General features: G+C 45.2%; 1 protein-coding gene across 3 annotated transcripts; it reads right to left on the reverse strand.

Moving 5' to 3' along the window:
* Positions 1 to 6,574: 6,574 nt before the first annotated feature.
* LOC311232301 (NACHT, LRR and PYD domains-containing protein 3-like) lies at positions 6,575 to 65,614 on the reverse strand. Of its 3 annotated transcripts, XM_084319052.1 has the most exons (20): positions 65,533 to 65,591; positions 65,389 to 65,438; positions 61,876 to 61,950; positions 60,776 to 61,050; positions 59,924 to 60,040; positions 52,582 to 52,710; positions 39,984 to 40,018; positions 38,060 to 39,851; positions 37,550 to 37,711; positions 37,220 to 37,417; positions 36,716 to 36,886; positions 33,955 to 34,128; positions 33,793 to 33,842; positions 27,940 to 28,478; positions 27,550 to 27,605; positions 16,452 to 16,666; positions 15,120 to 15,367; positions 13,178 to 13,291; positions 12,322 to 12,460; positions 6,575 to 8,269 (listed from the first exon to the last, which is right to left on the reverse strand). In XM_084319052.1, exons 4-20 carry the CDS (start codon positions 61,045 to 61,047, stop codon positions 7,956 to 7,958), a joined length of 4,725 nt encoding a protein of 1,574 aa, XP_084175178.1. In that variant the 5' UTR covers positions 61,048 to 61,050; positions 61,876 to 61,950; positions 65,389 to 65,438; positions 65,533 to 65,591; the 3' UTR covers positions 6,575 to 7,955. The 3 variants fall into 3 exon arrangements, with proteins under 3 accessions (XP_084175178.1, XP_084175179.1, XP_084175180.1); XM_084319053.1 differs by lacking the exons at positions 59,924 to 60,040; positions 60,776 to 61,050; positions 61,876 to 61,950 and having other exon boundaries at positions 65,533 to 65,614; XM_084319054.1 differs by lacking the exons at positions 60,776 to 61,050; positions 61,876 to 61,950; positions 65,389 to 65,438; positions 65,533 to 65,591 and adding an exon at positions 58,947 to 59,062 and having other exon boundaries at positions 59,924 to 60,001.
* Positions 65,615 to 144,179: the final 78,565 nt, after the last annotated feature.

A 144,179-nucleotide genomic window follows, 5' to 3' on the forward strand; every position in this document is an offset into this window, starting at 1 on the left:
GATAGTTTGTTATCAGCGAGCCAGGTGCAGATTCTGCCGAGTTCCGAGCTGAGGTTTTTTTTCAACCTGTAACTTCGCTTCGGGCTGAGTCGTCCGTGAACAGGAACAGGAACAACAACAAGGTTCTTGGCTGTCGGGGACGCGGTCACAGTTGCATTCTCGACTGTGATGGAAAGGAGGAGATATATTTATTAACCCGGTATACAGTGTATATTAAGTGGGTAAAACCATGATGTGAAATGGAGTCAGTATGGTCATCGTGGTAACGTTCCGTTAGTCCCATCACTACACAAGAGTTAGTGGATAAACAGCAGTGGGGTAACGGGGCCCCCTGTTGGTCAAAAGATGGCAGAATGTTGATCCTTGCGGTGTTTCAGTACAAGAGGTTAGGGCTGGGCGATATAACGATAACGATAAATATCGCGATATATTGTAATAATCGATATCGAATATCGAAATTTAAAAAAAAATCGAAAAATCTTTTTTTTTTCTTTTTTTTTTTTACGTGCAACAGGGCAGTGGACAGACTTGTCTTTCTTGCCTGCAACTTAAAGTAATGGCTTTTCTTGTCCAAATGACAATACTGACCAAATTGAGATTTATTTTTCTCTTGTCCATTTATTTTGTTTGCTTTCTAATTTAAAATACATTTTGAAACCGTCTGTACACAGTAGGCTATGTGTGCTAGCAGAACTAGACTCCAGTCACGAGTCACGGTGCACATGTGCGGTGGTTTGTCCACCAAAAAAGCGCCAAAAGATCGAAAATAAACTAACAGAGCCAGAACTGTTCAACTCCTCTGGTGCCACAGCCAGCAGAGAAGCCGGTTTACTTTAGCTTTTAAACCAGCTGCAGCCTGAGAACTGGAGTGTGAGGGGATGTAACACTAAAGATGGCGGCAACGACAAAGAATTGCTGCAAAATAAACATACATCTGTTGTTAAACCCCCCCCCCCCCCCTTTTTTTTTTTTTTTAATACTTATAACAATTCGATAATTATCGATATTGAGAAATAAAATAAAATTATCATATCGTTATCGCGATATGATTTTTTTCCATATCGCCCAGCCCTACAAGAGGTCATATTAAAACACACAACTGGAATCCCAAGGGTTTTCTGTTTAGGATCCATCACCTGTTTGATACCGGTATGCGTTTGTAACAGTCAGGAGTCAGTCAGAATCCACGCGGAAGAGGAGACGTCTAGAATAAGTAGTTCAGCCGTAAAAACTAGGAAGTCGTTTTGAAACTTCTGGTTGTTGTTGTATTTGAAGATGGGGGGGGGGGAGAATGTGTGTTGTCCCGGAGATTTTTAATAGTATTTCAGCCCCTCACTCACCTCTCCTATGTAAACCTAGATGTGTATTTAGTTTGAAACTCGACTGTTGGTAGGATTATAGCAGCACCGCTCAACTTGGCCATGTACATTTGTTTGAAATACTAAAGAAAAACATAGCAGTGCTGGCCACAACATGAGGAGGCAAGAGGACCTTATTGTACAGTCGGCAGTGATGGAGAAGTCACCTGAAATTAATGTGAGACACTTCATCCGGAACCCTGTCTTGTTGAAAAAGGAGGAATACAACCGGGTTAAATGTGTCAATACTGATCGTAGAGTAAATGATGTTTGTGAGCATGTGCTGTTCTGGATTGTGGAGAAAGATCAAGACGACGACCGAGTTTGAAGAACACGCTGCTTGTATGGTGTATATAGATGGACAGACAAACTGCTTGTATGGTGTATTTATAGATGGACAGACAAACTGCTTGTATGGTATATTTATAGATTAACAGACAAACTGCTTGTATGGTGTATTTATAGCTGAACAGACAAACCGCTTGTATGGTATGGTTTATTTCTTAATTCCCGAGGGGAAACATGGTTTGCCACCAGAGCAAATACAAATACACAAACATGAAAGAAACAATTACATACAGTACATGATACACAACAGTACAAGATACACAGCAGAAGAGGAGAGCCTCTTATAGAATTTTGGGTTTGCAATTGGCTTATTTAGTTTCTGGTTTATATTTGTTTTTAACATTTTACATTATAAAGTCCTTACTATGGAGGTCAAAGTTGACTAGCATTCCCAAGCTCACCTCAATGATGTCACTTCCTGCCCACATGGTATATAGCTCCCACCTTTACAAGCTACCATTGCTAGCCTATTAACACTGAAGATGGAACACCTGTTCCGAAACATGTCTGTTCTATAGGCTGCCATTAAAAACCATTTTTAAATCTGAGAGTGCTGGTCCGGCCTCCTGCTTTCTTCCGTATTTCTAGATGAACAAACAAACTGCTTGTATGGTGTATTTCTAGATGAACAAACAAACTGCTTGTATGGTGTATTTCTAGATGAACAGACAAACCGCTTGTATGGTGTATTTCTAGATGAACAGACAAACCGCTTGTATGGTGTATTTATAGATGAACAGACAAACTGCTTGTTATGACAAACTGCGTGTATGGTGTATTTATAGATGAACAGACAAACCAACTGGGAAAAGGTGTTGCATTTATGGATTATTTTAATCACATATTTATTCATGCTTTTACAAGCCAAGCCAAAAGGATCAGCCCAGTATTGTCTTTATGACACAACTCTTCCAGGACATTCTCAAAGAGTGGGAACCCTGACAGTCTTATATGATACAATATACATGGTTCATTGTTCATATTTATCACATTTGTTATAGATGCTTTTTGCTTGTGAAATAGCCTAATGAACATGTGAAGTCCATCCTCCCTATTGATCAAGTTAAAGTTGCTCAAAGGGGATTTTCTTTTGGTTTATTGTTTGTCGTCACAAAGCTCACCATTGTGTTAAAGGAACAGGCCAACATAATGGGAAATGGGCTGACTGTTTTCTGCAGAGTAACTCTAACCCTGACTGGTGGCTGGTCAGTCCAAGGTCAGAGGTTAAAGAGGCCCTTTCATCCTCCTGACTGGTGGCTGGTCAGAGGTTAAAGAGGCCCTTTCATCCTCCTGACTGTGCCTGGTCAGTCCCAGGTCGGACACCTGTGCATCTCTCTTGTTACGTGACTCTACACATCCTTGAGAACCTTGTCTGAACTGGATCGTATGGGAAAACGCACAGGTGTCTCATATTGGATGGTCAGCAAGCAAAGACGCCCCTTGGTCAGACGAGTATATCAGACCGCGGAGTAGAAGGACGGGGAAGCTTCTTTTCCACTCTGCTGCCCTGCATTGCTGTCAGAAAAGCCTGTTGTGATCCATGGACCGCACCCGATGATTAATGTACTAATTATTATGTCTGATTGTTCAATAAATGCAAGACATATTGTTTGAACTCTTTTCCAGTGTCTAACATTCCATATCATTCTGTTTTGATCCGAGGAGTAACGAAAACTACCCACAGTTCCCTTTTGGTTTGTGTCCCCTAAAAAGAGGGATGTTCAGTAGAAAGCTCTCTGAAAACATTCTGACTGTGTCTGAGGTTAATTCTTTACAGATATGTATATTTGTGTACAAATGCATTCATGATCACAATCTACCAAATGGTTTTAATAGTTTTTTTTTCTTTTAATTCAGATGTTCATTCATATGTCACACGTCAGTCCAGGGACCTGCTTATACCTCATTGTGGTACTTCACTTAGGCAGTTCTCAGTGAGGTATAGAGGGTCCAATCTTTGGAATGCAGCTGATCCTATGCTGAGGAAATCTCCATCTCTGCTTATTTTTAAAGCAAACTACAAAAAAATTCTCATCCAAAAGTAGTAGATGATAGATAATAGGTCATACATGTAGGTATGCATTTGGTTATGTGGGTGGGTAGGTTTGTAGGCAGGTGGGTGGGTTGTTATATATTATGCATGTATGTATATGCATGTATGTACTGTGTGTATGTATGTTTGTATTAACACAACTCTTTTTAATGTATTCTGGTATTTTATAATATGCATATTTTTGTATGTTTGATTTTATAAAACAGGGGAAGTTCTTGATAAGCCTCTAGGCTTCTAACTTCTCCTTCACAATCGTTATAACTTATTATGTATTGTTTTTACTTCTGTTTAACTGTGTTAATAAACAAACAAACAAACAAACAAACAAAGCTATCTGGCTACAAGCTAGCCTAGCTCAGCACAAATGAATGGACCAGCTAGCCTAGCTTAAAGCTCAGGGGGAGAGGTGTTGTTGGCCAACAGCTAGGCTAGCTTGTCCGTATCTGCTTCCACTCATTTTGGCTAAGCTAGGCTAGCTTCAATGTTCTATTCACAAACCCACCTATACAATGTCCCCAAATATATATGATAATGATTGTACCTTAATAATATTTACCAATAACTTTTTTTTTTGATCCACTTTTTCTCCCATTTTCTATATTTTCTCCCATCCCAATTTCGTATCATCCAATTCAACCCTCCCCTGTCACGGACGCTGTTTCTTGCCTCCCACAAGCCGGCTGCAATGTGGACTAAGTCATACATAGCACAAGTCCCCTCCGGTACTTGAGGTAACGGCAGTCGCATCTTTTCACCTGCGCAGCTCGATCTCTCAGTGGCGAGGAGTAACGCGTGGGAGGCTCACGCTGCCCCCGACACTTCCTGATTCTACTGCGCAGGCGCACCAACCGACCTGTAGGAGTCGCTGTCCACAACGCCCGATCCCCACCCATCAGTTTCCCACCCCCTAATACGGCCAATGTGTATTAGTACGGACGACCAGCTAAACTGAAAGCAAATGTGGAGCGCTGGGCTCGAACAGGCGAGCCCATGCAGCGTCTCCTGATTTCGTGGCGAGCGCCTTGCCCACTACGCCACGTAGCCGCCCATATTTACCAATAACTTTTAACTTAGGTCAATGTCCCCAATTAAATAATATATATATATGACATACCGGTAAGCACAAAGTCAACTGAATATTCTCAAGCCTGAAAATATTCCCACAGAACACTGCAAGAATGTGTTCTTTAGGGTTTTGTATCAATAGCCAACGCATAGTTGATAACAAAATGGTGAGCTATATGGAATGTTAAAGGGGCACTTCACCAGAAAACACTGATTTATTTCACACATAATCTCACATTATGTACAGTCATTTACCTAGTATGGTTTTGTCAATAGTTCAATGTACAATTGTGTTTGTTTGTACAGTGTCTCCTCCCCCCCCCCCCTCAATGTACAGTGTTACTTGTTTATACAGTGTGCCCCCCGCCCCCCCCCCCCCCCCCCCCCAACCACCTCCAATGTAAATTACCCAGTATGGTTGTCAATATCCCAATGTACCCAACCCCCCCCACCCAACCTCCAATGTACAGTTTCTACGTCAAATGTATATACTCCCTTTTCTTGACTCCTTCTGTATCACAAACAGTACTGTATTTGCAAATCTGGTATGTCATAAATGTATAGATGTAGCAGTACTGACTATCTGTATGTCATGTATGTCATATATGTCTATATGAATTGAAAATGGGGGACCCTGATGGAAACAAGACAAACGTCTTTCTCAGGTCTGCATCCCCTTAACAATTGTATGTATTGAGCCGTACTGTATTGTACCCATTCTGCAATCTGTTAAATAAAGTTTTCATTCATTCATTCATTCACACATCCAAAAACTCCAAACCGTTTGCACACATTAATTTAGTTTGACAGTTATTGAGAGAAGATTGGTTTGAATATGGCCACCAGTGATGCCATCGGGGACATTTAATCCTTAATTAATTACAGCTCAGTGAAATGATAAGGCAGCAGTTCCCTGTAAAGACAAGGTGGTGCTACTTCTTTCATCTACATTTCACGGAGCTGTAATTAAGACAAGGATTCAATGTCCCCCGATGACATCACCTGTGGCCCTTTTCAAACCAGGACACCCACATTCCAAAAGGTCTAGTCAGAGGTAGACACCAACACGGCACGCCACCCGACAGCCTCAGAAACACAGTCCACATGAATGCAAAAATACACTTTTTATTAAGACATCCATGCTGTTGAAACATTTACATTTAGTCATTTAGCTGAACGCTTTTATCCAAAGCAACTCACAATTTGTGTACAACAATTCAGCAGAAGGGTACAACTCTGGCAGCTAAGGGTAAGAAAGATTGTTCGTCAAACAGTGTCGAACTTGAGTGCTACAGTCTTTTTTCTTTTCTTTTTTAAAATATATTTTTATTTGCATTTCTCAATTTTACAAACAGTTTACATTGAATAGATTTTTTCCCCTCCTTTCTCCCTCCCCCCTCCCGTGAGAAGAGTGTTTGGAGCATAAACATTTGGCCTCTGTATCAGAGGAGAACAGCAAGAAAAATAACAATGACAGTATTAATATTTACAACAGTGTATATAAATAAACCCTCTCCCTCCCCCCCCACAACCCTCCCCGTTACTGTCGTTGTCAGAACAAGGTACCTGAGTCATATTACGGAGTATATCAACACATATTCTATGCAATCGTATCTGTGTACATCAGTCAGAAGTGTAAAGAATAATTATATAAAAAAAAGAACGTGGACGAGGTCCTATTATTTCCCTCTTTCCCTCTCCTCCCCCCCTCTCTCCCCTTCTCTCTCCTCCATACCTTTCCCCCCTCCCTCTCTCTCTCTTCCTCCCTCTCCTGTGTTTGGAGTATGAGCATCTAGGATCTAAAACATTTATAAAAAAAAGGTAAAAACAAGCAGGACAAGGTCAAATGTAACAGATTTCAGCACTTCCTATTACTGCCATTGTCAGAGCAGGGTACCTGAGTTGTATCACAGATTATATCAACACATGTCATGTGCAGTCACATCGGTGTAGATCAATCAAAGGTTACAGTATAAAGAATAATGTAAAAAACATTAAAAGTAAAATAAAAAAACAGTCACAGATAAAATGGTGTTCGAGGGAGTCACTCACACTCAGGCACAGTAGGCTATAGGCCATGGTTGGTGTTGTTACGACCCTGGCTCATGGGTCGTAACAATACAACAACCTATGTGCAAACCAACACAAAAACCCCGTGCTCTAACTCAAAGTGCTACTATCTCAAGGAACTATTAAGGTAAATGTAAACTAAGGTACTAATGGAAACCCAACGGACAAGGACTGGAAGAACCTGACAGCTCTTCCTCTCAGCACAGACACTGCATGTGTGTTACTAGGTCTGCCTTTAAAGCTCCCAGTAGGTAACCAATCAGCACTAATTGGCTAATTGGCAGCCCTCACCTGCATGCACAGTGACACAGAAGTGATCAGCTCCTGGTACATAACAGGTGTATATAGTTATCAGGTCTGTCAGATGCAGGTTTTATTTCCAGCTATTCAGGGCTTAGTTGGTGGGTAATGTTGTAAGGCTTTTCAAAGTGATAAACGGCTGCCAGTATTGGGTAAACCTTTTTGTAGATCCTCTAAGGGTAAACTTAATCTTTTCCAACTTCAAGAAGAACATAGTATCCGTAAGCCACATAGCTATTTTTTTTGGGGGGGGGGGGGGATGCTCCGCGCCAAATATGGCAGCAGAGCTACTGTGGCTGGCACCAAGTCAAGTCAGTTTTATTTATATAGCACATTTACAAATGACTAACAGCCAAACCAAAGTGCTTTACAACATGATAAAAAAAACACATACAATGCAATAAAATACACTAAAATTACAAAAAAAAGGATGTTGCTGTCTCGCCCTCCCAACCCCCCCCTAGCTGCAACTGTTGCTTAAATGGGCTATACATTTGATTGATAGTGCAGGAGACTTCCATCCTAACAAAATCCTACGTCTTGCTAGCAGTGTGATAAACGCTATTGTGATGCGAGTTAAGAATGTTTAATTGGCCAGTATTTGGTGGGACTCCAAAAATAGCTGTTTGGGGTGAGGGTTCAAGATCGAATGAGAGCTCTCTCTCTCTCTCTCTCTCTCTCTCTCTCTCTCTCTCTCTCTCTCTCTCTCTCTCTCTCTCTCTCTCTCTCTCTCTCTCTCTCTCTCTCTCTCTCTCTCTCTCTCATCTTAGCCCAAGCTGTCTGAAAAGGTAAGGGTTTTGGCTGTGAATAATGGTGACAAACCTTAAACTGGCTTCTCTTCCCATTAGTCGCACCATGTCAATGGTGTACCGTGCTTTGGACTCCCTGCTTCCCGTGGCCCTGGCTGCCTCCATTTCACCATTATTTATGACCCTCTGTGTCAGAAGTTCATCCAACAACGTGTCTAAAAGTTGGTTAGACGCTCTGTTGATAAATTGTGTTCGAACTGAGAGCAGCCTTTCCTCCGCTTGTGACGGCACCTGGGCTCCACTTGGACCGGGACCTACAACATCATCTGGAAGATAAGACTTTTATTAAGTAACCAGTTAGACAAAGACTTTTATTAAGTAACCAGTTAGACAAAGACGCTTATTAAGTAACCAGTTAGACAAAGACTTTTATTAAGTAACCAGTTAGACAAAGACTTTTATTAAGTAACCAGTTAGACAAAGACGTTTAACCCTGTAAAGCCCTCAGTTGCAAGGTGAAATCACCTTTAGATAGTTAAAAAAAAGTCTGTACATTTCTTTTTCTTTTTTTTAACACATTTACATAGTCAATGGGTCCTGAATGTTCAGGAATGTTGGTGCATGTATCCTTTTAGTATGACAATTTGTGTAAAGAGATGTAAATGTTAGATTGGGGCACCTTGGGTCTGGGTGAATGGGGCATGCATTCTTTTGTGGTGTAAATAGGTGTGAATGTGGAATGTGTAAATAGAATGTGGATGCTAGTACTATAGTATAGTTATTCCTACTGCAATATAATAAGCATGTGTATTATATCTATCTATCTATCTATCTATCTATCTATCTATCTATCTATCTATCTATCTATCTATCTATCTATCTATCTATCTATCTATCTATCTATCTATCCATCCATCCATCCATCCATCCATCCATCCATCCATCCATCCATCCATCCATCCATCCATCCATCATCTATCCATCCATCCATCCATCCATCCATCCATCCATCCATCCATCCATCCATCCATCCATCCATCCATCCATCATCTATCCATCCATCCATCCATCCATCCATCCATCCATCCATCCATCCATCCATCCATCCATCCATCCATCCATCCATCCATCCATCCATCCATCCATCCATCCATCCATCCATCCATCCATCCATCCATCCATCCATCCATCCATCCATCTATCTATCTATCTATCTATCTATCTATCTATCTATCTATCTATCTATCTATCTATCTATCTATCTATCTATCTATCTATCTATCTATCTATCTATTTATTTCTACTTTTTCCATTTCAGAATGCCACCAGCAATACACTATGAACTCACAGCATCATCACTAAGATGTTTATAATACACTATGAACTCACAGCATCATCACTAAGATGTTTATAATACACTATGAACACACATCATCATCACTAAGATGTTTATAATACACTATGAACACACAGCATCATCACTAAGATGTTTATAATACACTATAGTATGAACACACAGCATCATCACTAAGATGTGTATAATACACTATGAACACACAGCATCAACACTAAGATGTTTATAATACACTATAGTATGAACTCACAGCATCATCACTAAGATGTTTATAATACACTATGAACACACATCATCATCACTAAGATGTTTATAATACACTATAGTATGAACACACAGCATCATCACTAAGATGTGTATAATACACTATGAACACACAGCATCACAACTAAGATGTTTATAATACACTATGAACTCACAGCATCATCACTAAGATGTTTATAATACACTATGAACACACATCACTAATATGTTTATAATACACTATGAACACACAGCATCATCACTAAGGGCGTTTTCACACCTAGCTCGTTTGGAGCCGTTGTTTCGAAACCTGGAGCGTTTACCCCCTATTTCGGTTCAGTTGGGCATATGTGAACACAGCAATCGCATTCTGTTGCGGAACAAAACAAGCGGGCCGAGACCACCTAGAGAGGGTGGTCTCGGCGCACTTCCAACCGAACCCGACATGACTCGTAAGCTGTGAGAATGCAATCGACTTAACAAACCGACACAACTCACTTGCCGTAGCATAGAATGTGGATGAGAGCCGTGATGTAAGTGGTTGCAGAAAAAGCCCATTTTAAAGCACCTATTCCCCATGCACAATTTGCACATGCGCAGATTGCCCACGGAGTCTGGACGACGCGAGATGACGCACAAATGAATGTGGACTGTTCCATCGGGGAGCTTCGGTGGTAATGTGAGTGGCTACAGACGGCTGCACTTAAATATAAACATTAGTCTACCTGGAGACTCAATGAGGTAATTGTAAATGTCGCCATAAGACGCGTCTGGCCATTTAGTGGGATAATTTTTTCATTATCCTGTTCGGCTGAATTGAAAGGACACTGGCCACCGAAGCTCCCCCCTCTGATGGAACAGTCCACATTCATTTGTGCGTCATCTCGCGTCGTCCAGACTCCGTGGGCAATCTGCGCATGTGCATAGGGAATACAGTAGGTGCTTTAAAATGGGCTTTTTCGCTGCCGATTTAGTTCTGATCGATTAGGAATGGCTCGCGCCGTGTTCAGGAGATTGAGGCGCATAAAAGACTATTCGATCATGTCTCTAGCACCCCCACAGCCGTATCAGCAACCACTTACATCACGGCTCTCATCCACATTCATCCATTTGCTCCGTGTGAACACAAACGAACTAAGGGACAAGTGCAACATTGTATCATTATAGTCCCTGTGTCTCCCTGAATAGGAACAAAGCAAACGAACTACAGGTGTGAAAACACCCTAAGATGTTTATAATACACTATGAACTCACAGCATCACTAAGATGTTTATAATACACTATGAACACACAGCATCACTAAGATGTTTATAATACACTATGAACACACAGCATCACTAATATGTTTATAATACACTATACACTCACGTCATCATCAACACTAAGATGTTTATAATACACTATGAACTCACAGCATCATCACTAAGATGTTTATAATACACTATGAACACACAGCATAAAAAATAATGAGGCTAGTAGGCTAGAAAAATTCAGTTTTGTAAATACAATCTTATCCTGTTTTTCTTTTATTATTAATACTTTAATTATTTTTTTAATAAATGTCTATTCATAAAAATATATGACTGATGTGTGATTATTATTCATGTTATATACTGTTATGTTTCACTACCACAATACAGAAGGTTAACCCTTTAACTACCACACTACACACACCACAAATGGCTAACCCTTTCACTACCACACTACAGAAGGTTAACCCTTTCACTACCACACTACAAAGGGTTAACACATTCACTACAAAAGGTTAACCCTTTCAGTACCACACTACAGAACGGTAACCCTTTCACTACCACAAAGGTTAACCCATTCACTACCACACTACAGAAGGTTAACCCTTTCACTACCACACTACAAAGGGTTAACCCATTCACTACAAAAGGTTAACCCCTTCACGACCACACTACAGAAGGTTAACCCTTTCACGACCACGCTACATGTTAACCACCTGTGCTGTGGTAGTGAAAGGGTTAAATGTACACATATTCAGGAAAACATAAGATGCTTGTCTTTCCTGGCTCCTCAACCGTAATAGTTTTGTAGACAACAATACACAACGATCTATACAATAATACAGGGGGGGGAAAGCAATGGATAAAATATATATATATATCAATTTTTTTTAAAGATATTCTACAGGTGTGTAAGTCACTGAAGGTGCTTTTGTGTGTGTGTGCTCATGTGATAATTTAGAGTCTATCCGCCTGTAGTCTGTTTGCCCGGTGGAAGTAGCTGTTCAGTTTTCAGTTTTGGATGTGGACCTGAGACTGCGGTAGCTCTACATTCAAACAGCCATCACTGATACAGAGCGTCTGGTCAGTAACATCGGTCTCCCAGTCCCTCAGCTCTGCAGTAAACAGAACATACATTTCCTGGTATCTCGTTCTCACTTTATCCAATCAGGAAAGAGAGCTCCACAATGCAAAGATGGGTGAGACAAAAATAAGAAATAAAAACTAGTTTTAAGTGCTTGAAACAAGTAAAATAATCTGCCAGTGCAGTAAGAAAATTTGGCTTGGCAATATTTATTGAATGTAAAAAATATCTAGGGTTTTCCCTCCTGATTGTATAAAGTGAGAACAGGATTTCAGAAAATTTATTTTGTGTTTACTGCAGAGCGGAGGGACTGAGAGGCCCATGTTACTGACCAGACATTCTGTATCAGTGATGGCTGTTGGAATGTAGAGCTGCTTAATTTAACAAAAGATTAATTAACTGATAATTCTGATAACTGTGATCATTCCATTCAAGGAGTGAATTTACCTGTCAGGTGAACAACTCGGCTCCAAACAGCACCATATGGACGCTTTATCATCAATCCAACCCTCCTTGCGTTTGGATCCATGAATACTTCAAATGTCGGAACGTAATTTGGTCCATAGTTCGGATGAAACGGCTCACTCTGAGAACAGATGACAAAGTAATTGTAATAGATCAAAAGCAATAAAACATTTATATAATTCATATTCCTTTAATTGTGCACTAATGATTTTCGATTGTTTAGAATAAGGACCGCATTTGATTGAGTCTACAGAGTCTGCACGCTGTCCGGCTGGCAATGAGGACCACGTGGACTGAACCTTTAAATTACAAGTTTATTCCATGCAATGTGTCTGAGTCTACGCGGTGCTTGTTGCAAATTATCTGCCAGTGCAGTAAGAAAATTTGGCTTGGCAAGATTTCTTGAATGTAAAAATATCTAGGGTTCTCCCTCCTGATTGGATAAAGTGAGAACGGGATTCCAGAAAATGTATTTTGTGTTTACTGCAGAGCGGAGGGACTGGGAGACCCATGTTACTGACCAGACACTCTATATCAGTGATGGATGTCAGAATGTAGAGTTATTATTTTAACATGTAGACTTATTTTAACAAAAAGACATTTCTTGGTCACTACCATCATCAAAATGACAAAAGCAATGCTAAAAATCGTACTTTTCTGTAAGGGTTGTCCAACCGGAATACAGTACAGTATGCTGATACTAGTGTGTGTGTGTGTGTGTGTGTGTGTGTGTGTGTGTGTGTGTGTGTGTGTGTGTGTGTGTGTGTGTGTGTGTGTGTGTGTGTGTGTGTGTGTGTGTGTGTGTGTGTGTGTGTGTGTGTGTGGTAGGTATGCTGACCTCAGGTTGCAGCTCATACAATTGCTGACACTGCAGACTGTAGTCTTGGCCTCTGATCAGGACACAATTGGATGAGGTCGTGATTTGTCTGCTCCCCTCGTGCTGTGCTTTTACCTTCAACCGGAAAAATTGGATCGGATAGTTTAGTATTACAAATATATTTAATCAATTCGATTCAGTTAGCACACAGAAATAGAAGGTTTCATTCATTCAGATACATTATTCTATATCTATGAGTTGGCAAGACAAGTGTCCGCTTGGACTTCACAGAAACAAGAGTAACAAGTGTAAGTGGTATTTTGTCGTTTGTTAAAATAACTGGTCTACATGTTAAAATAATAGCTCTACATTCTGACAGCCATCACTGATATAGTGTTTGGTCAGTGTTATAGAAAATATTATTATTATGTTTCATCCTATTACATAATTTGTACAGCTGGGCCTATTAGTTAATAGCTATGTTTAAATACATATTCTCTGTACAGTCTTGACTAGTTAATATAGTTAACTGGTATACAGTTTCTCAGACACTAGGGTGACAGTCTTAACAGTGTTCTTAAAACAACAGCCAAGGCCCAGGACAGCTCGACTTAGATATACGACACGTCCAAGAAAAATCACATCTTGTTCTTTTCTTGTTAGTCAGTCTTGTGTCAGACACGACAAAACCCCTAAACCCATCTTTTGTTTTTACATTTTTCATTCCCAGCTGGTGTATTTAATTGTAAGTCTGACCAGAGCTCTCTCACTTTCTGGTCAGACGCTCATGTTTCACTTGTCTCCGATTGTAAACTGAGGATACTTTTCTGTGGCCACAGAAATAAAACTGTTCTTTTGACAATTTGACTCATCTGAATTTCTAGTTTTACTGTTTGGCTCCTTTAAAATATTCCACAACATCAGTAACATGGGTCTCCCAGTCCCTCCGCTCTGCAGTAAACACAAAATACATTTCCTAGTATCCTAGTATCCAGTATATCCAATCGACTCTACTAGTTACACTGCTGGCCAGTATGACTTAGTTACTACCATAGTGTCTTTATACCTGTATTACTGTACATATGAATACTACAATTTTGTACATACATCTGATTAGCACCATCACTCAGTAGTACTAATTTATATATTTTATACCCAGTTTAAATCACCTGTACATTGTATATTACTGTTGCACTTTACTGTTACATTTGCACTCTGGCGCACTTTACTGTTACATTTCCACTCTGGCTGGATGACAAACATCTTTTTGTTGTACTGTATGATGACAATACTTTTTAATCTAAACCTCATAGTTAAGCCACAGGAATAAATTGTTACCATCCCAGAGTATTCTGCTGCTCCTAAAGCATTTTGTATTATCATTATAATAAAACTGTGATAAATACCGTTACCATCCAAAATGCTAACTATACCGTGATATACATTTTAGGCCATACCTCCCACCACTACAGTACATGAACACATATTATTCATTTAGCCTTGGTCTACAACTTAGAAACTAGACAACTGCATGAAGGTTACAGTACTAACAGTTGGAATGGGGGGGGGGGGGGTACAGGTATGGGTAGGGTAATAGTAGAAATACATAAATATAGGCAATATAATTAGATCTGAATATAATTTTTTTGGGGGGGAATATAAGAACATGACAAAAAGAAAACAGTGTAAACAATATAATTAACTCCGAATATAAGAATATGACAAAAAGAAACCTCACTCCCTCCCCGTTCCTTCCGCACTCCCTCCCCCCGTTCCCACCTCACTCCCACCCGTTCCCACCTCCCACTCTCCTTTCCCTCCCCACTCCCTCCCTGTTCCCACCCCGGTTATATTATACGTTACAATAAATATAGGCAATACAGAATTAGAATCTGAATGTATACTAAGAGTAAAAGTAAACAGTATACACAAGGTGCCCTAACTGGATCGGACCCTAACTTACGTCTTGGTGTGGCACGTTGCTCGGCAGCAGAAACACGTCCAGTACTTGGTGATCAGACCGCGGTGGTCGGGCGAGGAGCAGAACCTGGCACCTCATTGATCTCATCCGATCGTGGAGCCATGTCAAACCAAAGAGGGAGAGGTGTGGTGCGTTCACCACCACGTGAGTCTGGGTAATCCTCAGCGGCTCCAAGATGGTCAACCCATCATCGGTGATGTGGACGACAGACAGTTCTTCGCAGGACAGTGCTGTGGAGGACAACAGAAATGTTGCTTCATACCTCTGTGATCACGTATGCTGTACGTATGTTGTACGTTGTTTCATACCTCTGTTTCTATATTGTTTTTGTATTATGCATTACTAGGAATGTCTGACTCTCTTAACCACCAAAACCTGCACAGACTACAACGTATGATGTATATCATGCCAGTTAGGGTACCTTGTGTATACTGTTTATTTTTACTCATAGTATATATTCTGATTCAAATAATGTATTGCCCTATTATTTGTTGTAACGTACAATATAACCGATAGGGAAAACAGACCCTATAACAGAGTGTATAGTTTGACAGCAGGCCTATGTGCTGGGTGTAATGTTTGACAGCAGGCCTATGTGCTGGGTGTAATGTTTGACAGCAGGGCTATGTGCTGGGTGTATTGTTTGACAGCAGGGCTGTGCTGAGTGTACCTGTGCATTCCTTGCATTAGTAAAAATGTATTAATTCAATCATTGATTTAATAAATGTCAGTTCTACTCTTCAAATAATCACCAAATATCAATGAAAGCTGAGACCCCGAATATCCATTTGAGATGCATCCTAACACTGTGTCAAACTGTTGTTGTTATTAATATATAATAAACATTGTGTTTTGAATCTAATCAAATATTGTGAGTGTACTGTATGAAGACTTGGGACATTATATAATTTTTAGGGATGGCCGATATTATCGGCCGACCGATGTTATCGGCCGATATCGGCAGTAAAATGTAATATCGGAAAATATCGGTATCGGTAAAAAAAAAAGAAAACAATAACAATATTGCATCCAGTGAAATTATTAGTTACCTGAAATTATTCCGTTTTTTTGGGGGGGAAACCCTGCATATATTGGTATCGGTTGATATCGGTTGATATCGGTATCGGAAATTAAGAGTTGGACAATATCGGAATATCGGTATCGGTAAAAAAGCCAATATCGAGCATCCCTAATAATTTTCCTATGTATAATGTCATGTCAACAATGTCGGCCAAAGTGCTACCGTTTCATAAGGTTATTAGATTAATAATGTGCAAATAATTAGCAATATGTCATCAACAAACACTGACTTACTAGCTAAATCTGCACAGTGTGCGAGCTGTAGCTGGGAGACAGAGCCCTGAGGACACTGGACGCTGAACAGAGGACCTGCAGGAGTCCTGCCAGCTGACTGGAGGAGGCTTTCGTCCCATTGGACGGTCCTGTACTGCACCTCCCCCTCCCCCTCCAATCCAAACACCAGCCCTGTCGAACCACACTCGAACACACCTGCACTGGGAAACCTGAACCTGGGGCACACAATAGTAACTGCTGTATTAGAAAGATTACATGATTTATACCAACATTTTATATAACCTGAATCTGGGGCAAAGATTCAAACAACAACTATAACGTTGGCTCTATATTAGTGTAGCAGTCTGGAAAATATGGTATATTATTCAGAACTGCTGACTGTGTTTATATCCCTTTTTGTACACAAAGACATTCTAACTAGTGTCATTGATTCACACGAACAATGACACAAACGCCCCGTCCAACGAGCATGTGAATACGGATCATAAATGACAGTATGGATTCATATTTTACAGTGCGTCTCCTCTTGTGACTGGCAGGCGGGACCAGCAGGGGGCAGTAGCAGGCAGAGAGTGGCGGAGAGAGCTGAGAGATGATAAAGGGAGAAGTGCAGCGGAAGTCGCTCTCTTCTCGGCAGTGAACTTGACCACGAGAAGTCACGTCTAACGGGGGAGCTCTAGACAGCCCCGTTGCTGACGTTTATGCCGGAGTGCCCCGTGGAACAGAGACGGGTGATAGGAAGTACTGGCTAGTGGAGACGATATCCTAGCAGTACCAGTGTTATGATATTATGAACATTAAGTGCAGAGTCGGGCACTAAGACTCGTGTTATACCTAGTTACAGTGAGCGGTATAGGTAGCGTGCGGCTAAGGATCACAGTAGCATTGCTCGTGTTATACCTAGTTACAGTGACGGTATAGTCTGCGTGCCAGAGACGTACGGGACATCCAAGCAGTCTGCCCGGGCGTCAACAGCTGTCTGCACCGGAGAGCAGCAGCACACCGGCTCCAGGCTGCCTGCAGGACACGGGGAGTTCTTTACCACCAGCAGAGTTCGCCCAGCACCAGCTCAGCCAGCACTGCCTCTCTGCTATAGCTCCGCCTGCTAGCCCCTGCGGCGCGAGTGTTCGACGCCATCTTGCCTCCCGGACAACAGTGGAGTGACGAGGCGGCCATTTCGGATGAGTACAAACGAGCATTGATGCTCCCGACTCCATATACAGTATACAGTGTGGTGCTGCCCGCGGGCGAAGTTAACGTTGTTAACCACAGTTCAATAGGGGTACCCCAGACTATATATACCGGTATTAGCATAGGACTTTTGCAAGGTATTTTGTGGGCTCACTCTTTTATTTTATTCCTTTTCTTTGAGCGTGATAAGGCGTGTATTTCCTAAATAATTCCCGTTCTGTGAATCCCTTTATTCTCTTCCCTATGCTTCCCCCTTCCTTCCCCATATTCTCAACCGGGGACAGTAAGAGTGTAATTCCTTAAAGAAGGTGAATACTGTGGTCCGCCCAGACGTGGGCAGCGTTTAGTCTGGGTACCTGAGAGCACTTGGTGCCTGCGTGTGATACTGTAATTGACTTATGCTAATAATTCAGGCCAGTAATTATTGTATGGATACCCATGGTGCAGTAATCACCAGCCGTAGCTTTGTTGTAACCAGGCTGAGTTACAATACAGTCATCCAGAGCGGGAGCACTGTGTGTGTCTTTCATTATTTCTAACCCTAACCCTAACCCTTTGCTACGGGTAATATATGTAATCGTAACCCCTTGCTATTCTACCCTTTCCATTGTAAGGGTTCTGGTCGTCTCACCAAGGGAGGGTACTGCTTGCGGGGGGAACCCAGTTATTTCTCTACCATCCGGTCAGTAGGTGTGGGAGGGAAAAGGGGGCAACTGTGGAGGGTGAGGGTGTGTTGGGGAGTACTGCGGACTACTCCAGAGAGAGGGAGGAAGACCAGAGTACCGGACCAGGTTTGTAAACCCTGGGCCTCATTCACCCCCACTGCCAGCCTCCAGTTGACGCTCCGGACCCCAAAGACGGAGGTGCAGCTGGCCAGGGTGCTGCTGTGTCTCGCTACCTATTGACCGCGCCCCACAGTTCCCACGAAGCAGGGATAATCCACCCTGCTACATTTGGCGTCACGAACAGGATCAACATCCTACTCCACTCCCTTGTAAGTGACGACCCAGAGACCTGAGATGTCGGACAAGGACACCCCGAAGCCCGATGCCAAAGCCGGGCCGTCCCGGGTGACGCAAGGAGGTGACTCGCCGCCCCCGCTCAAAGAGGAAGAGGGGGGAGCCGAGACGGTGCAGACCTTGACCGCCGCAGTGGAGTTCCTAAAGGGTCAACTCCAAGACCAGGCGGAAGCCCTAGACCACCAACACGAACAACTGGAGCAGGCCAGGCACCGAGAGTCGCGTGCCTTGGCCCAAGCCATGATCCAACAGCTTCCTCCAGCGCCCCTCCCAGTGGTGTACGTCCAACGAGAGCGGAAGTGCAGCGAATTTGGAGGGGGGAAAGAGAGAGGAGAGCCGCTGGTGGACGACTGGATCCGAGACATGAAGGTGCATTTTCGGAGCAGCAGAGTGCCCGGTGACGAACAGGCGGAGTTCGTACAGCAGCATCTAAAGGGCGCGGCTAAACGGACAGTGCGCTTCGTGCTAGAAGGGACCGCCCCGGAGCCGGACGCCGTGTTCCGGGTGCTGCAGGAGACGTACGGAGACAAGACCTCGGTCAGTGAACGCCTGAGAGAGTTCCTCGACCGCCGACAAGGAGATGGCGAGACCGTGAGGGAGTTTGCGTATGATCTACAGGAACAGATGCGTCGCATACAGGGCCGGGAACCCCAACGAGTCGCGGATCCTGCCGCCCGGCTGCAGGAGCAGTTTGTGGTAGGCCTGAAGGATGGGATGCTGCGACGGGAGATGAAGAAGTCCATAAAAGAGAACGGAGAGCAGACGTTTCTCGGATTGATGATGGCGGCGATAGACTGGTCGGAGGAGGAGATGGTCCTGCCCCCCAATAGGGGTGGCGCCCAGGCCCTGGTCCACGCCGCAGCCGCAGAAGGACGAGAGGTCCCGATGAGCGGAGACGCAATACAGGGAGCTTTTAAGCGGCTCTTCGCAGGGCAAGAGCGGCTGGACGCACGTCAGGAGCAACTCTTCCAGGCCGTCCAACAGACGCGGGACGCGACCCAGAGAGGCGGCCCCGGACGGCGACGCAGAGACGACGCGCCCGCCGCTAAGCGGGAACTGCCCCGCCGGGACGAAGAGGGCAGGTTGATTTGCTATGCCTGCAATCAGCCGGGCCACATCAGCAGGGAGTGCCCCCGCCACGCCAGCGAGCCCCACCCAGCCCCTGCCCCCACCCCCGAAGTTCCGGGCTCGTCAGGGGACCGACCCGGATCCCGAAGGGCAGTCAACGGCGTCGTAACCGGAGTCGCCGACTCGGCCGCAGGGGGCACTAAGACGCAAGACATGGGGGAATGTCTCACCTTAGACGTCCAGATTGACGGGGTCGAGACCTGCTGCCTCTTCGACACCGGCGCCGAAGTCACCACCATGACCGAAAGCCACTTCCGCAGACACTTCCCGCGGTCGCGGTTGACCCCCTCCAACTGGATCACTCTCTTCGCCGCCAACGGGTTGGAGATCCCAGTGGTGGGGTGTCTCTACGCCGAAGTGAAGTGCCTGGATATGACATTTCCGGGGAAATGCATATTCATACTAAAAGACGATCCAGGCCGAGTGGCCACAGGAGACGCTATCCCGGGACTTCTGGGCATGAACGTGCTCGGCGGGGTAGATGGCCTGTTCAAGGGGATCAAGGGGATGCGGCCGGCGAGCCGAAGACGTGTCGACGCGGGGAGCGTCGCCATCCGCCGTGTGGTCGCCGCCATGGCCCAGGAAGCCCGAGAGTGTATCGCCCCGGGAAGGATGGGGTACGTCAAAGTGGCCGGCAGGGAACCAGTGGTCATTCCCCCGCACAGCGAAGTGGTCGTCCCAGGCCGTTGTGAGACGACAGCGGGGATGCGGCGTCCCGTGATGATAGAGCACACGCCGAGGGCCAACCTGCCTCCCGGACTATTGGTGGCGAACGTGGTGGCATACGCCCGACAGGGGAGAGTGCCTGTGCGGGTGTTGAACCCGACCAACGTCGAGATGGTGCTCCGACCCCGGGCCAGGTTGGCAGAGATCCACTGCCCCCGTCAGGTACGGCCTAAGGAGAGAGTGACCGTGGAGGAAGTGGAAGGAGGCGTCCGAGTGACGGCGATTCAGACTCGGGACCGCCCGCCAGAGGCGGAGCCGGACGGGAAGACCCGCGGGCTCGCCGTGGACGTACAGGCGAACCTGCAGGATCTCACACCGGCCCAAGTGAGCCGGCTGAATCAAGTATTGGAGAAACACAAGGCGGTGTTCTCCGTGGACGACGGGGACTATGGCTACACAACCACGGTCACACACTACGTTCCCACTGGTGACGCACACCCGGTCAAGCAACGGCACCGCCGAATACCGCCCCACGTGTTCCAAGAAGTAAAGAGACACGTGCAAGATCTGGTGGACCTGGGTGTCCTGGTAGAGAGCTGCAGTCCGTGGGCGTCCCCAGCCGTGATCGTCATAAAGAAAGACGGCTCCGTGCGGTTCTGCTGCGATTACCGCCGCCTAAATAACGTGACACACCGGGATGCCTACCCCCTACCTCGTATCGAGGAGTCCCTAGACGCCTTGGGGCAGGCCAAGATCTTCTCCTCGCTCGATCTCACCGCCGGCTACTTCCAGGTGGCGGTGAAAGAGGAAGACCAAGAGAAGACGGCTGTCACGACGCCCTTCGGCCTCTACCAGTGGACTCGTATGCCCTTCGGACTGTGTAACGCACCCGCGACGTTCCAGCGGTTGATGACCGCCGTGCTGGGGGACCTGGCCTTCGACGTCCTACTCGTCTACCTAGACGACGTCTTGGTGTTCGCCAGCGACTTCGAGAGCCACTGTCAGAAGCTGGACCTGGTGTTTGGACGGCTTCGGGAGCATGGACTCAAACTCAAGCCCCGGAAGTGCTTCCTTCTGAAGACCGAAGTCAAGTTCCTGGGACACGTCGTCTCCGCGGCCGGCATACAGGTCGACACCGACAAAGTGAAGGCGTTGGAGGACTGGCCGGCGCCACGCTCAGCGAAGGAAGTGAGGCAGGTGATCGGGTTCCTGTCCTATTATCGGCGGTTCGTGCCCCACTTCGCCCAGGTGGCCCAGCCACTGCACGCCCTGATGGGGAAAGAAAAAAAGGGGTTCGCCAAGGGCCGGCCCGAGGCCTTCAAGTGGACGCCGCAGTGTCAGACGGCCTTCGACCATCTGCGGCAGTGCCTCTTGACACCCCCGGTGCTGGCCTACCCCGACCTCCAGCTCCCCTTCATAGTGACCACCGACGGGAGTTACTTGGGACTGGGAGCGGTACTCAGTCAGGAACAGGAGGGCGTGGAGCGAGTCATCGCCTTTGCGAGCCGAGGCCTGCGTGGGTCCGAAAGGAATGACCAAAATTATAGTGCGTTCAAGCTGGAACTCCTCGCCCTGAAGTGGGCGGTCACCGAGAAGTTCAGAGACCTCCTGATGTACGCCCAGTTCACCGTGATCACCGACCACAACCCGTTGAGACACCTCGGCACGGCCAACCTGGGAGCAGTGGAGCAGCGGTGGAACGCTCAGCTCGCGGAGTATGACTTCGTGGTGCACTACAAACCTGGTCGACTCAACCAGAACGCAGACGCTCTGTCTCGCATGCCGATGCGATCAGAACCCGAAGTGGAAGACACTGAGAAAGACTTCCTAATGATAGCCGCGGCTGGCACCCACACCCGTCAGGGTCTCCAGGAACGGGCCGTTCCATTGTCCGTCCCCGCCCCAGTCGCCCGCGAGGGCTACGTCATGGTCCCAGCGGAGGAAGTGCGGGCCCTGCTGTGCCCTGGGAGACCGACAGAGACGCGGGAGGTCTCGAGTGTCGGCGCACGACGGATAGCGGCACAGAAGGGGAACAGCGGATATGACTGGGCGGAAATGCGACAGCTCCAGGCGGACGATCCCGAGTTGGGTCCGGTGTGGCGGGCGGTGGCACAGGGGGTCCCCCCCACTAAAGTACAGCTGAAGGAAGGAGACCCGAAACTCCGCAAGTTATACGGGCAGTGGGAACGATTCCGTCTGCATCAGCAAGTGCTGTTTCGGCGCGTAAGCGATCCCCGGGATGGAGAGGAGGTTCTCCAGCTGGTGGTGCCCACAGCCCTGCGAAGGAGGATCTACGAGACCCAGCACGAAGACGCGGGACACTACGGGGGACAGGGGACGGTGGTCCTGATGAGGCGAAGTTACTACTGGATCGGAATGGCAGAAGAGGTGAAGCAATGGGTGAAGCGATGCAAGCGATGTGCATTAGCCCGCGACGTGTTCCCTAAAGCCCAGGCCCAGATGACCTGCACTAACGTGACGGCACCCATGGAGGTCCTGGCCATGGACTTCACCGTGTTGGAGAGGTCGGTGGGTGGCTACGAGAACGTACTGGTGCTGACCGATATGTTTACCAGATTCACTATTGCCGTACCGACCAAAGACCAGACTGCGAAGACCACCGCCGCTGCCATCATCAAGTACTGGTTCGTGTACTACGGTTGCCCTGCCCGACTCCATGCCGATCAAGGGCGAAATTTCGAGTCGAGCGTCATCAAGGAGCTCTGCCGACTGTATGGGATTTCAAAGAGCCGCACCACGCCCTACCATCCCCAGGGGAATGGGCAGTGCGAGAGATTCAATCGGACAATGCACGACATGCTGCGTAGTCTGCCCGCAGAGAAGAAGCGGGACTGGAAGGAGCACCTACCCGAGTTGGTACTTACATACAATTGCCACGAACACTCCTCCACTGGATACTCTCCCTTCTACCTGCTCTTCGGGAGGGACGCTAGGATGCCCCGAGATGTCCTAGGGGGCAGAGACGTCATTGAGGAGGGGGCGGCAGACCTAGATGAGTGGGTGCAGAGTCACCACGAGCGACTAAAGGCCGCCGCGGAGGCCGCTGAGGCCACGGCGAAGCAGGCATCCCATCGACGCAAGAGAATTTACGACAGGAAGAGCGGAGGTGCACTCCTGCGGGCCGGAGACCGGGTCCTGATACGCGACCACCGAATCCGGGGCCGTAATAAGATACAAGACAAGTGGGAGCCTACGTCATATGTGGTGGTTAAGCAGAGCCACGAAGGGACGCCCGTGTTCACGGTCAGGCCCGAAGCAGGGGGTCCAGAAAGGACAGTGCATCGAGACCAGCTCAAGACCTGTCCCTTCCCGGCTTCTGACCCGGAAGTGCGGGGGAGGGCCCCTCGACAGATCCCGGTGGCACCGCGGAGCTCGTCCGAATCAGACATCGGAGGTGCTTTCGGGCACCGGCGGGAACCGCATCCTAGGGCGTGTAACCACCCCGGTCCCCTGCGGGACGCCCCTGAGGAGGCCGTGAGCGCCGAGTCAGAGGTGGAGTCGACCCCTTCAGGAGAGGAGGGGGAAGGCGGCGGAGACGGAGTCGAAGAGGAGGCCGCGGGCGGTCCATCGATGGCCCCGGAGGGTGAGGCCGTGGTCCAGGACCCGCCGACAGACACTGCGGAATCCGACACGGAATCGGAGGCGGGGGAGGTGGAACCCCCCAGAGTGGAGGCCGCTCGGCCCCAGAGGAGCACCAGAGGTCGGCTACCCGCTCGGTATCGCCAGGACTACGTGCTCAAGAGCGTGTTCGCGGAACAGTGTGTCCAACTCCTGAGGGAGTGTGTAAAACTGTTGGCATAATGTGTAATTGTCAACCGATGTGTGAAACTGTTGGTCTCAGGACCGTTTTCATGCATGCGTTTGTTTTTGTTGTTTTGTTGTTAACTTGCAGAGGACTTAGCAAGTTCAAAGTGGGGGGAAATGTAGCAGTCTGGAAAATATGGTATATTATTCAGAACTGCTGACTGTGTTTATATCCCTTTTTGTACACAAAGACATTCTAACTAGTGTCATTGATTCACACGAACAATGACACAAACGCCCCGTCCAACGAGCATGTGAATACGGATCATAAATGACAGTATGGATTCATATTTTACAGTGCGTCTCCTCTTGTGACTGGCAGGCGGGACCAGCAGGGGGCAGTAGCAGGCAGAGAGTGGCGGAGAGAGCTGAGAGATGATAAAGGGAGAAGTGCAGCGGAAGTCGCTCTCTTCTCGGCAGTGAACTTGACCACGAGAAGTCACGTCTAACGGGGGAGCTCTAGACAGCCCCGTTGCTGACGTTTATGCCGGAGTGCCCCGTGGAACAGAGACGGGTGATAGGAAGTACTGGCTAGTGGAGACGATATCCTAGCAGTACCAGTGTTATGATATTATGAACATTAAGTGCAGAGTCGGGCACTAAGACTCGTGTTATACCTAGTTACAGTGAGCGGTATAGGTAGCGTGCGGCTAAGGATCACAGTAGCATTGCTCGTGTTATACCTAGTTACAGTGACGGTATAGTCTGCGTGCCAGAGACGTACGGGACATCCAAGCAGTCTGCCCGGGCGTCAACAGCTGTCTGCACCGGAGAGCAGCAGCACACCGGCTCCAGGCTGCCTGCAGGACACGGGGAGTTCTTTACCACCAGCAGAGTTCGCCCAGCACCAGCTCAGCCAGCACTGCCTCTCTGCTATAGCTCCGCCTGCTAGCCCCTGCGGCGCGAGTGTTCGACGCCATCTTGCCTCCCGGACAACAGTGGAGTGACGAGGCGGCCATTTCGGATGAGTACAAACGAGCATTGATGCTCCCGACTCCATATACAGTATACAGTGTGGTGCTGCCCGCGGGCGAAGTTAACGTTGTTAACCACAGTTCAATAGGGGTACCCCAGACTATATATACCGGTATTAGCATAGGACTTTTGCAAGGTATTTTGTGGGCTCACTCTTTTATTTTATTCCTTTTCTTTGAGCGTGATAAGGCGTGTATTTCCTAAATAATTCCCGTTCTGTGAATCCCTTTATTCTCTTCCCTATGCTTCCCCCTTCCTTCCCCATATTCTCAACCGGGGACAGTAAGAGTGTAATTCCTTAAAGAAGGTGAATACTGTGGTCCGCCCAGACGTGGGCAGCGTTTAGTCTGGGTACCTGAGAGCACTTGGTGCCTGCGTGTGATACTGTAATTGACTTATGCTAATAATTCAGGCCAGTAATTATTGTATGGATACCCATGGTGCAGTAATCACCAGCCGTAGCTTTGTTGTAACCAGGCTGAGTTACAATACAGTCATCCAGAGCGGGAGCACTGTGTGTGTCTTTCATTATTTCTAACCCTAACCCTAACCCTTTGCTACGGGTAATATATGTAATCGTAACCCCTTGCTATTCTACCCTTTCCATTGTAAGGGTTCTGGTCGTCTCACCAAGGGAGGGTACTGCTTGCGGGGGGAACCCAGTTATTTCTCTACCATCCGGTCAGTAGGTGTGGGAGGGAAAAGGGGGCAACTGTGGAGGGTGAGGGTGTGTTGGGGAGTACTGCGGACTACTCCAGAGAGAGGGAGGAAGACCAGAGTACCGGACCAGGTTTGTAAACCCTGGGCCTCATTCACCCCCACTGCCAGCCTCCAGTTGACGCTCCGGACCCCAAAGACGGAGGTGCAGCTGGCCAGGGTGCTGCTGTGTCTCGCTACCTATTGACCGCGCCCCACAGTTCCCACGAAGCAGGGATAATCCACCCTGCTACATTAGTATGTGTTTTATATAACCTAACCATAGGAACACCTGTATCAGAAAGATTCTAACAAAATAATCAGATTTATACTAATGTCTGTTTTCCCTACAGTGGTGCAGAAACTGACGTTTAATAATGAGACAGCAAATAGCAATATATTCACTTCCTCTAGTCAAATAATTCTGTCCCAATATAGGCACACATGCAATAGAGAGGGGGGTAGGAGTGGGGGTTGGGGAGGTTGGGTAGAAGGGGTGGGTGGGGGACACTGTACAACTGTACAAGCAACACTGTACATTGGAATATTGACAAGACCATACTTGGTCATTTTTACTGTACATTGGAGGGGGTTGTGTTAGGACATTTACAGGGGCCAGTTTCGAATTGCAGTCTCCCGTAGGTGTTTTTTGAGGGTGTTTTTGAAAGTGGGTAGTGATTCACATTCCTTTACAGCTTTGGGTAGTGCGTTCCACATTGATGTGGCATAATTGCGAAACGTGTTTTTTTCCGCAAGATATTTTTCGACCTGTTCGTAAAGCCATGAAACATTAGGGCTCCATCTGAATAGCTAGTTCTTGGAACAGCAGAGAGGTACACTCTCACAACATTCATGTTTAGTGACTAAAACTCTACTTATTTAATCCTGATAAATCAAATACCGGAATTTTCGGACTATAAGCTGCGCCTTTTCCCCCCATTTTTTGACCCTAACGGTGCGGCTAATCTATGGATTTTTACAGCTAACGGCCACTAGGGGACCTCCTAAATCTAACACTTGAATACGTTATGCAAATATGCAACTTGTTTGTTGAAATGTTAATAAATGGGAGCTTCCTCAGCCATCTCTTTCCCGACAATCCCCTCTGTGCACGAACCCTTACATATGGTAATTAAACATTAAAACACCTGCGGCTTATAGTCTAGTGCGGCTTATATATGTACACATCATTCAATTTAGCTGCTGCGGCTTATATTCAGGTGCGCCTTATAGTCCGAAAATTACGGTACTTACTAGGCTTCAGACTAAGTGAGATATTAGGCTTACTGGGCTTCAGGCCAAGATAATTTTAGTCTTACTAGGCTTCAGCCTAAGGGAGATATCAGTCTTACTAGGCTTCAGGCCAAGTGAGATATTAGTCTTACTAGGCATCAGCTAAGGGAGATTAGTCTTACTAGGCTTCAGACCAAGGGAGATATTAGGCTTAGTGTGTATACTCCACTTTCTATAACATATACAGTAAGTCATTCAACCAAGTAATTCAAAGTAAATTGTTATTTAGAATTTTTACAGATTCAAATGTTGACATCTTGAAGGGCAGGGGAAACAGAAAGGAGCCTGTATTAAAATGTGGTTACTTGTATTCGGTGCTTGGAGAGACAGTTAACATGTCAGGTGTGAAGCTCGTCCAGGACTGGAATACAAAAAGGAACAGAATGTGTTGTTTTCTAAAAGATAAACATCAATAGTGTGCTAAAGTTTGACCAAAGTAGAATTCCCATACGTCACAGTCAAATCTATTTTGATAACATGGGGTTTATTATCTTTATGACATTGTAACAGCAACCTCTTATCTATTGGTTTCATTCGGTTGTCTCCGGGTAAAAGTTCCAGGTTTTCTTAAAAAAAAAATAATAATAATAAATAAATAGCATTTCTTCATGGTAATTAATCCACGCTATCAAACTTAATTTGACAATGATTACAGTGTATATGCAGGTCAGGAAGCTACCACAAGAAATACTCACGTCATTAATCGGGTATATTCTGCACAAGGTCAACTCGCTACCGTGACCAATGTGAAACCACGGGTAGAGGGGTTCAGTGAACGTGGCGTTGAACGTGTGAAGGCGAGTCATTGTGTCAGCGGAGACATTGTAGAATGACAGGACGCCAGCGGGCCAGTCCAGATACACTCCGAGTCTGTAGGAGCAGGCGAGGGTCGGGACAAACACGGCGTCTCGATTGAAAGTCAAGTTAAAACCAACCCCGTCAGGATACATGTAAATGCCACAGCACCAGAGCTTGTCGCTTGTGGCCCTCAGTGCTTCTTTCCTTCCCATGCTCCCGTACACCACTCCTATGCGATTAAATCCCCTGGGCTCTACCTCCCAGTAGCGGCGTCCAGTCAGACTCTCTCTACACAGCACTTCACGGCGGTTGTCAAACCTCTCTGGGTGATCGGAATATGGCTGCGGCTCGTTTGCACGCCTCACTCTTCTGTTCCCCTCGGACAGTAAGAGTTTGTTATTTGCCGTGTTGGGATCCATTGTGAGTTGACAGTCATCTAAAAAAATCAAATAAAAAGTGATGACTAATCAAAGTTGTAATTGCAGCAGGGGTTGGGTAGGAGGGGTGGGTGGGGGACACTGTACAACTGAACAAGCAAAACTGTACATTGGAATATTGACAAGACCATATTTGGTCATTTACTGTACATTGGGGGGGGGGGGGTTGTGTTAGGACATTTACAGGGGCCAGTTTCGAATTGCAGTCTCCCGTAGGTGTTTTTTTAGAGTGTTTTTGAAAGTGGGTAGTGATTCACATTCCTTTACAGCTTTGGGTAGGGCGTTCCACATTGATGTGGCATAATTACGAAACGTGTTTAGTCCCTTGTTTGAGCCGAATCTGGGTTTAACATGATTTGTGGAGCTCCCTCTGGTGTTGTGAATTAGGTATGGCACTCGCCATACCTCGCCATTATCTCACTTTTACTAGATGACTTTTACTATAGGTGACTAACTCAAATATGCTGCCAGGGAAAAAAAGGAAAATGGACATACGAAAGTTTTTGAGTCAAAGGGCAGCAGAGACAAGTGACACAGGGACACAAGTAAGGTCTTACAATGGCTTAGTGATTATAACAGTGCAGTTCAGCATTCAGTAACCCATACTTTTTGTGAACGTGTTTTTGATACTACATTCTGTTGAATACGCAGTGGTGATTTCATAAGTGGTTGCACTGTGTTTTAATGACGTCACATGCATGCACGCGCATGCGCATAAATGTTCCCTCGCATGCGCACAGCTCCGACCAGCATTATGATTAGAATGATTATTATGCATAAATAGTAGGAAACATGTTTGTATAGGAAATTACTAGTTTTAGTTTAGTTTTTGTAAATATTGCCTTGAAATAGAGAAGCTGAAAAAGGTAGCAGGATGTAGCCTTCAATATATAAAGAAAGTATATTGTCAACAGATATGGTTGAAAAACAAACAATGTTTTAAATGTAATTGTAGATACATTGTAGTTACAATTTCTTTAATTGAATTAACTTAAACTAGAAAAGTAAATACAAACTAAATTAACAATGTAACTTACAGTTTACAGAAGGACAGTTTCCTTCTGAAGTACAACTTAAGAAATGTCTCACCCTCCAGTCGGGACCATTTGTCACATAGTGTTCCACAGCTCAAGCAAACCCCCACCAATTGGTACAGGGCTTGTATTTTGGTTTTGCTCTTCTCGTTCTTTGTTATGCTATTGTTATGCAAAGACAAGTAGCCAGGTGAGTACCGGTACTTGGTGCACGGCACGACGAGTCGAGTGAAAGTTGTCAACGCATTTTTGTGTGCATGTGCGTGCGCGTGCTTCTGTTCAGAAAGGAGGTGGAACGGCGTAGTACCGCGTGGCATGAGCACTGCACCCCTGTGAATACGGGAGGCTGCAATTCGAAACTGGCCACCGTAAAGGTCCAAACCCCCCCCCCCCCCCCAAAATAGTCCTGTGTCATACCTAAATGTCATAAGTGAACAACTCACCAAAAGTGACTATTGCACAACTGATTTGACAAAAAAAACACCCCCTTCACCCCCCCCCCCCTCCCTCCTTGCCATACCTTGGCTTTTACTGAAATGACGCCACATTTATGCCGTATGACCAGGCATTGTATGTTCATAGCCCTGATTCAATGTTTTGGACATTTTGTACCCGCAAACGCACTAAAGCTCCCCGCGCTCAAAGGGATTATGTAAAAACAAGGACAATGAAACACTTTTCAAAAGGCCACTTTATCGAATAACTGAGTGAGATCAATTGGATGGACATACTGAGTAGTAAAGATGTAGATGAGGCATGGAATCTCTTTAAAGAGACATTTCTATCAGTGCTGGATTTACTGACTCCAATTAAACACATTGGGGTAAAGCAGAACACTGCCAAAAGACATTACTCAGGAGATATTGGAGTCCATCAGGAGTAGAGACAGAGCCTGTATCAGGTTCAAAAGAACAAATCAGCAACAAGACTATTACGATTATGTCAGACTAAGATAATAATTGGGAGCATTTCTGCAAGTGCAAATAATTGTTCTGGTGCGACCTCCCCCCCCCCCTCCCCGAATGTCCCTTTCTCTGTACATTCGCTAGTTTGTACACTCAGTATGTGTCTTGTGAGTTGACAGTGACCATTCTAACCAATCAAACGTAAGCTTGACGTTCTTAACTTTAATGCTGATTTTAGATTGGTTAAGATTATCCTTCAATCACTCCCTTTCGTGGTCTGTCCGCCATGTGTCGGGTAACAAAATAGTCATGTAAAATAATTAAAACTGCGGTGTGTTTTGGTCTTACGACAGGCCTAATTTGTGGCTTGTTTACCGACGTCACATCCGCTACTCTTCTGTCCTGACTGCCCGCGGCGCCTGCTTTCACTTAGCTGCTATAACGATTAGCTAACGTTAGCTTAATAACGTTAAATGGGTTACAAATATGTGGAACTATGGAAGGAGTAAGCCGACCGCTAAAAAGAAAACCCACCGCGGCAGCGAGAGTGAGACCACCTAACAAAAAGTTTCGAGAGGAGTGGTAGTTTGGAGATAGCGGTGTTTCAAGAGACTGGCTACAGTATGATGCTGGGCTGTAGTGATGAGTTGTTCCGTGTGCAGCAAGTATGTCAAAAGGAAAAACAGAAACAACACGTTTGTCCTCGGTAGTAAATCAATGAAGCTGGAATCCATTCGTGACCATGAACTGAGCCATTGTCACATTGGCTGCATGTCTGTGTCCCGGATTCAATCGGAGCCTCTCCTCAAGACCCTCTGTGGCTAGGCTAACAGCCATGTCAGAGCAGAGTGGAAACTGAGCTACACTTTCTAACAACCTGCCTTGTACCAAGATATCAGAGACACGAAGTTCCCATGAATTGCAAACGCCCAAAGAGAGTTTGAAAACATGACAAATAACGGAAAACTCCCATACCTACTGGGTGGAGTACAGCAATGTGCAACTGTACAGAAAAGGACATCCAATGGAATACAACCACCATAAAGGCCGCCAATCATGCAAGTATTCCTGCACTACCTGTACTGTACTGATCTCTGTACATATAACTGACAAACAAGCACATACCTTTAAATACACTTGAAAGACTGCTGCTCTTTCTAAATGTTATATTAAGTTATCGGTACACATAGACATGTGTCATATGTACAGTATATGCGTCTTATCTTTTCAGTTAGTCTTTACATTTTATATATGTGAAACAAAAATGCGGGTTTTCTTGGGCCGGTAAGAAATATGCTTGGCGGGTAGATTTTTCCCATCTACCCGCCACTGGCCGGCGAGTCAAAAAGTTAATTTCGGGCCCTGATTACATATATATTGTTGGTGCTCCTTACATTTTGGTGGGTGCTCCTAAATTTTTGCTGGTGCTCCAAACTTTTTGAAGTTAGGAGCACCAGTGCTACCAACTAAAAAAGTTTATTTCGAGCCCTGTATGATACTTGTAATTTTCCTAATACAATCTAATATATATATTTTTTAAATAAATTAAAAAACATTAACCACACTATTACCTTAAATTAACCATAACATTTACACAAATTTTCTATCTTAACCATATGGTTCAAATGAATCTTCATCATAGTATTGCTGTGTTTGTATCAGCGTGGGTGTCTAGTGGTGAGAGAACACGCCCATGATCATAATCATTGTTTGTTCGACTCCTGGTCGAGTTGTTTATTATAGACTTTCGCAGATACTTATTTTATTACTTATGGCTATAACATAATGTACATTATGTACCTTTTATTTACGTTTTCTGATGAGAACTTGTTGCTATTTTCTAGGTGAGCAATCAGTCATCTCAAACAAGCCTATTATCAAGCACTAGCGCAGCAACATGCCACCAAAATGACCATGTGTGTAGCTGCTCTTTAACTCATTCAGAGCCAGCGTGTACCGCCTCTCTGCTGTCAATGGGCCAGCTTTTCGTGACTGTTTTCGCGATATTTCATGATCTTTGCAGAGCTGTGTGTGTGTTCTGTATTATAGCTATGGAGACAATGGTGTGGCTCATTTGACAGACACTACTTGAGACAAAACACACTATATCCTATATAATTGTATATGAATTCCTCTTCTTTCTTTGTTTACATACATTGCTTACAGCTTGTGTTATATTACGTTTTATTGTATTATCTTTTTTTTGTGGCCATCTTGGTCTATATGTCATTTGTCAAGTAATTTGTCAAGTATACTATTATATACTTATTGTTTATGAGTCTTGTAAGCGCATATGGGCTGGGCATACACCTATGTAAGACACGAAAAAAAGTCTTACCCCAAAAATCAGATTGTTAGAAAAAGCCTTGTTTATGACAGGTAAAGTAAGCCACTGTGATCATTACATAAACATGTTTCACGTTCGGTAAAATAGACATAGGGGGTCCTTACCTTAAGATTAAGATTTGTTTATTAAGGACAATGCAAATTAATGAACATCATTTACATGTGTATAACATCACAGCATGATAAGGACGTAAATATGCCGGGAATAGCACAGGGCTAATTTCCACCCGTAGTCCTAACATAAAACAAACACAAAACGGACCATACAACGTTCATTCATAAAAACTGACATCACTGACATGACCACACTAACATGACATTCAGTCAGTACAACATCACTAACATCCCTAATGAGTGCATATTTGGCTGTCTAACAGCCATTTCCTGAGTTGGCCCTTAAAGGTGGACAGGGTGGGACATTCCCTTAAGGGGACCGGAAGGCTGTTCCATGTTCCACTTCCCTTTATCGATAGACAATTTTTGCTGAAGGCGGTCTTTCTAAAATGGACCTCACAATCCCCTCTGGCAGAAGGTAATCCAAAAAGAATAATTCCAATGATCCCATCGGCGATCGCAATTACTTGTTTATATGTAATTAGTAATTACACGTGTTTACGGGACACTATAGGTTTTGAGGCGAGCAGATCTGCTAGCGATTGCTTTGGAAGAGCTCCTCCCCCCCAGAGCGAGTCTCGATAGTCCGGTGCATTCATTGACTCTCCTGCTGCCTTTCTATCAGAGTTAAAAAAGTAGACGATACTGCCACCAGCTGATATTCGATCGGCATTGCAATTCCAACGTATACAAACGAGCCAGGGATGGCTAGAATGATCCGGATGATCATTTAGAACGGGGATCAGAGGGGAAAGATCAAAGGATATTTTCTCAGGTTTGGCGCTCAACCGCTGGCGAGATAACCCGACTTTTTTCGTGATTGGCGCAGAATGAGTTAATACGGTCCACCATTTTTCTGTCAAAACAATAAAAAATGCTGATGAGTAAAATTATCAAACTTGTCAAATCCTTACATTTCTTCAGCAGCTGTGGGTTGATCCAGTGCTCCTCATCATGGTCCAAACTGTGGAGAGAGAGAACAGATGTTGAACCAGGGACCTTCAGCTTGGCTTAGATTAATAATATTGCTCAAAGTAATAATTCCCCATGGATAACAGTATGTGCACTGCACTAACTTGAGTTTCTCCAGTCTACAATTCGGGTCCTTCAGTCTATCGGAGAGCAGCTTTGTTCCCAAGTCTCCTGGGTGATTGAAGCTCAGGTCCAGCTCTCTCAGGTGGGAGGGGTTGGAGCCCAGAGCTGAGGCCAGAGAAGCACAGCCGTCCTCTGTGACTTTACAGCCTGACAGCCTGCAGAATGATTTAAAAGAGAGGCACAGCCTTCCTCTGTGACTCTACAGCCTGCAGAATGATTTAAAAGAGAAGCACAGCCTTCCTCTGTGAGGAAGCCTAATTCTCATCTATCAATCGTATGACTCTTGCATTGATAGCAAACATGTCATATTAGCTTACCGGGAAATATGCTAAATGTCTCCAAATTCCAAAAGCAAACTTTATATACCGCCTCACCCCCCTCTCTAGTCACCCCCCTTCTCTAGAGTCACCCCCCCATCTCCAGAGTCACCCCCCGTCTCTAGAGTCACCCCCCCTTCTCTAGTTCAAGTTCAAGTTCAAGTTTCTTTAATAGTTGTCATACAGAAGTACAGAATACTTTTATACAAAATGCTTCTTTCTGTTACGCTCCAGAGACTGTGCTAGACAAAAGATAAGTATAAAATAAAATAAAATAGTATAGCATGTAAAAATAGAAGTAAAAATAGAAGTCACGTACGTAGACACAGTGTTCAGTATATACATATGTACAATGTTCGATGCAGAATAGAGTAACTGAGTTACCGTACAATATACAATATACTATGCAATATACTAATATACAATACTATATAGTATATTATATATTGTAGTTTTTTGTTTTGTTTTTGTTTGTTTGTTTTGTTTATTTTGTTATTGTTTTGTTTGTTCATATTCTGTTTGTATCTGTGTTCAGACACCCTCCAAAAGCTTTAAATAGCTTCTTGGGAGACCTGGCACATGCACACAATTTGCGACATGTTATCACATGAGGATACTCGCATGTAAAATGTATCGTGTGTGTGTGTGAATAAAAATTCATTAATTAATTAATTCATTCATTAATTCATTCATTCATTCATTCATTCATTCATTCATTCATTCATTCATAGTGCAAAGCAGAAATGGGATGAGGTACAATTTAGGTACAATTTACAGTAAGGTGTACTGAGGTATGGGTTGTAGTGCAAATCCTTTACCAATAAATATAAAGTGTGTCTAGGTGTTCTAAAGTGTGGAGAGTGGGTGCTGCAGTGTGTTGTTTGTTTAAAGTGAGTGTGTGCGTATGGATGTGTGTGTTGTGAGTGCATTTGATGGTTGTTGCATAGTGTTATTGTTCGTTGAGCAACCTGATGGCCTGGGGATAGAAGCTTCTTCTGAGTCTTTCTGTGCTTGCCATGAGACTCCGGTATCGCTTGCCTGACCGCAGCAGTTCAAAGAGGCAGTTGTTTGGGTGGCTGGAGTCCTTAATAATTCTCTTAGCCTTACCCCTGCACCGCTTGTTGTAAATGTCTTGGAGAGTTGACTCTAGTCACCGCCCCCCTCTCTAGTCACCCCCCTCTCTAGTCTCCCCCGTCTCTAGAGTCACCCCCTTCTTTAGTCACCCCCTTCTTCTCTAGAGGCACCCCCCTCTCTAGTCACCCCCCCCACTTCTCTAGTCACCCACGTCTCTAGAGTCACCCCCCCCCCCCCGTCTTCCCCCATCATCACCATGACAACCAGCCAATATAAGACAACACCACTTCTTCTGGTGTAATTTGCAGGAATAAAACTGTCTTATATTTAAGGGGGAAGTTATGATTTAAGGGGGAAACTTAACTTAACTTAAAATATCCAGCTGTCTGCACCGTTCTTAAAAGCATGTGCATGTCAGTTTGTGGGGTAGCTTTTTGCGAAACAGAGCAATAAGGTAGTTCTGGGATCGAATCCAGCTGTCAGCGGTAGCTCCAGCTTGGTCAGTCGTCCCTACTAACGCAATTGGCAGTGTTCAGTGTTCGCAGGTGGGAAGCCGGTGGGGGAGTCCTGGTCATTGCAAACAGCGATTCCTACTGGTCGGTCAGGGCGCCTGTTCAGCAGGGAGCGGATCTGGACAATAACACCCTTTGTGGCAAAACATATTTAGGCTTCTGAATGTGCTCTGTATAAACAATAACCCATGACAGTCAGTACATTTTTGTTGACATTGGCGTTTATCAGTTTTGGTGCTAAATTAATATTATTCTTCATTTATTTTTCACGCCCCACCTGCAGTACCTCCCCGCCACACTAGGGGGTCGCGCCCCACACTTTGGGAACCACTGGTCTACACCCTCTCCAGACCGACAGTGGGGCAATGCACGCAACGACCAGGAAGGGAATTGGCATAACGAGAAAAATTGAAACTGTAACGTTGCACAGTTCAAAAATAGATACAAAAAAGCACTGATAGACACAATACAGAACTGAGGAACTATAGGTAGTTGCTCTCAAGGAATGTTTTGATTTCTTCAAAACAAAAAATGGTGGTCTTGTTTTTTAACCTTATTATTTTTATTTTCTCTCTCTTAGTAAAGAGAGTTGTATTTTAAATGTTATGATATTGTAAGAAAGGGGCAGAACTAGATAAGCTGTGCTTCCTTCCGACTCTTCTCCAACTCATCCTAGTTTTTTTTTCTACGGATGAAGACGGACTCATTTGTTTACGTTTCGTCTTTACTGCGATTTGTATGCAAGATAAATAAAGATCAATCAATCAATTAATTATACAATGCGATAAATAAAATAAATAAGTAAAGATTGTACCATGAACGTGATCGTATGTTAATACCTCAGTTTCTCCAGTCTACAGTCTGGACTCCCCAGTCCAGCAGAGAGATGCTTCACTCCTGAATCCTGCAAGTCGTTGTTACTCAGATCCAACTCTCTCAGGCGGGAGTTCGAACAGAGAACTGAGGTGAACGCCTTGCAGCATTCACTTGTTAGGTAGGAACCGCTCATCCTAAAAGTAACAGAAATTACATTAACTGCAGAGTAATATTTCGATGGCCGAAGAGCAAAACCTCCTATCTGAATAATTCTCATTTTTGTGAAAGTGTTGTTTTCGTGTTGTTTTCTTGCAAAATTAAATGTTTTAAGGATACCAAATACAATACTGTTTTTGGACTATATTACTATATTATGTGTTAACAATACCGACCAGGTATTAGTGCCTCGCAAAGTGCAGATAGGAGGTTTTTCCACACTTCTTTCTTCTCCGGCCATTGGTTTGGAGAAGACTGAAGAGGACCCCCTTCCCCCCCCAAAACAGAAACCCACCACTAAATACACTTACCTGAATGTCTCCAGTTTACAGGTTGGATCCATCAGCGCAGTAGAAAGAGCAATCGAAGGGCTCTCATCATCATCATTATAATCATCATGGGGCAGGAAACTGCATCTCAAGTCCAGCTCTCTCAGGAGAGAGTGTGTTGATTGGATGACACATGCCAGCAACTCGCATTCATTGTGGCCTAGATGAAACCCAGACAATCTGTGGAAACAGGATGACGTATCATTCACCAAGAACTGGGCGCAGTGTGAATGAAATTAATCCTGATGGCGATTACGACGTGTAGTCATGAGAGTGTCAAGAGAAACGGTTTGTTTAAGATCTACGTCTGACCTGAGCGTCTTCAGTTTACAGCCGGGAGCTGTAAGAACAGCGAGGACAGACCCAGGAGGTTCGCTGTTGTTTACACCCACCAGATGCATGTCTCTCAGGGAGGAGTCTGCTGCCTGAACAATGGAGTTCAGAATGTCCATGTCTTCGTTGAATGTGTGTAGTCTGTAGTAGCAGAAGAAGAAATACATTAAAGCCCCAATCTGTGATTTTCACCATATAATGTTGGGTATATTCTCCTTCATTCTTGTAGAGTTCGATGTGTATTCTCGATTCCTATTTCTTGTTTTTTTGTGTGCTGGGGGTGTGTTTACGTTTGGATCACCGATTGGACCTTTAAAAAGGTACACTCAATTACGGCCCAATTACATAATTTATGGTTGACTATTTTACTGACAGTAAACATTGTGGTGGAAGTTCACAGGCTATTACAAATCTCTTATTGAGATGTTATGAATGTTTTTTCTTTTATGTATGCATTTCAAATAAGTGTTACTTCCCGTTGATACTTACGTGGCCTTCCTGCAGTTCTTCACGGCTGGCAGAAGCCCCTGATGCTTCTCCTCTTCATTCCACTCACATATTTCAACTAGGTTGATCTCAGCCAACACCTCCTCTGACATCAGCAACATGGAGGACAGCACTGCACAGTCAATGGGTGATAGATCTGCGCCAGACTTCAGGTATGTTTGGATTTCATTCTGAACTCTTTGTGCCTTCATCTCATACATGCAGAGGAACAGGTTCATCTGCCTCTCGGGCGAGATGTCCCCTACGTGTGGCTCTCTGATGTATCTTCTCATCTCCTCAGCCGTCTCGGAGCCATTCTCGGTCTGTGGCAGAAAGCCTTGTAGGAGGGTCTGATTGGACTCCAGAGAGATCCCGAGAAAGAAGCAGAGCAACATGTCCAGCTGTCCGTTCTTCCTCCTCAAGGCTTCATCCACAACCCTCTTCATCAGTTCATGGCAGGTCAGATCTGCAGACACATTCCCCAGGACAGACTTCAGAGCACCGATGTTCTTGGTCACACAGCAGTGGAACACGTGAAGAGCAGCAACAAACTCTTGAAAGCTCAGGTGCACAAAGCTGAATACCTTCCTCCCATAGAGGCCGCACTCCTGCTTCAGGATCTCTGAGCACAGTCCACAAAACACTGACGCGTTGTCAACATCAAGTCCACATCGTCTCAGGTCCTCTTCGTAGAACATGATGTTCCCTTTCTCCAGCTGTTCGAATGCCAACTGGGCCAGTTTGAGGAATATGGCAAAGGGCCTGTATTCCAAAATCTCCTTTAGATCCATCTCCTCTGTCTTGTACTCCTCGTATCTCATTACTGACCGTTGTGTTTGAATCAGCAGATACTGACTGTACAACTCAGTGATCGTTGTGATGGTTTCTTTCTTCTGGTCACCCTGCCCTTTCTGGAACACCTCAGCAATGATCCAACAGAAGATCGGTATGTGGCTCATGAAGGAGAAGCTCATCATTGCTTTGATGCGAGAGAGGATTTCTTTAGCCCGATCTTCATCATTGAATCTGTTCCTGAAGTACTCTTCCGTCTGTTGGCGAGTGAAGCCATGGATTTCTGTCATCTGGTCGATGTATTTGGGAGGAATCCGATTGGCTGCTGCAGGTCGGGAGGTTATCCAGAGCAGAGCATTGGGAAACGTGTTCCCCTTGATGAGGTTCGTCAGCAGCACGTCCACGCTCGATGTTTCAGCTAGATCGTCAACAAACTTGTCCCCAACAAAATCCAATGGAAATCTACATTCATCCAAACCATCGAGGATGAAGAGCACTTGCTTGTCAACAAGTCTCCGTGGGTCTTCTAGCTCTCTCAGCTCAGGGGCGAAGTGACAGAGAAGTTCAAACAGAGAGCACATGGTCTCGTTCAGCATGTTCAGCTCCCGAAAAGGAAACACAAAGATGAAATCAATATGCTGGTTGGATTTCCCCTCTGCCCACTGAAGGGAGAGCCACTGGATGACGACCGTCTTCCCGATTCCGGCGATGCCCTTCGTCATTACCCTTTTGACCAACCGACCTTTGAAAAGTTGTTGGTTGAAGATGTCAATGCAGTCGAGTCTTGTCCTGTTGTGTGACGACCTCTTCCCTCTTTTTCTGAACTTGTGCCGAGTCTCGTGTAGATTGAAATCCCCTTCATCGATGTTTGGTATAATGTCGAGTTGCATGTAGACCTTTTCCAAGTAGGACGGACCGGTTGCTGTGTCCTCATAGATACACGTGAACTTGTTCTTCAGACGGACTTTAGTTTTCTCTTGAGCTCTCTCCATGTCGTCAGGCGCTGGAGGAAAAGATGCAACACAGTTTTCAGCACACAGTTTCTAACCAAGTCATTTAGTTTACTTGTACTTTTAAAATCACTTAATTCTCATCGTTTTCATCTGTTCCCCTCAGCCCCTTCTGCTGTTCTCACCTCTCTTCTCTGTAGTGGAGCCACTCAGATTCAGCCTGTCAGAATGGAAAGGACCACAAAACATAGTGATGAGTACAGAAGTACACACTAGAGCAGGGGTCGGCAACCCTAGGCATGTGGCAGCATTTTCATTGGCACAAAAAAATAATATATATATATTTTTTTACAAACTTCGCTTTTCATATTTTGCACTGGACTGTTGTCGCATTTATCTTGTTGAAATCCTCCCACAGGTTATTTTTTGTAAGTCGACTTTTTTGCACACCCCTATGACAGCTAGCATGTCAAATTACCTATTGAACAGCCATTGGCTGTTGCACGGCTTTTTTAATTTTATTTAGTTTGATTAAAGGTAGACTACGGCCTCCTGCTCGCATTTCCCATGGTAATCAATTCTGTATAGTTGTAGATGTCATGATGGCAACCACGCTAGCTGAGAAAGTTCAGCTGTCTACCGATTACGGAACGTTGCAATCGCTTTGCTGACGGTCTTCGGGGCGACGTACCTCTGTGAGCAGATCTTCTCGCACATGAAGTACATGCTCAGCCCCTCCCGGAGTCGATTGACAACGGACCACTCCGAAGCATGTGTGCAACTTAAAGTGACCAACTACAGCCCCCAGATAACGGAGCTCAGCAAAGCAAAACAGGGCCAGTGATCACACTGACTGGTAGGCAGCCGTTTATTTTCCTATACATGGGCAGGGCCGCCTGGGAGAAATGCGAGGCCCTGTGCAAGATTTAAACGCGAGGCCCCCCCCCCCTAATGGTAAAAAAAAATTAAATAAAAAGAGAGAGAGAGCTTATGGCACACAGTGTTATTTCTTATGCTGCTATGCTGCTTTTCAAAAGACATCCACTCGCTCCTGTGGATAGCGCTGAATAGACCCTATATCTGGGCTGGCTGTAGCCCCTTCCCTCGTGGATCCGGTCTTCTTCACATCTCTCTACCGACTACCAGACCGACGCCAACCAGCTCGGCTCCCCCTAGTGACAAAAGTATTTGAATGAAACCAATAGTATATCTGCAGAGCAGCAGAGCCCGGAAGCCTGTATCAGTTCCGCAACCGTTCCTATTTCCGGGGTAGGCCTGATTGGCCCCGACAGGCACGTGACCCGCCGCGGCCACGCCCCGCGGCAGCCCCAGGACGTGGCAACGAGGCTGCTGTGGTTCACCGCCGCTTTCCGCCTTCAACGCCGCCCGCAGCAGCAAATTTGCGCGAGCGCAGGATTATTTCAGTGTGTATCATGCAATCATTTATCATTTAACATTTGAAAGGCATACATTGTTGTATGAAATAAAATAGTATAGAGACATATGTACAGCGTTCGATGCAGAATAGAAGTAACTGAGTTACCATACAATATACAATACGCTATAGTGCAAAGCAGAAATGGGATGAGGTACAATTTACAGTAAGGTCTATGCGTTGCAGTGCAAATGCTTCTTACTGTTGCGCTCCAGAGACCGTTACTGTACCATACAATATACAATATACAATACGCTATAGTGCAATGCACGTTAAAAAAAAAATAAATAAAAAAATTAAGGGAATCGAACTTGTCACAAACGGACCATAGGATCCACAGCCAAGCAGCGTTACCAATTGAGCTAGTTGTCGATGGTAAAAAAGGGGGGATTACTGCTACATAATGCTGCCGCGACGGAGCTCCGCCGCGACAATATTATTAAACAGCGGCTCTGTCATTGAAGTGGGAAAAGTGAGCCGTATTGTATATTAGTACATTGCATAGTATATTGTATGGTAACTCTGCGGCGTTGAAGGGGGAAAGCGGCGGTGAACCACAGCAGCCTCGTTGCCGTGTCCTGGGGCTGCCGCGGGGCGTGGCCGCGGCGGGTCACGTGCCTGTCGGGGCCAATCAGGCCTACCCCGGGAATAGGAACGGTTGCGGAACTGATACAGGCAGCCCGGAACACTATTCTACAAACGTGTCTATCTGCAGAGCAGCAGAGCCGCAGAGCCCGGAACACTATTCTACAAACGTGTCTAATGTGAAATATATAAGCATGTAAGCAAAACTAGATTTTAGGACTGTGATGAAAAAGGGCCTCGCGGGAAGGGGGGCCTCGCAAAAAAAAAAATTATACATATTTTATTTTGCGAGGCCCCCCTTCCCACGAGGCCCTGTGCGACCGCACTGCTCGCACACCCCCTGAGGCGGCCCTGTACATGGGCAAATGAATGGGCAAATGAGAGTGAAATGGTTGCACTCTTGTAGTCATTTTGTCTCCATCGCTCCCCCCCCCCCCAACTCAGATTTAGGGTGGATGCAACCATAATAAGAATGATGTAATAATATAAAAAATATCAATAAAAATACCTGATTATGAGAGAAAATGTGTCTTTAAAATGCTGTTACGATGCATGTAGCCTATATGGATGGAATATTGTTGATATGGCACACTAGTTAACAAGAACATTTCAAACTGGCACTTCATGTCAAAAAGATTGCCAACCCCTGCACTAGAGCAGGGGTTCCCAAACTTTTCAGGCCGGGACCCAGAAAATAAGGCATCAGAGAGCCGCGGCCCAATGCACATCATCAGGCTTTTTTTTCTTTTCTTTTTTGCCAGGCGGTTTTTTAAGCCAAATATCACTTCAATCCTATTAAGTTAGTTCAAGTTAGTTATTCATTTATATGTGCTATTTATGAGAGGGCTAACTTGTTGCAAAATAATAATGATAATAATAATAGCCTCATTAAAATACTATTGTTGCTTCGGTTGTTTTCAGCATTTTATGTGCATAATCTGTTATTTAGTTTGAAATGTTCGTTGAAATAAGTAGATTTTTGGTTTTTGTTTATTTATTAAGTTAATATAAAACCATTTAGTCACATTTTAGAATACAATAGAATAGAATTTTAGAATACAACTAGAAACACTGTCCTGGCCTGCTTCTAAGTTCAGTGGCCTGAAAAAAAAAAAAAAAAAAAAAAAAAAAAATTAACTTTTTTTTGGAAATCATCTCGCGGCCCTCCCGTGGCTGCTCGCGGCCCACCTTTGGGTCGCGACCCGACTTTGGGAACCACTGCACTAGAGGATGACATTTTTTCGGGATTCCCACGGGATGGGAGTCAAATTCACTTTTAATCATGTGATTGGGCAGGACCGGGAGTAAAAGTCAACGGGAGCAGACAGGAGTGGGAACCATGATGCAGTTATATTTTATTTCAAATCAAATCGATATTTGAACATTTCTCCCCAGCATCGAGTTAAACATTGCATTGATCACCCTTGTAGTTTTCATTCAGTCACCCAACACTGCATCACAAGCTAAACGAACTACACCGGAAGTCTAGTACTGCATCCGGCATGCAACACGCATGTGTGTGACCTCCAGCCTGTTAGGTTGAGCAGAGCAAAAGAAAGGGAGGCGCGTATTGCAAACACTTCCATGGCTGGCCAAGAGGTCCGAATGGTCACGTAAAGGTAAAAACAAGGACCCGTCTGTCAAACTTAAAGAGATTTCCGGGAAATCGGCACTTTGTGAAAAGTTTGCGAGAGTCGAGTGTGATGGTGTCGACACAGAATATGCTGCTTGTGATACGTGCACGGCAGTGGAGGCTGCTGACCAAATTTGTAGGTGAAGCACAAATTATTATATTATATTATATATTATATTTTTAAAACATCCCCCACTGTGTCAGTGGTCAGTGGACACAGATGAAAACATATTAACATTAGGTGACAGCGCACCTGACCAGATGAAATCATATTAGGTGACAGCACACCTGACCAGATCAAAACATATTAGGTGACAGCGCACCTGATCAGATCAAAACATTTTAGGTGACAGCGCACCTGACCAGATCAAAACATATTAGGAGACAGAGCACCTGATCAGATCAAAACATTTTAGGTGACAGCGCACCTGACCAGATCAAAACATATTAGGTGAAGGTGACAAGGAAGCCACAGACTCATACCCCCCCGACACTCAACTAACCGCCTCGGACAGTCCTTCATACCAGTGGCCATCAGGCTCCACAACAGTGGGCAGCAACTGCTGCCAGACATCGACCTAGAACTAATAGGAACCCAAGTAGGACAATAACACTACCTTATGCATACTGCACCTTATGTGACACTGTGAAAATATATTTCAGTTAGTTAGATAGTAAATTATATTGACCTATTTGTTTACACTGCTTGTGTTGTTTTCACTACCTGTACCCCCCCCCCCCTTCCCCCATGCTGCTATGATGCCTGAATTTCAATAAAGGAATATCTTATCTTATCTTAAAAGGAAAGATGAAATTCCCTACCTGGGTTCCATCCTATAGAGGCAAATCATTCCTGTGACAAAATGGGATCCAATGTAATAAAACTAAGTCAACCAACGAACTAGATTCCTGTACCGGATCTCCTCTCTGGTAAACAAGAATACCTTGAAGACTCTAACAGGAGCACTCATTCAAGGGTACTACGACTATGCTTGCACCTCATGGTACCAAAGCACCTCAAAGGCACTAAAAACAAGATTACAAACATCACAAAACAAACTGGTCAGACTACTACTTGACCTGAACCCCAGAACCCACCTCACCCCTGCCCACTTTGACAACCTAGGATGGCTTAGAGTAGACGACAGAGTACAGCAACTTCAATGGGCCTGGTCTACAAGATACACTATACGACCGGGGTGCCCATGTACATGTCAAAATACTTCCCAAAGGTCAGTGAATACCACAACCACTACACCAGAGGAAGCTCAACAAATCATGTTAAACCCAGATTCGGATCAAACAAGGGACTAAACACGTTTCACAATTATGCCACAACAATGTGGAACGCCCTACCCAAAGCTGTAAAGGAATGTGAATCCCTGCCCACATTCAAAACCGCTCTTAAAGAGCACCTACGGGAGGCTGCAATTCGAAACTGGCCACCGTAAATGCCCAAAACCCCCACCACCTCCTAATAGACAGTCTCCTCCCCACCGCATGTATATATTCCCTCCCCGCCGTATGTATATTTCTCTCCCACCCACCCACCCCCTCCTAATGTACAGTCCCCTCCCCATCATATGTATATACTCTGTCAGGATCTAGGGGTAACAGTACTGTATATTTGAATACCGTTTATGTCACAAATGTATCAGTACTAAATACCTATATGTCCCTATGCCATAAATGTCATGTATGTTGTGTATGTCATAAATGTCTATATGAATTGAAAATGGGGGACCCTGATGGAAACAAGACAAACGTCTTTCTCAGGTCTGCATCCCCTTAACAATTGTATGTATTGAGCCGTACTGTATTGTACCCATTCTGCAATCTGTTAAATAAAGTTTTCATTTATTCATTCATTCATTCATTCATTCATTCATTCATTCATTCATTCATTCATTCATTCATTCATTCATTCATTCATTCATTCATGCATTCATTCATTCATTCATTCATTCATTCATTCATTCATTCATTCATTCATTCAGTCCACTTCTTCATGTTGCTCAGTTGCTGGTTTATACTTCGGTCCTAATGTTGGCGCAAAGTTTAATTTAGCTTGACTTGACTTGTTATAGCTGTACAGCTTACTAACTACTAAACTGTGAGGTTTCTGTCCTTGCTCTCTCACTCGTTCTGTTCCTTTAACCACCCTCGCTCTGTTTTCATTTGTTTTTCTGTTAATTATTTCAATTCCCTCATTCACACGCTTCTCCCCAGTGACGTCATCAGAGACGTCGCTGATTGGTTCTCTCAGGACCGCACGCTTTTCAATCACATTCCCCAGCTGTCACTGCTTTTCAATCAATCGATCCCTTATTATTTATACCCCGTTTCTCCACTCTAAGTTTGTTGGATCGTCTTGATTTTTCTCTGGTTGCATTTCCCCGTGTTGCTGCTGCTGCTGCTTTGCTCCTTGTGCTATCTCCAGGAATTTCCAAGAAGCCTTCCCTTGGACACCTGTTCCCGTGGCGCGCCCTCGCTCCGCTGTTTGTTCCAGCACCATTACGCATTACGTCTGGGTGAGTTTTTATTGACTGTCTTGATCTATTCCGTTTTTCGTGTGTAACTATTACACTGAAGACTACCACCTTTTGTCAGACAGTCACTCACCCAGCTTTTCTATTTTTGCTTGTTCCCTTTGGGGATAATATTTTTGGGACCTTCCATCTCCCTCTGTGTGTTGCTCACACCGAAGATATTATTTCACTATTGGATTGTTTTGGACTTCACTAACTGTGTGTATATTACACGAAGATATTCACTGGGACTGTGTTTGGATTTTTGCTAACGGTGTGTACATTACACGAAGATATTCACTGGGACTGTGTTTGGAGTTTTGCTCACTGTGTGTATTACACGAAGAGATTCACTTGGGCTGTTTTGGAATTGTGCTCACTGTGTTTAAATTACACGAAGAATTGCTCACCCTGTTCTCCTGCTCGTTCAAACTGCACTGTGTTGACTCGTTCCCTCTCTCCCTCTCTCGGTCTCGCAACACATCTGAGATTCTGCCGAGAGAATTCTGCAGAGCGGTTCAGACGTCAACACCTGCTATCCCCAAGACTACCATCACGGGAGAAGCTGCAGAGCAGCAGAACTTTGCCCCTTGTCCTTGTCTTGTTGACTTGCCTTTCCCGTACTCTTTATATTTAGTATCAAATAAACAAGCCCTCGTATTTGGCAACTCTGAATTCCTACTCTCTTGTGTCGTGCGTTTGGGGTCGGTATCAAACCATAACATTACGATCCAACCAATATGACGACCCCAGCCGACACAGAGAGGGTCAGAACCGCACTTGCAATTCAAGTCGAGTTGACCAGGGATCACGGTCTCCAATTAGAGCGGGCTGCGGCTGCGGTGCAGAACCTCAGGGATCAGGTCCTGCCTATGCAGGGTTCAATGGCCGCTATGGCGGGACAACAGTCCGAGATTCTCGCTCAGCTTCACTCGCTGGGCGACACCGTTAATACCTTTAATCTCTCACACCCTTCAGGAACATTCCCCGCAGCCCCAGCAGATCTCGCATCTCGGGAACCCCGTCTCTCCGTCCCACGGCTGTTCGACGGTAATCCCGAGGAGTGTGCCACATTCATCATGCAATGTGAGTTGGTTTTCCGTCATCAACCAAGCCGTTTTTCTGCTCATGGGTCCCAAGTGGCTTATATAACAAACCTACTTTCAGGCCATGCTGCCCAGTGGGTCACTTCCTCCTGGGCAATGGAAGCAGATTTTTTGTTTTCCTACCCAGACTTCGTGGCGGAGCTCCGCAGGGTGTTCCACCATCCAGCCCGAGGTCTGGACCCTGGAGCCCGGTTGGGGACCTTCCGACAGGGGAGCGGCAGGGTGACGGACTATGTCATGGAGTTTCGACTGGCGGCGGTGGAGAGTGGATGGAACGAACCTGCTCTTCGCCTAACCTTCTTGAGGGGGCTCAGTGACGCAGTCCGGGACCAGCTCGCTACCCGGGAGTTGCCCGACTCCCTCGAGGAGCTGTTTAGCCTTGTCATCCGTATTGACGGACGCCTCCTGGAGAGAAGGCGCGAGAGGACCCGACTGTTACCTCCTGAAGCACCCCGGACTCCTGGACGCCCCATCCCCAACACTACTGGTGGTAACAGGCTTCCCCGTCCGGTTCGTGAGGAGGAACCCATGCAGCTGGGACGCTCTCATCTGAGCCAGGCGGAGCGTGAGGCAAGGCTCAGGTCCGGTCTCTGCCTCTACTGCGGAGGTGCGGGACACCGTATCGCCGACTGCCCTACCCGGCCAAAAGATCAGGCTCACCGAGACCCCGGGAGATCCTGGTGAGCCGTTTTTCCCATTCCCAGCGCCGCGCACCACCTGACCATCTGATGAGCGTCACCCTGGCCTGGGGGGACCAACGTGCCACGGTGGAGGCCCTCATCGACTCTGGGGCAGACGAGAACTTCCTCGACTTCGAGTTTGCCACCTGAGCCAACATACCTCTTGAGGACCTTGTGAGGCCCTTGGAGATCTTTTCGTTGGACCAACACCGCCTGGCCGATATCTCTCAACGCACCGGCCCAGTCGTGCTGACCATCGCTGGGAACCACGTCGAGAGAATCCAGTTCCTCATTACCCAATCCCCCCTTGTCCCGGTGGTCCTGGGTAGGCCCTGGCTCGCGCTGCACGAGCCCCACATCGCCTGGTCCTCCGGTACCATCAGGGGCTGGAGCTCCTCCTGTCACGCCCGCTGTCTGCAGGCGGCGTCCTGTCCCCTGCCCCGGAGGCCGGCTGGTGAGTTGCCCCCGGACCCCTCGTCCATTCCTCCCGATTACCACGACCTCATGGAGGTATTCAGTAAGACCAGGGCTCAGGCCCTTCCACCTCACCGCCCCTATGACTGCGCCATCGACCTCCGCCAAGGGGCTCCCCTTCCCGGCAGCCGCCTCTACAGTCTGACTGTCCCGGAGAAGAAGGCGATGGATCTCTACATCTCTGAGTCATTGGAAGCAGGACTCATTCGGCCTTCCTCCTCCCCGGTGGCGGCCGGGTTCTTCTTTGTTGGTAAGAAGGATGGGGACCTGCGACCCTGCATCGACTATCGTCAGCTCAACGAGATCACCATCAAGAACAAATACCCCCTACCTCTCATGAGCTCCACCTTCGAGCCACTGACCCAGGCCTCGTTCTTCACCAAGCTGGACCTCCGAAGTGCCTACCATCTTGTCCGTATCCGTGAGGGCGATGAATGGAAGACCGCCTTCAAGACCCCCAGGGGCCACTACGAGTACCTTGTAATGCCGTTCGGCCTCACCAACGCCCCGGCCGTATTCCAGGCACTCATGAACGACGTCCTCCGTGACATGCTGGAGGTGTTCGTGGTGGTGTACCTGGACGACATTCTCATCTTTTCCAGGACCCTCGAGGAACACATCCTGCATGTCCGCCGTGTGCTGGAGCGCCTCCTCCACAATCGGCTCTTCGTCAAGGCGGAGAAGTGCCGTTTTCACTCCAACTCCGTCGACTACCTGGGCTTCATCGTTGAGAAGGGCTTGACCCGGGCGGATCCTCGCAAGATCCAGGCTGTGGAGGATTGGCCAGAACCCACCACTCGGAAGGAGTTACAGAGTTTCCTCGGGTTCGCCAACTTCTACCGAAGGTTCATCCGGAACTACAGTCAAGTGGCGGAGCCACTTACCAAGCTGACCTCCCCCGCTCTGCCGTTCGACTGGTCCCCAGCGGCATGCGCTGCGTTCCGCTCCCTCAAGAGAAGGTTCACTTCCGCCCCTATCCTGCTCCACCCTGACCCCAAGAGACAATTCATCGTGGAGGTGGACGCCTCGGATTCTGGCCTGGGCGCTGTCCTATCCCAACGTTCTCTTTCAGACCAGAAGGTGCATCCTTGCGCCTTCTACTCGCGTCGCTTCGTCCCCGCCGAGAGGAACTACGACACCGGCAATCGGGAGCTGCAGGCGGTCGTGGCTGCGCTGGAAGAGTGGCGTCATTGGCTAGAGGGTGCCGAGGAGCCTTTTACCATCTGGACGGACCACAAGAACCTGACGTTCATCCGCGCTTCCAGGCGCCTCAACGGTCGGCAGGCGAGATGGGCCAGTTTCCTCAGTCGGTTCGACTTCTCGCTGACCTTCCGCCCTGGTTCCCGCAACACGAAGGCCGACTCCCTGTCCCGGATGCACTCCAAGGGGGCTCCACCCTCTGAGGACCCTTCTCCCATCCTCCCGGAGGCCCGAGTGGTTGGAGCCATCACCTTGGGCATCGAGGGTGTGGTGAGGTGTGCCCTGCGCTTCCATCGTGCTCCAAGCAACGTCCCTAGGAATCGTCTCTTCGTCCCCGACTCTGTCCGGTCCCAGGTACTGCTGTGGGGCCATACCAGCCGGTTCGCCTGCCACCCAGGCGTCCATCGCACGTTCTCCTTCCTGGCTCGTCGTTTCTGGTGGCCCACCATGCGGAACGACGTCAAGGAGTTCGTATTGGCCTGCGCGGTCTGTGCCCGCAGCAAGGCCTCTCACCAGGCACCCTCCGGGCTCTTGCAGCCACTTCCCATTCCGAGCCGTCCATGGTCACATGTGGCGCTCGACTTCGTCACTGGTCTACCCTCCTCCCAGGGGAACACCTGCCTTCTGACCGTGGTGGATCGATTCAGCAAGGGGGTCCACCTCGTGGCCCTCTCCAAGCTTCCCTCAGCGGCCGAGACGGCGGACCTCCTGACGCACCACGTGTTCCGCCTTCATGGCTTTCCCCAGGACATCGTCTCTGACCGGGGGCCCCAGTTCACCTCCCAGGTATGGCGGGCTTTTTGCAAAGGGTTGGGGGCAACGGTCAGTCTCTCCTCTGGCTATCATCCCCAGACAAACGGGCAGACGGAGAGGATGAACCAGAGCGTAGAGTCAGCTCTTCGGTGTGTGGCAGCCGAGAGACCGGCATCCTGGAGCCGTTTCCTTCCCTGGGTTGAATACTCCATCAATTCAATGGTCAGTTCCGCCACCGGCCTCTCCCCTTTTGAGGTCTCCCTGGGCTACCAGCCCCCTCTTTTCCCCGCACAGGAGACGGAAGTGGCAGTTCCCTCCGTGCAGGTCCACCTCGACCGCTGCCGACGAGTTTGGGAGATCACCAGGACCGCGCTGCTCCGAACATCTGAGCGCGCCTGTCGTGGTGCCGACCGGCGCCGGGTTCCTGCGCCGACTTACCGCCCTGGGCAGAGGGTGTGGCTCTCCGCGAAGGACCTCCCGTTACGGTCCTCGGCAAAGAAGCTCAACCCCCGCTTCGTCGGGCCTTTCGAGGTCCTAAAGGTACTCAGTCCGGCGGCCCTGCGCCTGAAGCTTCCTGCATCCATGCACATCCACCCCGTGTTCCATGTCTCCCGGGTTAAGCCCGTCTCCCTCAGTCCCCTTATGCCTCCGGCTCCTGATCCGCCGCCTCCCGTGTTGGTGGACGGTCACCCCCAGTGGCAGGTCCGCCGGTTGATGGGCGTTCGTCGGCGGCGCCGGGGGTTCCAATACCTGGTGGACTGGGAGGGTTACGGCCCTGAGGAGCGTAGCTGGGTCTCCCGGCAGCTCATCGTGGATCCCGGCTTGATCACCGACTTCCATCGAGCCCATCCTGACGAACCGGGTCGGCCTGGTCGCCGGGTGGCTCCCGTGGAGGGGGGGGTACTGTGAGGTTTCTGTCCTTGCTCTCTCACTCGTTCTGTTCCTTTAACCACCCTCGCTCTGTTTTCATTTGTTTTTCTGTTAATTATTTCAATTCCCTCATTCACACGCTTCTCCCCAGTGACGTCATCAGAGACGTCGCTGATTGGTTCTCTCAGGACCGCACGCTTTTCAATCACATTCCCCAGCTGTCACTGCTTTTCAATCAATCGATCCCTTATTATTTATACCCCGTTTCTCCACTCTAAGTTTGTTGGATCGTCTTGATTTTTCTCTGGTTGCATTTCCCCGTGTTGCTGCTGCTGCTGCTTTGCTCCTTGTGCTATCTCCAGGAATTTCCAAGAAGCCTTCCCTTGGACACCTGTTCCCGTGGCGCGCCCTCGCTCCGCTGTTTGTTCCAGCACCATTACGCATTACGTCTGGGTGAGTTTTTATTGACTGTCTTGATCTATTCCGTTTTTCGTGTGTAACTATTACACTGAAGACTACCACCTTTTGTCAGACAGTCACTCACCCAGCTTTTCTATTTTTGCTTGTTCCCTTTGGGGATAATATTTTTGGGACCTTCCATCTCCCTCTGTGTGTTGCTCACACCGAAGATATTATTTCACTATTGGATTGTTTTGGACTTCACTAACTGTGTGTATATTACACGAAGATATTCACTGGGACTGTGTTTGGATTTTTGCTAACGGTGTGTACATTACACGAAGATATTCACTGGGACTGTGTTTGGAGTTTTGCTCACTGTGTGTATTACACGAAGAGATTCACTTGGGCTGTTTTGGAATTGTGCTCACTGTGTTTAAATTACATGAAGAATTGCTCACCCTGTTCTCCTGCTCGTTCAAACTGCACTGTGTTGACTCGTTCCCTCTCTCCCTCTCTCGGTCTCGCAACACATCTGAGATTCTGCAGAGAGAATTCTGCAGAGCGGTTCAGACGTCAACACCTGCTATCCCCAAGACTACCATCACGGGAGAAGCTGCAGAGCAGCAGAACTTTGCCCCTTGTCCTATGTACCTGTCTTGTTGACTTGCCTTTCCCGTACTCTTTATATTTAGTATCAAATAAACAAGCCCTCGTATTTGGCAACTCTGAATTCCTACTCTCTTGTGTCGTGCGTTTGGGGTCGGTATCAAACCATAACACAACAACTAAACTACTAGCTTGCTCTTTCAAACAGTCAAAACTGGTCCGGAGCTGCAGGTCCGGAGGTTAGGTTTAGCTCTGGCCAATCTCAAGTTTCTCAAGTTTCTTTATTAGTTGTCATACAGAATTACAGAATACTTTTATACAAAATGCTTCTTTCTGTTACATTTTATATAAAAGTATTCTGTACTTCTGTATGACAACTAATAAAGAAACTTGAGATTGGACATCACTAGGGTGCAACTACAGTTTAGAATGTGCTTCAGGAATAAAAGGTATTACTTACTATATCTAGGATATCAACAGATTATCTTGGGAGATGAAAGAGCGTTCTCACCCTTCTGCTGACTCGTTCCGTGTTTTCTTTTCTTCCATGTCGTCATCCCTATCTTCTGTCCTCCTCTCCTCCACCTTGTCCTCAGCTTCTTCTTCCATCAGGCATTTGACTTCAGTGTCTGCCATCTTTCTGTACAAATACATAAAAAAATAAAAGGTTTATTCATAGCTTATAGCACAAGTGATACAATAGGGGGGCATGGCACGGTATATTTAGATTGTTGGATGGTAACTGTTTATATCACTGTATATTTATTTGTTATTGACCATTGTTAGGATGTGGCCAAGCGGTGGAAAAATAGTCCGAGGAAGGTTGTCATCCAACCAGAGTGCAAAAATAACAGTAAAGTGCAATAGTATACAATGTACAGGTGATTAAACTGAGTCTATAATATATACATTTGTACTGAGTAATATTGCCAATTAGATGTATGTACAGTGTAACTGAGGGGTACAATTCCCTGACTGTATTAAATAAGTATGGTATCATTAAACCACTACTGTCTTATGTACATTACTACTGGCCATACAGTACACAGGTATATGAGATGAACACCTCCACAATGACACGGTTCCACACAAATCTTGGTTATAATAATATTTATTAGCAGCAATAATAGTAGATTACAATACTTTACTTAGAGTCGCGCTTGTAAGGCGAAGAATGTGCGTGAGTAAGTCAAGAGCGTAAGTCCATTATAATATTACGCAGGAGATAATGAATACCACCTGTATCCTAGGAATTATATCTATGGTACACTAGTAGGGCAGCGGGAGATACTAGTAGGGTCCCTCCGGTTGTAGGCCAGCAAGGGGAGAGGATTTGTCGGTAGCAAAGTCTGGGTCAACGAAGAATAGGGAGACTCCAGGTACAGGAGACAGTGCAATAATCTCTTGATCCGCAGACGAATAACAGCTATTCTCCGGCATGCAGCTCCGCATGGAAGAAAGCTAGCCAGCCTCAGGCTTCTTAGAGGCGGGCTTGACGTTGCTCCTCACAGGGTAAATCCCACACAATTGTGGGTGTAGACGATTCTCCGCTCCATCAGCTACAGGACCAAAGCAAATATAATCCAGCCGAAAAGGGCTATGTAGTCGTCGGGTAGGTTATCCAGTGTACATGTCCACACGGTCCTCGTCTAGGGCTCCTCGGATGAAGGCGCCAGGGTAAGCTGCCCAGCCTGGATAAGCACACTAGCTGGTACGAGGAAACGTTGGTAATGCTGGTCACTGTAGAACGGTAGCCGCACGATACACTATACATAAATAGACTATTACTGAATTAATAGAATAGGTCGAACTCGACGGTACAGCGTTAAACTCTGATACTTCAGCTATCAATTCGCACACGGTCTCAATGCTCTATTTGGGGCCAAACGGGCCCTACTTCACCGCACGTTGTATCGTGGGTGAGGCTTCACTTGGGTAACTCGAACTAGGTTAACTAACTGCTGTATCCACCTGCGCCGTATTTATACGTTAGGTGAACAAACTAGTACCAGCCTTATTCCTGTCTCGTATTCTTGCGCAGAGCCGGTCATGTCCAGGCATGTCCTTGGCGGTGACTTTGAACTAGACCTTGGGGGTATGGCAGTGGCGCCTAAGGGACCGCTGTCCAATAGGAGAACGAAATATTATGGTCTGTACTAGGTAAAGGGATATTCCGTGTATATGTACAAAGAATACACAAGGGATATCAGACGATATACAAATACTATACAATATATATCAAGTAGTAAATATATATATTCGGTTTAATCTGATCCTTCGTAACATACAGAGTTATAGTATTAATATGTACAGTAATGCAGGTATAGATGACATCATAGTGGCCATAATCAAACTCATTTTCTCTCAACCAGACCCGGCGCCATGGGCGGGCATTAGGGGGCCGGGCCCGCCCACTGAGTCAGCTGTGCCCACCCTGGTAAAAAAAAATAAAAAAATAAACGTTTTTTTTTTTTTTTTTTTTTTTTAATCAAAGTCGACTATCCAAATCCTTAGTCGGGGACAGCCCTAGTAGGCACTGATGTCAACAACAACACTACTGAAACTAGCACAGCATGTGAGAATTCGTTTTCTACCCTCAAGAACGTCTTTACAGAATATCGTCTTAGTATGCTTCATTTAATTCAGTTGGCATTTGAGAAGGACTTAACAAAAAAGTTCAGGAATGAGTGGAGGGACAGTGTTTTAAGAAGATTTCACTCTGTCCCCAAACGCCGCTTGCCACTCTACTAATGATGATGAGTAGCCTGTGGAGAAATTTTGTTTGCTTTTTTATGCACCTTATTTTTGTCAGTTCAGTTCAGTTTGTCAGTGAATTCAGAAGTGTTGAATAAATGGAGACTTTTCAAAGATATAGAATAGAATAGAATAGAAATTTATTATTCTGAGGGAAATTTGACACTGCAAATCACTCAACATTAAACATTTAGACAGAACAAGTCACGAATAAGAATAACAAAACAAATGGCCTAAGAATAGAATACAATGAAATAGAATAAAAATAGTATAAAAGATACAGTAAATAAATACAGTAAACATATACTGAAGTCTACAGTAGGTGTAATATTGCACAGTGCTGTTTAAAAAGTAAGTGTCCAGGAAGATGGTAACTGTCACTCTGTGCTCAGTGATGCAGTGAGGTACAGTGATGCATTGTATAGTCTGATGGCTGTCGGAATGAAGTGCTGCATTTAGGTAGTGTGAGCCTAGCACTGAACATGCTCCTCCTGTCAGTCAAGTCTGTGTATAGTGGGTGGGAGGGGTTTTCCCTGATGGCCTGGAGCTTAGCAAGGTTCCTCCTCTCCGCCACCCTCGCTAGGGAGTCCAGCTCAACTCCAACCACGCTACTGGCCTTCCTGACCATCTTATCCAGCCTGTTTGTGTCCCCTGCTCTCAGTCCGCTGCCCCAGCATGTCTGTTATATATATCCGTTCAGTCTGTTTTTGTATAAGTGAATGTTCTTAAGATAGAGAGAAATTAGATTTTTCAATTGCCTCTCTGCTGTTTAGTTCAGCACTGTGGGCAGCGCCAAGCAAGCCACAGTGCCGTTGTCCCAGCTGAAACGTATAAAAGGGAACCTGTGTTGAAAAACCATTGTGCCCCCCCGAGAACATTTTATGCCCCCCCACTAATTTGTTTCTGCAGCCTGGTCTGCTCTCAACAACCGCTAAAGGAATGTGTACCGAATATTGAACTGCCAATACATCCTGCTGGACCACAAATACAGTTCAGGAATCGATTCCTGTGTCCTGACCGTTACACCATTGTCTTTACTGCCAAAACCTAGATGCACTAGACCTACTTAATGACCTCATAAACAGGAAGCCCTGGTTTGTTTACTTCCTGTTTGGCCAGAGATGTGGATACATCTCCACTTGGACATCGTCCAACTCTCTGCATAAGAGAATGTCAAACACCTAAAGTGAAAAATACTTCCTTTACTGTTCATTTGAAAATGGCAGCATTAGCTCATAAGAACAAGTACCTTTGAGTTAACAGTAACACAGAATAATATTGCTGTATAGTTTGTTTATAATTACAGCTCCATGATAAGGTAGCAGTCACTATGAGATAAGGTATTGCTATTCATTCATAATTTCATGAATATACAGGCATACAGACAGCTCTGCATAGGAGTGTGGTTGTTTGACCAACTGTCAACTTTTCACAGAATGTTTAGTCTTTTTTTACAACAAGACGGCACGTATCCGTAGGTAACCATTCCCAAAACATTGATTGATTGAAACCTATTTATACTCAGGTGAGCTCTGAGGTGAGGCCACCTCATTTACAGAACTGCTGAGTGTATAAAACCAAAACAATGTGCAGTGCAATCAGTTAAAAACAGTTCCAACATGAATCATAGAGAAATTAAAGTCATTCCAGGACTTTGGGGCTGCATGAGAGAATGCTGTCCTGCCGAGTCCTGTACTAGTCTGTGGTATTTTAAATGTGATCCAGTTACTAGATCGTGTTTGATGGGCTGGAGCATTCCTGCCAAAGGTCATAACAGAAACCAAGACTAAAGAGAACAATGATTTGTAGGCTCCAACCCCTTTGCACCTAACAAAAGAGGTACTACGTAGTCGTAGTAGTATCACATCTAGAGTTCCTCGAGACCGCAGCCTCCTGCATTGGTGACGAGCGCAATCTCCGCTACGCCACCCGACCGCCCCTTGTTTTTGCTTTTCTTACAGCATTTGTACACTTTTCCTAATCTGACGAAAGGATTCAAGATTCAAGAGGTTTATTTATCACATACATACACAAGACATAGTGAGATGAAAGGCAAGCCAGTGTTGAGTCACCAGAGCACCGAGCACAAGACCAGGCCGAGCTCCTATCCCTAAACCTAAACAATCGAGAGAACCCAGGGCTAAACCATGGTGTGACTCTGTCCTTAACACTTTGAGTGCCAACGACGAGATTTCTCGTTTGTTTATGCCGACCGTTGAGTGCCAATGACGAGAGATCTCGTTTCTTTTTTTTTATTAGTGATTTCCATTCATATTTCATCAATCTAGCCTCACATTACCACTGAAAACTCTCTCTGAGCTCCATTGGGAAAATACCGCCCCCTATCGTCTCTCCCTGATTTTTCAGCCCGCTTCTATAGCGTGCATAAGTACACATACTATCGATAATCTAGCGTTTATTTGAAAACGATTCATAAATAGGCCGAAAAATTACAACGTTTTTGTGTATTCCAGAATATTCCAGTAAAGGGCGTTTATCATAGAATCTTTATATTTTCCTGAAACTTTTAAAAAACTAGAGTTTTTCAAAATGGTATAAAATGGAAATTAACCAATTAAAAAACAATCCGTTTCGACAATGTTGACTGCAAACAAGTCATTGATAAGCGACGGCCATATTATACACATAGCCATAATTTAAGATGTAGTTTATGCGTTTGCAAATATGAGAGCTCTATCATTGAAGTGGGCGTTGGCACGCAACGGGGTGACCTCCGGCACTCAAAGTGTTAATGCGAACACTCTTGAATGGAGCGTGTTTATTTACTACAGCATTAAATTAGTCTATAAGTGAGTACACGGCTACCTGAACCCCAGGCTCAGACATGACATTTATGTCACCCATAAACCTCTCTGTATCAAAGTTTGAAAAATTCCTCTTTGACACCACTTGAGACCCTGACTTCCTTACAGAGCTTAGTCAGGTTATGTCTAGTGAGCTGAGCATTATATACATTTACATTTACATTTAGTCATTTAGCTGACGCTTTTATCCAAAGCGACTTACAAGTTCTGTGCGACAAGACAGCAAGAAGGGTATAACTCTATCAGCTGAGTAACAATGTTCATCAAAGTGTTGCGTGTTACAGTGTAGGTTAGTTTATTAGGACAAGTGCATGACATTAAGGTTAGTCGGGGTTAGATTTTTTTTTTTTTTTTTTTTTATCATTTCAGATAATGGTTGAAGAAGTGAGTCTTTAGTCGACGGCGAAAGATTGGACGGGATTCGGCTGTCCTAACTGGGATGGGTAGTTCATTCCACCATTGTGGGGCAAGGACTGAGAATAGGCGGCTTCTCTTTGATGACCCTCCGGGAGCTTGGATAGGAGTAGATCTGAGGCGGCCAGAAGATGCAGAGCGTAGGGGTCTTTAGGGTGTGTAGTTAGAGACCATTGACCGGAGATAGGCGGGAGCGGTTCCCTTTGCCGCACGGTATGCTAGGTCGAGGGCCTTGAAGCGGATACGTGCAGCAATGGGGAGCCAGTGCAGGTCCCTAAGAAGTGGGGTGACATGGGCCGACTTCGGTAGGTTTGAGATCAGGCGGGCCGCTGCATTTTGAATGAGTATCAAATCAAAATCAAATAAACTTATACTTCATTCATTTATCAAATTTATCAAAAACAAAGTGCATAATATTCAGCTCTAATTATAGACTATCACACAATCCCAAATTGAATTTACAGATTGAGGGTCAAACCATTGAACAGGTAAAGACTGTGAAGCTTTTAGGACTCTGGCTTGATGGTGCATTGTCTTGGTCCGATCACATCAACAAGGTGGTTACCAAAATGGGCAGAGCGGATGCAGTCACACGGAAGTGCTCACTATCTCACATCAGGCTGCTCACCTAGGGCTAGTGTAGTTGACATGCATGCACGTCTCTCATGGCTCAGTGTTAAGGTATAATTATAAGGTAATTATCTTAATTACATATTTTCATAGAGTTACTCAAACTCAAACTCCAAAGTTCCTTTATAATTGCATTGTGTACAGCGCAAGTACTCACACACATTCAACCAGAGGGGCAAGAGGTGGATTGATTAATTTACCTCTACCTAAGTCTAATTGTATGAAAAGGGCAGTATTGTTCATCCTCTGGTACCTCTTTTTGTATTTTTCTGCTTTTCTCTTTTTTTTCGTCTTTCTTTCAACTCTTCTAATTCTTTCATCATTTTCCTCTTCCTTCTTTCTCGAATCCTTTCTCCTTGAAGGCTTTGCCTAGAAGATATAAATGGTCAGATTTTTAGGGCAATCACTGTGTTGATTAGGGCATTGGGCCCATTTCATCCCTAACCAATTATATTATATAGTCACTCATAACAACAACAACAACAACAACAACAACAACAACAACAACAACAACCACACATACAAAAGACAGATATGCACTTAGATAAACTGTATGTACAGTAAATCATCATTCAAATTCACCATGAGATACGTGCAGCAATGGGGAGCCAGTGCAGGTCCCTAAGAAGTGGGGTGACATGGGCCGACTTCGGTAGGTTTGAGATCAGGCGGGCCGCTGCATTTTGAATGAGTATCAAATCAAAATCAAATAAACTTATACTTCATTCATTTATCAAATTTATCAAAAACAAAGTGCATAATATTCGGCTCTAATTATAGACTATCACACAATCCCAAATTGAATTTACAGATTGAGGGTCAAACCATTGAACAGGTAAAGACTGTGAAGCTTTTAGGACTCTGGCTTGATGGTGCATTGTCTTGGTCCGATCACATCAACAAGGTGGTTACCAAAATGGGCAGAGCGGATGCAGTCACACGGAAGTGCTCACTATCTCACATCAGGCTGCTCACCTAGGGCTAGTGTAGTTGACATGCATGCACGTCTCTCATGGCTCAGTGTTAAGGTATAATTATAAGGTAATTATCTTAATTACATATTTTCATAGAGTTACTCAAACTCAAACTCCAAAGTTCCTTTATAATTGCATTGTGTACAGCGCAAGTACTCACACACATTCAACCAGAGGGGCAAGAGGTGGATTGATTAATTTACCTCTACCTAAGTCTAATTGTATGAAAAGGGCAGTATTGTTCATCCTCTGGTACCTCTTTTTGTATTTTTCTGCTTTTCTCTTTTTTTTTCGTCTTTCTTTCAACTCTTCTAATTCTTTCATCATTTTCCTCTTCCTTCTTTCTCGAATCCTTTCTCCTTGAAGGCTTTGCCTAGAAGATATAAATGGTCAGATTTTTAGGGCAATCACTGTGTTGATTAGGGCATTGGGCCCATTTCATCCCTAACCAATTATATTATATAGTCACTCATAACAACAACAACAACAAAAAAAAAACAACAACAACAACAACAACAACAACAACAACAACAACAACAACAACAACAACAACAACAACAACAACAACCACACATACAAAAGACAGATATGCACTTAGATAAACTGTATGTACAGTAAATCATCATTCAAATTCACCATGATATACTGATTTGAGCATCTAACTAGGTAAGTACACAGAGGTAAGTATAACTAATAATATGATTCTACATATATCAAAATATAGATTAAAAATGTTCCAAAGGCATCGAACTGGGTAAATATATTAGGTGTATATAATTATTAGTATAATTAATAAATCTAGACCCCTTATAGATTCATGTTCAAAAGATGACATCATGTTACCATTTCATAATCTGCAATATATTATTCTATTTCAGGGAATCTAACTTGGAAAGTATATAGAGGTGTCTGAGGTACGTACAATTACTAATGTAAAATATAATTCCAGATATGCTGAAATTCTATATGTAGATTTAACAACTATTCCCAGGGAGCATATTTGGTAAGTATAATATATAGGTAAGTATTATATAGGTGACTATAATTAGTTAATTATTTGGCTAAGAGTTATGTTTCAGTCATATTTCCATACTACATTTACGCTAACCTTGAGGGCCCTGGCTGTGGTGGACTTTCTGGAGTTGGGGGAGGAGTCTGCAACTCCACCATTGTGCGAGCTTTAGCTCTGCCAGCTTTCCTTGCCTCCCTCCATTTCTTCCTTTGAGTTCGCTTTCCTCTCTCAGTGAGTTCATTAATTATTTTCTTCTTCCCCGTCTCTCTATCTGTCCTCCATCTCTCCCTTTCTTTCTGAAGGTATGCTTCTCTTCGTTCAGTGTTTGCATTCCGGCGTTCTCTATATTTTTTTTCACTCAGAGGCATGTCCTGAGAAAGGCAATGATTTCATGACTACAACAAGCAAATATATTTTCTACAGCAAATGTTTCTATAAATTATAATATTACATTTCTATAAATTGCTATATTAACTACAATTACATGACATCAACATTAATATTCAAATGCTCAGACATGAATTCACAACAAGAGGTCACATTGTATATTAAGAGTAGCATAATTACACATTAATAAAGCATTAATAAACATGAAATAACGAATTAAGAACGCACTGTGTACGACGAAGTTTGCTTAATAACATTAGAGTTAGAGCGTTCTGAGAGACAGGGAAGAAGAAAATAGTTATTTCATGTTTAATAAGGCTTTATTCATGCGTAATGACGCTACACTTAATATACAACTTGACCCAACAAGGAATAATCAATAATATAGACTAATATGACCTAGTGTGTGTGTGTGTGTGTGTGTGTGGTTGAGTCCATTATCAAAGGGATGATACATTAACATCCATCTACAAACTACAAATGAACGATATGTCCACCCTGTCATGTGTATGTCCACCCTGTCGGGTCTAAGCGGCCGACAGGGTGGACATTTTGGGACAACGATAGGGTGGACATTTTGAGCTTCAGTTAGCATATTAGCTTACAACAAACTGTGACTAGCTAACTAGCTAGTCTGGTTGTTGAAGATAATTTGGTATAGTTAAACTTACATATTTTGAAAATATTATATTCTAATGACTTCCAGCATATTTTATGCTGACAGGGTGGACATGTTAAGCTTGGTCAGAGCAAGTAAGCAAACTTATACAAAGAAAATTTGTCAATAGGAAAATCAGCTACTCACTCACCTCAGCTGTTGCATTTCCCGCCACTGAAGAGAAGGAAATGATGTCGTTGTGATGTCACTAGAGTGGATGGTCTTTCTTAAAGGGGCGGATTCCCCAATATGACAGGGTGGACAATCATTTAAAGGACACACACAAACTCTTCTTTTTTTATTCTGAATTAAAATATTTATTTTGTTAAATAAGATAATACACTAGGTTGAGTAATATCTTATTTAACTAAATAATATTATGAAAACAAAATAAATATTTTTTTGGATTTGACTATATTTTACGCACATTTAAATTGAATGAGCAGTGCATGGGACATAGCAAAACAGCATGCATCCTCTTATACAAAACTGAAACAAATCTGGAATATGTATTTAAAGAGCCAGGTAATGCTTTTTTATTAATATAAAGACTTAGCCCAATATACCAAACCCTTTCATAGTCATTTTTATGTTAAATTGACATGACAAATTAATTATTTATGTACAGGACACCAAAAGGCACCCTACAGCGATATTGACCCATAGGGCGATGGTATCCTGGAACTGTCTTCCCAGCGATGTTAGGAACATCAAAGAAAAGGCTAGTTTTAAAAGAAATCTTAAACACTATTTACACTTGCACACACAATAACATTTTGTATTCAGCACAGCTGGAATACATGCACACCCTGATAAATTGTTTTATTTTGGTATAACTGGATTTTATCTCTTGTTTTTTCATCTCCTGTTTTACATTTCTTTTTTTCTGATACATGTTTTACTCTATTCTATGATTAATTGTATTTGTGATATATGCTAGGTGTATGTTATCTTGTGTATGTTGTTGGACAACAGGAAGACTAGCTGCCGCTAAGGCGTCAGCTAATGGGGATCCGTTTAAATAAACAAAAAAATAATAAACATGCCCATCCCTTAGACAAGCAATAGGATAATGATCGCTCACACCTCAAAAACACCACTAGAAGGATATTTATCAACCTTATTAGTGAAAATAAGGTATATCAGAGTGGACTTTAAGTGATCTTTGCGGTTTGGCCTAGTTGGTGCTACTATCAATTGGCTTAAGTTTAGGCCACACATTAAATCTTTAAGCTGCAAAGAAACATCACTCAGCCAATTCAAATGTAGGTCGCCCATTACAAGCAACTCATCAGCAGAGTATTCAGAAAGCATGTTCACTAAAGCAGCAGTATCAGTAGCAGTGTAAGGTTCACATAATTAAAACAAAATGATCAACAATCCATCAGGATAAGTGGATGGTGGAGATATGGAAAAAACCTAAATTTAGAAAATTTGTTGTAATAAAAAATGAGTATTTTACTGAACCTTATGTAATGTTAAACTTAAAGAGAAGACGGAGGTCTGTGTGCCCAGTTGAGGTCTGGCACCCTGCCATTGGCTGTGGAAGTGGGTATTCCAAGGTAAGCCTGAGGAGGAGCGGTTGTGTGTTCTATGTGATCTGGGAGTGGTGGAAGATGAATATAATTTTGTTTTTGATTGCCCTTTGTACACCGATTTGAGGAGGGCTTTATTTGAGAAAAAATCTAATTGTAAATCCGGATTTGTTTTGGCAGTCTGAGAGTTGTATGTTTTTTTTTGTGGAGGACATTTTTGGAGAAAGCATGGCACTTGAGACAAAACACAACTATATAATTGTATATGAATTACTCTTGTTTCTTTGTTTACATACATTGCTTACAGCTTGTGTTATATTACATTTGATTGTATTTTCTTTTTTTTGTGGCCATCTTGGTCTATATGTCATAATTTGTCAAGTAATTTATCAAGTATACTATGATATACTTATTGTTTGTGTCTTGTAAGACACGAAAATAAAAAAACATCAAATCAAATCAAAATATCTGGATCTGCTGATGGAGGACGGTACACTCCTACCAGTCATAGAATCAAGACCACGTTGAACCTTTAAAGCAAGAAACTCAAAGCACTTTGGGAGAGAGACAGCATTTAAAATTGTCACTTGAAGACTAGACATGACGTAAATTCCTACTCCCCCACCCTTGCCTATATGGTCCATTATAATTACAAAGCGTAAGGGGAGGGACTGGGGTGATGACTGCAGTAGTCCTAACAAGGTGTGGAGGTTAAAGAGGTATTGTGACTATATGTTACTCACAATAGTACAGCATATTTACTGACACTAGCACTTGCATATTTAGTGGGCCTACTAATTCTGACAGGGATGTTTTTGACACTATTATTATGTGATCCTAGTGTAACCGGTCTTATATTGCCATCTCTGCGTTGCGTGTTAAACTTCGATGCCCCGAGGAAGATTCTAACCCGGGGCGCCCGCACCGCGGGTGACATCACAGACCGCTATACCAAGAAGTGAATCCACTGCTTGGTAACGTGTCTATATATATATAAAGATTCATCAGATGAAACCCAGTGAAAGCCCACAGATTAGGGGGGGGAGACCCACTGATAGCTGGTCTTTGGGCAATTTGAGAGTGCGTGCTGCAGGCAGACCCGGCTAGTACAGTTACATAAAGTCTAAAGATGTATCCGGCTGACTCATTCCATTGGTTCACGCCTTAAAAACCGGTCAGCCTTGTGTCTGTTACCCAGTTACACAACAGTTCTGAGCAGTGTTGCATTCCTCATATCAACACTGGTTGCATGCACGCTAATGACGCCACGTGCACGCGCGCTCCCGGGAGCGTGCGTGCGCTCCCGCGCATGCGCATAAATGTTCCCTCGCATAAGGACAGACCAGGGACAGACTAAATACAGTGCCTAATTGCCTCTACGAATGGAATGTAACACCTGACGACCGGCGCTATTGATATGCAAAGTAGCCAGGTGGGTACTGCGAGTTGGCGCATCAGTCGAGTGCAGCGCATTCCTGTGTGCACGCGCGCGCACATCCGTGCATGTGCGTGCACACGCTTCTTCTCACAAAACTTTGACTGCACTGCGTGCAACCCCGTCCCATGAGGAACGCATCACTGGTTCTGAGTGAGCCCACAGGTGTGATGCTTACGACTCACAGGTGTTGGATAGAAATGATGTGAAGCCAAGCCCTTTGCTGAGAACCATGGTGACTCTTGCGCAAGATATGTGCACAGCCAGCTCGACCGGTATAGACACACGCCATGCAATTAAAATAAATAAAGATACAACTTGTTACGGGACAGACACTATACCCTTCCTCTACAGCTACTCTAAGTATGCCATGCTCCGACAATGATATAGCCATAATAATGTGCTATGTAATGTTTGGTCTTCTGTCAATTCTATGTCTTTGCATAGTTTTTGCTAGTCCTGCTACATACAGTACTGTATTTGTATGTCTTGTATGTCATAAATGTCTTGATGAATTGAAAATGGAGGACCCTGATGTAAACAAGACGAAAGTCTTTTTCTGGTCTGCATCCTCTTAGCAGTTGTTTGTATTGAGCCGTACTGTATTGTACCCATTCTGCAATCTGCTAATAAAGTTTTCAATCAATCAACCAGAAAAGTGTGTCCCCTGTAGTCTTGAAGTAAAGATACTCACTGCGAGCGTCCGGGTTTGTTTCCCAGCAGCTTGTTTGTTCCCCATGTTTTCTGAAAATGTAAAAAAAATTATTAAGATATATATCTACTTATTCGTTGAGTCTGTAAAACATATTGTTCACGAAAATGAGAGACAGTTTCTTACCTTCTCCCTCTCGTCGACTGTTTCAGAGTGATAACACATGATACATGATAACAATTTCCTGGTTTACTGGTACTCCTGAGAGTGTCGAATGACAGACAGCAGCAATGATGCAGTCGTAATATGGGAACTGCCCAAACACCACGCGCACGCGCATACATGTTCCCTCGGTTGCGCACAGAACAGATGATTATTATGCATAACAATGTTTTAAATGTAATTGTACTTACAATTTCTTTAATTGAATTAACTTAAACTAGAAAAGTAAATACAAACTAAATTAACAATGTAACAAGAGTTAGTTTACAGAAGGACAGTTTCCTTCAGAATCAGACTGAAGCATGGTGTGGGCCACTAATGTGGGCCGGTGTGTGGGCCAGTGTGTGGGCCAGTGTGTGAGTCGGTGTGTGGGCCACTAATGTGGGCCGGTGTGTGGGCCAGTGTGTGGGCCAGTGTGTGAGTCGGTGTGTGGGCCACTAATGTGGGCCGGTGTGTGCAGGGGCGGACCTAGCCTATTTGGCGCCCTAGGTGAGATTCACCACTGTGAACACCTAAAGCTGAGGCTCAGACCGACCGACCGTTTTAGATTTTTGGCTCATTTTCCCTTATGTTAGAATTTTTTTAATGTAAAAATAATGGTTGCAGATATAGAGGGGGGCGCCAAAACTGCACATACATTTTTTTTTTTTTTTTTTTTGCCCCCCTCTGGGTGGCGCTCTAGGCGACCGCCTATATCGCCTGTAGGAAGGTCCGCTCCTGGGTGTGTGGGCCAGTGTGTGGGCCAGTGTGTGGGCCGTGTGTGGGCCAGTGTGTGGGCCAGTGTGTGGGCCGGTGTGTGGGCCAGTGTGTGGGCCAGTGTGTGGGCCAGTGTGTGGGCCGGTGTGTGGGCCAGTGTGTGGGCCAGTATGTGGGCCAGTGTGTGGGCCGGTGTGTGGGCCAGTATGTGGGCCGGTGTGTGGGCCGGTGTGTGGGCCAGTGTGTTGGACAGTGTGTGGGCCAGTGTGTGGGCCACTAATGTGGGCCGTAGGGTTGCCACCCGTCCCTTAAAATACGGAATCGTCCCGTAATTGGAAACTAAAAGACGCGTTCCGTATTGAACTGATACGGGATGCCCTTTGTCCCGTATTTTAAGGTTGCCAGTTTAGTGAGAGAAATAAGCCAGCCGACCTACAAAAACAAGCTAAATTGTGTCCAAAAGTTGCGGAAAATAAACAGACTTTGCAACTCTGGTATGATGGGCGTGCGCTCAGCAGCTCACGACCAATGAGAATTAGCGCTTTCACGTTGCTAAGAAGAGTTCTGTGCCGTTGTGCCAATCCTCCGTCTGCGCGCTGCGTGATTTCTTTTCGAAGACGCTTTGAAAATGTCTACAGCAGACACTGTGACTCCACCGCATCCTAAAAAGACAAAACGCCTCCAGAAATACAGACCTGAGTGGGAAGAGGCAAACCACTGGCTTGATAGCGTGTGTCAGTGGAGATGTTTACAAAGCAAACTGTAAAGTATGTAGGTGTTTTCTGTGGCGCATGGTGGACTGACTGACATCAGACAGCATGCCTCAGGAGAACAATATTCCCGAAATATAAGAACGCAAAGGACCCAAGCACAGGTGTCACAGTTCTTCATAACTGAAACATCTCCTGAGATTGATTCGGTATGGGATATTACATCTTATTTATCTGGTTGTGTTTTTAACTAGATGTCAGTATTTCTATTTACCTGCCCTGGCAGCCAGGAGCCTACTCTTCTTTGCACTTTTTTTTTATTAATCTTTTAATTTGGGTCACACAAGTTGTAACTGAGGGGTTACAAAACCCTGACTGTATTAAAGATTGTGATAGATTAAACCACTGCTAATTATGTACTTAGTATTACTTGCCAGACAGTACAACTAATTATGGCAGACACTCATAATAACACGGCACGGTGACAAAGAAATATCATTGAGGGTATTTATTATTATGCAGCAAATTGTACAGATATGAGAATTAAGGTTGCGCTTGTATGGCGAAGAATATGCATAAGTCAGTCAGTAGCAAAAGTCAGTGGGAATAGAATAATTCCTACGATGGGGTACTAGGCTAACGCCGCCTGGCGTAGGATGGCAATTATAGGGGGAAACGCTGGTACCGCTGGAGACAAGGGGTTTCCTCCCAGAGATGTAAGCTCTGGAGGAGAGAGGAATGTTCGGATACTCAGTCTGATCAATTGAAGAAGAAGGGGGTTCACGTACAGAATCCAGTCCTTGTAATACAAAGCTCAGCCACAAGCAATAACTGTAATCCAATTGCACGATAGCAATGATGATAGCCAGCTAGCCTCGGTCCACGAAGCCAGCCCGAAGTAGATCCTCACGGTGGTTAAATCCAAACGACAGTGGGTATTAACGATGCTCTTCTCCAAGGGTAGTACGTTCCACAATCACTATAATCCAACCAATACTGGTTCTGCAATCGCCGCCGTCGGTTCCAATATGCACATGTCCAGTAGGTTCTCCGACTAGGCCTCCTCGTGTACTGGCACCAATGTATTTAGTCCACGCACACTGGCTAAGGTTCCACTAGCTAAACGAACGAACTGCTGGGTAATGCTGCACACGAACGAACTGCTGTTGGCACGATACACAATAAATAACAACTCTTTACTTCACATTAAGCTAAGTCGAACTTGACGTTACTGCATTAAATCTGACACTTTTACTATTCACTTCGCACGTGGTTCTCAACGCTCTGTTTAGACGAACTGCTTCTCACTACATTAGAATCACACTGAACTTGATGAACAGCTACTGTTCGCACCTGCCGCCGTATATATACTTAAGTGGCTTTCTAGTGCCGAACCTCAGTTCTCGTCTCGAATCAATGCGCCGTCTCCAGGCATGTTGCAACATGCCCGGACTCGCCTTTGAACCTGACTTTAGGGGCTCGCCGTCTGGCGCCGATAGCGTTATCCAATAAGGAAAGCGAATATTACTAGGATTCAAACGCAGGCTTAAAGGGATATAACGTGTATATATAAATAATATACAAGGTATATAAAACAATAAATGTAGATTCTCAGCTTTAATCTGGCCCTTCACAACACAAGTGTTTCATTGTATTATTGTCCTCTTTCAGTAAAAGTGTTCCCAGGCTTTGTTTTTACAGCACTTTATATTCATACAGTATTATGCTCAAGTTGAGGCTATAGTTCAGCCAATTTATTTAAACAATGTTAAATGCAAATAAAGCACTTTAAACTTTAAGTATGACTAAATGCTTTCTTGACTATAGTAACTGTTCCAAAATGCCTAGATTTCTATGTATTTTAGGGGTTTGGGGGGCTAGCTCTTTTTAATATAAATGTCATAGATTGTTTTATTTAGATTTCATAGATTTATATGCATTTCAGGAGTTTTGGAGGCTGGCTCCCCAAAATAATTAAATAATATAACCCTAAGCCTAACCCTAAAACCAAAATAAAGTTAAAAAGAAAATAGTGACAAAATCCGCCCATTTTCGCCCAAAAAACGTCCCAAAACCGCAACAACAAATATTTTGCGCGCGCTACGCGCACGCTCGATGATAGGTGTCCCTTATTTCTATTGGTCAAAGGTGGCAACCCTAGTGGGCCGGTGTGTGGGCCGGTGTGTGGGTTGGTGCGTCTGAATGTCCCCGGCTGAATTTGTGTCCCATGTCCGCCACGGACAGCAGCCTTTAGACCACTGAACTTGTTATGGCTGGGCCGGCTGTGCACTCCTCCCAAAGGGGGTGATCCAAGTTATCGTGAGACTTTGAGAATGCCTGTGTTAGACCTACAGTATAATACTGCCATCTCTCCGTGACATCAGCATTTAACGTGAACAAACATGGCGGCACACTGGTTGATCAATTCTACACGAAGGGACATAACAAATAGTTTTTTCTTATAAACGGCTTATTTTTATAACGTGATTTTTTCTGTGGTTTATCTAAATACTAATTTGATGCTATGACTATGTTTATATCGCTATGCAACATCTCCCCTTTAAGGTCCAACGAAAAACAACCCGTAGGTGAAAAAACAGCATCTAGTAAAGTCCTACTGTCCCTTTAAGGGGAAAAACTAAAGCAAACCCATAGGCGAAAGAAACAGAGGCCTGTAACGTAATGTTCAAACGTCTCCTTTAAAAGGAGAAGTGTTGTCTTGTCTGTTTGTTGAATAAATACGCCCTTTTTTGGCTAACGATCAAGTCAAGAGTTTTAATTGTCACGGCATACAAGTATATATGAATGAATACCTGTCTTGTGTTGTGCTGTTGGGGTCGCATACATTACAAACCATAACAGAACTTCCGCATTATTACACAGAGCTTGTGAGGGGAGGGGGACAGAGGGGGACAGAGCAGCCTTTAGCGAGAGAGAATACGCTGCAAACTTAATCTGTAACTGCAACCTCTGTTACACTTACTGCAGGAACCTAGTATTATATTAGATTAGATTCAAATGTATTGTAATCATACAGCACAAGTACAGTACAACGAAAATAAGTTTGGCATCCAACCAGAGTGCAAATGTATAAAGTGCAATTGTAATATATAATGTACAGGTGAATAAACTGGGTATAAAATATATAAATTAGTACTACTTACAGGTGGTAATAGTGCTAATCAGATGTATGTACAGAGTTGTAGTATTAATATGTATATACAGTGATACAGGTACAAAGACACTATGGTAGTAAGTCAGACGGATGAGCAGCACAACTAGTAATAGGCCGGGAGCCAGGTCCACCCCTCGGGATGTTTTTTGCTACCTTTTTTTTTCATTATTATTTCCTGTTATCCCATACCTTGGGCCATCATGAGTTGATAATGACCACCCCCAACTCATCCCTGTTTGGCCTCAGGGACCAAAAAACCCTCTTTTTGGGAAAAGCTTCAGGCGAAATGATGTAATTGCAAATAATGGTACTGCAACTGCATAAATGGTCAGATAAGTCTGAAACTTTGCATGAAGTATCCTGACACATAGGGGAAAGTATCAGAATAATAATCTGGGGTGTACTGCCTTTCTATTGTCAAATATCACTCTCAGCATACCTCAAAAGACAAAAATCATTCTGTCCGCCTTACAAATTGTCATCAAAAGTGATCATTTTCAAGTATTTTATTAAACATGTCACTGCCTCACATGGATATGAAAAACATCCCACATTTATACGCTTCAATTTAAGTCCAAGGTGACCTTTCTATCTAAATGATATGAAATGCCATGATCAACGTTCTCCACTGTACCTCAAATCGAGAAAATAGAACATTCAAGCATTACCCTTATTTCTTCCATCTAAAAAATATATTAAACAAAAGTTGAGACTTGAGTAATGTAATGCTATACTATCTGAAGTTAATTATAAGAATAATAATGCAGGACTTTTTAGAAGTCTTTATTCGGCATGACACTTGAGATGGGCGGCACACACACACAGGAACACACACACATGCATTGTTTTTAGGGTCACCGATGCGATTGTTACATGATAATGATAATTATGATAATTCATGATAATTACATGAAAAGTTAACAATGTTACGCCCCCTGGTGGCACGGGGTATCACAGTGCAACATAAAGCAGTGCTGACCGGGTTACACACACACACACCAACCAACCAAAACCCTAACCCTGTTTCATGTCACATCCCACCTGAAGTTATTCAGCAAAGACAATGTTGGGTAAGTTGATCTATTTGTCTGGCTGTGGGAAGAGATTGAGTCTATTAACTCATTGATTGCCAGCTATTAGACGGGGCCCGTCGTAGCAATGCCACGCTTTAAAATATAGGAGTGTGTCATCTTGTTTGTAGAGGAGCTATAACTATATTCTATATTATAGCATGTATCCATTGTCAATTGACAGTATGAACCTTCCGTTCAATATGCCATAAAGAAATATTTTTTTCATCAATACATTCCCGTTTTATACTGTGGTGAATATGAGTGTTATATCGGAATGATCTGGGACAATTCCTGCAAAGCTATTTATAAGGCGCTAAGCTAATAACGTTAAATCCATTGGCGTTTCGGCCCTACACAAGCTAGAGTTAAAAATCCAAATGCATATGATCGGTATTATGTTTCATCATGAATGCATGAAATGGGGGGGGGGGGGGGGGGGGGGGGGGGGCGGGGGAAGTTGTTTCTGATTATTGATTACCAGTAACGGCATTAGTATTGAATGCTAAAAACGCGAATCAGCTGGATTGGTATGAAAACATTGCACAATCAAGCCAGAATTTACGTCAGATAGTCCTTACCTGTGGCCGGGAGTATTCCAAAAATAATATTCCAATTGTTTGATCGCCATCTGGTACATCCAATGTCGATTAGGGCCACAGCATAATCAATCACAGCATATGAATCGGATGTCCCGTAGACGTTTGGATGCGACCGATTGAACCTATAGCTTTGCCGTCTAGTGAAAATCTGCGCCCGGAGACCTTACAGTGTAACACAAGGGTCTGGAACCGGGTTTACAGCTCGATACCGCCACCTGGGAGGATCTGGCCGGTACTGCACCCTCTGCGTCACAGTAAGGCTTCTAACGGCAACATACGGGTCCCTGGCATTAAATAGGATATTAAAATCGAAAGAAAATAAAAATTTACCAAACACGTAATATTACGTGGTCTGGCACCCAACGGTTGTCGGGCAAACACGTAATATTACGTGTTTGGCTTCCATTGAGTTAAGAGATTGGTGTCCAATATTTTTTTTTACTTCTAGAGTGATACCATTAACGTTAGCTTGTAGATTGTTAGCTAATATAGCCAGCCCAATGTAGCTAGCTAATGAGAGCAGGAGCGGCAGATCTAGCTAGAGTAAAAGTGGGGAAAAAATTATGAAATTGTAATTATTAAGAAATTATAATTAGCAACTCTACTTCTAGAGTGGTAACATTAGCTAGTTACCTTGTAGATTGTTAGCTGCCAGCCCAATGTAGCTAGCTAGTGAGATCGGGAGTGTGTGTACAATATTTTGCTGTTGTAATGAATATACCGACTTTCTGATGGTTGCAATGCTATGCTATAGTCAAGGTGCCAAAGAGACGACAAGATGCCTGGATACCTTGCCAGAGTGCTTCCATGCTGGAAGCTCTAGAGACTCCTCTATGACAAGTCTCTGGAAACTCATGAACCACTCTCAGTCTGCAGAATGGACTGCATTTCTGGAAAATCTTACTCTGAATGAATATACTCTCGCTTAAGTGCTCTCATCAGAAGATGTATCTCACCACACCACATGGCAGAATATCATGCATTCAAAGAAGCAGTGAGAAATGGGGAGCTGGGAGAAACTGTACTGTTTTGGATGGAATACATCTGCACCTGGTTCGTCCTGTCAATGAATAAGGCAATCAAAATGAATGACTACAAAGGATACAAAGCCATCCTAAACAACATGCCAGATCTCTTCTTCTGCTCAGACCAGCAGAACTATGCTAGATTCCTCACATACTTGGGATACTTTCTTGAACACATTGAGGAAACACATCCAGGATCTGATAAACTTTTGCTGGGGCAATCGGTGTATCCAGATCGCGTGAATACTTTACCCAAGGCAGTTGTCCTTCCGCGTTCGGTTTGCGCACCCTGATTGGCCTCTCGGCGCCCAATCGCGTTAGCCCTACTATCACCGCACTACTCGCTCAATATACTACTATGCGCTGTGCTCTCTGTCTGAAGCGGAGCGGGGCTCTGCTGTGCTTACACTTGATGCAATACACGATACTAACTCGAGAGATTAGCGTCACATAGCTGGCCTTTTTCTGAAAACCCAAGCACATATTGTTCCATAGCATCCTCTCTTACCTTGACGATTAAAAAGCCTCCATAATTTTGTAAATAAAGCTGTAGCCAGCCAGCTAGCATTGATGCTATTCAAAATGCTATCCACATTAGCTACATAGCTAACCAACTAAATACATACAGTGGTATCCTGAGGTAACGTTAAATACAACGTTTGCTAGTCGAAATGACTGGACACACACAGGGACAAGTTAAACATCAATCAATTAATTTATTCCAACAGGTAGTTTTAGCTGCTTGTGAGCCGAGGTCTTTCTCTCCTCTCCGTGCGAAACTAATGACGTTACGTTAGCTCGAAAAAGCACAGAGTAGTTAGGCTATAGGCGTGATTACCAAACCTAGCCGCATTTCTGGCAGACGCTCTCTGATTGGCACTGACTGACGCTTTCTGATTGGCCACTGACATGTTTGCCCAATCCTGTGACGAGCTGTGTCTTTGCCCATTTACACGTCGAACAGCCTGCAAACTACCTGGCGTTCTATCGCCATGCTCTAAGACAAACTCTAACCTTAACCAACTTCGAAAGAGTGCCTAAGCTTAACCGTCGAAAGAACTTGCCGTCACGCTCTAAGACAAACTCTAACCTTAACCAACTTCGAAGAGTGCCTAAGCTTAACCAGTGTAGAAACTGACGTCGGCCAATCAGGGCGCGCAAACTGAACGTGGAAGGACAACTGCCTTGGGTAAAGTATTCACGCATCCAGATCACATATCCCAAGCAACCGCTGCCACACAGACAAAACAATAGAAGAGACGTCACATGATAGATATCAGTGTTGTCAGCCTTATCAACCCATCAACTCTTCCGTGAAGTCTCTGCCTTGTGTTTGTTGTTTGTTTGTTGATGGCAATCTTACTGGCTGTCACACTGTCTCACCCCGTTGATGCAACCGTAACAGAAGAATTAGTACTGGAAACGTGATCTCTTTCTCAGTAGGATGTTTATTTTCATAAACATAGCATCTCGTACAAAATTAAAAGTCTTTGATGGTCTAATGAACCTAGATTAATAGATTCATCTCTCTGACATCTGCTTGGTGGTTGCGGCCTATCTGTTAGCCTGTAGCTATCTGTTCTGTTAGCCGGTAGCTAGCTCTGTCCTCGTGGCCATTTCCCTTCCCCCTCCCAACCCTCGTCAGAGAGCTGGGATCTCTATCGATGTGATTCATTTCACTGTCGCCACCACGTCTGACTCAAACCAGAAAAACTCACAGCTATAAAGTATGCCAGCCCATAGAAACGCCACCCCTATCATACTAAATGTTTACATTCCCCCGACTGTGCGAGTGACCTTGTCTCTCTCTATCTGACTTCTCTATCTCTCCCACTCCCTGTCTGTCTGTCTCTTACAGTTTCGGAGTTCAACACATACACAGGGGATCCATTACTGAATATCTATGGATATGTACCTTACATACACATATGAAAACCAGATGAAACCCAGTGATTTCCTTCAGACGTGAAATCACTCTGTCTGAGAAGCAAGTCCAGCAAACAGTAGAAGCATTTCAGAGTTTTATCAACCCATTTCAGCTTGAGACTTCTCAGCCCTCGACAAGTTTGACTTCAGAAGCAGCTGCTGAATGCCCTGAAAATGGCAAAACTCAAAAAGAAGAGTTCATCAGAGTAATCACAGAGGTTGTGGTGAACATTTTATGGTGAATGGGCTAAATGTTCATCGACAAACGGTTTGGTTTATTACACATGAAAGTCCATTATACGTATGTAGTATGGTAACTACATCTGACGTTTATAACAAAACAAACCGTTTGGAAATCGGTTGAAAATTTTTCAAGCTATGGTTATTTCAACATGCACCATAGACATTGTTATGAGTGGGCGTGCTGCCTGTTCCAAGATGGCCGCCATGTGGCAACATCGGTCTCCATTGGCCAGCAGCACGGGTGAGTCATCGAGCCTTTATATATGTCTATGGTCGGGGGACTGTAAGCTGTAAGTATGGTCACCCCCGGTGATGATGTCACTCAGTCCTCCTAATCTACCCCACAATGCAAAGCGTCCGAGAAGAAATAAGGGTAATGCTATGTTCTATTTTCTCTATTTGAGGTACAGTGGAGAACTTTGGTCATGGCAGGTGTAATCATTTAGATAGAAAGGTCATCTTGGACTTAAATTGAAGCGTATAAATGTGGGAGGTTTTTCATATCCATGTGAGTGTGAGGTTTTGTCCGCTGCTCACCCACTCGCTCTGTTCCTTTAAGATATTTCGGTTAATTAATTGCATTCTCCTCTCCACACGCTTCTTCCTATAGATGCCGTTTGATTGGTGCTCCCCCAACCACACGCTTCTGGAGCAATGATCAATCTCATCCCGCAGCTGTCACAGCTTGTCATTAAGCACCCCTTGGCTTTATATACCCTGATTCCCCTATTATTGATGTTGGATCGTTCTGAAATATTCTCAGCATTTGCCGTTTCCTTCCGTCGCTGCTTTCCCTGTTCTTTGCCTTCCAGGACTCTCGAAAAATATTCCGTTTGGAGAACCTGCTTCCCCGTTACGAAGCGCTCGCCCTGTTTGATCCGCCCGCTTCACGCACAGCGCTCTGGTGAGTTTTTGTAAGACAGTCTTTTGGATTCAACCGTTTTTGTGTGTTAAAGCACTGAAGAGATCCTGTTTTTCGTTCAGACTGTTCTCACCCTTTTTGCCTGTTGGATATTCACTTTGGATTTATTATTGTTTGGACATTGCTCACTGTGTGTTTCACACCAAAGATTCTGTCACTTGGAATTATTGTTTGGACATTGCTCACTGTGTGTTTCACACCGAAGATTCTGTCACTTGGAATTATTGTTTGGACATTGCTCACTGTGTGTTTCACACAGAAGATTCTGTCACTAGGATTCATTTGTTTGGACAAGTCACTTCACCTGTCACCTGTCAGTTTTCAATTGTGCACTGAGCTAACTCGGACTCTCTCTCTCCCTATCCGCCTCCACCCCGGAGTATATGCTGGGAGGATTCTGCAGAGCGGCTCAGACGTCACGGACAGATTCCACAAACGTAACCCCCCGGGAGAAGCTGCAGAGCAGCAAACATTCCTCACATGCCTGTTTCCCAGTTTGTTCTGTTCTCCACCAAATTCTTTCTGTTTACTCAGTAAATAAACACGCCCTTGATTTTGGCTAACTCTGAAACAACTCTCTCTGTGCCGTTTGCGTTTGGGGTCGGTGTCAAACCATAACATTACGATCCAACCAATATGACGACCCCAGCCGACACAGAGAGAGTCAGAACAGCACTAGCTGGCCAGATCGAGTTAACCAAGGATCACAGTCACCAACTAGACAGGGCTGCGGCTGCTGTACAGGAACTCAGGGAGCAGGTCCAGCCTATTCAGGGGTCCCTGGGCGCTCTGGCAAGCCAGCAATCAAGTATTCTCCTCCATCTACACACGCTGAGTGACACCGTTAACGCCTTGCTTGTACCCCCACTTCCTTCAGGAACTTTGGCCGGAGCATCACCCGCAGCCCTGGCAGGCCCCGCGCATCCCGATCCCGCACCTCGGGAGCCCCGTCTCTCCGAACCACGGCTGTTCGACGGCAACTTCGAGGATTGTGCCACATTCATCATGCAATGTGAGTTGGTTTTTCGTCATCAACCCAGTCGTTTCACTTCAAGAGGAGCCCAATTGGCCTATATGACTAACTTGCTCTCAGGCCGGGCAGCCCAGCGGGTCACTTCCTCCTGGGCAATGGAGGCAGACTTCTGTTTCTCCTATCCAGACTTCGTGGCTGAGCTCCGCAGGGTGTTCCACCATCCAGCCCGTGGTCTGGACCCTGGAGCCCGGTTGGGTACCTTCCGGCAGGGCAGCGGCGGGGTTACCGACTACGTGCTGGAGTTCAGACTGGCGGCGGTGGAGAGCGGTTGGAACGACCAAGCACTTCGTCTTACCTTCATGAGGGGGCTCAGCGACGCAGTCAGGGACCAGCTCGCGACCCGGGAGGAACCTGAGTCCCTCGAGGACCTGTTCAGCCTCGCCATTCGCATCGACGGACGCCTCCAGGAGAGAAGACGTGAGAGAACCCGACAGGGACCTCCTGAGGTACTCCGAACCCCCCGTACTTGTGACGGTACTGCTGGTCGCCCTGCCCCCAACACGACTGGTGGTGTTTTCCCCTCCCGTTCGGTACCCGAGGAGGAACCCATGCAGCTGGGACGTTCTCATCTGAGCCAAGCTGAACGGGAGGCGAGGTTCAGGTCCGGTCTCTGCCTCTACTGCGGTCGGGAGGGACACCGAATCGCCAACTGCCCCACCCGGCCAAAAGACCAGGCTCGCCGGGACCCCGGGAGATCCTGGTGAGCCGTTTTTCTCATTCCCAGAGCCGTGCACCACCTGGCCATCTGATGAGCGTCACCCTGGCCTGGGCGGACCAACGGGCCACGGTGGAGGCACTCATTGACTCGGGGGCAGACGAGAGTTTCCTCGACTTCGAGTTTGCTACCCGGGCCAACATTCCACTTGAGGACCTAGTGAGGCCTTTGGAGATATTCGCATTGGCAACACCGCCTGGCCGACATCTCTCAACGCACCTGCCCTGTCATGCTGACCATTGCTGGAAACCACGTTGAGAGACTCCAGTTCCTTATCACCAGATCCCCTCTTGTCCCAGTAGTCCTGGGTCGGCCCTGGCTCGCGCTGCACGAGCCCCACATCGCCTGGTCCTCCGGTACCATCAAGGGCTGGAGCTCCTCCTGTCATGCCCAGTGTCTACAGGCGGCGTCCTGTCCCCCGCCCCGGAGGTCCGTTGGTGAGCCGCCTCCAGACTTTTCGACCATACCCCCCGAGTACCACGACCTCATGGAGGTTTTCAGTAAGTCCAGGGCTCAGGCCCTTCCACCCCACCGTCCGTACGACTGTGCCATCGACCTCCGCCAAGGGGCTCCCCTTCCCGGCAGCCGCCTCTACAGTCTGACCGTTCCGGAGAAGGCGGCGATGGATCAATACATCTCTGAGTCCTTGGAAGCAGGACTCATTCGGCCTTCCTCCTCCCCGGTGGCGGCCGGTTTCTTCTTTGTTGGGAAGAAGGACGGGGACCTTCGACCCTGCATCGACTATCGCCAGCTCAACGAGATCACCATTAAGAACAAATACCCTCTACCTCTCATGAACTCCACCTTCGAGCCTCTCACCCAGGCTACCGTCTTTACCAAGCTGGACCTCCGGAGTGCCTACCATCTAGTCCGTATCCGTGAGGGCGATGAATGGAAGACCGCCTTCAAGACTCCCAGGGGCCACTACGAGTACCTGGTGATGCCGTTCGGCCTCACCAGCGCTCCGGCGGTATTCCAGGCGCTCATGAACGACGTCCTTCGTGACATGCTGGAGGAGTTTGTGGTAGTGTACCTGGACGACATCCTCATCTTCTCCAAGACCCTCGAGGAGCACATCCAGCATGTCCGCCGTGTGCTGGAGCGCCTCCTCCACAATCGGCTCTTCGTCAAGGCGGAGAAGTGCCGATTCCACTCCGACTCCGTCGATTACCTGGGCTTCATCGTGGAGAAGGGCTTGACCCGAGCTGATCCTCGCAAGATCCAAGCAGTGGAGGAATGGCCTGAACCCACCTCTCGGAAGGAGTTACAGAGTTTCCTCGGGTTCGCCAACTTCTACCGAAGGTTCATCCGGAACTACAGTCAAGTGGCGGAACCGCTTACCAGACTGACCTCTCCCGCCCTGCCGTTCGACTGGTCCCCAGCGGCGTGTGCTGCGTTCCGCTCCCTCAAGAAGAGGTTCACTTCCGCCCCGATCTTGCTCCACCCAGACCCCAAGAGACAGTTCATCGTTGAGGTGGACGCCTCGGATACTGGACTGGGAGCTATCTTATCCCAGCGTTCGGCAACGGACCAGAAAGTACATCCGTGCACCTTCTACTCGCGTCGGTTCCTCCCTGCCGAGTGGAACTATGACATCGGCAATCGGGAGCTGCTGGCGGTCGTGGCTGCTTTGGAGGAGTGGCGTCATTGGCTTGAGGGGGCCGAGGAGCCGTTTACCATCTGGACGGACCACAAGAACCTGACGTACATCCGTGCTTCCAAGCGCCTCAACGGTCGGCAGGCAAGATGGGCCAGCTTCCTCAGTCGGTTCGACTTCTCGCTGACGTTTCGTCCTGGTTCCCGCAACACGAAGGCCGACTCCCTGTCCCGGTTACACTCCAAGGGGGCTCCACCCACTGAGGACCCGACTCCCATCCTCCCGGAGGCCAGGGTGGTAGGAGCCGTCACCTTGGGCATCGAGGGGGTGGTAAGGCGTGCCCTACGCTTCCATCGCGCTCCAAGCAATGTACCGATTCATCGTCTCTTCGTCCCCGACTCAGTCCGGTCCCGGGTCCTCCAGTGGGGCCATACCAGCCGGTTCGCCTGCCACCCGGGCGTTCATCGCACGTTCTCCTTCCTGGCTCGTCGATTCTGGTGGCCCACCATGAGGAACGACGTCAAGGAGTTCGTATTGGCCTCCGGGCTGTTACAGCCACTTCCCCTTCCGAGCCGTCCTTGGTCACATGTGGCGCTGGACTTCGTCACAGGTCTTCCCTCCTCCCAGGGGAACACTTGCCTTCTGACCGTGGTGGATCGGTTCAGCAAAGGGGTTCACCTCGTGGCCCTTTCCAAGCTTCCCTCGGCGGGCGAGACGGCGGACCTCCTGACACACCACGTGTTTCGCCTCCATGGTTTTCCCCAGGACATCGTCTCGGACCGGGGGCCCCAGTTCACCTCCCAGGTATGGCGGGCTTTTTGCAAGGGATTGGGGGCGACGGTCAGTCTTTCCTCTGGTTATCATCCCCAGACTAACGGACAAACGGAGAGGATGAACCAGAGCGTGGAGTCTGCTCTTCGGTGTGTGGCAGCCGAGAGACCAGCTTCTTGGAGCCGTTTCCTTCCCTGGGTCGAGTACTCCATCAACTCCATGGTCAGTTCCGCCACCGGCCTCTCACCTTTTGAGGTATCCCTGGGCTACCAACCCCCTCTTTTCCCTGCACAGGAGACGGAGGTGGCAGTTCCCTCCATGCAGGACCACCTCGACCGCTGCCGACGGGTCTGGGAGATCACCAGGACCGCGCTGCTCCGGACATCTGAGCGCGCCTGTCGTGGGGCTGACCGGCGCCGGGTTCCTGCGCCGACGTACCACCCTGGGCAGAGGGTGTGGCTTTCTGCGAGGGACCTCCCGCTTCGGTCCTCGGCCAAGAAACTTAACCCCCGGTTCGTCGGACCTTTCGAGGTTCTGAAGGTACTCGGTCCGGCGGCTCTGCGTCTTAAACTTCCTGCGTCCATGCACATTCACCCCGTTTTCCATGTGTCCCGGGTTAAGCCTGTCTCCCTCAGTCCCCTGATGCCTCCAGCTCCTGATCCACCACCTCCCGAGATGGTGGACGGTCACCCCCAGTGGCAGGTCCGCCGGTTGATGGGCGTTCGACGGCGGGGTCGGGGGTTCCAGTACCTGGTGGACTGGGAGGGTTACGGCCCGGAGGAACGGAGCTGGGTCTCCCGACAGCTCATCGTGGATCCCGGCCTGATCACAGACTTCCATCGTGCCCATCCGGACGAGCCGGGTCGGCCTGGTCGCCGGGTGGCTCCCGTGGAGGGGGGGGTACTGTGAGGTTTTGTCCGCTGCTCACCCACTCGCTCTGTTCCTTTAAGATATTTTGGTTAATTAATTGCATTCTCCTCTCCACACGCTTCTTCCTATAGATGCCGTTTGATTGGTGCTCCCCCAACCACACGCTTCTGGAGCAATGATCAATCTCATCCCGCAGCTGTCACAGTTTGTCATTAAGCACCCCTTGGCTTTATATACCCTGATTCCCCTATTATTGATGTTGGATCGTTCTGAAATATTCTCAGCATTTGCCGTTTCCTTCCGTCGCTGCTTTCCCTGTTCTTTGCCTTCCAGGACTCTCGAGAAATATTCCGTTTGGAGAACCTGCTTCCCCGTTACGAAGCGCTCGCCCTGTTTGATCCGCCCGCTTCACGCACAGCGCTCTGGTGAGTTTTTGTAAGACAGTCTTTTGGATTCAACCGTTTTTGTGTGTGTTAAAGCACTGAAGAGATCCTGTTTTTCGTTCAGACTGTTCTCACCCTTTTTGCCTGTTGGATATTCACTTTGGATTTATTATTGTTTGGACATTGCTCACTGTGTGTTTCACACCGAAGATTCTGTCACTTGGAATTATTGTTTGGACATTGCTCACTGTGTGTTTCACACCGAAGATTCTGTCACTTGGAATTATTGTTTGGACATTGCTCACTGTGTGTTTCACACCGAAGATTCTGTCACTAGGATTCATTTGTTTGGACAAGTCACTTCACCTGTCACCTGTCAGTTTTCAATTGTGCACTGAGCTAACTCGGACTCTCTCTCTCCCTATCCGCCTCCACCCCGGAGTATATGCTGGGAGGATTCTGCAGAGCGGCTCAGACGTCACGGACAGATTCCACAAACGTAACCCCCCGGGAGAAGCTGCAGAGCAGCAAACATTCCTCACATGCCTGTTTCCCAGTTTGTTCTGTTCTCCACCAAATTCTTTCTGTTTACTCAGTAAATAAACACGGCCTTGATTTTGGCTAACTCTGAAACAACTCTCTCTGTGCCGTTTGCGTTTGGGGTCGGTGTCAAACCATAACAGTGAGGCAGTGACATGTTTAATAAAATACTTGAAAATTATCACTTTTGATGACAATTTGTAAGGCGGACAGAATTTTTTTTGTCTTTTGAGGTATGCTGAGAGTGATATTTGACAATAGGCAGTACACCCCAGATTATTATTCTGATACTTTCCACTATGTGTCAGGATACTTCATGCAAAGTTTCAGACTTATCTGACCATTTATGCAGTTGCAGTACCCTAATATTTGCAATTACATCATTTCGCCAGAAGCTTTTCCCAAAAAGAGGGTTTTTTGGCCCCTGAGGCCAAACGGGGATGAGTTGGGGGTAGTGTTGTCACGATACTGGAATTTTTTACTTCGATACGATACCTTGAAAAGTATCGATATTCGATACCATTTTCGATACCACTGGGAAAAAGGTTCAATCTTAAAATGTAAAAAAAAGAAGAAGAAAAAGATAAATATATATATATTTTTTTATAAATTTTGCTTTGTTGCTGGTTGATTCTCCTCAGCTTCTCTCTGGTACTATAAGAGAAGATAAATATAACACTTTTAAAACCCTTTGTTTATCTTTAGATCAGACATTTAAAAATAACTAAATGATATAATCTTAGAAATTAAGTAAAGTTAATAGTACTGCGTGTTAAGCATAACAGATTGATTGAAAATTGTATTAACAGATTGCAGAATGGGTACAATACAGTACAGCTCAATACACACAATTGTTAAGGGGATGCAGACCAGAGAAAGACTTTTGTCTTGTTTACATCAGGGTCCCCCATTTTCAATTCATCATAACATATATGACATACAGATAAACAGTACTGTTACATCCAGACATTTATGACATACAAGATATACAGTACTGTTTAAGAGACAGAGTTTCTAAAAGAGAGTATATACAGTTAATTTACTTCTGACCATTATAGTCAAAGTATTTTCCTATGAACTGAAACTCATAAGACCACATAAGGCTAGCATCATTCAGTTACAGCTAGGGATGTCCCGATCACGTTTTTTTGGTTTTGGTTTTAAATTGCATATCATCATTCATTTCTTTATTGTCACACAGAGCAGAGCAAGAATTTTGCCTAAACAAACCAATAGTATCCAGCTGCAGAACGGCAGACCAGCCACACTCTCAGACCCAAACGCATTTCCTTTGATTTAATTATACATCAAATGATTTATGTCAAGGATTGCAATACCTCGCTTGAATGAAGTTAACTTTTCACCTGGATAACGTCAACATTCAGGGTGAATGTAATGTGAGAAATTGGGATTGGTCTGCCGTTCTGCAGCTGGATACTATTGGTTTGTTTTGGCAAAATTCTTCTGCTCTGTGTGACAATAAATAAATGAATGATGATATGCAATTTAAAACCAAAACTAAGGCCTCAGTATGAGTTTAAGACGTGAACATGGTCATGTTTGTTAAATAAAAAAAAGAAAGTAAAAAAAAAAAATTATAATAAAATCCGATTTCTTTTTGCCGATCCCGATCTTCGGAAAATCACGTGATCGGCCCCGATCCCGATCACGTGATCGGATTGGGACATCCCTAGTTACAGCTACTGTATATTGGCCAACATTAGCCAGCTATCTAGCCAGCTACTGCACCATGAACTGCCAGCTAGCCAGCTGGCCACCCCCAATCCAGCCAACCGTACAAATTACGGTCTCAGCCAATCACATCGATATGTACAGTTAGTTAGCTAGCCATTCCATTGCGAATTAAAAGGTAGGCAGCCAGCCAGTATTAACTAGCTAGTAGCTAGGTAGCTAACGTTAGCCAACTGAGAAAGATAGCTAGCTAGCCAACAGCTAGCCAACAGCTGCAAGCCTGCAACGAACATTAGACAACGCCTCATGTATTAAACTAATGTCAATCGTTTAATGGGTCATTTTGTTTAATGATTCAGGGATGTTGAAAGAAGAGCTGTCGAGGCTCTGCGAGTGAGAGCTGAGGAGTTGTGTTGACACAGGTCCGCGAGGGGAGGGGGGGGGGAGGGGCACCGTCTATTCTTATCCTAACCCATGTTTGCTTCCGTGTTCGTGTTTTGCGCTCTGATTGGCCACTGACGTACGCTAGTTTTACCCCCCCGGTATGAGCGTAGAAATAATGCGTGGACACTTTGAAATGGGTATCACAGTAGTAAGTCCTACTGTAGAACATGACATATTAGCATGACATCTGATTTATTAATGCCAACAGGGACGTGCACAAGACTTTAGAAAGGCAGGTGCCTGAAATCATAAAAGGGCATTAATTAGTAAATGTAATGCGAGCGCGCGCAGCGCGCGAGCGCGATTTTTGGGGTTAATACAAGTATATCATGGTACATTCAGTTTCACCGATAGATGTCACCAAAACTACATAGTGTCCCTTTAATAACACAATATGCGCTCCAGACCAACAGCTGCGAGAGAGAGAGAGAGAGAGAGAGAGAGAGAGAGAGAGAGAGAGAGAGAGAGAGAGAGAGAGAGAGAGAGAGAGAGAGAGAGAGAGAGAGAGAGAGAGAGAGAGAGAGAGTATGCTGCATGTTTTCCTGCACTAGCAGCAGCAGACAGGGAGGGGCTGGCGACGTGTTTCACGAAAATATACAGTGCACTGCAAACCCGACATTTTATTTTGTTGGGCAAATACCTTACCTGATGTGTACTCTTGCTTTGTTTTAGTTGAAATAGTAACTGTAAAAAAAGAGGTCTCGACTCGAGTGTGAGGGCACTGTGAGCTCAACAACAGCTGGATATCAATTTCCTGTTCAGTGCACTGCTGGCCCTGCGCGGTTTACATGTTGGCTGGAAGGACCTATTATTTACGAGAGGGGTGGCATTTCTCTCTCTTTCTTTACCTAATATTTAGATTCTATCGTGACATCTTTCATTTGGAAGGGCAGGGCAGTATATATATATATGTGCAACTGTAAAAAAAAAAAAAAGAGGGTGGCATAAAAAGGGCACTTTCTAATGAGAAATGAAAAAGGCAGGTGCCCGGGCACCCCTTCACCCCTATGTATGCACGTGCCTGAATGCCAATACTAAAGATTAGGGACAAACGCAATTGGCACAAGTGTAAATCATGGATTAGTCACTCAGTTTTGACATCTGACTTAGCTTACCTTGTTTGTCAGCTGCCTGTGGATCCTATGGTCACAAGTTCAAATCACTCTTGGTTAATTTTTTTTTTTTTTTTTACGTTTAATTAATTTATCCACTCTGGTTGGATGGTGTGTATGTATATGTATGTATTGTGCTGTATAATGACAATACATTTGAATCAAATCTCATTTTGAAATCGCTACCTGTTGAGTGGATCACCATGGTGCAATGCAATCACCTCCGAAGCTAGCTGCCACTGTCGTGTCCATAGGCAGTGTAGCGATTTTTCAAAATGAGATTTGATTCAAATGTATTGTCATTATACAGCACAATACATACATATACATACACACACCATCCAACCAGAGTGGATAAATTAATTAAACGTGTGCGTGTGTCAACAAGGAGAGATGACTGCCAGCTGGTATCGATAGTGCAGAAAGTATCAATATTGCGGGAAATGAGTATTGAAACTGTTTTAAATATTCAGAATCGATATGTATAGAAAAACCGATATTTGACAACACTAGTTGGGGGTGGTCATTATCAACTGGTTATGGCCCAAGGTATGGGATAAGTAAGGGATAATGTATAGCTATGAGGCCATTGTCGCAAAATAATTGACCGACACAGAGTTTAAAATACCGAGGCGAGGTGTTTTAAACGTCAGTGAAGGTCAATTATTTTGCTATGATGACCGAGTATAGCTATACATTATCCCGCTTATTACATGGCTAACTTACTAACAATATACCCAATTCATTTGACAAAATCGACAAGACGAGATCAAATGCAGACGCAGTTGTTCTGTGGCTCTGTCAGCCCAAATAAAGTGATTGTTATTATCGCGGGCAGCCCGGCAGGTGTGTCTGATTGCACTGAAACAGTGTCAGTGGGGCTTGATTACTCCAGCTGCGAAAAACAATAATCACCGGTGGTTATCGAAAAATAATTCCCCGCTGTCAGGGGTTATTGACCAATCACAATCAAGCATTTCGGCGAATGTTAAAACGCCATGTAATAACAGGAAATAATAGTGAAAAAAAGGTAGCAAAAAACATCCTGAGGGGTGGACCTGGCTCCCGGCCTATGTACAGATAGATAGTATCTACAGATATGTAAAAATTATTATAAATGATGCGGGTATGTACAGACAGTAAATATATACATATGGTAAGTATAATATATATATATATATATATATATATGCGGTATACACAGCATGATTGTACATGCTATCATACAGAGTTATAGGTTATATGCAGGTGTATAAGTAGGTACTGTATATAGAAAGGTATATATATAGCAGGTATATTCAGATATATATTAGGGCTGACCTTCGAATCTTTTTTTGGAATTCGAAGCTTCGGGGCCGAGATTCTATTTTAATTTGAAGCTTCGAATTATTAAAAAAATTAAATTATGTTGTGGGACTTGTACAGCACTTTGTTCAACTTTGTCAGTGCTGTAAAGTTTAAACCTTTTTAAATCTTAGACAAACAAAACACTTTGCTTTCATGAAATATTGTAAGCAATCATTTGAGGCTTTATAAAAGCAGCACAATGAACACAAATCTGTCAGTGCCGAGTCCGACCTCATCTTAAATAACAAACAGCATTGCTTGTTGTAGTTAACAAGGAGAGGCAGAGTTGATTTTGCAAAAAAAATATATATATATATATATATATATCATATATATATTTTTATAATCGAATTTTTTCATATTCGAATCCCATGCCCATCGACCGAAGCTTCGAAGCTTCGAAGTATTTAAGACAGCCCTAATATATATATATATTAGTGCTGTCAATCGATTAAAATATTGAATCTGATTAATCGCATGATTGTCCATAGTTAACTTGCGATTAATAGCAAATTAATCGCATTTTAATATTTTTTTATCTACCTTAAACGGATATTTTTCAAGTTCCAAGTTTTAAGATTCAAGATTCAATAGTTTTATTTCAAACCACAGTGTTAGTTTGGCTACATTTACCATTGTCCGGCAAAACAACATTTGAAAAATAAATGAAATGGGAAAAGAGGAACCCCCCCTCTTTAATAAAACAGCCAGAAACTATACACTGAAGGAGATGGAAGAAGCAAAGTTTATCTGTTTCCATCCCCCATCAATAACCAATTGCAATATTATATATACTTCAGCAAGTACAATATGACACGATTTCCAATACATATGATACAATACAATTTGCAAATACTTCAACTACACACAATCACACACAATCACACACACACACACACACACACACACACACACACACACACACACACACACACACACACACACATACACACACACGCACACACACACACACACACACACACACACACACACACACACACACACACACACACACACACACACACACACACACACACACACACACACACACACACACACACACACACACACACACACACACACACACACACACACACACACACAATACTCTCATGTCACCCTTCAAATCATTCTCATACAATACAAAATTGGACTTCCTCCCTGGTATAATTTGTGAACACCATCTTTTTGAACTTCCTCTTTAATATACTTTTGACTGGATTTGATCTCCTCCTCCAGATCATTCCACAAGGTAACTCCACACAGAGAAATACACATAGCCTTCCTGGTTGTTCTTGAAGATTGCTGTTCCAGTTTGAGTTTCCCTCTAAGGTTATATCTTTGAAGTCCAGCTCTCTCACAGAACAATTTCTGTATCTTGTCAGGAAGGCTGTGATGTATGACTCTGTACATGAACTGGGCGGTTTTGTAATCCACCAGGTCCTTTAATTTCAGGACTGAAACTTTTAAAAACAAAGAATTTGTATGTTCTTTATAGCTCTCATTGGTTACAATCCTGATTGCTCTTTTTTGGAGCATAACCAAAGGAAGTAGGTTGGTTTCATAGGTATTTCCCCACACCTCAACACAATAATTCAGATATGGAAGGACCATATGAGAGTCAACATGAGTCAACAAATGCTTGCTTTATGCAGCCATTTAACACAAAAGGATGACCCTCATGCATTGCAAATTTGCATCAAATTCAAAACAGAGTGATGCACAAAATAACGTAAAAGAAAACAATCATTTAAAACAATGTCCTATATGCTCTGTAAATACTATGTACAGATACCGAGATGGCACACCATGTACCTGTTTATTGCACTGTTGTTTTTTACTGGATTCTATTAATATGTTGTACCACTGTATTTTTATTGGATTCTATTATATGTTGTACCACTGTATTGCACATCGTCGCGGGCAAGACCAGCCGCATTTCATTGTATACCTGTATGCCGTGACAATTAAAACTCTTGACTTGACTTGACTTGAATAAAGTGTGCATGAAATAATAGGGTAAAGAAAACGTTAGGAACTTGTTACATTCACCCACACAAGGGCTTATGACTCACACCCCTGCCCCCTCTCTCTCTCACACACACTCTCCCAGCTCTCTTTCTCTCTTGCCCCTTCCTCATCTCTCTCACCCCCCCCCCTCTATCTCTTTCTATCTCTCTCACACACACACACACACACACCACGCACGCACGCACGCACGCACGCACGCACGCACGCACGCACGCACGCACGCACGCACGCACGCACGCACGCACGCACGCACGCACGCACGCACGCACGCACACACACACACACACACACACACACACACACACACACACACACACACACACACACACACACACACACACACACACACACACACACACACACACACACACACACACACACACACACACACACACACACACACACACACACACACACACACACACACACACACACATAGTATCAATAATACACCTGAGTGAAGTCTAGTAAAACATAATTTTTTTAAATATTCTTCCTAAAGGTTAATCGTGGGTTAAAAAAAAATGTGTGGCGTTAATAGAATTGTGCGTTACCGCGTTAATTTGATAGCCTTAATATATATATATGCAGTATATACAGCATTATTCTACATGCTATCATACAGAGTTATATGGGGTAGACCATAGTTTGAGGTAGGTAGTATGATTACAGTGTAAGGCAGTTGTAGACAGTGAAAGCAGTAGACAGGTATACATTTTGTAGGCCTATATAGGCAAGAGTTTAAAGTTTGCACAGTATGAGTAACAGAGCCTATGGTATTGGCAATGGAGTCAGAGTTCAGAGTTTATATAGTTGGGAGGGGGGGGGGGGGGCTGCCATCGTGGCACAGAGTTCAGGGAGATGACAGCTGAGGGAAAGAAGCACTGGTAGAAGTTCACAAGAATCTGAGGAGACAGATCCTCAGGAAGAAGAGACAGTGTTGACTGAGCCTTCTTGACCAGTGACGAGGTGTTGAGGGTCCAAGAGAGTTTATAATTCAGTTCAGGTTTTCTATGTAATGCCATAGAAAGCCCAGCCGGGGGAGGCATAATACAACCTAATGGCTTGGAATTACAGGACGCCATGGAAGCTTTTATTTTGTTGAGGTTTTGTTTCAGGGCTACACACTGAAGCATGGCTCCATTACCCAACATTAGCTTTGTGGCTAACTAGCTGGAGGATGGAGTATTAAGAACAGCTGAGGAAGGACTCTACCGATTGAGTCATTCGAGTGATTACATTGGTAAGCACTGTGGGCTTAGGGGTCCAAAAATCTGAACACATACCCTCAAATCTTAGACCATAACACAACATGTTATGTTGTGGTGTGGTTGGTTCTTCTGAAGTTAGATAAAACAAAACCTGAAACAAGTCGGCCATTCGTGATAATAATAATAATAATGTGTACATAATTATTATCATTATTATTGTTATTTTTATTAATACTAATAAGTAAATCAGTAAACAAATAGATAGATACCTAAATAAATAATCAAGAATCGATCATGGCGCCGCAACGAACGGCTGCCTCTCTGATCGCTCCGTCGAGACTGTGCTTTCTTTTGTTAATTTTTATAGTATTAAGAGTTTTATTTGCACCTACTGTTGGTGCATTATACGTGTATGACCGTCAGTCAATCATTGACATTGGATTAAAGAAAACTTACCGATTGGATTGCTCTCTGGATCGGATTGCCGAACAACAACAATGGCCAGCGGAGATCCTTTGTTGTGGCCGTGGCCAAAGCCAGGAGACGCCACGACGACGAGGGAAGAGAGCCGGGGTCCGGAACAGACTGAGGTCCAAACGACACAGAACCACATTGCCCAGCATATTGTCGGCCAATGTGCAATCGATAGGAAATAAACTGGACGACATCAGAGCACGGATCCAATTCCAGAGGGACATTCGGGATTGTAACGTCCTCTGTTTCACAGAAACTTGGCTAAGTCCAGATGTCCCGAATCACGCAATAGAACCGGCAGACCACTTCTTCGTCCTCCGCAAGGACCGGACGGCAGAAGAGTCACTAAAGAAGAAAGGAGGCGGCATTGCCTTCATGATAAACAAGGAGTGGTGCGATATAGGCAACGCAAAGGAACTGTCTAACCACTGCTCCCCAGACCTGGAGTTTATCACGATAAAATGTCGACCCTTCTTCCTCCCAAGCGAGTTAACGTCCATCATCCTCATCGGAGTGTACATTCCACCACACGCGAACACTGGGGTCGCACTTTCAAAACTTCACGACGAGGTAAACAAACAACAGATAGCTAGCGTTGACGCTGCCATTGTGGTTCTGGGTGATTTCAACAGCGCGCGTCTTAAAAAGGTGTTGCCGAATTTCTATCAGCATGTGACCTGTCCCACCAGAGGCGAGAACATATTAGACCATGTATACTCGCAATTTAAGAATGGGTATAAGTCACAGGCTCTTAGTCCATTCGGTAAGTCCGATCACCTTCCTTTTGCCAAAGTATAAACAAAGTCTCAAGCGAACGCCGGTGGTCTCGCGAGAGGTTAAGCGTTGGGCCGTGACATCAGAGGAGTCACTCCAAGCTGCACTTGAATGCACAGACTGGAGTGTATTCCGTGATAACACAGCTGTAACTGAGGGGTACAATTCCCTGACTGTATTGCTAGATATGATACTTACTACCACTACCTTTGTACTTAATATTCGGCCACCCAGTACTCGGCATAAATATATTATGATGAACACTGTCACGTAGATGAAACGGATCCAACACAAATGTACGAATTAGAAATAGGTCTTTATTTCTACACAGCGATGGTGTGTAGAGCAAGCACTTAATCAAATCAATCACATTTATGAATGGGAATTAGTATGCACTTTTATGGCAAGAGTATTCGTCGGTATATCAATAGAGAATGTCCAATCTCTGAAGGCGCAGGTGGTACATATACGACCTGGAATAGTTAAGGAATAATAGCAATGATACTTTAATGATTATAGAACTGGATACACTAGGGGGGAATTCCGGTCGCTTGTAAGACAACTGGAGAAGGGGGGGGGGGTAGAGTCTGGCTGTATCCGTCTGGCCGAGGGTATCCTGGGAGAACCCACGGTTGTGCGGCTCGGTGCCTCAGCGATCCTCGATCCACAGATGAAAGCAGTTGGACTCTCTGTGGGCCGGCTTCCTTCGGTCCACGATGGAGAGACGTGAAGCGACCTCGTCGTGTAGAGCGTCTCCTCACCTGTCGTCCTCTCCGGGGGGGGGGTTTCCAACACACGGCAGTGTTGGTCTTTATCCATAGAATAATCACTGTATACAAAGCATAATCCGTGCCTGGGAAGGCGGGCTGTCGTCGGTAGAATAATCCGGTATGCAGGTCCACTCGCTCGTCGGCTCTGGGGCTCCTCGGGTGCAGCCTCACATGGGGTCGGCCACCCTGGATAAGCAGCCAGTTCTCTGCCCGAAACGATGGGGTACTGACTACGATAGTATTCTCACCGCACGAAGCACTACATATGAATAGACTATTATTAGCTTAATAGACTACGTCCAACTCGACGATATAGTGCCAAATATGACTATTCAAATATTAATATACACGATGTCTCAATACCGATGGTAGGCCGAACTTGGCCTTACTCCCACACGTGGCGTCGCGGGGAGGCTTTACGTCTGTCACTCTATTGGAGGGTAAGAAACTGGACTAAAAAGGAAGTCCTACTTTAGTAGCGCAGTATATATACGCACTATGAACAAATAGTACCGTTAGTGGTGCGGTAGCCAGATTCCTACGCGGAACTAGGACTTGTTCGTACATGTTGAGCGGTACGTTTGAACTGGGTCTGGGGGGTATGGCAGCCTGGCACCAAGGTCTCGACCAATAGTAGAATGGAGACTATTATGGGATGTTCAGTAGGCTAGAATGGATATTCAATGCATATTGTACAAGGAATATACAAGGGATATCAGGGAATATTAGAGAATATACAAATACAATTAAATATATATATATAAATAAATATATATATTCGGTTTAATCTGGCCCTTCACAACAGCCACCCCCTGATTGGTCCCAGACCTAATCAGTTAAGCAGAGACAGATTAATCGCGTTGTCTATTTACACATAAGGGTTTGCTGTAGGGGTCAGTCAACTTCACAAAGTCATAGGGTTATAGGGTCATGGTCATCATCGATTGTGTCTGGGAGTCGGGGCAGTTCTATGAGCCTCGCCACGGGACGGGTGTAAGTGCGACCCTGGACAAGCACTTCAGCTGCTCGGACCTTGCCGTCGGCACCGGTGATCACTTTGCTTACGCGGCCAGCCGGCCACATAGTTCTGGGCAGTGATTGATCAATAATCATGACGACTGTTCCTTCTGTCAAATTGTCTCTCTCCTTTACCCACTTCTGGCGGGTCTGTAGAGACGGTAGGTAGTGCAGTAGGAAACTGCTCCAAAACTTGTCGGCTAATACTTGGCTGTACCTCCACATTCGTCGGCCGTTCGCTTCTTCAGGCCGGTACATTGTCTGGGGTAACGCGGGATCTAGCCGCCCCATCAGGAGTGTGTTGGGGGTAACTGGGTCGATATCCGCCACATCGCTGGAGACGTAGCCGAGGGGCTTAGAGTTCAATACTCCCTCAATCTCCGTGAGGACTGTCATTAGGACTTCTTCCGCCACAGTCTGGGCCCCAAGTACTGCGTACAGGGCTGTCTTTATGGAACGCACTTCCCGTTCCCAAGTACCACCGAAGTGGGGTGCGTTTGGGGGGTTGAATTGGAAGTCAATCTGTGCTGGAGCGAGGTGGGTCTTAAGTTCTGGGCCCATAGCTTGGAAGCTCTCTCTCAGCTCTCTTTCGCCGCCTTTGAAGTTTGTCCCATGATCGGACAATAGTGTAGACCAGGGGTAGGCAACCCTAGGCACACGTGCCTGCATAGGCACGCGGGGGCATTTGCATAGGCACAGGGGGCAGCACTAAAAAAAAAAAAAAAAATATAATTTTTTTTTTTTTTTTTTTTTTTATTGAAATAAATTTATTGAAATATTATAGTGAACTATTTTGCACTGTTGTCGCATTTATCTTGTTGAAATCCTCCCACAGGTTCTTTTTACTTCCACATATTTAATTGAGACCCTTTATTTGTTTATTATTTCAATTTAGCTGGAAATACATTGCTACATCATTCAATAACATTTGCAGAGCCTTATAACAAAAACATTATTACGGTCACCATTGTGACCAGTGGGATTAATCAACAAATTGTATTATTTATTTTTCTATTTCATTGAACATTGCACATGTTAAAAGCCATTTTTTTACTCAAAATGTGAGTATTACCAAGTCAACTTGTGTTCTTAAAACAATGACAATAAACATAGTTTTATTAGGTTGAAATAATGTGGTTGTGTACTTATTTTTCTGTTAACTTATTATGGATTGAAAACTGAAAACCTTAATGCACAGTAACTGAACTCAATATTTTTAAGTTCTGGTAACTAATAATTTTTTTTTTACAGTGTAGTCTTGCGATCAATCAAAACTTATTTACACAATATACCTCACATTCACCCTCCATTCACATCCTGGTGTTCTCCTGGTGTTCTCCATTAGGCCTGTAGGTGGAGCTATGACAGCACACGTACAGTACACACACCGATGGTGTGTGATGTGTCCAAAAATGAATGGGCAAATGTGAGTGAAATGGTCGCACTGTATGCAGCTGTTTGTCAGCATTGCATCCCCCCCCCCCCCCCAACTCAGATTTAGGGTTGATACAACCATCATAATAATATTGTTAATAATAACAATAACAATAATGATGTAATAATGTAAAAATTATCATTAAAAAGACCTGATTCCGGGTAGCAGCTTGAATCTCGAGTTCCTCAGAACCCCAGAGATAAACGACCCAACAAACAGATATTGTCAGCAACATTTAACGAGTGAGACGGTAAGAAGTCTAAAGATGAGCCCGAAGAATCGAAAGGCTAAAAGAAATACCAAAACCGACTCTGGAAATGAGAAAGATGTCACAGATGAACAGGCTCCTCAAACCAGCTCTTCCGACACTGACGAGGAAACAGAGAGAGAGGAATCCGCGATTCTAAAAGAATTAAAAGATCTAAGGAGAGAGAATAAAGAAGCACACAATGCCACTCAGTCTTCAGTGAGCAAACTTGAAACATCTATGTCGCAAGTAACTGAATGGATTGACAAAACAGAAGGTAGAATTACGGTAATTGAAAAACAAATCACGAAACTGGATGATAGTGGAATGAGACACCAGAGGGCGCTCAAATACCTTGTAAAAAGAGATGCAGAAATTACTGCAACCTGTGAAGACTTGCAAAATAGACTCAGACGCAACAATATCCGGATCTACCAAGTCCCTGAAGATAGCGAGGACAAGGATACTAAAGAGTTTGTGAAGCAGCTATTGACAACATCCCTGAAAATAACACCTGAACTTGAGTCTGAGATTAAGATAGAAAGAGCGCACAGATCACTGACGGCCAAACCGAAAGATTCTAGCGCCCCCCCGCGCTCTATCATTGTGCGCTTTCTAGATTTCAATATCAAAGAACAGGTGTTACAGCTCGCATGGGGACAATCCGTCACACTTCAAGGGAAAAGGATCTATTTTGATCACGATTACTCCCCAGACCTGCAAAAGAAGAGGGGTCAGGTGCGTCACGTCATCAAACAGCTGAAGGAAAAAGGGATACGCGCTAATTGTCCATACCCGGCACGACTCAGGATGACAACAGAATCGGGAACGAAGGTGTTTGACTCGCTGGTGGATGCAATTCCCACACTAAAAGAACTGGGAATTCATGTCCAAATCGACGAAAGAGAGCAACTACAAAGAGAACTGACAAGGGACAGGTGGCGAACACAAAGAAGAGGGCGAGAGCAGCGAACGAAAGGAGCCATGACGTCACTATCTGCCGCAGACCTAAGATCATTCATGGACGATAAAGATGAGTAAACCAGTTAGATATAGTAATAGTAGACTAACGAAATGTTTACAATAAGTGTAAAACACAAGAAATAATGGACATGCTGCTGACTAATATGATTATCATTTACCCTGAGTATTAATTACCTGTTGGGAAAATTTAAATATATCAAATCTACTTTAATTTATATGTGGTTCTGAGGCCAGAGACTGAGCCATAGACGGATCACACTTAGCCTGTGTTATCAGGCAAAGGTTAACCCTATACGTTCGTGGTTAACTTCTCTGCACTTAGTGCAATATGCTCCCTGAGAGAGAAAGCTACACCTCTCTAGAACATCGGGAGATTATTTCATTTGTGATTTATGTAAGACGGCTTACTGGAAAATTGGAAGCCCTAGGTTTTCCCTTACAAGTGAATAGGGGACCATTTTGTTTTGTTTTTTATGTTGTATACTCTTTGACAAATGCCTCAAGCTCATATACTATGGAAGATAGATCTATGTTGTACATACGAAATACAATGACATTATGACAAGCCTTAAATGTATTAGTTACAATATAAATGGTCTTAACAACCCAATAAAGAGGAAAAAACTTTTTGGACAACTTAAGAAAATGCAGTGCTCTATAGCATTCATTCAAGAAACGCATTTATCAATGAACGAACACCAGAAACTGAAGAGAGAATGGGTGGGCCAGGTGTATAGTGCGTCCTGTCAAACAGGGAAAAAGAGAGGAGTGGCTATTCTATTTAACAAATCAGTATACTTCACCAAAGAAAAGGAAATTGCAGATGACCAGGGCAGATATGTTATGGTCCTGGGGTCAATAGGAGGATCAATCATAACCTTTCTAAATATATATGCACCAAATGAAGACTGCCCCAATTTCTTTAAAGGTATAGCCTCACTTTTGGCTGGTAACGCCAAAGGAATTATCCTTATGGCCGGTGATTTCAACTGTGTACTAAATCCAAAAGTAGACAAACTGCCTGTAGATTGTGGACCCATTTCAAAAAAATCTAGATCACTGAATGCAATGATAAAAGAATTTGGACTTATAGATGCATGGCGTTTCCACCATCCTAGGCAGAAAGACTTTACCTTTAGGTCTGGGGTCCATGGTAGCTACTCTCGGATAGATTACTTCTGTATTTCCAAGCAAGATATTGACAAAGTTGAATCATGTATCATTGAACCAGCGACCATCTCAGATCATGGACCTCTAACTCTTCAACTTAACCTCAGTACCAATAAAATCTTTAAATATTGGAGGCTCAATGTATCCATGCTGTCTGACTCTCACACACGGGAGAGGATAAGTGAAGAACTGAAGAGTTATTTTGATCTCAACAATAAGGGGGATGTCTCACCATCAATTTTATGGGACGCGGCAAAGGCTGTAATGAGAGGTAAAATTATCTCAATTTCAAGTGCACTAAAGAAACAGCGAAATGAAAAACAACAGAACCTAGAAAATGAGTTAAAAATACTAGAAAGGAAACATAAACTGAACAGAGATGAGGAAGATTTAAAAGCTCTACTAACCTGCAAACAAAAACTAGATGACCTGTTGACATACAAAGCGGAAGGAGCCCTTAGATTTGCTGGTAGGAATTACTATGAGATGGGAAATAGGGCAAGCAAGCTACTGTCATTCCAGCTCCACAAAATACAGTCAAGTCGGATAGTTCCAAAGATTAAACACCCCAGCACACACATGGAAGTAATGCAAACGCAAGAAATTGCTAATGCATTTGCAGATTACTATACCGACCTCTACAAAGCACAGCAATTGGAAAACAAGAAAGAAAAAATCAACAACTTCTTAGATAACCTTAAACTTTCTAAACTATCCCCAGATGAGGCGGATGAGCTAACCTCCCCTATTACGGAGAAGGAGATAGGGGAAACTATTCAGATGCTTAAGAACAATAAATCACCAGGTACAGATGGGTTTTCAAATGAATTTTATAAACATTTCACTGAACAATTAACACCAGTATTAAGTGTAGTTTATAACTATGCCCTATCTGAGAGAGATCCACCAGGAAGCTGGTCAGAAGCTATTGTCTCGGTAATACATAAAGAAGGTAAAGACCCCACAAGATGTAGTTCCTATAGGCCCATAAGTCTCCTTTGCAACGATTTCAAGATATTGACATCTATACTTAAAAAAAGAATACAGAAACATATAATAAAACTGATACACCCAGACCAGACTGGCTTTATCACTGGTCGACAGGGTGCTAACAACATCAGAAGAACTTTAAATCTGCAAACAGTGGCTGGATCTCGAAAAGAACCATCAATGCTTCTCGGCTTAGATGCCGAGAAGGCATTTGATAGAGTTGATTGGCTGTACCTTGAACTAACATTGAAAGGTATGGGATTCAATAACACATTTATAGATTGGATAAAATGTTTATATAAAAATCCTAAGTCTAGAGTAAGGGTGAATGGTCACTGCTCTCACTTCTTTGAGATACAGAGAGGGACACGCCAAGGAGACGTTTTGTCTCCGTTACTATTCGCGATTGGCATAGAGCCACTAGCGGAGATGATTAGATCAAACCCTCAGATACAGGGAATAGATGACCAAAAAGGCATTACACACAAGATCTCGCTATTTGCTGATGACATTTTACTTTATATCAAAAACCCGTTAGAATCAATTCCAAACATAATGATGGATTTAAGAAATTACGGCGAACTGTCGGGTTATAAGATAAATGAGACCAAATCAGAAGCCATGATGATAGTGGGAACATGGCCAACACATCTGAATAGTATAGCACCCTTCCATTGGGCTAGAGACGGATTCAGGTATTTAGGAATCATTTTGACTCCCAGCAGCAATCAGTTATATCAAGCAAACTACGAAAAGTTGATTGTACAAATCAAATCAGACATGGCCAGATGGGACATTTTACCTCTCTCCCTAGTGGGAAGAATAGAATCAATTCGAATGAATGTGCTACCTAGACTTATTTTTCTCTTCCAGTCTCTACCTATACCAATACCTGCCACTACCTTTAAAATGTTAGATAAACTCCTATCCAAATTTATCTGGCAGAGGAAAAAACCTAGAGTAAGGCTTAAAATACTATGTTTGCCAAAGAACAAGGGTGGTCTTGGTCTACCAAACCTAAGAAACTACTACTGGGCAGCTCAATTACGCATACTTGTGCATTGGATACAAAAGGACCTAGATTCAGGATGGGTACAGATTGAGCAAAACTCAATTCCAAAGACCCCTCTCAGACCCATAATATTCCTGGGGAAAGCATACTGGAAAAAAATTAAGATTGGTAACAAATGGATTACAAATACATTAAAGGTATGGGAAAGTGTAAGGAAAAAGGGGGGAGGTCCACGATCAATATCTAGGGCCATGCCAATAGCAGACAATACAGAATTCCGACCAGCTATGGAGGATGGGGGTTTTAAAAAATGGGCGGATTTGGGCCTGGTTACTATCAATCAATTAATGGAAGGAGACTGTTTTAAATCGTTTGCACAGCTACAGCAATGTTTTGATCTACCTTCGAAAGACATGTTTAGATACTTTCAAATAAGACACTATGTAATGACTCACAGTGAGTGGGAAGCAATTAAGAGACCACCAACAAATGTGGAGCGGTACTTTATTAACACAATAGAAAAAAACTTGATGGAAAGAAAGCAGATATCCAATATTTACAACATGTTACAACTAGACGATCCAGGAGACACCACCTATATTAAAGAAAAATGGGAGTTGGAAGCTAATGTGATCATAGAAAATGAAGAATGGGAGGACAGCCATTCAAGCAATCATAAAATCACAAATAGTCCAATGTGGAAGGAGTTTGACTGGAAGGTCAAGGTCAGGTACTTTAGGACTCCTCAAGTTCTCTCCGGATTTGCTGGTGGGTCCTCACCACTATGTTGGAGAGGATGTGGATTGATCGGAGATCATACACATATTTTCTGGGACTGTCCAAGGGTGCAGACATTTTGGGTGAATATCAAAAATGAGATTAAAACCATTCTAGATCTTAACTTACCTCTGAATCCATCGTACTATATCTTGGGATGTATACCGAAAGGCACATACTATGGAGATACGTTATACATCTTGAGAGTGATACTGTTAATAGCAAGGAAAATGATAACTATGGCATGGCTACAAAATCAACCACCGTCAATCAAACAATGGACCAAGAGACTGAGACAGATGTATACAATGGAAGAAATGACTGCACAATTGCAACTGAAAAAAGATATGTTTATGCAGAGATGGTCACATGTAACCTTGTACCTGGAGATACACTAGCATGAGTCTGACGCCCTCTCTCTCTTTTTTTTCTTTTTTTGTTGTTCTTTTTTCTTTTTTTTTTTCTTTTGCTAAATTTATTTTTCTATTTATTTTTTCGTTTCTTATCCTACAAAAAATCAAAAAAAAATTGTAAAAATCCCTCCCCACTGGGTTGTTTAAGAGGCGTACTCGGATTATACAGCTTATTTTGATTATGCTGAATACTTTGAAAACAAATTGAATAAGAGGGAAGAGCCTGAGTAACAAATGTCATTGAATATGTGAATCAAGTATATTATACTGTATGATTATTGCAATGTGATGTTCATTATGACACAAAATAAAAGAAAGTATAAAAAAAAAAAAAAAAGACCTGATTATGAGAAAAAAAAATTACGATGCATGGAATATTGTTGAGGCACACTAGTTACAACTATATTTCAAACAGGCACTCCATGTCAAAAAGGTTGCTGACCCCTGGTGTAGACGGTCTTCCTTTCCGTGATGTGAATCTACGGAAGGCCATAAGGAATGAGTCTGTGCTCATGGTCGGGAGAAGCTCGATGTGTATCGCTCTGGTGGTCATGCATTTGAATACAATACCCCACCGCTTCTCGGTTCCTCTTCCTTTCTTTATGTGCAGCGGGCCAAAGCAGTCCATACCCGTTGAGTGGAATGGCTTGTCACCGATTCGGAGGCGACATGGAGGAAGGTCAGCCATCCTTGGTATGCTGGGCTGCGCGCGCCACTTGCGGCAGTCTAGACATGTTCGCTGGAAGCGTCGTACCGCCTCTCTTCCTTGTAGGATCCAGTAACGACGTCTGATCTCCGCGAAGACTCTTTCTGCTCCTGCGTGATGTACATCCTCATCGTATTTCTTTATAATCAGCTCTGTGACCTTGTGTCGGCTGTTCAATACGATCGGGTATTTAATGTCATCCGGTAGATTGGGGGCTCTGCGTAGGCGACCACCCACTCTGATGAGGGTATGAGCGTCGCTCTCGGGGGCCAGATGAATGAATCTGCTGTCGGATGGGACGGGCTTTCCTCCCTGTAGACAGGCCAATTCATCGGGGAACGAGTCTCTCTGGGCTCGCTGCAGTAGAAGCAATTCTGCTTCCTCGTAGTTAGCTGCTGACATTTCAGCGGGGGACTTACACTCCGGGTGGTGCCGCAGGAATGTCCTTTGTTGTGCACTCTCTATGGTAGTGCAATCATCTATGTTGGGGTCTGCGGAGATAACAGTGCTCAATCCACAGAACACAGGCTTCTTATTCTCAGCCTCCTCCTGACTGGCTTCCCTCGGGATAGGCGTGGGCCACTCTCCTTCCGGGAGCTTTAGGAATGCTGGGCCGTCACTGTAGACATTGCGACGGGTGAGGTCATCTAGGGGCATTCCCCGGGTGATGACGTCAGCTGGGTTCCGTTTTGTATCAACGTAGCGCCACTCTGTTTCTCCGGTTAACTCTTCGGTTAAGTCTTGAATCTCGGTGACTCTGACTCCCACGAAGACTTTGTACTTGCATGAGTCCGATTTGATCCAGGCGAGTACTGTCGTGGAATCTGACCACAGGATTGTTCTAGACACCGGTATGGTGAGCTCACGTTGGATGAGCGTGGCTAGGTGCGCTCCGGCTAGGGCTGCGCAGAGCTCTAGGCGTGGGATAGATTGTTGCTTGCGTGGGGCTATTTTCGAGCGGGCGAGGACAAGTGCTGTGTAGATCTCTCCCCCCTCTTCTTGGGCCCGCAAGTAGGCTACTGATCCGTATGCGACCTCTGAGGCGTCACTGAAGACGTGTAAGTCCATTTTACATGTCTCTGGCCTCACCGTGGGTGGGAAGTAGCTTCGGCGCATATTAACGCCTGGGAGTGAGTGGAGCTCCATCTCCCACTCTCTCCAGGTGGATGCAAGGTGTGCGGGAGCCTCGGCTTCTTCCTTGGTTGAAAGGCTTTGTAGACAGTTGTCTACGTAGAAGCTGTTCTTTACGCTGTGTCGGACCTCTTCGTCCGCTGCTGGGTCCTCTGCTACATGTTTCTGTAGTGCAAATGTAGCACAGCAGGGGCTGCACGTCGTTCCGAAGGGGAGGACTTCCCATTGGTAGATGGCTGGGTGCTCATCTCCTGGCTTCTCTCTCCATAGGAACCGTAACAGGGGCTTGTCCTCCTCTACTAATCTCACCTGCAGGAACATTCCTTTAATGTCCCCGCTGATGGCCACCTTTTCCTGGCGGAAGCGGAGTAGAACGCCGAGTAGGGAGGGGCCGAGTGTGGGACCGGGCAGTAACTCTTTATTCAGATTTTGGGATCCGATCTGGTAGCTGCAGTTAAATACTATGCGGTCTTTACCGTTGTGATGGACCTTGTGGTGAGGCACGTACCACGATTCAGTGGTCTGGTCAGCCTCTTTAATGTCCATCTTTGTGACGTGTCCCGCTGTGATGAGCTTCTCAATCTCAGCGCGGTATACACTCTCTTGGGCGGGGTTCTTGGCTAAGCGCCGCTCCGTGTTCAGCAGGTACCGTTCTGTGGCGTCTGTCTTGGCGTGGAAAGTAGGCATTCCTTCTCGCCGCAGGAGTGGCGTGGCGTATCTCAACACGCCGTTGACCGGGACTCTCTTGGTCCCTGTCTCGAGGAGGTGAATGGCGTAAATGTCATCTTTAGAGCGAATGTCTTTCTTTCCGTTCTTAAAGGGCATTTGTTCCAAGGTCCATAACCGCTCTACGTGTTGCAGGAGTGCGGTTTCTCCCTCTGTGACTCGGGAGTGGAGACATCTAGTGGCTGTACTTCGGTTGAGAGATTTGGCGAGCGGGCCTTGGAGAGTCCATCCCAAACGGGTCTCGACTGCTGCAGGACAGCCTCGGGGTCCGGTATGAACCCGGTCTATCGGGACAATGAGGTCTGCATGGTCGGAGCCTATCAACAGGGTCGGCATAGCATTGTCTATGAGCGGGATCGGTAACTTGCGCAGATGTGCATATTTCTCCATCAGCTTGGCGACGGGGTATGTGTACCGCGACAGTCCTATTTCTTGGCTGGTGAAAGCGTCTGTAATCTGGTACCGTCGCTCAGGCTGGCCGCTTGCTGCGATAGAGAATGAGACATTCTCGCCCTTTATCGTCTTCAAATCTCGTCTTATTGTCCGAATTGTCATTTGGGTTTCGCTTCCCCGCAGCCCTAGCTGGGCCGCAGCGGAGGCGAGCAGAAGGGTCTTCTCTGACCCGTCATCGAGGACGGCGTAAGTGTCCAGGACTTTATTCTGGTAGCTTAGTGTCACACGCACTACTTTTAGGAGTACTCGGGCTCCACTGCTGCTGGCGGGATCGATGTACATGACGCTCGCTTTGCTGCTGGATGGTGCGGGTGAAGGGCGCCGTCTGTTACTGTCGTGAAGTATGTCCAGATGGGCTCCATCGCACTTGGTGCACCTTTTCTTTAAGCGGCATTCGGCTGCCATGTGTGAGCGCGCACAGCGAAAACAGCGCTTGTTGGACTTTATCCATTGACTTGCTTCCTCCGCGTTCAGCTTGGGGAAGGAGTCACATTGCGCTAGCCAGTGTTCTTTCTCACAGTAGGGGCACACTATCTTCCACTTCTCCGTTCTGGAGGGGGTACTGTGGCTCCTGCTGCTCGGTACTGACTCCGATTGGTGCATCACAGTCACCGATCTTCTTCCATCATTTAGTCGTCTGGTTCCTTCTCTGGAGCCAGGGGTGCTCCGTCCGAATGTATCTAGCCGTAGGCTGCTGACTTCTCTCGCCAGGAAGTCTGCTAGATCGAGGAGGTTCGGTTCGGGGCCATTCGGGTCTCGGTGGTCTCTCTGCCGCCTAAAACGCTCCTGTCGAGCGGGCGGCAGCTTCTCCAAGATCCTTTCCACATTTGAGTTGGCGTAAAGTTCATGCCTCCCCTTCTCTCTCTGCGCTCCCAACATCCCTACCAGGGACTGCACTCTGATGGACAGGTCGTCCAGTGCTCGATTGTCTATTGCTGGGGGTAAGCGGTCGATGTGTCGGATCTCCTGGATCACGTAATCCCATATGCGCCCATACCTCTGGTCCAATGCTACCAGCGCTGCTGTGTATGGGGTGGTGGAAGTCGCGTAGGCGAGCGCTATATTATGTGCGCGGGGTACCTTTAAGTGCTTCAGTAGGATGGCGTATTTATGGCGTTCATCCAATACATCCACCAACATGGTCTCCAGACACATGCGGAGTTCTGTATACTGGGCCCGGTTCTCTTGGGTGAAGTCGGGTACCATAGGCGTGCCAATGTATGACGCTGACTGTGGATACATCGGCGAGCGTTGGGGGAGAGGCCTCCTAGGCGAGTCTCCTCCCGCTCCTTGGTATGGGCTGGTACCGGCAGTGTACCATGGCCCGCTTGTCCAGGTGCTGTTCCTCGGTGCGGGTCGTGCGTCGTGCTCACCCGGGTATAGAGTCGGGGGGTCTGTAGCGCAGCTCCGCGGGAGTATAGCCTGGGCTGTACCGGACCTCCTGGTCCGGTAGAGTACTGTGCTGTCGTCGGGCGTGGTTCTCCTCCTCTTCCTCTTCGTCTTCAGTTAGGTCATCCAGTGCTTGTAGTCTCTGGTTTAGCCTCTCCACAGGATATGCTGCTCCTTCCCGGTTGCTAGGTCTCGCTTGGACCGGTGGGGGGAGGTGGTCTGTGGGGGGTATAGACCTCGTCTGTTGGTCAAGTTCAGGGTTGTTTACTCGGCTAGGGGATGCCGCCCTGGAGGTGTGTCTAGACGAGTTCCTGGAGCCTCTGGCGGAGGGAGAGGGTGTTGTCCGTCTGATCAGCTGTTCTATTAGTTGCGCTTGCTGTCTGTCGCGCTCTGCGTCCCGTAGAGCACCAGCAGCTGCTCGCTGGCTGTCTGCTCGGTCTCGGGCCACATTCTCTTCCCTCTGAATGCGTCTTATTTCTAGACGTATATGCTCTTCTTCGCTCCGCTGCTGGATCTGCAGTCGGTCGCGTTCAGCAGCGGCGTTCAGGCTGATGAGGAAGGCCTGCTGTAGGGTCCTCTCTGCCTCGCTGGGGGAAGGCGGTTGTATAGGGGAGCCTTCCCTCGGGGTACTCCTTGCGGGGCCTTGGAGCTCTATCTCCACGGTGCTCTCCCCGTCTTCTTCCGTGCCGAGTTCTCTCTCGGTAGCGTTGTATTCCTCCCGGGACTCATCGGGGACTACTTCTTCAGTACTGGCGGGGTGCGAAGTCATGTCTGGTTCCCACTGGTCCCCACCGTGAACCTGGTCAGTTACATTAGAACCCGTAGGGGCCTCTATGGTCGGGGTAGTCTGGGCGTTGGGGTTAGACATACTTTTACTTTCTAGTTTTACCACGTTTACTGTTAGTAGAAGACTAGGTTGTTGACTGACAGCGTAAGCCTCTAAGTACTGAGGGAGCCGTCGTTCGCGCTGCGGGCGTTGGTTAGGAGGATCGTTTCGTGGAGTGTTCATCATAGGCCATTTCAATATTAATAACACTATATTAATATTACACTAATTACCCTCCGGCTCGAAGGACCAATTGTAACTGAGGGGTACAATTCCCTGACTGTATTGCTAGATATGATACTTACTACCACTACCTTTGTACTTAATATTCGGCCACCCAGTACTCGGCATAAATATATTATGATGAACACTGTCACGTAGATGAAACGGATCCAACACAAATGTACGAATTAGAAATAGGTCTTTATTTCTACACAGCGATGGTGTGTAGAGCAAGCACTTAATCAAATCAATCACATTTATGAATGGGAATTAGTATGCACTTTTATGGCAAGAGTATTCGTCGGTATATCAATAGAGAATGTCCAATCTCTGAAGGCGCAGGTGGTACATATACGACCTGGAATAGTTAAGGAATAATAGCAATGATACTTTAATGATTATAGAACTGGATACACTAGGGGGGAATTCCGGTCGCTTGTAAGACAACTGGAGAAGGGGGGGGGGGGTAGAGTCTGGCTGTATCCGTCTGGCCGAGGGTATCCTGGGAGAACCCACGGTTGTGCGGCTCGGTGCCTCAGCGATCCTCGATCCACAGATGAAAGCAGTTGGACTCTCTGTGGGCCGGCTTCCTTCGGTCCACGATGGAGAGACGTGAAGCGACCTCGTCGTGTAGAGCGTCTCCTCACCTGTCGTCCTCTCCGGGGGGGGGGTTTCCAACACACGGCAGTGTTGGTCTTTATCCATAGAATAATCACTGTATACAAAGCATAATCCGTGCCTGGGAAGGCGGGCTGTCGTCGGTAGAATAATCCGGTATGCAGGTCCACTCGCTCGTCGGCTCTGGGGCTCCTCGGGTGCAGCCTCACATGGGGTCGGCCACCCTGGATAAGCAGCCAGTTCTCTGCCCGAAACGATGGGGTACTGACTACGATAGTATTCTCACCGCACGAAGCACTACATATGAATAGACTATTATTAGCTTAATAGACTACGTCCAACTCGACGATATAGTGCCAAATATGACTATTCAAATATTAATATACACAATGTCTCAATACCGATGGTAGGCCGAACTTGGCCTTACTCCCACACGTGGCGTCGCGGGGAGGCTTTACGTCTGTCACTCTATTGGAGGGTAAGAAACTGGACTAAAAAGGAAGTCCTACTTTAGTAGCGCAGTATATATACGCACTATGAACAAATAGTACCGTTAGTGGTGCGGTAGCCAGATTCCTACGCGGAACTAGGACTTGTTCGTACATGTTGAGCGGTACGTTTGAACTGGGTCTGGGGGGTATGGCAGCCTGGCACCAAGGTCTCGACCAATAGTAGAATGGAGACTATTATGGGATGTTCAGTAGGCTAGAATGGATATTCAATGCATATTGTACAAGGAATATACAAGGGATATCAGGGAATATTAGAGAATATACAAATACAATTAAATATATATATATAAATAAATATATATATTCGGTTTAATCTGGCCCTTCACAACAACAGCCAATATTAACGAATACACTGAAACGGTGCTTGACTATGTCTGTACTCTGGTAGAAGAAACAATCCCCTCCACCACAATTAAAATCTACCCAAATCAAAAGCCCTGGGTAGACAAATCCGTCCGTGAGGCTCTGAAAGTGCGCACATCAGCATACAACACCGGGCTGGAGACAGGCAACATGGAAGAACACAAGATGGCAAGATACAACGTCAGTAGAGCAGTAAAAGAGGCAAAACGGCGTTACAGGGATAAAGTTGAACTTCAGTTCGAACAGGCTGACTCTAGAGGCATGTGGCAGGGCCTCAGAACAATGACAGATTACAAAGGCACCTCCCTCAAACTGAACAATGACATCTCCTTAGCAAATGATCTCAATTCCTTCTATGCGAGGTTTGAGGCTGTGAATAAAAACACCAGCCTACAAACCACGGCAATGGGGGGGGGGGGTCTGCTGATGGAGACTCAGTGTTCAGGGTAACAGAGCATGAGGTGAGACGGATCTTTAAAAAAGTGAATATCAGGAAGGCAGCAGGACCGGACGGCATCCCCGGCCGCGTCCTAAAAGTCTGTGCCGACCAACTGGCCCCGGTATTCACTGACATCTTCAACCTGTCCTTGGAACAGGCTGTCATCCCCACCTGTCTGAAGAAGTCCACCATCATCCCTGTACCCAAAAAATCTACGCCCGCTTGCCTCAACGACTACCGCCCTGTAGCCCTCACCTCCATAGCCATGAAGTGCTTTGAGAAGCTAGTGAAGGGCTACATCTGTTCCTCCCTCCCCATCAACCTGGACCCCCTGCAATTTGCATATCGCCCCAACAGGTCCACGGAGGACGCCATAGCCCATAGGTCAAGCACAGTCCAGTCTACTGTCTAGCACAGTCCCTGGAGCGTAACAGAAAGAAGCATTTTGTATAAATGTATTCTGTACTTCTGTATGACTAATAAAGAAACTTGAACTTGAACTTGAAGCAGTAGTCTGACCAGTTTGTTTTGTGATGTTTGTAATCTTGTTTTTAGTGCCTTTGAGGTGCTTTGGTACCATGAGGTGCAAGGAGTACTTTTGGGTAAATGTACGTGAGCATCCATGAGCATCCATGCTGGTATGGTTACTGTAACAGAATAAGAAATATTTCTGGGAAATGTGCACATTTTAGTTTTTCATTTTAGGTATTTTGTGGTACTTTGTGGTATATTTCCAGGCACTTTGGGGTATTTTGGGATATGTTGGCGTACTTTGGGGTATTTTGGGGTATTGTGGGGTATTTTGGGGTATACTTTGGGGTATTTTGGGGTACTTTGCGGGTATTTTGGGGTATACTTTGGGGTATTTTGGGGTACTTTGGGGTATTTTCTGGTATTTTGGGGTACTTTGGGGTATTTTCTGGTACCTTGGGGTATTTTAGGGTACTTTGGGGTATTTTGGGGTATTTTCTGGTAGTTTGGGGTATACTTTGGGGTATTTTAGGGGTATTTTAGGGTACTTTGGGGTATTTTGGGGTATTTTCTGGTACTTTGGGGTACTTTGGGGTATTTTCTGGTACTTTGGGGTATTTTGGGGTACTTTGAGGTATTTTCTGGTACTCTGGGGTATGTTGGGGTATACTTTGGGGTATTTTGGGGTACTTTGGGGTCTTTTCTGGTATTTTGGGGTATTTTGGGGTACTTTGGGGTATTTTCTGGTACCTTGGGGTACTTTGGGGTATTTTGGGGTATACTTTGCGGTATATTTTGGGGTATTTTGGGGTACTTTGGGGTATTTTGGGGTATTTTCTGGTATTTTGGAGTATACTTTGGGGTACTTTGGGGTATTTTGGGGTATTTTAGGGTACTTTGGGGTATTTGGGGGTATTTTCTGGTACTTTGGGCTATTTTGGGGTACTTTGGGGTATTTCCTGGTACCTCGGGGTATTTTGGGGTATTTTCTGGTATTTTGGGGTATTTTGAGGTACTTTGGGGTATTTTCCGGTACCTTGGGGTATTTTGGGGTATTTTGGGGTATACTTTGCGGTATACTTTGGGGTATTTTGGGGTACTTTGGGGTATTTTGGGGTATTTTCTGGTATTTTGGAGTATACTTTGGGGTACTTTGGGGTATTTTGGGGTATTTTAGGGTACTTTGGGGTATTTTGGGGTATTTTCTGGTACTTTGGGCTATTTTGGGGTACTTTGGGGTATTTCCTGGTACCTCTGGGTATTTTGGGGTATTTTCTGGTATTTTGGGGTATTTTGAGGTACTTTGGGGTATTTTCTGGTACCTTGGGGTATTTTGGGGTATTTTGGGGTATACTTTGCGGTATACTTTGGGGTATTTTGGGGTTGTAGGAGCCATTTCATTTGATTTAATAGTTTTGACTAAATAGCGCCGCCACTGGTCGCCTCGTAAAATGGCACCATGGCCCTTCTATTAATTATGGCCCAGCTGTGTGTAGGGACACGCCAGACGAGAAACAGATTTTCAACCGCTCGCTTGCTACACACACACACAGCGCAGATTGAATGAATGAAAGACTGAAAAGAAAGACTTTGTTTAGAATCATTTTGAGTTTATTTGAAACCCTTTTGCTGCGCCTGTTTGTTTTGAAACCCTTTTAGTACAAGTCTGGAGCCTGTTTTGTTTCATTGTTTTCTCCGTTATTATTTGGAACTTTACGCAACACCTTCCATAAAACTCAACCGGTTCGAAACCCATCAGATGCAACTATCAACAAACATCAAACAGTGAGTAACAAACAGCCCAAGTCAATGTGGTGTGAGCGTGTTGAAGACGTATCCTGGCTTAGATAGGCAAATTGAGCCTACATTCAAGTTGAAAACCTCTCTGATACGGACACAATGAATGGAATTTGATGGATCAAAAGGATCTAATGGATGTGTCACGCTATTGAGAACAATGGAATGTGCAATATGATTGGATAAATGAACGCGAAAGACGCGCATTTAAAATGGTATCAAACGGATCTACTGGATGTGTCACGCTATTGAAAACAATGGACTGTGCAATATGATTGAATAAATGAACGCGAAAGATGCGCATTTCAAAATGGAATTGGAGGATCAAAGTATCTAATGGATGTGTGATGCTATTAAAGATAATGCAATGTGCGATATCATATGGATAAATGGACGCCAAAGATGCGCATTTCAAAATGGAATTGGAGGATCAAAGTATCTAATTCTATTAAAGATAATGCAATGTGCGATATCATGTGGATAAATGAACGCCAAAGACGCACATTTAAAGTGGATTTGAAGGAATATATGTCGTCATCAAATAAACCTGTGCACCGTTATAAATAGATAAATAGATGCTGCTTAACGATGTCTGGACAAGATAAAGAGGAATTGGGCCATTCTGATGCAGCTGCTGTGATTGTGACTGAAGGTTCTGGTGCAGCTGCTGTGATTGAAGTTACCACCGTTCACACTTCTGATACAAATGTTAACTTGCTTGTGGTTGAGGGAAAGAGACAAGTGAAACCCACGCAACGGGCACTTGAGGCTAATTATACAAAGCAATGTAATAGAAGAAAAGCTAAACTTGGACAACTCACAAGCAAAAGAAATGTGTTACAAGCACTTATGGTTGATTACAGAAATGTTGAATTGGTTTAATCTGGCCCTTCACAACAACAGCCAATATTAACGAATACACTGAAACGGTGCTTGACTATGTCTGTACTCTGGTAGAAGAAACAATCCCCTCCACCACAATTAAAATCTACCCAAATCAAAAGCCCTGGGTAGACAAATCCGTCCGTGAGGCTCTGAAAGTGCGCACATCAGCATACAACACCGGGCTGGAGACAGGCAACATGGAAGAACACAAGATGGCAAGATACAACGTCAGTAGAGCAGTAAAAGAGGCAAAACGGCGTTACAGGGATAAAGTTGAACTTCAGTTCGAACAGGCTGACTCTAGAGGCATGTGGCAGGGCCTCAGAACAATGACAGATTACAAAGGCACCTCCCTCAAACTGAACAATGACATCTCCTTAGCAAATGATCTCAATTCCTTCTATGCGAGGTTTGAGGCTGTGAATAAAAACACCAGCCTACAAACCACGGCAATGGGGGGGGGGGGTCTGCTGATGGAGACTCAGTGTTCAGGGTAACAGAGCATGAGGTGAGACGGATCTTTAAAAAAGTGAATATCAGGAAGGCAGCAGGACCGGACGGCATCCCCGGCCGCGTCCTAAAAGTCTGTGCCGACCAACTGGCCCCGGTATTCACTGACATCTTCAACCTGTCCTTGGAACAGGCTGTCATCCCCACCTGTCTGAAGAAGTCCACCATCATCCCTGTACCCAAAAAATCTACGCCCGCTTGCCTCAACGACTACCGCCCTGTAGCCCTCACCTCCATAGCCATGAAGTGCTTTGAGAAGCTAGTGAAGGGCTACATCTGTTCCTCCCTCCCCATCAACCTGGACCCCCTGCAATTTGCATATCGCCCCAACAGGTCCACGGAGGACGCCATAGCCCATAGGTCAAGCACAGTCCAGTCTACTGTCTAGCACAGTCCCTGGAGCGTAACAGAAAGAAGCATTTTGTATAAATGTATTCTGTACTTCTGTATGACTAATAAAGAAACTTGAACTTGAACTTGAAGCAGTAGTCTGACCAGTTTGTTTTGTGATGTTTGTAATCTTGTTTTTAGTGCCTTTGAGGTGCTTTGGTACCATGAGGTGCAAGGAGTACTTTTGGGTAAATGTACGTGAGCATCCATGAGCATCCATGCTGGTATGGTTACTGTAACAGAATAAGAAATATTTCTGGGAAATGTGCACATTTTAGTTTTTCATTTTAGGTATTTTGTGGTACTTTGTGGTATATTTCCAGGCACTTTGGGGTATTTTGGGATATGTTGGCGTACTTTGGGGTATTTTGGGGTATTGTGGGGTATTTTGGGGTATACTTTGGGGTATTTTGGGGTACTTTGCGGGTATTTTGGGGTATACTTTGGGGTATTTTGGGGTACTTTGGGGTATTTTCTGGTATTTTGGGGTACTTTGGGGTATTTTCTGGTACCTTGGGGTATTTTAGGGTACTTTGGGGTATTTTGGGGTATTTTCTGGTAGTTTGGGGTATACTTTGGGGTATTTTAGGGGTATTTTAGGGTACTTTGGGGTATTTTGGGGTATTTTCTGGTACTTTGGGGTACTTTGGGGTATTTTCTGGTACTTTGGGGTATTTTGGGGTACTTTGAGGTATTTTCTGGTACTCTGGGGTATGTTGGGGTATACTTTGGGGTATTTTGGGGTACTTTGGGGTCTTTTCTGGTATTTTGGGGTATTTTGGGGTACTTTGGGGTATTTTCTGGTACCTTGGGGTACTTTGGGGTATTTTGGGGTATACTTTGCGGTATATTTTGGGGTATTTTGGGGTACTTTGGGGTATTTTGGGGTATTTTCTGGTATTTTGGAGTATACTTTGGGGTACTTTGGGGTATTTTGGGGTATTTTAGGGTACTTTGGGGTATTTGGGGGTATTTTCTGGTACTTTGGGCTATTTTGGGGTACTTTGGGGTATTTCCTGGTACCTCGGGGTATTTTGGGGTATTTTCTGGTATTTTGGGGTATTTTGAGGTACTTTGGGGTATTTTCTGGTACCTTGGGGTATTTTGGGGTATTTTGGGGTATACTTTGCGGTATACTTTGGGGTATTTTGGGGTACTTTGGGGTATTTTGGGGTATTTTCTGGTATTTTGGAGTATACTTTGGGGTACTTTGGGGTATTTTGGGGTATTTTAGGGTACTTTGGGGTATTTTGGGGTATTTTCTGGTACTTTGGGCTATTTTGGGGTACTTTGGGGTATTTCCTGGTACCTCGGGGTATTTTGGGGTATTTTCTGGTATTTTGGGGTATTTTGAGGTACTTTGGGGTATTTTCTGGTACCTTGGGGTATTTTGGGGTATTTTGGGGTATACTTTGCGGTATACTTTGGGGTATTTTGGGGTTGTAGGAGCCATTTCATTTGATTTAATAGTTTTGACTAAATAGCGCCGCCACTGGTCGCCTCGTAAAATGGCACCATGGCCCTTCTATTAATTATGGCCCAGCTGTGTGTAGGGACACGCCAGACGAGAAACAGATTTTCAACCGCTCGCTTGCTACACACACACACAGCGCAGATTGAATGAATGAAAGACTGAAAAGAAAGACTTTGTTTAGAATCATTTTGAGTTTATTTGAAACCCTTTTGCTGCGCCTGTTTGTTTTGAAACCCTTTTAGTACAAGTCTGGAGCCTGTTTTGTTTCATTGTTTTCTCCGTTATTATTTGGAACTTTACGCAACACCTTCCATAAAACTCAACCGGTTCGAAACCCATCAGATGCAACTATCAACAAACATCAAACAGTGAGTAACAAACAGCCCAAGTCAATGTGGTGTGAGCGTGTTGAAGACGTATCCTGGCTTAGATAGGCAAATTGAGCCTACATTCAAGTTGAAAACCTCTCTGATACGGACACAATGAATGGAATTTGATGGATCAAAATGATCTAATGGATGTGTCACGCTATTGAGAACAATGGAATGTGCAATATGATTGGATAAATGAACGCGAAAGACGCGCATTTAAAATGGTATCAAACGGATCTACTGGATGTGTCACGCTATTGAAAACAATGGACTGTGCAATATGATTGAATAAATGAACGCGAAAGATGCGCATTTCAAAATGGAATTGGAGGATCAAAGTATCTAATGGATGTGTGATGCTATTAAAGATAATGCAATGTGCGATATCATATGGATAAATGGACGCCAAAGATGCGCATTTCAAAATGGAATTGGAGGATCAAAGTATCTAATTCTATTAAAGATAATGCAATGTGCGATATCATGTGGATAAATGAACGCCAAAGACGCACATTTAAAGTGGATTTGAAGGAATATATGTCGTCATCAAATAAACCTGTGCACCGTTATAAATAGATAAATAGATGCTGCTTAACGATGTCTGGACAAGATAAAGAGGAATTGGGCCATTCTGATGCAGCTGCTGTGATTGTGACTGAAGGTTCTGGTGCAGCTGCTGTGATTGAAGTTACCACCGTTCACACTTCTGATACAAATGTTAACTTGCTTGTGGTTGAGGGAAAGAGACAAGTGAAACCCACGCAACGGGCACTTGAGGCTAATTATACAAAGCAATGTAATAGAAGAAAAGCTAAACTTGGACAACTCACAAGCAAAAGAAATGTGTTACAAGCACTTATGGTTGATTACAGAAATGTTGAATTGGTTCAACAAGAATACAATGAATTTAATTCTAAAACAAATGACTTCAAATCACTTCACAAAACAGTACAGCAGCTGTTATCAGAAGAGGAAGCGGCAGAAGAACAAGATCAGTGGTACATGCCGAAGTTCAAAATCATATGTGAATTTCATGATAAGGTTATAGAATGGATAAATAATGCCCCTGCAGCTATGGCACAAAAGCCACCAGAAGTGACACCAGCAGTGACACCAGCACAAAGTGTGAAATCATTTGGCAATAATTCAGTTGGCATGAAATCCACTTCAAGCACCGCAGCATTAAGACAGGTAGAGGCCGAAAGAGCCAATCTAGCCACACGTTCTGCTTATCTCAAACAAAGACAAGCATTTGAATTCCAGGAGGCACAGCTCAAAGCAAGAAAGGAAGCATTTGAATTGGAAGTGGAAATTGCAGCTGCTGATGCCATGTTAAAAGTTCTGGATGTTACTAAACATGTAGACACCAGGCTTGATGTTAACCCCTTAATCCACATCAATGAATATTTTGACTCAATGCAATCCTTACCAGTGGACAGCCAGAAGGTTAATCATGGATTGGATGATGAAGAGGAAGATGATGACTATGAAGAGGATGATGAGGCTGAAGAGAATAATGATGATGATGATGATGATGATGATGATGATGATGAAAATTATGAATTTGAAGGAGCAGCTTCCCATCCACCACTGAGACGAAGGTCTCAACATGCCCCTAGTGGCCAATTACGGCAGCCACAGAAACAAATGGCTCAGCAGCCTACAAGGTCACGAATGCCTGTTGCTCACCAACAACCTCAACAGCCTAACCCAAACTTTGGCTTGCAGGATGGTGCTCAGGTTAATGTTCAACCAGGCGGAGCCATGATGGACATTTTGAGAAAACAAAATGAAATCACAGAAATGTTAATTCAAGAACAGAGGTTCTCACTCTTGCCTTCTAGAGAGATTCCTGTTTTTAAGGGTGATCCATTAAGTTATGTCTCTTTCATTAGTACATTTGAACATTGTATAGAAAGCAAGACAAGTAACAACAGAGATCGACTGCTCTTTCTTGAACAGTTTACAGATGGAGAACCAAAGGCAATTGTGAGAAGCTGCCTTCACATGGATTCCCAAAAAGGCTATGTCAAAGCAAAACGGCTGCTACGCAAACATTTTGGAAATGAGGTTCTCATTGCTGCTGCCTATGAGGAACAAATTCTGAATTGGGATGCAATCCGATCAGAAGATGGTAAAGCCTTACACAAATACTCACTCTTCTTGAGAACATGCTGCAATGCTATGATCAATAATGAAATTCTGCAAGACATGAACAATCCTACACACTTGAAATCTGTCTTGTCAAAACTGCCATTCAAGCACAGAGAGAGGTGGAGGACAGTAGCATATGGTTACTATGAGCGTACACACAGAAGAGCTAAGTTCCCACAACTTGTAAATTTCATTGAAAGGCAAGCAAACATTGCCATTGATCCCCTCTTTGGAGAAATACAAGACACAAAACCGAAAGACAAGAGGACAATCCCTTCTCCCCGAAATAGTAATTTGAAATACATACCAGTTTCATCATACACTAAGAGCAGTTTTGCCACAGTAACCGAATCCTCAGAACCAAAGTCACAGTCAAGCACAAGCAGCTCTGCAGCCGTGCAACAGAAAACATGTTTCTTTTGCAAAGAGAACCACAGCACAGACCTGTGCAAGACATTGGATAAGAAAATACACAAAGACAAAGTTGAGTTCTTTAAAGTAAATGGTTTATGTTTCGGTTGTGTGACTCAAGGTCACATGAGTAAGGACTGTGAAAGACGTGTGACTTGTAAGATATGTACAAAGAAGCATCCTACTGTGTTGCACATTGAATTTAAAAAAGATACAAGTCAAACTAGTCCAAGCACCGATAGCATGTCAGTGGGCAGTGCATTAGTCACCATGAAAAGGCCTATCCATACTGGGGCCGGTGACCAACAAAAATTGTCAATTGTTCCTGTGCAAGTCAAGTTGTCAAATTCGAATCAGGTACTTCAAACGTACGCTTTCCTTGATCCAGGAAGCACTGGAACCTTCTGTACTGAAGCTTTAAGGAAGCAACTGAATGCTAAGGCGACACCAACTCGAATCCTACTTCGTACTCTAGGACAAGAAAGGGTCATAAGTATTAACCGAATCAATGGGCTGGAAGTGTCAAGTCTTGAAGGAGATGATTTCCTAAAACTGCCACCACTCTATACTCAAACAGAAATTCCTGTAACCAAGCAGCAAATTCCCACTCAGGATGATGTGCAAGAATGGAACTACCTAAAAGAGGTTAAGTTGCCATATATTGATGCAGATATTGGACTCCTGATTGGTAATGATGCATCTAAGTTTATTGAACCGTGGGCAGTAATTAATAGCAAGGGTAATGGGCCCTACGCTGTAAAGACAAGACTTGGATGGGTGGTTAGTGGGCTTCTACACAAACCCACAATAAGCCATAAGCAGCCAACCCATATTTCCGGCAATCGCATATCAATAATACATTTGAATGACCTCATGATCCAAAAAATGAAATTCAAGAAAGATGTGGAGTTTCACAAAGAGTACACTGACTTTCTTGAAAGTGTCATTCAAAAGGGACACGCTGAAGCTGTGCCACAAGAGCAGTTAAATCTAGAGGAAAGAAGGACTCACCATGGAGTACGCCACCCAAAGAAACGCAGACTGCGTGTAATCATGGCAAAGGCAAGAGACGCCCCCTTGAAACGGGTTACAACACCCAGAATGGAACTTACTGCTGCAGTACTAGCAGTGAAAGTGAACAGGAATGTGGATGAAGATACATTCAGAACCCAAGTGAACACCAAGATCAACCCTGCAGACCATGTGTCCCGAGGTCTTACAGCCGATGCATTTTTAAAGTGTGAAAACTGGAAGAAGGGACCGGACTTCCTACAGGAAAAAGAAGAGACATGGCCTAACTTACCTGCTGATCTCACCCCCATACCAGCCCACGATCCGGAAGTCAAAAGAGAGAAGGTTGCAGTCAATACCATTCAGATGATGGATCAAGATCCTACTAGCACTCTCATACACCACTACTCAAGTTTCTACAAATTGAAAAGAGCTGTAGCATGGATGCTGTATTTGAGAACTCACCTTTTGCAGTTGAGTAAAAAAAGGAAAGATCTGATGCAAATTCAAGAACCAGACGCAGACAAACAAAGACAGACAATTGAAGTGGAGATGAAAAAATTCAAAAACACTGTAAAGGCACACAAACTCTCTCTGGATGAACTGGACATTTCAGAGATAGCCGTTGTAAAATTCTGTCTCAACCAAGGATTTCAAGAGGAAATCAAAACATTGCAGAAAGGAAGTTTGAACGTGCAGAAACACAGTTCAACCTACAAGCTTGATCCCAAACTTGAAAACGAAGCCATAAGAGTGGGTGGGAGATTAAGCAGAGCAGCCATGCCAGAAGATGCAAAGCACCCTGCTATCCTCCCAAAAGACCATGTGTATGCAAAGCGCCATTGGGGACAAGTACAGTACCTGTCAGATCTATTTTGGACTAGATGGATAAAAGAATACCTACCTCTTATGAATGTATGTCAAAAATGGAACCGCATCCGCAGGAACTTTGAAAAGGAAGACATTGTGATCATAGCTGACACGAATGCACCAAGAGGATCCTGGATGTTGGCTAGAGTCCTGGAAAAAATGCCAGACTCAAGAGGACTTGTGAGAGGTGTGCGTCTTCAGACAAAATCCAGTGTACTTGAAAGGCCCATCAGCAAGATTTGCCTGCTGGTGCCAAACTCAAATTAGGTACTGAAGATTCAAACAGGCCTATACACCATGCCTGTTTCCCACCTCACAAGTATTTATTTTGTTTTGAACATTTTGTATGGCTCCAGCAGTTTTTTGATTTTGTATTGTTATTAGAGCCTGCCCATAACAATAGGGGTCGGCTGTAGGAGCCATTTCATTTGATTTAATAGTTTTGACTAAATAGCGCCGCCACTGGTCGCCTCGTAAAATGGCACCATGGCCCTTCTATTAATTATGGCCCAGCTGTGTGTAGGGACACGCCAGACGAGAAACAGATTTTCAACCGCTCGCTTGCTACACACACACACAGCGCAGATTGATGAATGAAAGACTGAAAAGAAAGACTTTGTTTAGAATCATTTTGAGTTTATTTGAAACCCTTTTGCTGCGCCTGTTTGTTTTGAAACCCTTTTAGTACAAGTCTGGAGCCTGTTTTGTTTCATTGTTTTCTCCGTTATTATTTGGAACTTTACGCAACACCTTCCATAAAACTCAACCGGTTCGAAACCCATCAGATGCAACTATCAACAAACATCAAACAGTGAGTAACAAACAGCCCAAGTCAATGTGGTGTGAGCGTGTTGAAGACGTATCCTGGCTTAGATAGGCAAATTGAGCCTACAGGGGTACTTTGGGGTACTTTGGGGGTATTTTAGGGTACTTTGGGGTATTTTGGGGTATACTTTGGGGTACTTTGGGGTATTTTGGGGTATACTTTGGGGTATTTTGGGGTACTTTAGGGTATTTACTTTGGGGTGATTAGTAGGACCCCTGATTTTAGGTAATTTAGTAACGAAAATAAGGACATAACTGGGACTTTATTCACACCCCATTGGCAGAGGCAGCGACGCAGGGCGGCAAGCTGCTCACGTACACGAGCAATTAGGGTTGCTCATGCCTCAAGCACAATAGAAAGCAGAAAATGAAGGTGTTTTTAAGGACCTCTTTAATTTGTCCTGACAAAGTCAAATTAAGGGGTATTAAAAAGTAATTAATTATCCCTTATTTTTCACCTCACAGATATAGCACCTTAAATAAACCTTAAAGTTAAAATGAAGGAAATGCGCTCGGTTACATATAGAAAGAAAATTAAGGTGTTTTTAAGGACCTCTTTAATTTGTCCTGACAAAGTCAAATGAAGGGGTATTAAAAAGTCATTAATTATCCCTTATTTTATCCAATCACAAAAACAGCACCTTAAATACACCTTAAATGTAAGATTAAGGGGGTTTCCTTAATTGACACAATTAAGGGGTTCTACACGCAGGGGGTGGAATTAAGGTGAAATTAAGGGGTCCAGTTAAAAAATTAAGGGGCCCTTATTTTTTATTAAGGGGTATTGCATGTTTTCAGGGGCAAATTAAGGGGAAATTAAAGACATTTTAAGGACTTCAAGTTTTGTAGTGCCCTCTCTGCACCTTCAGTAAAAACATCTGTAGGAGCCATTATGATGGTGGCATATTATTTTATTATTTGTAATATTATTATTGGACACCTGGTGGCGGGTTTTAGATTTGACAGCACTGGTTAGGTATTTAGAGGGTCACAGGTGCAGTAATCAGGATTGATTGATTGAAAACTTTATTAACAGATTGCAGAATGGGTACAGTACAGTACAGCTCAATACACACAATTGTTAAGGGGATGCAGACCAGAGAAAGACTTTCGTCTTGTTTACATCAGGGTCCCCCATTTTCAATTCATCAGGACATATATGACATACATGACATACAGATAGACAGTACTGCTACATCTATACATTTATGGCATACCAGATTTGCAAATACAGTACTGTTTGTGATACAAAAAGAGTCAAGAAAAGGGACTATATACATTTGACGTAGAAACTGTACATTGGAGGAGGTTGGGTGGGGTTGTGTGTGGGGGGGGGGGGGGGGGGTTGGGTACATTGGGATATTGACAACCATACTGGGTCATTTACATTGGAGGTGGTTGGGGGGGGGGGGGGGGGGACACTGTATAAACAAGCAAAACTGTACATTGGGGGGGGGGGGGGGGGAGAGAGACACTGCACAAACAAGCAAAATTGTACATTGGAATATTGACAACCATACTAGGTAAATTACTGTACATTGGAGGGGGTTGGGTTAGGACATTTACAGGGGCCAGTTTCGAATTGCAGTCACCCGTAGGTGTTCTTTGAGAGTAGTTTTGAAAGTGGGTAGTTGTTGTGAAGGGCCAGATTAAACCGAATATATATATTTATTTATATATATATATTTAATTGTATTTGTATATTCTCTAATATTCCCTGATATCCCTTGTATATTCCTTGTACAATATGCATTGAATATCCATTCTAGCCTACTGAACATCCCATAATAGTCTCCATTCTACTATTGGTCGAGACCTTGGTGCCAGGCTGCCATACCCCTCAGACCCAGTTCAAACGTACCGCTCCACATGTACGAACAAGTCCTAGTTCCGCGTAGGAATCTGGCTACCGCACCACTAATGGGACTATTTGTTCATAGTGCGTATATATACTGCGCTACTAAAGTAGGACTTTCTTTTCAGTCCAGTTTCTTACCCTCCAATAGAGTCACAGACGTAAAGCCTCCCCGCGACGCCACGTGTGGGAGTAAGGCCAAGTTCGCCTACCATCGGTATTGAGACATCGTGTATATTAATATTTGAATAGTCATATTTGGCACTATATCGTCGAGTTGGACGTAGTCTATTAAGCTAATAATAGTCTGTTAATATATAGTGCTTCGTGCGGTGAGAATACTACCGTAGTCAGCACCCCATCGTTTCGGGCAGAGAACTGGCTGCTTACCCAGGGTGGTTGACCCCGCGTGAAGCTGCACCCGGGGAGCCCCAGAGCCGACGAGCGAGTGGACCTGTATACCGGATTATTCTACCGACGACAGCCCGCCTTCCCAGGCACGGATTATGCTTTGTATACATTGATTATTCCATGGATAAAGACCCCCGACACTGCCGTGTGTTGGAACCCCCCCCCCTGGAGAGGACGCAAGGTGAGGAGACGCTCTGCAAGACGAGGTCGCTTCACGTCTCTCCTCCGTGGACCGGATGACGCCGGCCCACAAAGAGTCCACCTGCTTTCATCTGTGGTCCAAGGATCGCCGGCGCATTGAACGGCACTACAGTGGGTTCACCTGGGATACCCTTGGCCGGATGAGGCAGCCGGATTCTACCCCCCCCCCCTTCCTACTCCTGTCGGCTTACAAGCGACCGGATTAACCCCCTCTAGTGTATCCAGTATATAATCATTAAAGTATCATTGCTGTTATTCCTTAAACTATTCCAGGTCGTATATGTACCACCTGCGCCTTCAGAGATTGGACATTCTCTATTGATATACCGACGAATACTCTTGCCATAAAAGTGCATACTAATTCCATTCATAAATGTGATTGATTTGATTAAGTGCTTGCTCTACACACCATCGCTGTGTAGAAATAAAGACCTATTTCTAATTCGTACATTTGTGTTGGATCCGTTTCATCTACGTGACAGTGTTCATCATAATATATTTATGCCGTGTACTGGGTGGCCGAATATTAAGTACAAAGGTAGTGGTAGTAAGTATCATATCTAGTAATACAGTCAGGGAATTGTACCCCTCAGTTACAATTGGTCCTTCGAGCCGGATGGTAATTAGTGTAATATTAATATAGTGTTATTAATATTGAAATGGCCTATGATGAACACTCCACGAAACGATCCTCCTAACCAACGCCCGCAGCGCGAACGACGGCTCCCTCAGTACTTAGAGGCCTACGCTGTCAGTCAACAACCTAGTCTTCTACTAACAGTAAACGCGGTAAAACTAGAAAGTAAAAGTATGTCTAACCCCAACGCCCAGACTACCCCGACCATAGAGGCCCCTACGGGCTCTAATGTAACTGACCAAGTTCACGGTGGGGACCAGTGGGAACCAGACATGACTTCACACCCCGCCAGTACTGAAGAAGTAGTCCCCGATGAGTCCCGGGAGGAATACAACGCTACCGAGAGAGAACTCGGCACGGAAGAAGACGGGGAGAGCACCGTGGAGATAGAGCTCCAAGGCTCCGCAAGGAGTACCCCGAGGGAAGGCTCCCCTATACAACCGCCTTCTCCCAGCGAGGCAGAGAGGACCCTACAGCAGGCCTTCCTCATCAGCCTGAACGCCGCTGCTGAACGCGACCGACTGCAGATCCAGCAGCGAAGCGAACACGAGCAGATACGTCTAGAAATAAGACGCATTCAGATGGAAGAGAATGTGGCCTGAGAACGAGCCGGTGCTCAACGGGACGCAGCGCGCGACAGACAGCAGTCGCAACTAATAGAACAGCTGATCAGACGGACAACACCCTCTCCCTCCGCCAGAGGCTCCAGGAACTCGTCTAGACACACCTCCAGGGCGGCATCCCCTAGCCGAGTAAACAACCCTGAACTTGACCAACAGACGAGGTCTATACCCCCCACAGACCACCTCCCCCCACCGGTCCAAGCGAGACCTAGCAACCGGGAAGGAGCAGCATATCCTGTGGAGAGGCTAAACCAGAGACTACAAGCACTGGATGACCTAACTGAAGACGAAGAGGAAGAGGAGGAGAACCACGCCCGAAGACAGCACAGTACTCTACCGGACCAGGAGGTCCGGTACAGCCCAGGCTATACTCCCGCGGAGCTGCGCTACAGACCCCCGACTCTATACACGGGTGAGCACGACGCACGACCCGCACCGAGGAACAGCACCTGGACAAGCGGGCCATGGTACACTGCCGGTACCAGCCCATACCAAGGAGCGGGAGGAGACTCGCCTAGGAGGCCTCTCCCCCAACGCTCGCCGATGTATCCACAGTCAGCGTCATACATTGGCACGCCTATGGTACCCGACTTCACCCAAGAGAACCGGGCCCAGTATACAGAACTCCGCATGTGTCTGGAGACCATGTTGGTGGATGTATTGGATGAACGCCACAAATACGCCATCCTACTGAAGCACTTAAAGGTGCCCCGCGCACATAATATAGCGCTCGCCTACGCGACTTCCACCACCCCATACACAGCAGCGCTGGTAGCATTGGACCAGAGGTATGGGCGCATATGGGATTACGTGATCCAGGAGATCCGACACATCGACCGCTTACCCCCAGCAATAGACAATCGAGCACTGGACGACCTGTCCATCAGAGTGCAGTCCCTGGTAGGGATGTTGGGAGCGCAAAGAGAGAAGGGGAGGCATGAACTTTACGCCAACTCAAATGTGGAAAGGATTCTGGAGAAGCTGCCGCCCGCTCGTCAGGAGCGCTTTAGGCGGCAGAGGGACCACAGAGACCCGAATGGCCCCGAACCGAACCTCCTCGATCTAGCAGACTTCCTGGCGAGAGAAGTCAGCAGCCTACGGCTAGATACATTCGGACGGAGCACCCCTGGCTCCAGAGAAGGAACCAGACGACTAAATGATGGAAGAAGATCGGTGACCGTGATGCACCAATCGGAGTCAGTACCGAGCAGCAGGAGCCACAGTACCCCCTCCAGAACGGAGAAGTGGAAGATAGTGTGCCCCTACTGTGAGAAAGAACACTGGCTAGCGCAATGTGACTCCTTCCCCAAGCTGAACGCGGAGGAAGCCAGTCAATGGATAAAGTCCAACAAGCGCTGCTTTCGCTGTGCGCGCTCACACATGGCAGCCGAATGCCGCTTAAAGAAAAGGTGCACCAAGTGCGATGGAGCCCATCTGGACATACTTCACGACAGTAACAGACGGCGCCCTTCACCCGCACCATCCAGCCGCAAAGCGAGCGTCATGTACATCGATCCCGCCAGCAGCAGTGGAGCCCGAGTACTCCTAAAAGTAGTGCGTGTGACACTAAGCTACCAGAATAAAGTCCTGGACACTTACGCCGTCCTCGATGACGGGTCAGAGAAGACCCTGCTGCTCGCCTCCGCTGCGGCCCAGCTAGGGCTGCGGGGAAGCGAAACCCAAATGACAATTCGGACAATAAGACGAGATTTGAAGACGATAAAGGGCGAGAATGTCTCATTCTCTATCGCAGCAAGCGGCCAGCCTGAGCGACGGTACCAGATTGCAGACGCTTTCACCAGCCAAGAAATAGGACTGTCGCGGTACACATACCCCGTCGCCAAGCTGATGGAGAAATATGCACATCTGCGCAAGTTACCGATCCCGCTCATAGACAATGCTATGCCGACCCTGTTGATAGGCTCCGACCATGCAGACCTCATTGTCCCGATAGACCGGGTTCATACCGGACCCCGAGGCTGTCCTGCAGCAGTCGAGACCCGTTTGGGATGGACTCTCCAAGGCCCGCTTGCCAAATCTCTCAACCGAAGTACAGCCACTAGATGTCTCCACTCCGGAGTCACAGAGGGAGAAACCGCACTCCTGCAACACGTAGAGCGGCTATGGACCTTGGAACAAATGCCCTTTAAGAACGGAAAGAAAGACATTCGCTCTAAAGATGACATTTACGCCATTCACCTCCTCAAGACAGGGACCAAGAGAGTCCCGGTCAACGGCGTGTTGAGATACGCCACGCCACTCCTGCGGCGAGAAGGAATGCCTACTTTCCACGCCAAGACAGACGCCACAGAACGGTACCTGCTGAACACGGAGCGGCGCTTAGCCAAGAACCCCGCCCAAGAGAGTGTATACCGCGCTGAGATTGAGAAGCTCATCACAGCGGGACACGTCACAAAGATGGACATTAAAGAGGCTGACCAGACCACTGAATCGTGGTACGTGCCTCACCACAAGGTCCATCACAACGGTAAAGACCGCATAGTATTTAACTGCAGCTACCAGATCGGATCCCAAAATCTGAATAAAGAGTTACTGCCCGGTCCCACACTCGGCCCCTCCCTACTCGGCGTTCTACTCCGCTTCCGCCAGGAAAAGGTGGCCATCAGCGGGGACATTAAAGGAATGTTCCTGCAGGTGAGATTAGTAGAGGCGGACAAGCCCCTGTTACGGTTCCTATGGAGAGAGAAGCCAGGAGATGAGCACCCAGCCATCTACCAATGGGAAGTCCTCCCCTTCGGAACGACGTGCAGCCCCTGCTGTGCTACATTTGCACTACAGAAACATGTAGCAGAGGACCCAGCAGCGGACGAAGAGGTCCGACACAGCGTAAAGAACAGCTTCTACGTAGACAACTGTCTACAAAGCCTTTCAACCCAAGAAGAAGCCGAGGCTCTCCTGATTAAACTCCGCGCCTCATTGATCAAAGGCGGCTTTGATCTCAGGCAGTGGGCCAGCAGCGATCCGCAAGTACTGCGCAGCCTCTCCTCCGAGGACAAGGCAGCCAGCAGCGAGACCTGGATGGCTACAATCCCGGGAGAAGCCCAGGAGATGACCCTGGGATTGGTGTGGCGATTCAAAACAGATTCGCTTCACTACAGACACAAGCCCCTGACTACGGAGCAGGGAAGGCCGGCGGCGGCGCCGACCACCAGACGGAGTGTGTACACAACACTCGCCCGACAATATGACCCGCTAGGATGTATTCTACCGTACACCACCAGGGCAAAAATGATTGTACGAGCATTGTGGGACAAGGACCAGGGCTGGGACGACCCCATTCCCGCACACCTTGCATCCACCTGGAGAGAGTGGGAGATGGAGCTCCACTCACTCCCAGGCGTTAATATGCGCCGAAGCTACTTCCCACCCACGGTGAGGCCAGAGACATGTAAAATGGACTTACACGTCTTCAGTGACGCCTCAGAGGTCGCATACGGATCAGTAGCCTACTTGCGGGCCCAAGACCAGGGGGGAGAGATCTACACAGCATTTGTCCTCGCCCGCTCGAGAATAGCCCCACGCAAGCAACAATCTATCCCACGTCTAGAGCTCTGCGCAGCCCTAGCCGGAGCGCACCTAGCCACGCTCATCCAACGTGAGCTCACCATACCGGTGTCTAGAACAATCCTGTGGTCAGATTCCACGACGGTACTCGCCTGGATCAAATCGGACTCATGCAAGTACAAAGTCTTCGTGGGAGTCAGAGTCACCGAGATTCAAGACTTAACCGAAGAGTTAACCGGAGAAACAGAGTGGCGCTACGTTGATACAAAACAGAACCCAGCTGACGTCATCACCCGGGGGATGCCCCTGGATGACCTCACCCGTCGCAATGTCTACAGTGACGGCCCCGCATTCCTAAGACTCCCGGAAGGACAGTGGCCCATGCCTATCCCGAGGGAAGCAAGTCCAGAGGAGGTGGAAAATAAGAAGTCTGTGTTCTGTGGATTGAGCACCGTAGCCTCCACCGACCCTAACATAGACGATTGCACGTCCATAGAGAGTGCACAACAAAGAACATTCCTGCGGTACCACCCGGAGTGCAAGTCCCCCGCTGATATGTCAGCAGCTAACTACGAGGAGGCAGAATTGCTTCTACTGCAGCGAGCCCAGAGAGACTCGTTCCCCGATGAATTGGCCTGTCTACAGGGAGGAAAGCCCGTCCCATCCGACAGCAGATTAATTCATCTGGCCCCCGAGAGCGACGCTCATACCCTCATCAGAGTGGGTGGTCGCCTACGCAGAGCCCCCAATCTACCGGATGACATTAAATACCCGATCGTATTGAACAGCCGACACAAGGTCACAGAGCTGATTATAAAGAAATACGATGAGGATGTACATCACGCAGGAGCAGAAAGAGTCTTCGCGGAAATCAGACGTCGTTACTGGATCCTACAAGGAAGAGAGGCGGTACGACGCTTCCAGCGAACATGTCTAGACTGCCGCAAGTGGCGCGCGCAGCCCAGCATACCAAGGATGGCTGACCTTCCTCCATGTCGCCTCCGAATCGGTGACAAGCCATTCCACTCAACGGGTATGGACTGCTTTGGCCCGCTACACATAAAGAAAGGAAGAGGAACCGAGAAGCGGTGGGGTATTGTATTCAAATGCATGACCACCAGAGCGATACACATCGAGCTTCTCCCGACCATGAGCACAGACTCATTCCTTATGGCCTTCCGTAGATTCACATCACGGAAAGGAAGACCGTCTACCCTATTGTCCGATCATGGGACAAACTTCAAAGGCGGCGAAAGAGAGCTGAGAGAGAGCTTCCAAGCTATGGGCCCAGAACTTAAGACCCACCTCGCTCCAGCACAGGTTGATTTCCAATTCAACCCCCCAAACGCACCCCACTTCGGTGGCACTTGGGAACGAGAAGTGCGCTCCATAAAGACAGCCCTGTACGCAGTACTTGGGGCCCAGACTGTGGCGGAAGAAGTCCTAATGACAGTCCTCACGGAGATTGAGGGAGTACTTAACTCGAAGCCCCTCGGATATGTCTCCAGTGATGTGGCGGATATCGACCCAGTTACCCCCAACACACTCCTGATGGGGCGGCTAGATCCTGCATTACCCCAGACAATGTACCGGCCTGAAGAAGCGAACGGCCGACGAATGTGGAGGTACAGCCAAGTATTAGCCGACAAGTTTTGGAACAGTTTCCTACTGCACTACCTACCGTCTCTACAGACCCGCCAGAAGTGGGTAAAGGAGAGAGACAATTTGACAGAAGGAACAGTCGTCATGATTATTGATCAATCACTGCCCAGAGCTATGTGGCCGGCCGGCCGCGTAAGCAAAGTGATCACCGGTGCCGACGGCAAGGTCCGAGCAGCTGAAGTGCTCGTCCAGGGTCGCACTTACACCCGTCCCGTGGCGAGGCTCATAGAACTGCCTCGACTCCCAGACACAATCGATGATGACCATGACCCTACAACCCTATGACTTTGTGAAGTTGACTGACCCCTACAGCAAACCCTTATGTGTAAATAGACAACGCGATTAATCTGTCTCTGTTTAACTGATTAGGTCTGGGACCAATCAGGGGGTGGCTGTTGTGAAGGGCCAGATTAAACCGAATATATATATTTATTTATATATATATATTTAATTGTATTTGTATATTCTCTAATATTCCCTGATATCCCTTGTATATTCCTTGTACAATATGCATTGAATATCCATTCTAGCCTACTGAACATCCCATAATAGTCTCCATTCTACTATTGGTCGAGACCTTGGTGCCAGGCTGCCATACCCCTCAGACCCAGTTCAAACGTACCGCTCCACATGTACGAACAAGTCCTAGTTCCGCGTAGGAATCTGGCTACCGCACCACTAATGGGACTATTTGTTCATAGTGCGTATATATACTGCGCTACTAAAGTAGGACTTTCTTTTCAGTCCAGTTTCTTACCCTCCAATAGAGTCACAGACGTAAAGCCTCCCCGCGACGCCACGTGTGGGAGTAAGGCCAAGTTCGCCTACCATCGGTATTGAGACATCGTGTATATTAATATTTGAATAGTCATATTTGGCACTATATCGTCGAGTTGGACGTAGTCTATTAAGCTAATAATAGTCTGTTAATATATAGTGCTTCGTGCGGTGAGAATACTACCGTAGTCAGCACCCCATCGTTTCGGGCAGAGAACTGGCTGCTTACCCAGGGTGGTTGACCCCGCGTGAAGCTGCACCCGGGGAGCCCCAGAGCCGACGAGCGAGTGGACCTGTATACCGGATTATTCTACCGACGACAGCCCGCCTTCCCAGGCACGGATTATGCTTTGTATACATTGATTATTCCATGGATAAAGACCCCCGACACTGCCGTGTGTTGGAACCCCCCCCCCTGGAGAGGACGCAAGGTGAGGAGACGCTCTGCAAGACGAGGTCGCTTCACGTCTCTCCTCCGTGGACCGGATGACGCCGGCCCACAAAGAGTCCACCTGCTTTCATCTGTGGTCCAAGGATCGCCGGCGCATTGAACGGCACTACAGTGGGTTCACCTGGGATACCCTTGGCCGGATGAGGCAGCCGGATTCTACCCCCCCCCCCTTCCTACTCCTGTCGGCTTACAAGCGACCGGATTAACCCCCTCTAGTGTATCCAGTATATAATCATTAAAGTATCATTGCTGTTATTCCTTAAACTATTCCAGGTCGTATATGTACCACCTGCGCCTTCAGAGATTGGACATTCTCTATTGATATACCGACGAATACTCTTGCCATAAAAGTGCATACTAATTCCATTCATAAATGTGATTGATTTGATTAAGTGCTTGCTCTACACACCATCGCTGTGTAGAAATAAAGACCTATTTCTAATTCGTACATTTGTGTTGGATCCGTTTCATCTACGTGACAGTGTTCATCATAATATATTTATGCCGTGTACTGGGTGGCCGAATATTAAGTACAAAGGTAGTGGTAGTAAGTATCATATCTAGTAATACAGTCAGGGAATTGTACCCCTCAGTTACAGTAGTGATTCACATTCCTTTACAGCTTTGGGTAGGGCGTTCTACATTGATGTGGCATAATTGCGAAACGTGTTTAGTCCCTTGTTTGAGCCGAATCTGGGTTTAACATGATTTGTGGAGCTCCCTCTGGTGTTGTGATCGTGGTATTCACTGACCTTTGGGAAGTATTTTGACATGTACATGGGTACCTTGGCCCATTGCAAGTTGCTGTACTCTGTCGTCTACTCTAAGCCATCCTAGGTTGTCAAAGTGGGCAGGGGTGAGGTGGGTTCTAGGAGTAAGGTCAAGCAGTAGTCTGACCAGTTTGTTTTGAGATGTTTTTGGTGCTTTGGTACGATGAGGTGCAAGCATAGTCGTAGTACCCTTGAATGAGTGCTCCTGCTAGAGTCTTCAGGGTATTCTTGTTTACCAGAGAGGAGATCCGGTACAAGAATCAAGTTCGTTGGTTGACTTTTTTTATTACATTGGATGCCATTTTGTCACAAGAGAGATTAGCCTCTAGGATGGAACCCAGGTAGGTAATTTTGTTATTTTGTTATTTGAACAGAAGAGAATGGACTCTGTTTTGCCCATGTGTAATGATAGTTTGTTATCAGCGAGCCATATGCAGATTTTGCCTAGTTCCGAGCTGAGGGTTTTTTCAACCTGTAACTTGTTCTTGTCAGAGACCAGCAGGGCTGAGTCGTCCGCAAACAGGAACAAGTTGCAGTCACAAGCTGACGACATGTCATTTGCATAAATTAGGAACAGTAGCGGTCCTAGTATGCTTCCTTGTGGAACACCACAGCTCACTGTGAGGGGGGGAGGATAGGGTACCGTTTACCTCCACCATCTGTTCCCTCTCCTCAAGGTAGGATTGCATCCAGCTCACTGATAGACTATCAAAACCAAATGCTTTTAGCTTGTCAATCAGAATGGAGTGATTGACAGTGTCAAAGGCCTTTTGTAGGTCCAGCATGACCATGCCGCAGTATTTGCCCGCGTCCACCTCTTGTTTGATGTGGTCGTTCAAATAGAGAAGGCATGTGTCAGTGGAGTGCGATGTTCTGAAGCCAGATTGGAATTCGTAGATTAGATTTTTTCCCCGCTAGGTACTTTTCGACCTGTTTGTAGACAATTTTTTCCATGACTTTCGAGATGGAGGTGAGAATAGAAACAGGACGGTAGTTGCCTGGGTCTAATTTGCTGCCTTTTTTGTGCAGAGGGGTCACCCTCGCAATTTTGAAGTCCTTGGGGACGTGTCCCTGTTTTATGGAGAGGTTTATTATGTATGTGATGACTGGGGTGATGGCGGCTGCTGAGTCTCTGAGGAATTTGGAGGGGATGTTGTCATGGCCAGTGGCCTTGTTAGGTTGGAGGGCGCTCAGTTTTTTGAGTACCTCATCTGTTGTTACCATACACAGGTAGTGAGGAGCACACCGTTCTTACCAGAAGCTCAGCAGCTCAGCAGCCAGAAGCAGAAAGAAATACCAAATAAATATAGAATACCATATAATTCCTACAGAACCCACACTGGCAACAATTGAATGTACAACTGCAACTTCAGCAATAAACACCCCTAAACCTGGAATCACGACTGGACATCCATCATTGCTGTGTCTACTGGGTAAGATCACTCCCTACCATACCTGTGAAGTAACGGGCAAGAGAAAACAGGATATTGGAAAGGAAAGATTGCCGTTACACATCTGTTGTGGTGTACGTACACCTTGCGTCTGGTCATCACCGGTCAAAAACATTCAAGTCTCATCAGTGACTTGTTCACCCAACGTACCAATGTTTTTCACAATGCCAATGGTGCCAATCCACACCAAGACACGAAGAAAAAAATCCCATAACATGGGACCTTTCATCACTTCCGTCATGTCATGACTTGAGAGATGACATTTTGAGAACTGAACACTCTAATGATGATGGCTGCCGGTCATCGAGAGCTATATGGGGTTCAAGAATTCCATGATTTAATTGAGCATCCCGACGTACGAAAGGGTTAAATGTAAATATTGCGGAGGTGAGGGGAGCCCTGCTTTTGTAGTGTAGACTTTGGCCAAATCCTGGCCAAATCCTCCCCCCTGACCGGCCTTTCCATCACAGTTGAGAATGTAGCTGTGGCCGTGTCCCCGACCGCCAAGAACCTTGGTGTTGTCCTCGACGACCAGTTGAACTTCTCCGCCCCTTCCTGACAAAAGAAGCCACCCAACTCCTCGTCCAATCAACAGTCATCTCCCACCTCGACTACTGCAAAGCACTGCTTGCTGGCCTCCCGGCCACTGCCACCAAGCCTCTTCAACTCATTCAGAATGCAGCGGCCCGCCTGATCTCAAACCTACCGAAGTCAGCCCATATCACCCCATTTCTCAGGGACCTGCACTGTCTCCCCATTGCACGAATAAGCTTCAAGGCCCTCAACCTGGCATATCGTGCAGCGAAGGAAACGGCTCCCGCCTACCTCCGGTCAATGGTCTCTAACACACCCTCAAGACCCCTACGCTTCTGGCCGCTTCTGGCCGCCTCAGACCTACTCCTATCCGAGCTCCGGGAGGGTCATCAAAGAGAAGCCGCCTATTCTCAGACCTTGCTCCACAATGGTGGAACAAACTTCCCACCACAGTTAGGACAGCCGAAACCCGTCCAATCTTTCGCCGTCGACTAAAGACACACTTCTTCAATCAATATCTGAAATAAATATTTTTTTTTATATATAATTTAATCTAACCCTAACTAACCTTACTGTCATGCACTTCTCCTAATATACTAACCTACACTGTAGCACTCAACACTTTGATGAACATTGTTACTCAGCTGATAGAGTTGTACCTTTCCTGCTGACTTGTTGGCTGAAAGCGTCAGCTAAATGACAAAATGGAAATGGAAATCACATTTACACCAGACTCTAGCCACCCAAACAACTGCCTCTTTGCACTGCTGCGGTCAAGCAAGCGCTACCGGAGTCTCATGGCCAGTACAGAGATACTCAAAAGGAGCTTCTATCCCGGCAATCAGGATGCTCAATGTGGACTCACTGTAATACTAACTCATCCATTCTACACTCTTTGCACACATCCACATGCACACGCTCACTTTAAACACTCACCTTTAACATTCAATTTAGACACTTTAAACACACACAACACCGTATTTTATCCATTTATTACTAAAAGATTTGCACTACCTCTCTACCTCATTTTAGCATTTTGTTTTGCATTTGTACTTTGTACTATCTCTGTATATTGTATACTTTGTATAGTGTTTGGTCTTTATTCTTTTAAACTTTTTTTTACTGTATGAAGCACAATCTCAGGACGCTCATCCAGAACCAAGCATTTCACTGTAATGTACATTATATGTGACAAATAAAACAAAACTTGAACTTGAACTTGATGACTGATCAACTCTGAATGGTTGGCTTGTACCACTACTGGTGTTGGACATCAGTCTACTACTGAGCTGAAATAGGGTATCAGATAATTTCCTCAATACTAAAGTGCTAATACTAAACAATACTAAACATGCTAGAAATCAAAGCAAAGTGGGCTCAGGAGGTAGAGTCATTCCTTTTCACCCTGTTCACACAGCGGACATTTTTGCGCTCATGTCATGATCAGGTTGGAATTCCTTTCAACCCTGTTCACAAGCCGGACATTTTTGCTCTCATGTGATGCTCAGCTTGGGATTCCTATCCACCCTGGGAATCCCATCCTGAGCATGACATGACAGCAACAATAGCCGCTGTTTGAACAGGGTCCATGCTTAGTGCGCAGATTGGAGAATGAGCAGATTGGCACCTTGCATGGTCGCCTCCGCCGTCGGTGTGAAAATGTGAGCCATAAGATGTAAAGCGCTTTGGATGAAAGAGTTATATATATATATATATTAGGGGTATAACGGTACACAAAAACCACAGTACGGTACGTACCTCGGTTTTGAAGTCAAGGTTCGGTTACGGGTTTTCAGTACAGTGGGGCAAAGTTTGGCTTTCCATGTTCCACTCAGGGGTGATGTAGTGTGCAGTAACTAATTGTAATTGTAGGGCTGTCGAATATTCTATATTGAAATTAATAATCGACTTGTTAAAAAAAAAATATATATAATTATATTAGATTGTGAAAAAAACAGCCCCCAGTGGGCGGTCGTTAGTTGTTAACATAGCGTTGTATTCGTTCGTTCAGTACACAGCCGTTCGGTACGGTACGGTACACACAGAAACGGTTTGGTACGGATATGTGTACCTTTACACCCCTAATATATATATATAATAAATACTGTCCATTTACCATCAAAAGACTCTAAAGGAGAAACATTTATTATATACTGTATCTCGATCATTCTTGTCCAATGAGCCCAAACTGATGGTCAAAGTCTATTACTGTTGAGCCAAAGTGATGGATGGGATCGGTACTTGATGTCAGAGGATACTGATTCGTTTCGTTTTCTGGATCAGTATCGGCAGGGAAGAAGTGGGATCAATGCATCTCTAGTCCATACCTTAGGTGACAGAGCCCCTGCATACACATACACACATACACACGCACACGCGCATATACACACGCACGCTAACACACACACACACACACACGCACGCACACGCGCATATACACACACGCACGTTAGCACACACACACACGTGCGCGCATATACACACGCACGCATGCACACATACACACACACACACACAGACACACACAGACACACACACACACACACACACACACACACACACACACACACACACGCATACACGAACACACACACACACACACACACACGCATGCATGCATTATTATTGGCTATATTTATCCTCAAAAACCTAATTGAGACACAAAGGCACATTTACAAAAATACACTCACAAGAACTCTCTTGCTCACACACACACACACACACACACACACACACACACACACACACACACACACACACACACACACACACACACACACACACACACACACACACACACACACACACACACACACACACACACACACACACACACACACACACACACACACACACACACACACACACACACACACACACACAGAGACACACAAATACACAAGGAATACAAGTTATATTAACATAAAGGTTTTTGTGAACAGATATACATGTAATTATCTCTAAGTCCACTAGGAGGAGCTATTGACTTACTCAGACATCTCCCTTCTTGATGTGTTTGTGTGTGTGTGTGTGTGTGTGTGTGTGTGTGTGTGTGTGTGTGTGTGTGTGTGTGTGTGTGTGTGTGTGTGTGTGTGTGTGTGTGTGTGTGTGTGTGTGTGTGTGTGTGTGTGTGTGTGTGTGTGTGCATGTGTGCGCGTGTGTGTGTGAACTTTACTTATGAGGCCCAGTAGTCTGGTATGACTAGCTGAAAACAAGGTACTTATGCTGGTGTTAGAGGTCAAGGGTCAGGTAGGGATGTTCTGTAGGCCTTGCTGGCTTTATTCTAAGTTGCTTTGGATAAAAATGTAAAAGCCCTCAATTACAGTAGCAGCACTATTCCATGCATGTGTGTGTGTTTAAGTACGTGTGTGTTTGTGTGTGCATGTGTGTGTGTTTAAGAATGTGCGTGTTTGTGTGTGCATGTGTGTGTGTTTAAGTATGTGTGTGTGTGTGTTTGTTTTTAAGTATTTGTGTCCGTGTGTGCGTGCATATGTGTTTTTAAGTTTGTGTGTTCATGTGTGTTTAAGTACAGTATGTGTGTGTGTTTAAGTATGTGTGTGTGTGTTTAAGTATTTGTGTGTGTGTGTGTGTTTAAGTATTTGTCTGTGTGTGCTTTTGTGTTTCTAAATGTGTGTGTTTGTGTGCGTGTGTTTAAGTACAGTATGTGTGTGTGTTTATGTGTGCATGTGTGTGTGTGTTTAAGTATGTGTGTGTGTGTTTAACACCTGTTAAGCTGTATGGTCCCCCACCCTGCTGTTTTTATCATAAATCGATCAATACAGACCATATTAGATCCCCACGTGGGGTATCATTAGAAAGCCACACTCATTGGTTACAAATTATCGCCAAATGATTGACGGAGCTAGAGCCCCGGGAGTCGGGGGTGGTAATGTGTACTTTGGCGCACGCCTCACATATCGGCATGTAACTCGAGAACCACTGAATGGATTATGTCACCTGAAAGGGCAATCGACCGTCAACAAATAGGGCTTTAATTTGATCTATATAATGTATTAAGAGAAATGCACACCCGAGCCGCTAGAGGTTGGCAAAGTGGCGTGTCGCGAACCGTCCTCAAGAGGCCCCACATGTGGGCCCTTGGATGATAAGAGGTTGCGTTTTTTTTTCTTCAAATGTATCCAAGAGTAAAGACCTTAACCCTACCAAAACAGCAGTCAAAGTGTACATCTTCATTTTTACCGATGTTTTATAAGATTTACAGAAAATAAGAATTTATCGGAAAAATGCTGCTGACTCTCAGGGCGCATGGTAGAGTGGGCGGCTCGTTAGCCCAATCAGACTCACCTGGGCAGTGAGAGCTGCATGTGCATTTATGTGTCCCTGTCTAACTCCCTCTGTCTGCTTTTCCATCTCCTAGGAACAGGTTATCCACTACCCCTTTGATATTGATATTTGAATCAGTTACACCACACCGCACCATACTTCACTTTTCACTCATCCACACACTGCATTCATCACTGACTTTTTTATTTTTTTTATCCACTTTTTTTATCCACTCCAGACCGGCAGGAAAAATCTGGGCTCGGCAAGTGAATGAATAACTCTCTCCCATACCCTTAACACCAACCGCTGAAGTGCCCTTGAGCAAGGCACTTAACCACCAACTGCTCCAGTGGAGTTGCTCAGTGGCCAACGGTGTCAGACTGTGGTTGTACTGGGCAGCTCCAGGTGTGAATGGAACTGTGTGAATGTGAAGCAGGGTGTAGGTGAAAAAGAGCATCCGTGCTCAGCGAACCTACCCTGGGTAAATAAAGGTTAAAAAATAAATTAAAAAAGAGCGACATTTAAAGCTGCAATAATAATTTTCTAACTGTATCTTTCACATTTTCAAAACCTCTCACTTGCCATCAGAAGGTCAACCTACTCAAACGACCGTGCGCCACCACCACCAGCCAGACAAAACCTGACTTGAGCTCCGCCTTTAGCTTTAGCTCCGCCTTTAGCTTTGGCTCCACCTTAAGCTTTAGCTCCGCCTATTTGATAAACCTATTGTTTTTCTTCATCTGAGCGCTAACTCGCGCTAGCAGCCAGTCAGTACAAAGATTCCGATCTTTAGCCCGGATGAGTCAGGAACCGCCCAGCTCTACTGTTTATACGCATGTATGTATTTTCAACAATCCCTTCGGTGAAACGAGACCAGGCTTTTGTTTTGGGAGAAGGGGGACAAGTGCTGTGTGAACAATGGCTCTCTGCTGCCCTCCGGTGGCCCGAAAATAACTACCGCAGGCCTTAAAATCCTCAACCCTCCAAGTCGATCTCGATCGACACAAATGAACACCACAAGGCACCCCGCCCCCCCCCCCCCCCCCCCCCCCCCAAAACCCCCCCCCCCCCCCGCCAACGATCGCTCGCTACACCGTCACCGCGTGGAGACAGGAATGCGCGCGGGGGGGGGGGCAACGATGAGCAGCATCGAACGGCGCGTCTGGAAGCTCAGCGGTCGGACAGTAACACTCCATGTGACGCGGGGGGTGGGGGGTCGAGAGAGAGATAAGGCAGTGGTGTGGCCGGGACCACGCGTGACATAGACCAGATCCCAGCCTGGGGATTAACGAGGAATGGGGCCGAGGGTTCCATCTGCCGAAGCTCGGGGCTAAACTTGGCCCCCGCGGGGGGGATGAGTGGAGAGGAGACACAGTCGTCTTAAGTGGACAGATCGGAGATAAGGCGAGACGGACCAACCGACAACACTGCGGGAGGGTTAACCGTCTGTAATGTGGTAGTGAAAGGGTTAATCTTCTGTAGCGTGGTAGTGAAAGGGTTAAAAGGACAGAGGGAGGAAGTGAAGCCGCTCAGCTAATATATTTTATCACTGCGTCTTTTTGCAATTTTTTGCATTTTGTTTTGCGTTTTGTACTTTGTAGTTTTGGATCTTTTGTGTTTGGTCTTTATTCTTTTCACTTTTTTTACTCATAGAAGCACAATCTCAGGAGGCTCATACAGAACCAAGCATTTCACTGTAATGTACATGTAACTTATATGTGACAAAATAAAACAAAACTATACGTGTTATGCATAGTTTCCGCATATTTATTTGCATGAAAAATACAGGAAATTGCTTTTCATGTCATGAGTGGTATTTCCAGCTGAAGCCAAAAGACATGTACTTTAGCTCCTGTTCTAATGAAAGACATGTACTTTAGGCTCCTGTTCTAATGAAAGACATGTACTTTAGCTCCTGTTCTAATGAAAGACATGTACTTTAGGCTCCTGTTCTAATGAAAGACATGTACTTTAGGCTCCTGTTCTAATGAAAGACATGTACTTTAGGCTCCTGTTCTAATGAAAGACATGTACTTTAGCTCCTGTTCTAATGAAAGACATGTACTTTAGGCTCCTGTTCTAATGAAAGACATGTACTTTAGGCTCCTGTTCTAATGAAAGACATGTACTTTAGCTCCTGTTCTAATGAAAGACATGTACTTTAGGCTCCTGTTCTAATGAAAGACATGTACTTTAGGCTCCTGTTCTAATGAAAGACATGTACTTTAGGCTCCTGTTCTAATGAAAGACATGTACTTTAGCTCCTGTTCTAATGAAAGACATGTACTTTAGGCTCCTGTTCTAATGAAAGACATGTACTTTAGGCTCCTGTTCTAATGAAAGACATGTACTTTAGCTCCTGTTCTAATGAAAGACATGTACTTTAGGCTCCTGTTCTAATGAAAGACATGTACTTTAGGCTCCTGTTCTAATGAAAGACATGTACTTTAGGCTCCTGTTCTAATGAAAGACATGTACTTTAGGCTCCTGTTCTAATGAAAGACATGTACTTTAGGCTCCTGTTCTAATGAAAGACATGTACTTTAGGCTCCTGTTCTAATGAAAGACATGTACTTTAGGCTCCTGTTCTAATGAAAGACATGTACTTTAGCTCCTGTTCTAATGAAAGACATGTACTTTAGGCTCCTGTTCTAATGAAAGACATGTACTTTAGGCTCCTGTTCTAATGAAAGACATGTACTTTAGCTCCTGTTCTAATGAAAGACATGTACTTTAGGCTCCTGTTCTAATGAAAGACATGTACTTTAGGCTCCTGTTCTAATGAAAGACATGTACTTTAGGCTCCTGTTCTAATGAAAGACATGTACTTTAGCTCCTGTTCTAATGAAAGACATGTACTTTAGGCTCCTGTTCTAATGAAAGACATGTACTTTAGGCTCCTGTTCTAATGAAAGACATGTACTTTAGCTCCTGTTCTAATGAAAGACATGTACTTTAGGCTCCTGTTCTAATGAAAGACATGTACTTTAGGCTCCTGTTCTAATGAAAGACATGTACTTTAGGCTCCTGTTCTAATGAAAGACATGTACTTTAGGCTCCTGTTCTAATGAAAGACATGTACTTTAGGCTCCTGTTCTAATGAAAGACATGTACTTTAGGCTCCTGTTCTAATGAAAGACAAGTGGATGGAATCAATATTAAGAACATTGTGACTCTACAAACATTGAACTCTGTTGCCTATACTCAATTTATACCTGCCTACTGCTTTCACTGTAATCATAGTAATCATGTACAGTAATCTTAAATACTTACCTCAAACTATTAGTCTACCCATATAACTCTATATGATAGCATGTAGAATAGTGCTTACTACCATAGTGTCTTCATACTGAAAGAATAGCACTTGTTTTTCATATGTGTATATAATGTAAATATCTATAGATGACAGGAGACATCTACTTGGTACGGGTCAACACCGACAGGGCCTTTAAGCTGAGGAGCAGACAGAGAGCATAGTGTTAGACTCTCCAGAAACAGACCAGAGACATGGTGCAGGGTGTGTGAGTGATAGCAGCCAAGGTCAGCATCGAGAGCAGGCCGCTGGGAGGCGAAGAGATAGAGAAAGGGCGTTAGAGTGGGTCAGAGGTGACAAGAGACGCAGAGACGTTGCGCCGTTGCCATGGCGTTGTGTCACTTAGTAACGAGAGAAGGGGCGTGGCTACCAGGGGCGGAGCTAGGGGGTGGCTACTTGGGCTCAAGCCCTGAATGTTTTCTGAAAAGCCCCGAATCTATTTAAAAAAAAAAAAAAAAAAAAAAAAAAATTGACAATTCATCATTGTTACATGAAAATATGTTTGCACCAGATTTAGCAGAAGCTAATTTCCATCTGTGGTCTATCCAGCTGCTAACTGTATTTGAGTGAGTTAAGTCTTGGTGTCATGGTAGACTCAGACCTAAGCTTTAAATCACAATCAACAAGTTGACAAAAACTTAATTCTTCCACCTTAGAAACATAGCTAAAGTACGGCCATTTATAAATCAAAAGGACGCTGAAAACCAGATCCATGCCTTTATTTCAAGCCAACTCGACTAAGTAGACTAGGACACAAAGCTGACACGTAGGGACGTTGACAGAGAGACAGCAGAAATCCCTTTCACCCTCCGTTAGCAGGAGAGACCGGTAGAATTAATGAATTCGATAGACTTTTCAAAGACTTTCAGAACTGTTTCCATCTAGTACAGAGGCTATGTTTATGGAATAAACATCAACATCAAGGAAAGGTATCACGTTTCCAGTGTGTCGTTTTCTTCTGAGTCGGATGCATTAACGGGGTGGAACAGTGTTACAGCCAGTACGGGGAAGGTCGACTTCCAAGTAAGATAACCATCGCAGATAAACAACACAACGCAGAAACTTCACTTCACTTTGATTACTGGCTGATAACCCTGAAAATCCAACAATACCTATATCACTGTGCATATTAATACTACAACTCTGTACATACATCAGATTAGCATTATTATACTCTGTAGTACTGATTTATATATTTTATATCCAGTTTAATCACCTGTACATTGTAAATTACTATTGCACTTTACTGTTACATTTGTACTATGGTTGGATGCCAAACCTCTTTTCATTGTATTGTACTCGTGCTGTATAATGACAATACACTTTAATCTAATCTAATCTAATCTAATCGTATCGAATATAATCTAATCTAACAGCAGAGCAAATGTACATTTTATTGTGTTATTTCCAAGCCCTCTATAACAGTATTATGACAACTAAATCCACTCTGGTCCATTTAAAGTTGTGAGAGACGGACGGGCGCTTGATTCATTTTGACACGCCTCAGTGTCGCACATCGACACGTTCATTCTATTGTCAGAGGGCCTTATCTTGATCTATCCATCCGTATTGAGCTGTACTGTACTGTACCCATTCTGCAATCTGTTAATAAACTTTTCAATCAATCAATCAATCAATCAAACCACCTCCATGTGTGTGTGTGTGTCCCTAAGAGAAGAGCCAAGCAGTAAGCAAGGTATTGTTCAGTATTTGCTGTTATTGGTAGCTGCTCAGTTAGCAAGGTGTTGTTCAGTATCAGCTGTTATTGGTAGCTGCTCAGTTAATAATAATAATAATAATAATAATACATTTATTTTGTATAGCGCTTTTCAAAGACCCAAAGTCGCTGACAATAATAGGCAAAAGAAAAAACAAAGAAAACAAAGAAACATGGAACCACAGGGAAACGGAGGACAATAATTATACACAGGAACATAAAAACCATGAGTAACGGATAACAAATACGGGAGTGAGTAGGGGAGAACAGTCGGGAGGAGAGTAAGGGAAAACCAAGGGGGGTGGGGGGGGGGGGGGGGGGGGCAGGAGAGGAGAGAACGTGGTTCCTGTTCTAATGAAAGACATGTACTTTAGGCTCCTGTTCTAATGAAATACATGTACTTATTGGTAGCTACGTTCATCATGTGTTATTACCCTTTTTGTGTTGCAACACTGTGGCCATCAGGCACCTTTAACTAACTGTCTCTCAATATCTGATTGCATTATTAGTGTTTATGTCCTTGACATACTTGAATTTATGTGGACATAAATAAATCATTCAAATGTGAACGTGTGTGTGTGTGTGTTTTCACACGAGTGTGTCATTGTGTACCGTACGTGTTCACAATCATCAAAGGTGTGTGTGTGTGTGTTCTCACATGAGTGTGTCATTGTCTATGTGTCATCTTCCATGACGTGAGCAGATCTCCATCACAGCTGTCTGCCGTTCTTCAGTGGAATTGCACAGCATCGTTTGCCACGCTGTACCAAAGATCATTGTAGTGTACATAATACTACTACAACTCTGTACATACATCTGATTAGCACTATCACTCAGTAGTACTAATTCATATATCTTATACCCAGTTCAATCACCTGTACATTGTATATTACAATTGCACTTTTCTGTTTATACCTCTTTTAGTTGTACTGCACTTCTGTATCATGACAATATATTTGAATCTAATCTAATGATTCTCGGTCGTCACTCCACAATGGTGGAACGAATTTCCCACCACAGTTAGGACAGCCGGAACACATGCGGATGACACATGCGATGCGACGCCTGTACGTCTCACATACTGCTTCTAAAGTAGCTTTGGCTAAGCCATTGTTGTTATCATTTGTTCTCAAACTACAATACAAAGAAGTGTTTTTCAAGTCTTGCAGCAGTCAGTTGCTATCGGTTTTTTGGTTTGGTTTGGCTTTTTGTTTACGTTCAACATGCAATAATTTTTCTGGAGATGATGGGAGAGGGGGGGGGGTCACGGCTGAGAGGGTGATGGGAGGAGATGACGCTGTTACCTCATGTCTGCCGCCTCCTGTGATGTCAGCAGCCTCCTGTGATGATGTGTAGACCACAACTATATGTTGTCAAGATGTGTAGACCACAACTATATGTTGTCAAGATGTGTAGACCACAACTATATGTTGTCAAGATGTGTGGACCAAAACTATATGTTGTCAAGATGTGTGGACCACAACTATATGTTGTCAAGATGTGTGGACCAAAACTATATGTTGTCAAGATGTGTAGACCACAACTATATGTTGTCAAGATGTGTAGACCACAACTATATGTTGTCAAGATGTGTGGACCACAACTATATGTTGTCAAGATGTGTGGACCAAAACTATATGTTGTCAAGATGTGTAGACCACAACTATATGTTGTCAAGATGTGTAGACCACAACTATATGTTGTCAAGATGTGTAGACCACAACTATATATGTTGTCAAGATGTGTGGACCAGTTATTTAGGTCAACACAAATAAAAAAAAATCCATCCACACAAAGCGCTCATGTTTAAATGGCTGGAATGCATTGCACGATGGTTGGGTACATTCTTAATATTGCAAGACTGATAGAATTTTTTTTTTTATAAATGATTGATTTACCAGATAGAAGCTCTTTAAGAGAAGCGGGGGGGGTGGATAGATGGAACAGCGAGAGAGAGAGAGAGTCAAGTCAAGTCAAGAGTCAAGTCAAGAGTTTTATTTGTCACGGCATACAAGTATACAGTGAAATGTAGAGAGAGAGAGAGAGAGAGAGAGAGAGAGAGAGAGAGAGAGAGAGAGAGAGACAGGGACCAGATGAGACAGGGAGCGGGTGAGACAGGGAGCAGGTGAGACAGGGAGCGGGTGAGACAGGGAGCGGGTGAGACAGGGAGCGGGTGAGACAGGGAGCGGGTGAGACAGGGAGCGGGTGAGACAGGGAGCGGGTGAGACAGGGAGCAGGTGAGACAGGGAGCGGGTGAGACAGGGAGCGGGTGAGACAGGGAGCAGGTGAGACAGGGAGCGGGTGAGACAGCCACAGACACTGCAGGAAACACACAGTCCTCCACGTTCCTGGAAGGTTGGAGTCAAGATACTGTTCTTGGAAGGTCTCCTGTTATGTCACACAGCTGCAGTCCCTCAAGGAGGGAGGAGGAGGAGGAGGAGGAGGAGGAGGAGGAGGAGGAGGAGGAGGAGGAGAGGAGGAGGAGGAGGAGGAGGAGGAGGAGGAGGAGGAGGAGGAGGAGAGGAGGAGGAGGAGAAGGAGGAGGAGAGGAGGAGGAGAGGAGGAGGAGGAGGAGGAGGAGGAGGAGGAGAGGAGGAAGAGTGGCTCTTTTTCTGAACTGGCTGGTCTCTGGCAGTCACATCTGTCAGGGCAGCATCTGTGTGTGTGTTTGTGTGTACTGTATGTTTGTGTGTATGTGTGTGTGTGTTTGTGTGTGTCTGTGCGTGTGTGTGTTTGTGTGTGTATATATGTGTGTGTGTGTGTGTGTGTGCGTGTGTGTTTGTGTGTGTGCGTGCATGTGTGTGTATGTGTGTGTGTGTGTGTGTACGTGCGTTTGTGTGTGTACGTGCGTGTGTGTGTATCTGTGCGTGTGTGTATCTGTGCGTGTGTGTGTGTACGTGCGTGTGTGTGTTTGTGTGTGCGTGTGCGGGGAACATATGTTTACATTGACAAAGCCAGTGTTAAAACAAACAGCAAAACAGTCAAACAGAGAAATCAGAAGAAATCAGTACAGAAGGAATTGTTTGTGTGATTGACAGTCTTTATGGTGGTTGTATTCCATTGGATGCCCTTTTCTTGTCACAGCAGCTCACAAATCTTGCTGCTGTGTTTGCACATTATTGTATTTCTCCCAGTAGGTATATTATTATTATTATATTATTATATAATATTATTTAAATGCTCTTTTTTGGATTTTGCTAATTAGTGGGTATCGTTCTGCTCTGCACGCATTATTTGGTGTTTTCCGTTGGGTGCAGAGAATGGATTTGCAAAATTCTGCATGCAGAGTCTCAATTTGGTGTTTGTTCCATTTTGTGAAGTCTCAGTTTGCAAGTGGGCCCCAGACCTCGCACCCATACAGGGAAATGGGTTCTATGACGGAGAGACTAACATTTTGAGTCAGGTTTGAATTGGAATGTCTAGCTTGATGTTCCTTTTGATAGCACTTCTTGCTTTGTCTCTCAGGTCGTTCACCGCTTGGTTGAAGTTCCCTGTGGCGCTGATGTTTAGGCCGAGAAAGGTGTACCGTACTTTTCGGACTATAAGCCGCGGCTTTTCCCCCTATTTTTCGACCCTGCGGCTTATATAACGGTGCGGCTTATATGTGACTCGACGTGACCAAACCCGAAAATGTAAAAATATAAATATTGCTTTTTTGACTGCATTGA

This window comes from Notolepis coatsorum, assembly GCF_963971535.1.
Source record: "Notolepis coatsorum genome assembly, chromosome: 7".
Lineage (NCBI taxonomy): Eukaryota > Metazoa > Chordata > Actinopteri > Aulopiformes > Paralepididae > Notolepis > Notolepis coatsorum.

Bases quoted from the DNA above. Each gene is read 5' to 3' on its own strand.
- LOC311232301 (XM_084319052.1), bottom strand. From the start codon at position 61,047: ATGCCTCTGAGTGAAAAAAAATATAGAGAACGCCGGAATGCAAACACT. The intron at 27,606-27,939 runs GTGAGTATTTCT...TTTGTATTCCAG, and splicing joins GAATATACCCGATTAATGAC to TCCTGGACGAGCTTCACACC. The intron at 13,292-15,119 runs GTAAGTTAGGGT...TTCCGGTTGAAG, and splicing joins GCAACGTGCCACACCAAGAC to GTAAAAGCACAGCACGAGGG.